Raw genomic sequence first — 140,155 nt, 5'->3', positions numbered from 1 at the left:
ATGTGAATAAAGTGCGGACAGGGATGGGCAATAGTAGGATGAGTAAGAATCCTGGTTGCTCTTTCATTGAAGTGGATGGATGCATACATGAGTTCTTTGCAGGAGATGAGTCCCATTTTGAGGCAGAGGCTATATACAACACTCTTTTGGGGATCAATGAGTTGCTAGTGGTAGAGTCCTTCCTAGCATAAAAGCTAAGATGTTCTCACAGAAACCAAATATACCTATTTCAAATGTACTGGGAGTCTGGGCTTGTGATTATCAGCTTATGGAATGATGACATTGAAAATTGTGTGCACTTTTGCACTTCCCTCCAAGGTGGGAGTTTGTTCTTTTCCAGATTCTTTACAGTGGTTGCAACTAGCATGGAAGTGAATATACTAGTAATCTGGTTCTATTGGCCAGAATTTTTGAAAATATTTCTTTTTTATCAGTCACAATGAATCTGCCGAATATTGCGTCTGAATTTATACCCTTTTACCTGTGTAAAGTTACTACTGCATACTCTAATTGCTTTACGTGCTTCAGTCAGAAGCGAAATGAAACAGTGAAGCAGTTATTTTTAGTAGGCTCTTTTCTGTAGCTGTTCCTCACTCATGTACTCTTCCTAACCAATAAGCAGAGATTTATGCATATCTATTTCTTATGGTGATCAGTAAGATGAATCTCATCAGTGCGATTTACATTGCCCTGCCAGTTTTTAGAATCTTGCTTTTCAAAACCATTCCTTGTGTAGTCTTTGGCTGATAAGATGATATCTTGGCCACAGTTTTACTCTACTGCTATTTGCAATAAGTGGGACCATCATTTCCTCATGCTTCAGGTTTTGCAAAATATGGTAGGTATTTGTACTCCATGCCAGTCATGATTGTTGAATGAAATGCTCATGTGCTCTGTCAAGCATCTAGCCTGACTTGCATCGTTTACCTTTTTCTTTGAACAGCATTGTATAACCCCAGCAGCCCAGCCCCAACTTGTTTGTTGTTACTAATATGACAAGTTGAATGCATTGCCAAGTGTTATTACAACACCAAATTTTAACATTAGGAGCTAAATGCGTATAGCAAGCCCTCATCACATACGAACCTCCGAAAACCTGCAATCAATATAGCTACTGCCGTTTATCTGTTCCTTTTCATGCGCTCTTCATATAGAAAACAGCTATATTTGATTTAGAATTGAACTCTTGTAGTCTTGTTTGTATGCTTAAAATCATATGATGGAAGTTTCAGATATGCTTTCTGGCTGGCAGATTATGCCAATCATTAGGGCATAAATAAGCAGGAGTTTCTGATCAGAAGTTTGTGACAGGTCCCCGGAGTTCACCTGAACTAAACCATGGACAGGAAAAATAAAACTCCACAAGGTAAAACATAAAAGTGCTCGCAATGACTAGTTATTATCTGTGCTGCTTGAAGCTTTTTTTTTTTTAAAAAAAAAGAAAATGTCTTCCTTTTACCCTCTCCCTTAAAAAGCTGGGTTGACTTAAATAGGTCAAATAGCACAAGTGATTGTTGATTTCCTAGAGGTAGCTGTCAGTTGTGTTGTCTTCCTCAAGGGCTTCTATCCTCCACGTAAGAATTCCTCTTATTTTGTATTTGAGATGGTTTGGCAATCTTTTCTACCTATAAAGTACTGCTCGATTGAACATGATGTATCTATCTGTAGGTGCATTTGAGAGGAGAAGGTATATGAATGTAGTGGTACAGAAATCAGTTCACCCCCAACTTGCTGGCTATATCCACTCTGCAACTTCTGGCCTTCTCCCTTTTATACAGAAGGTTCCTCCAATCCTCCTCTAAATGATTGTTCCTCATACTAGGCTATTGTAATGAAGTGTACTTTTAGATCAATTGGTATAAATTTCAGAGTTACTGAACTGTTTTGAGGAAAAGTGGATGGTGGAGATGGTGCCATGCTAATCAACCTGGATGTGCTGATGTTGTGCCTTGCTAGAGTATTTCCTAGTTACTACATTGCTTGAACTAGCTTGTTTCTGGATTGTGGTCATTTGTGTACATCGTGAGAAGATAGATCACTAGGCATTTCCTAAACATGGATATTGTTAATGACAATGCAAGTATGAAGTACGCTAGATATCCTGTTTGGTCGGCTTGAGACTTTCCTTGTGCACATGTGGTGGTGGTTGATTAGACCATTTAACTAATTGCAATCTATGCTACTAATAAGGAAACTTGCCAGGGTATGGAACTCATAGTTCCACCTCAACTCATTGTGCTATATGCTTTGTTCTAGTATTTGGCATGTCTGAAGCAAAGTGCCAAAGTATGACAGCAATTTTATGTGCATACTTTAAAACTAAGTTAGAGTAATGAACAGTCTTTTGACATAGAAATAATTCATACCCATCCACTCTTTGTGACTAGTGAATAACCATACTTTTCTCACAATCCAGGGATTGGTTGAGAGGGTTTTAGTCATCTTCTACGACAAAGCGCATGTGCCAGTTGAGAAGTTTGTGTTCAGGCTTGAAGTTAACCAATGTTATGGTTCCAAGATAGAGGAGGCCAACCTGGAATTCGCTCTGCGAGCTTTCTTGATCAAACTGACTGTTGCTGAACCCCTCACTAGACCCCTTCCATCAGGTACTCAATATCACCCTTGTTTTTCCAGACTATATCCGTATTTTTCTACTCTAGAAAGGGGATCCATGCTAGTAAAAGATCTCTCAAAGAGACATGCCTGCCTTCTGAATTATGATAGATGGCAGCTGGGAGGTCACTGCCTACTTCCGATCCCTCCCTCCAGATGGTGAGAAAGAAGCTCAGCTGTGGATCCCTACAGACACCAAGCAGTGGATGCAACCTCCACAGATAACCCCCATCAAGTCCATGAGCTGTGATCCTCTGAAGATGCAGCTTTACCTGGAACAGCCTAGCCCCACAGAGCCCAAGGATCCCCCCAACTGAATGCTGAATCTCTGTTTGCACTGTATATTTAGTTGTAATCTGAATAGGGCGTGTAATTAGTTAGACAAATGCAGAAACATTTTGTTAGTAGCTTGATGCAGCCACCAGAGGGGATATTCAACTATCATGCTCCATATTAGTACAAAGCTCACACTGGCAATCACATTCAGTCCTGAATCTTGGTGATGCTTTAGTAGCATGCTGCAAAATATCAGTTGAGATTCAGTACTCTCGTGACAATTTGGATCCCGTTCCTGAGATTTAAACCCCAGCATATTTATTCTTGCAAGGACAGACTGCCTGAGAATGTACTGAACTTCACCCAGTGGATTCAGTACCGAGATGTACTGACGATGATGGTAACTCGTGGCTGAGGATGTGCTGCTGCTGGGTTTTGGCATCAGTGACCGGAGTAGCTTCCATTCTCCTGGTGGAGAGGGGAACAAGGTTGGTAAAGAGACTGGACCATGAAAGCAAAGGCATGCGAGTCGAGAAGAGAAGAATCCAATGCGAAGCCTGCGTTTGTGTGACATGACTCCGCAACTGCACGCCACATTGCTTCTCTCCTGCCGCCGCACGCCACATTGTTTGTTTGGTTTTAGGGCTAAAATTTTAAATTTTTATTTAGAGTTATCTTATGGTTTTCTCATTCAAGTTTAATTCTAGCCTTTAACCAACAACGATAGAATATATATATATTTTTTAGTTGATTCGTTTATTTTCTACCCCCCTATCCCAAAATATAATTATTTCAAGGATTTAAATTTTATACCATATTTTTTTCACTGATTCTCGTGATTTCAATTGTTCCAACCAAATACTTAGAAAAAAGTTAATCAATTTAAAATTTAAAAATTGACCATCACAGGAAAATTTTTGATATTTTCGTAGTCTATACCAAAGATTCGAAATATACTTATATTATGAAACGAATATATTATAAGTTTATAACATAAGTGAGTACTTGTTCTCGCCGAATTATTGAAAGAAAAACAAAAATTGTTTGCTCGAAAAATATGTTTTTTCTCAAAAATATTCCGAACTTATGTATAGAATCAAATTGATAATTCCGCGACACTACTTCGCTCAGCCATCTTAAACTAAATGAGATCATAAGCCTCCATTAACCAAATGGGAGCTTTTTTTTTTCCTTCCCTGATCCTTTCGCAGCACGCTACTGTAGCAATTCCTTTTTTTTACTTGGACGCATCTACCCCTGCGGGACACCCGGCAAAGTCGCACGTGGCTACGGATCCCGACAAGCCACGCCGCCCTCCCTGCGGAGCGGGCCCCACCCTTGGCTGCACCTGGGCCCCGCCTCTTCTCTTTTGCCCACCCAAATCTCCCGCCATCTCCACACCTCTCCCGCCAAAACCAACCAATCCCCGCGCGGCACGGTCTGGCCCCACCGCGCAGTGAGACGGAGCGGGTCGGTTTTTTTTTTTATTTTTTTGCCGCGCAAGCCTCTCTCCCGCGAGATATATGTATAAAAAATTGTCCCGCGCGCGCGCGCCGCCCGCAATTAGGAGTTTTTTTTTGGCGCGCATTCCAACGAAACGACCGTCGCTCCGCCCCACCCCCCCCCCCGGCTTCGCTCCCGTTCCATCTCCGCCACCCAACGCAGGCGCAGCGCAACCCTAGCGAGCGGCACCGGCAGGGCTCCGCGCCTCCTACTCGCCGGAGAGCTTTCTGCTGTTGGGTTTGGGTTTGGGGGAGTTTGGCTGGTGGTGTTCTTGACGGCATGGAGGGTATCCCGCCGCCAGCGAGCTCGGGGTCGGAGGTGACGGATGCGGGCTCCGGTGCTGCGGCTTCCGGGAAGGTGGACGCCGGCGGCGGCGGTGGCGCGTCCTCCATGGGGGAGCGGTTCGCTGATCTGTGCAAGGTACAGCCCGCCTTTGTGTGGTTTTCTTTTCCGTACGGTCTCTTCTGCTTTTTTTTTTTTGGGTTCACTGGCGATCTTTCTAGATTTTAAACGAATTTTTCCAAGTCAAGGATGATGGGTGGTACACTGTTTTCCAGCAGATTTTGTGTTTAATCGGAGTTTTCTCCAATCTTTTTGGTTGGATTTGGTGCTCACTTAAGGGCTGTGGTTTTTATTTTGGAGAGAAATCTGTGAACTTTTTTAGTTGTGATCTTGTTTTTGGGATTCTATTTTTTGGTGCCACTGATTTGGGTAATCTCAACATTTTTTGGTTGCACGAACATTTCATGCTCTTGTTTGGTCTTTTTGAGGAAGTAGACTGGATTTATTTTTACTGTACTCTGCCTTATGCTCCCACCCCTTTAAAATCGCTGATGGAAAAACACCTGTTGATTGTATCTTCTTGATGAGTTCTTCCCATCTCTGTATTTAAATGCTCTTATGGGGGTAAGTTTTGTGATCTGTGGCTACTTTACCCAATCCCATAAAAGAATGATCTTTTTTATGGTGTGCTTTACTTTTCCTGCCTTAGCAATTTGGGTTTTACTGTCTAACTTTCCCTTTGATTTGATTTGAGTGATGTTTTGGTACCTGTAAGAAGCAATATGGATGCAATTGGTGTTCAATTCGTCTCTTCTCTTTTGTATTGTCAATTATTTTAGTCTGAACTTTTGTGCGATTTCTGATTATTGACGAGCAGAGCAAGCTGGGGCTTGACGAGAGCACGACGAGGCAGGCGATGCAGCTGTTCAAGGAGAGCAAGAGCGTCCTCCTGTCCAGCATGTCGTCCTTGGGCAGTGGATCGGTCAGTTGCAAATTCCTCATCTGTAACTTATAACCTGCATGCTTCCGTTCTGCAACAGGGGCTTGTTAGAGCTAATGTATGTGTTTCTGCAAACCATGGTGTTAATGTAGCCTGAGGAGATCGAGAGATTCTGGTCTGCTTTTGTTCTTTACTGCGTGTCAAGGCTTGGCAAAGCAGGGAGAGGGAAGGAAGATGGTGGCATCACACTGTGCCAGATATTGAGGGCATTTAGGCTGAAGTAAGGATATGCATGTTTTCTGTTTGCTGAGCAGCAGTTAAGTTGTCAATTGCGCCAATTTTGATTATTGACCCTACTGTTGCTTTGCAGCATTGTTGATTTCTTCAAGGAGATGCCGCAGTTCTGCATAAAGGTTGGGAGTGTTCTTGCTGGCCTCTATGGTTCAGATTGGGAGAAAAGGCTTGAGGTACTTGTGCAAATTTTGTACTACTCTTCCCTGTTTCAAAGCTCACGTGCTTGGTGTTTATCCTGTTACCGACTAACGCATTGCTTTCTTTTATGCGCAGTTGAAGGAACTGCAAGCAAATGTTGTCCATTTAAGCTTGCTAAGCAGGTAAGTCTGAATTTTTATGTTGCATCTGTCTTTTGCCTGTATTATTGTTTCGCCTGTGGCTGCTTGTAACCTAAACTGTCTTCATAGCAATTATGTTTATGTACCTTTGCTCATTTCCTGTTGTGCTTGTCCCTGTTCTGGATTTGCTTGTCATTAGCATTTTTCTGTGACCAGTATGACTAGTGTGTTGAAGAAATTAATGTTTGTTTGGTTCAGGTATTACAAGCGTGCCTACCAGGAGCTCTTCCTGTTAAATGATGCCAAACCAGCAGAAAATTCTGCAGAGCCAAATGCACAACAAGCCTCTGACTATTATCGCTTTGGATGGTTACTTTTCTTGGTGTTAAGAATCCAAACATTCAGCCGATTTAAGGATCTTGTTACATCCACGAATGGACTAGTTTCTGTGTTGGTGAGGATTTCTGCCATGACCAATTCCACAAGTAGCTTCTTTTTCATGCAACAATAATTGATGGCTTGGTGCATAATGGTAGTCAACATGTAACCAATGAATGCTTTTGATTCCATACACCTGCAGGCCTTACTTATTGTTCATGTTCCCGTGCGTCTAAGGAATTTCAATATCAAGGAGTCATCTAGTTTTGGTAATGATGACTAATTCTTATTTTTACAATACACTGTTTACTCTCTATGGTCACCTGTTGGTTTGTGACTGATGGATAGTATTTCTTGATCTGAATCAGCTAAGAAGTCAGATAAGGGAGTAGATCTTATTGCTTCTCTTTGTGAAAAGTATCATACATCAGAAGATGAATTGAGTAAAGCAATGGAAAGGACAAATACTCTCATAGTGGATATTCTGAAGAAGAAACCATGCCCGGTTGCTTCGGAATGTCAACAGGATAGTTTGTCTTTCATTGATCCAGGTGTGAATCTGACTTGAAAACATAATTAGTTTCATAGTCAAGGTTTGTATTTGTTGAACTTGTTGCCACCCATCTTAGCTTCTTTCCTTCTTTATTGTTTGATGCAGAGGGCTTGACATATTTTAAGGATTTGCTTGGAGAAGCCTCACTGAAATCAAGTTTGCTAATCCTGGAAAAGGAATATGAAAATGCAATTAACACTAAAGGAGAGCTAGATGAGCGCATGTTCGCTAATGATGAGGATAGCTTGCTTGGCAGTGGAAGTCTTTCAGGAGGTGCCATTAACTTGCCAGGCACAAAGGTAAGTAGTCCTAATCCTATACATGTTCATTTTTAACTTAAAATCCCTAAGCTTATGTCTTAACTTTACCTTTGGGCATTGCAGAGGAAGTATGATGTCATGGCCTCACCTGCAAAATCAATAACAAGTCCAAGTCCGATGTCTCCTCCACGGTTTTGTGCGTCACCTAATGGAAATGGATACTGCAGCTTAAAAATGGCTCCTATCACTCCAGTGAGCACAGCCATGACAACAGCCAAGTGGCTTCGGAGTACAATCTCTCCCCTTCCTTCTAAGCCTTCTGGGGAGTTACTGCGCTTCTTCTCGGCTTGTGATAAGGATGTAACAGATGACATTACACACAGAGCTGGTATTATACTTGGAGCCATATTCACAAGCAGTTCTTTTGGTGAGCGTATATGTACCAGTCTGCGAAGCACAAACAGGATTGATGCTATCTGGACAGAGCAAAGAAAAATGGAAGCCCTTAAGCTTTACTACAGAGTTCTGGAATCAATGTGCAGAGCAGAGTCGCAGATCTTGAGTGGGAACAATCTTACATCGCTTCTGTCTAATGAGCGATTCCATCGGTGTATGATTGCTTGTTCTGCTGAGTTAGTGCTGGCCACTCACAAGACAGTCACAATGATGTTCCCAGCCGTGTTAGAGAAAACTGGCATAACAGCTTTTGACTTGAGCAAAGTCATAGAGAGTTTTGTTAGGCATGAGGATACACTTCCACGAGAGTTGAAGCGTCATTTGAATTCACTTGAGGAACGTCTTCTGGAAAGCATGGCATGGGAGAAAGGCTCATCAATGTACAATTCTTTGATTGTTGCCAGGCCAGCGCTATCTGCAGAAATAAACAGGCTAGGTTTATTGGCTGAACCAATGCCATCACTTGATGCCATTGCGGCGCATCATAATATTTCACTCGGGGGACTGCCACCTCTTCCCTTTCAAAAGCAAGAACATTCACCAGGTAGCCCACTAACATATGTATGCGACCTCATGTTTCATTGACCTTTAACTTTAAAATATATGAAAGAATGTTTTAATGGTATTTCTTGTAGATAAGGATGAAATCAGATCTCCCAAAAGAGCATGCACGGAAAGGAGGAATGTACTGGTGGACAACAATTCATTTAGATCACCAGTCAAGGATACCCTCAAATCGAAGTTACTACCTCCTCTCCAATCAGCATTTGCAAGGTTGATAACCCTTCCTGCTTCCTCCAATTCAGATCATCCGGATGCTCAATTATTTATTTATTTTGCAAATTCTTGGTTTCAGTCCAACAAGGCCGAATCCTGCAGCTGGGGGAGAATTATGTGCTGAGACAGGAATAGGTGTATTTTTGAGCAAGGTGTGTGTCTGAATAACTTTTCATTCAAAAAAAATAAGTCTGACCTTGATGTGTCTTAGCCTTAATATGCACTAAAATGCTTGCTGATGACACTGCATGTTTTTGTCCTCTGCAGATAGCAAAGCTTGCAGCTATTAGAATCAGAGGTCTTTGTGAAAGACTGCAACTTTCTCAGCAAGTCTTGGAGCGAGTGTACTCCCTTGTACAACAAATCATTAGCCAACAAACTGCTCTCTTTTTCAATCGGCACATTGATCAGATTATATTGTGCAGCATATATGGAGTTGCTAAGGTCTGTTTAGAATAAGTCCACTTATAACAGATAAAGATACCCCTTGATTGCTAATATATTTTTCCATTGGTTTTCCAGATATCTCAGTTAGCACTGACAGTTTGTTTATTGCTCCATGTGTGCAGATATCTCAACTGGCACTGACATTCAAGGAAATTATTTTTGGCTACAGAAAACAATCTCAATGCAAGCCACAGGTTTTCCGTAGTGTTTATGTTCACTGGGCATCACGAAGCCGCAATGGGGTAACTCCACTTTGTTTTCACCGTTTCACGATTTTTTTGTTGTAAATGGCAATCATTCTGAAAGAGCGCTTACTCTTATGATATCAGAAAACAGGAGAGGAGCATGTTGACATTATCACTTTCTATAACGAAGTATTTATTCCTACTGTGAAACCTTTGCTGGTGGAACTAGGTTCTGGTGCTAGTCCAAACAAGAAGAATGAGGAAAAATCTGCTGCTGATGGTATGCTAATGCACTCCAAATAAGTGTGATCATTATACTGTTAAAATTTAGAGGCTTTTCTGAAAGTGCTTGTCATATTAGCAGGTCCATATCCAGAATCTCCTCGGTTAGCTCGGTTTCCAAACCTTCCTGACATGTCTCCCAAGAAAGTTTCTGCTGCTCATAATGTATATGTTTCACCACTGCGCTCATCAAAGGTATATCTCCAGAAATAAACAGATCTCTCTTGTGAAGTTCGTGTGTTCCATTTATACTGACCACCTGAGTTTTACTTGTAATTTTAGTCCTTGATCAATGTTGTGACAATGTTATAACTCAAATATTTCAGATGGATACTTTGCTGTCCCCAAGCTCCAAGAGCTATTATGCCTGTGTAGGGGAGAGTACACATGCATTTCAGAGCCCCTCTAAGGACCTTAAGGTTATAAACAACCGCCTAAACAGGTAAAACTAGAAAGGAGTTAAAAATGTCTTTTTTTTTCTTATTTCACCAATGAGGAAAATTTATCTCAAAACTGCTCTCAATTATGCAGTGGGAAGAAAGTCAGCGGCAGACTAAACTTTGATGTTGTCAGTGATCTGGTTGTTGCCAGAAGTCTCAGCGATCAAAATGGTGCATCAGCAGCAACAGCAGATATTGCCACAAAGACACCAGTGAAATTGGAGCAGCCAGACTGCTAGTTTGAGTAAACATCACCTGTCCAATACAGCCTAGTGATAGAAATGCTAATCTGATAGGTTTCAGCTGATCTAATATTAGATGGAGTATTCAGAAGTCCCAATTTTCACTAGTTATGTTTCCTGACATGGGGAATTCCTCAGTGAGCAGCTCTACCTTCTGTCACATAAAAGAGATGCCCTGTGATCTCCCCCTTAACCAGCCTCACTAGTCTTTTTTGAGCTTTTCGTTTGGAAGAGTTGATACTACAGTCATGTAATGTACTAATAAGTTAACGGCTTTTGTAAATGAAATATGTCTCTGTCATGCCGGCTTAGTTGTGGATCCTTCTTGCTGTTTTCTTTCAGTTATTCTGTCATTGTGCGTTGCTCTATTGTTACCTGTCAGCATCTTTGCAGTATTCTATCTGCACATTGGAGCAAGATATGATTTTTCGTGGGATAAAACTGTGACAGATTGTTCACATTGTACAGCTATTATTCGGTGGCTGTTTGCTGAGCCAAAACGGCAGGAAAATTATGCAGCAGTGTTAATAATTCGTCCTTGTACTTTTTCATTGCCTTGTCTTGCAAGAACACAGATGCTGCATGTTGATGCCATTTGGAAACTTGTTTATTCCGTCAGCAGTTAATTGACACAATTAATATATTTTCTGGATATTATCCGGGGCAGATTCACGCACAAATCAACCTTGTCACTCTCCATGCATGTTCTGGTCATAATCTGTCACTGTCTGGCACACGAGAATGTCAAGAAATCTAGGACAAGAAATGGTTCGAACACGTACTATGATATCTATCTAAATGGTTAAAAAAAGGACACGTATTATGAAAGAGACAGAATCATACTAATATGAGTTTGGTGGCTTTGTGTGCAATTAATCAGATGCAAACCAAATGTCAACAGTTGTCTGTCATTTTTTTTTTAAAAAAAGGCTCTTGCATATCAGTACTGCAAGATCTCCAGTACTAGGTCCTGTACAATACATATATAAGCCATTATATAACTATTTATTCCATTATTATCTGAAAACTATATACATATATACACCAGCATATAACAGTACAAGAGATTGTACATCTGGTAGGTGGAGAAAGATGTGTGCCACTGTGCCAGTGCTGTTGTATACAACCCAGATTGATATACTAGTGCCAGTGTGCCACAGATCATCAGAGACTACTGTTGATTCATCAAAATGGCACAACAAACTACAACTCTCTGAGCTGCCATAGATAAACAACAACAACAAAAAACCGGGCAACTTATTAATTACCACCTAATCATCTACTTCTTCAGATCTCACTTCAACCTTCACAAGTTGCTCGTCAGCCATGTCGGTAAGCACCCTACAAATGCAAAGCAAAGAACCAAGGATGTGATAAGATGGCATGCAGGTTTCGAGTTTGACATTATCTGGATTGCAAGAGTAGGGTACAAACTACCAGCAAATTTTTTTATTAAATAAACCTTTTAAAAAAATAATTTTATTACTAAACCTTGGGGCAAATTTTTTCCAAAACTGAACCTTTTAGCTAGACCAGTATTGTGACGAGACAAGATAACGCTGTCACGCAGCCTAATCGGCATGGCATGGCGTGGCAAGCCTTTTGCCCACGCCAATATTGATGGCGTAGCCAAAAGGTTTACGGGGTAGAAATATTTTCCCCGGAGGTTCAACAATAAAATTATTTTTTAAAAAGGTTTAAAAAATAAAAAAATTTCAACTACAAACTCACATGGAACTGGGAAACTGAAGCACAGAGCTGGCTTGGGAGCTGGCTGTTCATTCTCTGCAACAAGGATGTAGAGCAGGCCCATGACGCCGGTGTGCTGGCGGTCACTGCTGTAGTTGGAGACGACCGTCAGCACCTCGCCATCGCTGACCTTGACGGATCCAGGCTTCGGGTAGCATGTCGACATGCCGACGATGTAGTTCTCCTCGTTGCCGGCCTCTTCCCCGTTGCCATAGGTTGGAATCGATGCACAAAGCAGACGTCCATCCTGCAACAAGTTAGAGTGTGCCATACCAGTTAAGTTTAGACTCCATTTCGCAAGAACATGCATGCATCATGTCAATCTATCCTTCAGACATTAGAATCACAACAAGTTGGGATCATATGAAAAAAACGTAGAGGGATGCATAAGCAGATAGACAAGACATTTATGCTTATCCATTACCTGACCGTGTAAAGAAGCACCAAGTCCACCTGAATGCTGGTGCGCGGTACCAAACACGATATCGCCTCCACGGGGTAGTACTTCTTTGGTTACCTTAACATCGATGCATTCGTTCTTGGCCCGGTTTTCTGAACTGCATTCTTCAACTTGATACTCAACCTGTAGGAAACAACATGTTAAATAACAAAGCAACTAGTCTACTGATCACCGAATGCTTGAAAATGCAAATTTCAATCAAGAAGAGAAGCTCTCAATATTTGAAACAGTACTGTTTTCAGGACTCCCCCCCACCCCCCCCCCCCCCCCCCCCACCTGATTTATTTTCTTACCCTGCAGGCAGTTCCGGATCTTTCATCAGGCGGAGAAGTGTCAGTAACATCAAATATGTAAATCTTGACCGGCACAATGGCATCACTCCAGTCGAGCCACCTCACAGTGTACCGCAAGAACAGCTTCCGCAGCTCGCCATTGAAACCCTCCCTAACCTTGCACTGCGTCTCATCATAGCAGCAATACAAACCACCAACATAGCCCTCAGGGAGTCTGCGCCCATACTCATCGATCGTCGTGTTGTAGAGATCGCACTTGCACTCGGTGCATCCTAGCTTGTCGACCGCACCCCTCGTGTCGATGGCGTGCACATTGATCATCCATCTCTCCTCATACCCTTCGGGGGCCGTCTCCGTATTACCAATCTCGATGCCGTAAGGATCAGGCACCCATGTGGCGGTGTGGCGAGTCTCGGAGCCAAGGCCATAGTACTGGCCTAATGTGTTCTTGCACACGCCGGAGTTCCTCGCAATGATCCTCTTCGGTAGCCCTTGCGCATCGGCGCCACCGCCTTTCTTCAGAGCATAGTATGGCTCCACGACCCAGTGATGCAGGTAAGTCTCATGGAGCGGGACAGGGGCGCCATTCTCGTCGACGACTTCAGCATCGAAGCTCTTGAAAGCAAGGTGGCCTCTAGGGAACGGGACGTCATAGTAGAACTTGTTTGAGACTGATCCAGGGCGCAGGAAGAACGGTGGAGACAGAAACGTCTTGGATTTCAGTAGGTGGCCTCTTACATTGAGAGCTTCCAAGGGAAGGGGAGCAATAGCAGAGAGGAGTGCAATGAGCAACACAAAGAAGATCATCATTCTCATAGTGCCTGCAAGCTACAAAATTTGGTATATAAAATATATGAGTTAGGAAACTACTACAAGATAACTAGAAGAACTATTCAATATGATATGGACTAGTCCATGCAGAAATTAACAAGTGGGAGATACTATTAATTGAACCATCTAGCAACTTTGGATCACAAACATCTTGTGCTGATGTTACTTGATAGGACCACTTTATACATCTATTGTACTTTCTTTGTGGCCCTCTGTCTAGATCAGGTTTCCAGATACTGCTTTCTATAGAACCCAGTGAAATCAAGATATCAGACAAAATTCCAAGTTCAAAATTTGATAATTTAACCAGTACGGGCAGTTAACAACCAGAGAAGTTCTTAATTTGGAATTTGACTTTAAATTCATAGCCTTCTACTCTCTCCGACCCCAAATAGAAGAATTTTTGGATTAAAATTTTGTACCACGATATAGACATTTCTGCATTGCTTTCTATAATTTCAATCATTCTAGAGCCAATTAGATACTTATAAAGGGAATCTAATCAATTCAAAAATTAACCACTGAAGTGGCTAAAAACAAATCTTTTTAACACCTCCTTAATATATGCTAAACACCTAGACATGCTTATATTTTGAGACGAATATAGTAGACAGTAACGGGCCTCTAACCGGTCCCCGGGCAGTTTCTGCCAGTTTTTAGAACCTTGGATTAAATATACAAATACAAGACGTGACCATGTTTCCAGAGACTATATTTAGCCTCTCTTGAAGAAGAGTAGGGACAGTTCTGATCTGGCACTTTCCAGATTGATTCAATTATATGATTGGGGTTCAATACCAGTCGAATGAGGATCATGAATAGGGCAATCGCCCGTCAGAGCCTGTGTCCGACGTTGTATAGGCCCATAAGCCATTAAAGACCTCATCATCCTACAGCCGTAGCTACAAACATAGCAAGATGCTACATGCTGTCCGAAAGAACATTGCATATTGCATATATCTAAGAGCAAATGAGGAATTGAAGAGTAGATCAATGCTGGATTTCTGCAACCAATAAACTAATTGTCTTCCATAGCTGTATGAAACGTATGAAAATTATTTGGTCTTCCCTAGAGCTGGTCGTCAAAGAACTTATCACAGGTGGAGTTATAATAGTATAAAACAAGAACCTTTACTAGGAAATTCCAGTGCAACCCAGCATCCACAACGGCAAGACTAGACCAATTTAGTACTAATTCAATAAATTCAGTTACTTCCACAACACAGACAGAATTTTTGGCACCGGTGCCGTGATGATTCCCCAAGGTCATTTTCACAGGCCACTTGTCAATTGTTTTTACCCTTCAAACTGTAGAGCATCATTTTCTTTTTCAAGAAAATAGTGTACTCCAGAGTAGTACTAGTACATTAATATAGGCCGCGTTCCGCAGGCCGGATAAGATATCTTATCTCTCTCGTTTTCCACGCGCACGCTTCCCGAACTATTAAATGGTATATTTTTTTTGCAAATCTTTTTTATAGAAAAGTTGCTTTAAAAAATCATATTAGTATATTTTATATTTTTTAATAATTAATAATTAATTAATCATGTACTAATCTATTGCTACGTTTTCCGCGCTGGGTAAGTTAACTTATTCCTCTCGCTAACGAACTCGGCCATACTCTCAAAGAGAGATCCTATCTTGGATGCTACAACATGGTTAAGATCATTCTCAATATAAGTGTTATGGACACGATTACCAAGAGTGACATGTCATCTAAAAATGTTTAAAAAACTAAGATAAAACACTCATATCTCAATGCATAGTTTTATCTATTGTTGTTTTCTAGGTTATATGTAAGACACAAGCTGTCGAGTTAACTGTTCATACATGGTTTCATCTCCACAAAACTCATTTCATCTATCTTTTTATTAATACGTTGTCACATCATCAAAAATGTCTATATAACACCCTATTTATTGCCTATAAAACCCCATTGAGACTAAGACATACTATAACATGGTTAAGAACAAGAAGGACACCTCAACTAAAAAGATCGAGGCATCCAAGAAAGCCGAGAAAGATAGAACGAAAAAATTATCACCCTCGTCTTTTCACGTGTGTCTATATTTATAAGTCAAAATTTAAAATTTTTAACCTTAAATTTAAAGTTGATTTTAATTTTTCAATCTTAGTTTATTTTTCAGGCTTTACTTTTATATCATTAAAAACATATATATAAAACTTGTATTAACAAATTATTTTTTATTTGTAAATATGCAGTTTGGATTTCTCTGGTATAAACCCCAAACAATCATCCCTGTGAGTGAGCCGTGAGTGAGAGGACAGACAAACATACATATGAATATGAACTGGGATACATCCAATCCAAGAATCGGTTTTTAATTATCGGCATCACAACACTCAAGAACAGGCAATCACACATCTAATCAGTCAAAACGACGCATGAGACAGGGTAAGAGGACGGGTTGATTCATGGATATATCCGAGAGGCAGAGAAAGAAGACGATGGAGGCGGAATCGAACAGCCAAGAAAGATATCGAGAGAGAGAGAGAGAGAGAGAGATAGAGAGAGAGAGAGGAGGCGACGGACATACCACCGATCGATCGAGAGGTGACGAAGCAGCAGAGCAGACGACGATGGATGGATGAGCGAGCCGGCGGCGGGCGGCGAGGAGGGCCGAGCTTATAAGGGAGGGAGGGGGAGGGGCGGGGCCCGCCGTGGCCGCCACGTGGGCGGCGATTACGCCAGTGCTTGCGTAGTTGCCAGGACGCGGCCGGAGTGGTTATGTGTATGGAGGAAGACGACGGCGGCGGCGTGGCCTCATGCTCACGCGTGCCCACTGCCTTCTAGAATGGGTAACTTTTTGTTTTTTGTTTTGTTGCCGGCTTATTGTTTTGTTCAAATTATTTTTGTTAGAACTTTTATATACATCTTATAGTGATTTAAAAGAAAAGAACGGAAAATAAGTTACCATAAAGATATTCTAAAATCAACTTTAAATTTAGATTTTAAAATTTAAATTTATATCTTTTTTTCTGTTGACAAACATTTTTTTGCTCAGGATTCTTTTTCTCCTCTATAATTGATAACCATGGCTCTTCATGAGGCATTCAAATTAAAAATATTGTATATTTTTCTCCTCCATGGTTAATAAAACGCAACCAAAGTCCTGAACAAACCAAACATATGATAATTTTCCAAATTTTGGTCATTGCATAATAGGATGCTATTCCAATCAAACTGGCTCTCACGCTTGACTTGCTTTTTTTTTAAAAAAAATAAAAATGGAAATGGTTGAACCTGTTCCAGCCTTTATCCGTTCTTACATTGTGAGTCCTACGTCTCTTGTCATAACAGATTTACTTAGGTCCTAAGGAGTGTTATTAGGAGGTATACCACCCTATAATCAAAATTTAAAAATTATCAAATATAGGCCTGTTTGTAGGGTTTTGGGGCTGAAACGTTAGGAGCAATGTGTAAATAAGATAAAGTTGACACTTACACACAAATAGCGTGCATGCATTGCAACATTTAATTGTACAAGACTATATTTTGTGTAAACGATGGACTGATATATATATATATATATATATATATATATATATATATATATATATATATATATATATATATATATATATATATATATATATATACACGCGCGCTTGTCACACCACACAGCATGGGTGTGTGGCGTTGGAACACGTCTTAATTTGCCACGCTAATTTGACTGCCGTGCAAGAAAGATAAGTGACATGGCAGAATTAGGGCCTGTTTGGTAGAGCTCTGAACTCTAGATCCTAGCTCCAAACTCCAACTTCAGTGAGAGTTACTTCTGTGGGAGCTGAAGAACAGATCAAAACTATTTGGCTACCTTGGTCTACTCCAGAAGAAAGGGTACGGAGTATCTTGATAATAATATCCTTGTGGATCATATGGAGTTATGATTAAGCTATAATTTAATTATATTTCTTTTTCATATAATTAAATACCGATTATTTTTAAATTTGAACAACCATATGGTTACAAAATCCTATATGACAATTAACGTATAATATAAATGGTTAGTAATAATATATAGTCCTACATGAGTAGTAAATTCGAGTAATTATAATAAAATAATAAAGGGTAGTAGGTCTTTTGGCGTGGAGTGGAGCTGTGGAGCAGCAAAAACCCAGCTCTACCCATGTAGTTCATTTTTTTAGGGACAGTTTCGCTCAAAAAAAAGTAGAATCTGTACCGTTTGGTAGAGCTGAAGCTGTGCCAAATGAGTTCTTAATTATGGGATATTGCCATGTTGTTGATTTATTTGTGGTCTATTTATTGGGTGCATTTAGATCTTGCCGGTGATAAACACTTTTTTTAGTCCGAATTGTTCACTCTAACTGTCCAACAATTAATCATGACCATATTAATATGGCATAAAAGTTGGAGTACTAATTATGTGTTTTTTCTCTTCCATATGGTATGCATGTAATAAAATTAGCCAGTAAGCTTAATTAGTTGGTTACTTGGTTATGCTATTTTCTTGTGGAACCTGCTATAGGATCGACTAGGCATTTAATTTTTTATTATTTGGACATGTGTTATGACATATATATCCAACTATATATCATGTGGTTTGTGTGCGCGAGTGGATTTTGTACATGCGTTCATCTAGTTTGCGCTTGGAAGAACTGTAAGGGTGCAATGGGAAAAAATGGAATATGGAAATGATAATTATGATACCAGTTTTGCAACCAGGAATGGTGATTGTATGATCCTCTTTAGAACATAGAAATAGCAAAAAATATATATGAATACATGGATGATTGTTTGGATAAACCATGAAAAAAAAGTATTGGATGAGAGAGATAATTTTGAAAAGGATAATTCCAGGATTAATTTTCAATAGTGTCAAATCACCTATTTCAAATATATAACCATTTAGAAAAATGTATAATTCACATATAAAAATATTTCATTATCTTTTGTTTCAAAGTGGCATAAGTTTACAATTTTTAATGTGAGCTTTATTTAGCACTCTCTCCGTATTTTTTATCTAACGCCGTTGACTTTTAGGTATACATTTGACCATTCATCTTATTAAAAACATATATAATTATTAATTATTTTGTTATAATTTAATTTATTACTAACTTTAAGCACGATCTATAGTTTAGTATATTTTAATAAAATTATAAATATTATAGATTTAAAAATTAACGGCGTTAAATAAAAAACCGGGGAGGGAGTAATAGTATCTTCAGATTGCTCTGTCCATCTCCAGGACCACTCGACATCTGATGCACGCAGGAAGAACCAAACGACTCGCAAATCGCAAAAGGTTGTCCCCCACATCCTGCAAAAACCGCGGCTACATTTATCTGATCCACACAAAAATCTAGTCTTTGCAACCAAATTGTCAAAGGTGAAGGCGTGAAATGACACGAATGATGGCAGAGTTAGCATCCAATCTATGTGCTTCTTGTCATCTTGTGTAGACCAATATACGGCACATCAACAGGTACAGCTTGCACTACATGTGTCAGCATATGGTTAGGGGTGGTAATAGCCCAATCATTTTTCCTATAAAATTTAAATATTGAGTTTAAAACGGGTTAAAAATAAAATTATATAGAGTTTTGAGCTATTTTTTTAAAAAAAATTAAATAGGGTTATAAAAGAACCCATGGGTCTTAGCCCATTCCCACTCCTACACATGCTTCTTGTGTGACGTACTATACGTACCGAGCTACTACCTCCGTTTCATATCGTAACACTTTTTAGTCTTACCTAAATTCATTTATTGATGAATAACGCATACAATTTATATATATATATATGTCTAGATTCATTAGCATCCATATGAATTATGCTAGAAAGTCTTATATTATAAAACGGACGGAGTAGAAAGATAGTCTTCTTTGTATTACATGTGTCGGATTTCGTACATCGTGTCACCACTTAGGCTGCATATTTTTTGAGATTTTTTACAGATTTATTTAGTGTCTTTTATGAGCATGTTTCATCAGTGCACTTTTCACAAAAGATCTTCTATAGAAATTTATTATTTTTTTAGATTTTTTGATTCTATTATTTATACTATTAAATAATTATCATAAAAATCAGATAATTTTTATTTTCTATACAGCACATTTCAAACACAACCTTAGCAGGTTCATGTGTTTTTGATAGACAACCGCTATCCCTTTTCCTGAAGTTACGAGGGCCATTGTAATCTGCAAGAATTTAATAGGAGTTAAATTTCTTTAAGAATCCTACGTTCCAAACAGAGTCTAATTAGGATTACTAAGGATTAATTTATATAAGTGCCATTTGGTTTATAGAATTGAAGTACAGAAAAGATCCTATAAGGCTATAACTTCTAAAGAGAAAAAAAAAAGAATACATCACTAGGGCCTCTTGGAAAATTCGTATTGATTAATTAATATGCGAGTGTATTTCTATTTCGTTACTGTTTCTATTATTAGGCTGAAATTCCTCTATACTAAACGAACCCCTAGAAAGCCTATTTCCGAAAATATAGAGAAAACATTTCCATTTCCATGATATTTAAAATTATAATAAATTTTACAAAACCATAGTAGTTCGATTAAACTATCGGAGAGCTACGATGTAAGGATGTGTATCACAATACTAAACATTTAGCACCAAAAATTTCACAACACTATATTTGAGGCATCATATCATATAATTACAGCTTGTGTAACTTTAAAATTATACTATATATCTATACTTTAAATATGTAGTTCATTGATAACTTCACCATTAAATTTATAATTTTTGGGATATGAGACCTTAAATATGTAGTTTTATGATAAATTTGATGCTAAATATGTTGTTTTATTATACTCATCCTTAAATCTTTAGTTTTGTGATAATTGGATCGAAGTGGTACATATAGTTTTATAAACTTTACTCTTAATATTACCGTCAAATTCATGACTAAAAAGAGCAAATGGAAACTAGAGCAACTAGCAGCTGCAGGAGTTTTTTAATTATATATTTATTTTTAAAAATTATAAAAAATACTAAAAATAGAAAAACTTGATTAATGTTGAAAATAAAAATATGTTTTTGAAAATAAATAAATATATAAATAAAAAATTCGCAGCTGCAGCATAAGGTTTTACTTTTGAGCAAAGCGAGCGAGGGGAGGAAACCAGAGCCAGCCACAATTGGCCCAATACAGTTGGGCAACGCAGCCAAAAAAGAAGTAACAAAAAGCTACATTTATGTTACTAACTCGGCCATCTCAACACTTCATACCATCAGAATTATATCTGCTTATTTGTAGCCACGATTTACCGTTGACAACAGAGCAGATATATAGGGATATAAAGATTCAGTGGATCCATTCCAAAAGGGCTGCTAAAACCAGGGCAACTGGGGTATCTCTATATGTGAATATATTTATTTTCACTGCAATGTAAAAGTGAATATCATACATATGACTTACAGAGTTACATGTGTCTAAGTTCTCTAAGAAGTAGGAACACAACAAAAAAGAAACAAAGATGCCAAAAACAATGTAGTGGCCATCATTACAGTACAAATGAGCACGAATGTACAATTTTGCCAGTGGGCAGGCGGCACCAAAGTCTCTTATCTCCCGGACATGAGGTTGACCAAACCTTGGTTCTCATAGAGGTTGTTCATGTCCCAGAACTCACTTGTGGATGAGAGAGTCATCAACGCAACCACAACGGATCTCATGGAAGGTCTCAGCTTGGGGTCTTCCTGTGTGCACACCTTTGCGAGTTGTGTCATCTGCACAATGCAATGGAGTTCTTTTAGCCAGAAGTATTTTATTGACCACACGAAGAAGAAAAAAGAATTTGCAATGGCGTTGTTCTCAGCCGTTGCATAGTTTTAACCTTGAGAATGGAATCAATAGGATAATCTTCTCCTAGATTTGGATCAATCAGTGTCTGAAGGCTTTCCTTTGGATCCGGCGAGTTGAGGGCCTCCTCAAACTACAGTTTTCAGCAGCGTAAGTAATCGACAGTTTTCAGAACCAAAACAACAGCAGAAAGTAATTAGTTTGTTGAGTAGGAAAATCACCAGATAAACCAGTCCCTTTGAATCACTAGAAGATTCAGTTGATCTGACTATGGCTTCTTTGGCTGAAATAAGTTCATACAGGACAACGCCAAACGCATAGACGTCAATCTTAGGGGAAACATCACCATATCGAGCATACCTGCAAACGGCATATTCCACTCACATAAGCTTCCAACACAGACTCACAGATGAAATTGCTCTGCAGTTTGCACCCGTATCCAATTGCAAACAAAAATTTAAGACGCATACTCTGGAGGCATGTAACCAAATGTACCAACAACACGTGTTCCATGGTTCATTGATGTACCACCAACTTCTGTAAGCTTTGTTAAACCAAAATCTGCAACCTGGAAGGTGCACATATAATTCCATGAAGGATAAGCAAAAAACGAAAAGGAACACATGAAAAAAAATCATGACTCATTCCAACCTTTGCCCGGTAGTTCTTGTCTATCAATATGTTTGCTGATTTGATGTCCCGATGTATGTACACTGGAACAGTATGTTCATGAATGTATTCAAGACCTCTTGCTGAATCTAGTGCAATTTGGACCCTGGCAGCCCAAGACAAAGGTTCATAACCTATACAAAACACACAGAGAGATTAATTTGCAGGAAGCATCAGTATTGGCATAACCAACTTATTCAAGACACAACACAGTACCAGTTCCACGTAAATGTTGGCTCAAGTTGCCATTCTCGATAAATTCATAGACAAGAAACAAAGAGCTCTCGATGCAATAACCAATCAAGCGCACCTGTATGAAATATTCCAAATATTGAGAATGGAAGAAAAGAGCACGGTGGGTACCAATGATTAAAAAATCACTTACCAGATTCAGATGATGAACATGTGTTAAAACCTTTAATTCAGCAAGGAACTCATGAGTAGCCTGCATGTCCATTTTCTTGATGGCAGCTTTCTGGAGAAACAAGAGAGACATGAGTCATTTTCAGAGTAAAGAAGATAATAGTGACAAATGATCACAACGAATGAACCATCATGAGTTTTAGTTTATTTGATAGTCTATGTGCAAGCCTTGGAGGATGCCAGCATGATTATGGGTTGGAAAGATACTAAGCTGCTTTTGTCATAGATGCATCTGAGAAAAGTTTGAGCTAACCTCTCCTCTAAGTTCAGCATAATAGACAGCGCCAAAACCACCTTGCCCTATTTTATTGCCAATGCTAAAACCCTGTGTAGCATTAGAAAGTTCTTCAAATGAGAACTCTACTGATTTGTCAACAGTAATGCCTGCAACTGGTGAAGGGCCATTGGCTTGAGTGGTTGATGGTGTAACTTTATCCATGGATATTGCACTTGCTGGAACAAAAACAGTAGTGCGTTAGAAACAGTGGAAGTTCCATTCTATTCTATTCATCAGGAAGGAGAAAAACTACTCAGAGAAGAAGCCAAAACTTATAAGACACACAAGAAGAAAAAATCTGGAGGAGTCCCCTAAAACAAATTCATGGGTCCCAAAAACATCTACTTACTCCACCACATCTCTGGGCCCATGAACTAAATAATCATTTAAAACACTGCAAAATAATCACTTAAAAGGATAGTGCCAAGAATCTATGCCATTGCTGATATGGACAAGGGGCAAAAATTAACTTGCAAGTAAAATTGGACTCGCGTATGCTTTCCTACAAAGAAGTTAGTATACAAATGAATATCTGATGAAGGGTCAGAGACATAGAGTTCAAATATGCATAAGCTTATCATTACCAAGTTGGGAATCTTCAGATGATGGAAGCAGGGTGGCCTGTTTTGCCTTTCTCCGCCTAGAGAGTATGATATACAGGAAGATGGCAAGCGCAAGTACAACAACACCAGCTACAACACCTCCTGCTATAGCTCCTGCAGAAGCTCCTTTTCCTGATAGAAACAGTTGAGTGTTAAGCATAACATCATGGTCCTCTTGCAAGAACCAATGGCTTCCATTTTTTCTTGACAAAAACCTTTATGCGGAAGCATAGCTAGGTTGCAAAGGACAGAGGCTGCCTGTACTGCACAAATTGAGGACATTTATCAGCACAATTGCATGAGAATAAAAACAACAGTAACATATCAACGAAATCCAAGTGGATAGGACTACAAAACAATCTACCAGCACTTACCCTGATGATTTCAGAGGTCGGTAACTTCCACTGGGATCTGAAAAAAAAACCACAGTAAACCATATCAGCAAGTTGAGATCAATCATATAGAACATATAACTTATGCTAACCGTTCTGTCAAGAGGGAAAAAGGAGATCTAATGAATTGAATTAAGCCTCATCAATGCCAATTGAGTATCAGCAGAAGGATCATTGATGATCTCTTTTTTTTTAGAACCATAGGGGGAAATCTAGGTTCCATTTTACTAAAACAAAGCAATTCCAGTCCATTTTGTTTCTCCAAATCAATAGTAAAGTCAAGATAGTTTACAGCCTCACACTTATTGAGTTAGCGTGCAGGTAGAATTTCTGTTAAGCTACAAACTACCACATGGAGTAGGCAAAATACAAGGAATTCCAAGCAATTTGTGCAGCATAAGAGCATATAAATGATGATATGTGTACAGGAAGTGTCGTCGCCAGAGTTCAATCAGTTCATCATGCAATTGCAAACTTAACCAAAAGATAACTCTGAACAATAGCTGCTAATGCACTTGCCCCGTTCTTCCTAGTAAATTCAAATCGATTTCAGGCACCCATTCTATAACCCCCTGCAGAAAGCGCCTCCTTTTCTAGATGCAAAAAGGCCCTCAGTCCCCTAAAGTAACTAATCCCTAGGATTCCTCAATTTGCATCGAAATGAAATGCTAGAATTGAACGGAGTTCTCCACAATTCACATGAAACAGCAGCAGCAGCAGCAACAAGAGGAAGCTGCAAAATCTCACCTTTGACGGGTATGTAAAGGAGACCGCTCCCCGTGGCGCTCTCCATTCCGGGGTTATACCTCCTGACCACGTCCAACTGCGACGAGAGCCCATAGGTCGCCGCGACGGAGGCGAGCGTCTCCCCGTCCCTGAGCGGGTAGGTGAGGAACAGCCCGTAGTCCGGCGAGATGCTGGCGTCGCCGCAGGAGCAGTTGACGGTGACGTTGATGGTGGCGGTGTCGGGGATGTTGTTGGGCGGGTAGCTGTTGGTGGCCTGCAGCCACGCCGTGGAGGTGAGGTTGTTGTACTTGCCGGCGACGCTGTCGTAGGTCTGGCCGCGGGACATGCGGAAGGGGATGGCGCCGGCGAGGTAGGTGGCGGACGGCGCGGCCGGGAGCGATTGGCAGCCGCAGGTGAAGTAGACGTTGACGCGGTCGCCCTGGTTGATGAAGTCGAGGTTGCTGATGTTGGGGTTGTAGGGCGCGAGGAGGCGGTAGTTCGCTGCCCCGATGCCGAAGAGCTCCGCCATGTTGGTCACGTTCTCGTTCGGCGTCACGTAGAACGACGCCAGCGCGAGGTCGCACCCCTTGGCGCACCCGTCCCCCGCCGCCGTCGCCGCGCCCCACGCCGCGCCCGCGAGGACGAGGAGCCGCAGCAGCAGCGCCACCGCGGCGGCGGCGGCTTCCATCGCGTCGTTTGGAGGGGGGGGTGGGAGGAGACGAAACCCCCCTAGCCCACTACCCTAGTCGCGGGGCGGCGGAAGCGTGGAGCCATTCGAGGCGGAGGCGGAGGAAGAAGACGACGACGACCAAAAACGCGGCGCGAGTTTGACTCACGCTCCCCCCCCCCCCCCCCCCCGAGTGGGCCCCACCTACAGCGCACGCGGCACGGCGTGTGGTTCGCCCGGCTGACGGGCGGGGCCGGGCGAGGGGAGCGAATGGGGAGACGACGCGTGGCGCGTGCGGTCGTAGGGAAGTCGGCGTCGCGTCGGAGAAGTGGGAGGAGGAAGAAGAGCACAACAATGGCGGCGGCAGTGGTCAAAGGAAGGAAGCGTACGAATTTTATAGCTTACGTTTTTAAACTAAATTTAAATTTTTAGCACTAAATTTAGAGTTAATTTTAGGGTTTTTATCGCACTTTATTTTCTATCCTTGATTGATAAGAACACATGTATCAAAATCGTTTGGGTTTTTAATTAAAAAGCCAAAGATGGCCTCCTTAATCTTTAAAATTTATCTTTGGCATATAAGGGGAAGAAAAAACGAAATGATGGAGCCAGATCTCTCTGATTTTGCTTACGGGATGCTTTGCTTAATTGGTTTCTGGTTAATGATTGAAGTGCTTAATTAGCACGGGATGGTGTCTCATTCAGCCAGGAATAATATGTTCTTGCAGAGTGAAGACAAGAGGATATGTAATCGCGTGCTTAGCCACTACCCTTTGAATATTAAACTTGTGGTTAGATAGATAATTTGCATCCGGATTAGAGAAAGCGCAAGAGCATCTGGTAGATGCTGGGTTGTTGGTTTCCTTGTTGATGATGCACGCAGTTCTGGTCTTCTGTCCTCTGTTCAGTACTGGAACACTTTGGCTGTCTGCATCACTGATTGCCTGTGATGTGAGTCATGAGCTTTGTCACTGTCTGTCGATCTGATTAGAGGTAAAACCATTATGGGGTGGTTGAAAGACCAGCTCAGAGGCTGTTTGGTTCCACCAGACTTTTTTTTTTAAGTAGTGTCACATTACATGTTTAGATATTAATTAGAAGTATTAAATATAACCTATTAATAAAACTCACCTCATACTCTAAGACTATTTCGTGAGACGAATATATTAAGCCTAATTAATTCATGATTAGTAAATGTGATGCTACAGTAAACATTTGCTAATCGTAGATTAATTAGGCTTAAAAAATTCGTCTAATGAAATAGTATTTATTTATGCAATTAGTTTTGTTATCAGTTTATATTTAATACTCATAATTAACGTCCAAACATTCGATGTGATAAGGGAAAAAATCCCTAGATCCAAACACCCCTAAGTGGTGTGTATATGTAAGCAATTAAAAGCTTACTAGTTGCTAAGCAATGTCCAAATTTTCATTAAGATATGTCATATTTATTGTGTTATTAAGAATAGAGGGAGTAGATTATTAGGCCTTGCTTAGTTTTAAAATTTTTTTCCAAAAACATCACATCAAATTTTTGAACATTTAAATGGAGCATTAAATATAGATGAAACGAAAAACTAATTATACAGTGATGGGAGAAATCTTAAGACGAATCTTTTTAGCCTAATTAGTCTATGATTAGCCATAAGTGCTACAGTAACCTACATGTGCTAATGACGTCTTAATTAGGCTCAAAAAATTGTCTTGCGGTTTCCAGACGAGCTGTGAAATTCGTTTTTTCATTTGTGTCCAAAAAATCATTCTGACGTCGAGTCAAACGTTCGATGTGACCTCTTCCCCCACGAAATTTTGCCATCTAAACATGGCCTTACTCTATGCTTCTAAAGATACGACTTTCTTTTTTTAAAAAAATGTTCATATGTATTGTATAAACCACTTATTCTAAGTTACTATATCCATTTAAAAGAATATATAGAGATTTTTAGATATCACATTTGACAATAATCATGCAGAAAAGTGGACTTCACTGTATATATAAAATGAATGGAATATTTATTAAAATATTTAATTTATCTCTATAATGCCAAGTATCTAATCCATGAAATAATCCAGTACATAATATTTGAAAAAAAATACTACTTTTTTTAATGATGTTTTGGTGTGGTTAGCTGGGGTGGTAATAGGGGAGAACGGTGTAGACGGTCTGCACGACGGTGAGGACGAGGAGGAGGACGGCGGCGGCGGCGGACATGCTGGTCCACGGGTTGCTGAAGTAGTCGTGCACGAGCACGGCGCGGTGGCGGTTCCAGCTCCGGCCACGGTACTCCCGGACGTGGCGGTACAGCTCGTCGTAGCAGTTGTTCACCGATTCCGGCGGCGGGCACAGGTGCGCGTAGAACGCCGCCGTCTCGTCGTCCCCCCTGGCGAGCACCCCGGCGCGCTGCAGCAGCTCCACGTCGCGCCGGCCGTCGGCGACGGACGCCATGAGGAGGACGTAGCTCGCCACGCGCTGCAGCTCCCACCGACCCCGGCTCTGCTCGTAGGCGACGAGGTTGGCGAGCATGGCGCGGTTGGTGTAGCTCCCCACGGTGGGGATCTCCAGCGCGCCCTCTCGCCGGCTGAACGTGACGTCGACGAGGCTGCGTGGCGATCGCTTGGCGCGGAACGTCACGCCGGCGTCCTGCAGCTCCGTCGCCGGCGGCATCAGCCACGGCACCCGCTCGTGGACCGGCTTCGCCAGCCACTCGTCCCACGCCTCGTCCTCCTCCTTGCTGCTCGTGCCGCTCCCGCCGCTGTCGTTCGTCCGGTCCTCCGGCGGCAGGAACCAGTGGTAGTAGAGGTGCAGCAGGTGGAGGATCTCCCCGTCGGGCGGCCGCGCCGTGGCGGCGTCCTGAGGGGTGTCCATGGTGAGGTACTTGGCGAGGAGGTTGGTGACGAGGTAGTCGCGGCCGAGGCCGCCGGTGGCGATGTCGTAGAAGCGCTCGACGACGAAGAAGGGGAGCTGGTTCTCGAGGAGGAAGAGGTCGTTGTACACGTTCTGCATGGCCCACGCGGCGTCGATGAGCGCGTCGGCGGCGCGGTCCTCGCCCTTGAGGAAGAACTCGATGATGAAGCAGCCGTCGAGGAGGAGCATCTCGGCGAACTCCCTCGCCGCCAGCGGCACGGGCTCGGCGTAGCGGCGGCGCGCCGTGGGCTCGAGCTCCCTGGCGGCGCGGGCGTAGGCGGCGAGCGGCGCGTCGCCGGGGTTGCGGGCGAGGAGGTCCCGGAGGTAGCGCCACTTGTGCTCCTCCATGGCGCGGAGGCGGGCGGCGCCGCGGTGGAAGGGCCCCACGGACACCATCTGCGGCTCGTAGAGGTGGCGGTTGCGGTCGCGCATGGGGCCGGCCACCCGGAAGATGGTGAACGGCTCGCTCTCGTGCGCCTTCCCCGGCAGCGCGTCGACGCGCCGCTGCATGCTCGCCGCCATCTCGTCGGCCTCGGCGTCCGCGCACTCCTCCTCCCCCGGCCGGCGCTGCACGCAAGCCGACATCTCGTCCATTGCGGCGTCCTCGTCGGCACAACACTCCTTGACGACGGTGCTGCCCTCGTCGGCAATGGACTCGCCGCCGGCGGCCGGCTCCGGCCGGTCAGTGGGACCCATCGCAGCAGGTCAGGGCTTTTGGCGGGAATGGCGACAAAGTGCAGCTAGTAGGCAGGGGTTAAAATGCAATGCAATGGAAGGGACAAATGCAGCTTCCATGTTAGACTAAAGCTTGAAATCCATGGAAAATTCGAAAAGACAACCGAGAAATCAACCGAGCAGGAGCAAATTCTCCGTATAAGATTTGCTTTGATTCAACTTTGAAGCAGCCAGTCAATACCTTCACGGCTTCACCTTAATCCTCAAGCAACATTAGAGACAGGCAGAGCCATCTGAGTCCAACTGAGAAAAGTAAACTAACTCAAAGTTTCAGCCCACTTGTTGGAACTTGGAAGGTAGGGTGAACAGTTCTTGTTTTGACATTACAAGTTAAAAAGAGCAAATTCAGTAGAAAATCAAATGCTATGTTTTGTATTTGTAATATGCCAATCAGGTAATACTTTTGAAAAGAGAGGGAAAAAACCAATGGGGTGAGATGTAAGGGCGTCCAGGTGCTGTAGACAAATTTTCTTCTTGCCAGATTGCATGAAACCAGAAAAGAGCCATTTTTTTCTTTCTAAGTGATTCAAGTGAATCTTCATGGCGATTGGGGGATGAAGAAGCTTCCAAGCTGGGACACTTCTTTCAAACAGGAGTTGGATTTTTCATTCCTGATCGCCTTGGGGACCAACATGGCTGGGATACTTGAATGAAACATCGGCCCAGGTGTTTTGCCCGTCCGTCAGCTGCTTCACCACTGATGCCACCTCGTCGATGCCCAATCGGATCTGCTCCTTGCTGTCCCTCTCCCTGATTGTCACACTTGTCGCAGAGTCAACTGTTACCGCGAAAGGAACACCAATCTCGTCTGTCCTTGCATACCTCCTCCCAATAGAAATGGCTGCACAGGCAAAGGACATAGTATACTTTAAGATACTAATATTATCTTCAGATATGGGGAAAACTGTTTTGTTATTGTTTAATGCATACCAGTAGTGTCAATAATATGTGAAATGCCTGCGGCTGTTAGTGCTTTATCAATAACCTTCGCAGCAGCATCGAACTCCTGATTCTTTACCAGGGGGAACACAGTGCATTTGATAGGAGCAACAATAGGAGGGAACCGGAAGACATTGAGTTGTTCATCTTCCGATTTGCTAGGTCGTGTGTAGAAGGAATGCTCAAACAGACAGTAGATTATCCTCCCAATGCCAAATGAAGGCTCAATGACTGATGGGGTGAAGACTCGTTGGTGTTCCATCTTCTTTTCCATGCTGATGGATACCATTTTCTTGGTAATAACCACCTCCTTTCCAAGGGTACACACTTGGAAATTTGTTTCACCCTTCGATTCCAGGGCAGCCCTCATGTCCATTGCTTCTTTCTCACTCATAGACTATCAGTCCAAGCATTAGTCAATAAAACAAACTTGCCGTTTTGGTAGACATAAGAAAACTGACAAGAAATAAAATAAAGACAAGGTACAGCAAAAGTTACCTCCAATGCTTCAACCACCATCTTCTGATTCCCCTTAAAAGCAAGCCCGAGGTCTTTCTTTGAGGGCACTATAACAAGTTTCTGCAATATAAAATAGTAGCAACAGCGCGCAGATTAGCAGAAATCTAGTATAGAATATTCAATATATGTTACTAATCACGCATGCATAAGAATAGTGAAAAATCTGACATAACAGTTTAGCTCACCTCAACCTCTCTAGGTTTTGAGAATTTTTCATGAGCAACAAGTGGAACACCACTTTTCTCCTGTGGAACAGCAACAGGACAAGCAAACTCAACATTACTACTCCAGTGGCCAGTAAATATAACATGATTGTTAGCATGTATGAAACAAGAAACATAAATCCCAAATGCGACATAACCAATGAGCAAACTCAAAATCCAACTGCAAAATATATAAAGGAGAAGTAATATGTGCAAAATAATTCAAAGAGATGTCATGAGCTTACAGAGTGAGCTCGCAAATCATACGCAGATCTGTCAGCAATGCCCACACACTCTATCCATCCATAAGAGCACTCAATCTCTGCATCCCAACAGTCAGCAGCATAATGGGCCATCTCATTAGGTAGATGCTGCCTGAAGCGTAGCCGGGTCTTATCAATACCCAAACGTGTTAGGAAAAGATAGACTCTCCCAATGAAGTAACCAAGTGTCTCATTATTAACAATTCCCTGTAGAAACAAGAGATATAACATTTGAAAAGGACAGCTCAGATAAGTAACACCTATCAACACAAAAATAACAGAAAAAAGCCCAATTCAATGACTGCAAATTAGTTAGCAAGGCAACAACTCCACACCTTTGAAACTGCTTCCCCAAGCTTCACTAACTTGGCTGACTCCCCTGAAAGTTGCAGCTCTCTTGGAAACATCAAAAACTCCAAACCAGCAACATGAGCAAATTTTGGATGTGATTTATCCTCAGGATCTACAAAGTGCTCAATCTCAGCTAATGTAAATTCACGCACACGTAGAAGACCTTGGCGTGGAGAGATCTGATTTGCATGGTATAGAAAAGTGAGTACATAAAAAAGAAAGAACTCTCTAAGAAACTATGGCATAGTCAGTTAACTGGTCTTGGAGTAGTTGACAAGTCCAAATTCCTCCAAGCATGTAAATCAGAATGCAGAATGCAAAGACAATGTTTCGAAACACAGACCTCGTTACGGAATGCTTGCCCAATTTGAGCTGCTGCGAAAGGGAGCTTTTGCCCGTTGTAATAGTACAAGTCCTTGAAGTTGACAAAAATACCCTGAGCTGTTTCTGGTCTCATATACCTGTTTGTTCACACAAAATTGAACACATTCAATCAATCAACATACCAACATAATTAAACAGCAAACATTAATCTTCTTACCCCACACTAAGACCAGTAGGGCCAATGGATGTCTGGAACATGAGATTGAACGGGTAGGGGTCAGAGAGCGGGTTCTTGGTATCAGGGGCAACAATTCCATATTCCTTAATCTTTGCACCAAGTTCCTCTGCTGAAAGGTCATCCAAAACGGCAAGAACATGCTTAAATTCCGCAGCCTTCTCAGGAGACAAGGTGAGATCCTTCTCAACCTTCTCCTTGCAGTAATCTTTCAACAGGTGGTCAGCACGGTAGCATGTTCCCGTCTTCTCGTCCTTAACCATGAGGTCGGTAAACTTCTCGACATGTCCTGACGCCTTCAAGACGATCTCAGGAGTCACACAGGGGCAGTCAACCTCCAACATGTTCTCCTCCAAAACGAAGTGCTGAAAAGAAAGGAATGATCACGGTGACTAAATAGTACCCCAAACAAAGAAAAGAGGGACCAAAATAAAAGACATCAAACTATACAAAATCAAATTTAAACCTACAAAAGTGATCAAGAAGAACATAGTCAGCTTTGCAATACAGATTAGCAAATAGGCATAACCCACAACCATCAATAACACACTGTCGCATGGTAAAGAAAGTCATTTCACAACTCCCTATTAGTACCCATACACTGACGTGAGAAACATTTTCCTCCCATATAGATGGATGGACCAAATCAGCTCTACCAGTGCTACTCTCTCGTCAATGTGAAGTAACTACGCTAGAACATATCGACGAGTTAGATGCAAAAGCTGACACTTTTAACCCTCAATGAATGAATTGCACAAGCATGAAAGGAAACAAAAAAAAAAAGAGCAAATTTTCAGATATGCTCGTGGCCTGACCTGCCTCCAGAAGGAGAGCACGTTGGCCTTGACGGCGCAGCCCGGCGGGCCGTAGTCGTACAGCCCGGCGACGCCGCGGTAGATCTTGAAGGACGGGATGTAGAACAGCTTCCTCTCCAGCGTGTTCACCACCGCCTGCCGCATCTCCTCCCGCGCGGCGGCCCCACCACCCCCGGACCCGACGGCCGCCTGCAGCCTCCGCGCGGCGGCGCCGGCCTCCACCTTGAGCGCCTTGAGCGCCTCGACGGCGGCCTCCACATCCGCCCCCGCCGCCTTGAGCCCGCGCACCGCCTCCGCCTGCGCGTCCACGGCCGCCTGCCTCTCCGCCAGCGCCCGGCGCAGCGCGTCCTCCGACGAAGACGACGCCGCCATGGAAACAATTCTACGTCGGCGCGCGGCGGCGGCGGCGGCGGCGGACGCGGTGGCTAGGGTTGGGGTTCTGGGTTTAGAGGGACTGAAAAGCGAGCACCCAAAAAGACGGGGGCGGAATCGCATAAAGACCATCGCCTTCGACGGCGGCGGCGGCGGCGCACAAAAGATCGCGGCTACTTTTCCGGTTTGCCCCCTGGTTTTCGCCGTATTTACGAGGGAGGTCAGGAGAGGAGTGATCTGGACCGTTGGATCGGCCGGGATGGACGGTGAGGATGGAAGGAGAGGGGGGGGGGGGGGGGGGGCTGTGTGTCGCCGTCGGGGAATAAAAATGGACGCGAGTGGTGCGAAAATGGGATCTGATCCGATCCAATCCGATTCCATGGTTTCCTTTCTCGTTTTCTTCTTCGGCCCTCTTGCTCTTGCTGATGGTGACTGATGATGTGAATTCATTAGACCAGCTTCATCTTCAATGCTGTTGGACTATGCAACCCACTGGTCTAAAGAGCTTGTTCTGAGTTTTTAATAGCTTCAAAAATCTTTAGTCTCATTTTTTTTTACTTATACTTAATACTTAGGCTCCGTTTAGTTCGCAAAAAGAAAAAAAAATTATATCACGTCGGATATTTAATGGGATATCGCACTGAGTTTTTAGACATAGATGAAAAAACAAATTTCATAGCTCGCCTGAAAACCACGAGACGGATTTTTGAGCCTAATTAATCCATCGTTAGCACATGTAGGTTACTTTAGCACTTATGGCTAATCATAAACTAATTAGGCTCAAAAGATTTGTTTCATGACTTTTTTCTAATTGTGTAATTAGGCTTCATTTTCATCTATTTTTAATGCTCTATTTAAGTCTCCAAAGATTCGATGTAATGTTTTTGGGGAAAAAATTTTAAGAACTAAACATGCCCTTAGAATTATTTTAATATAGTTACTATAGTTTAGTAAAGAAAATCATTTCATTATTCTCTTAAAGATATTATTATGTACTATTATGATCAGATGAAACATTTATCGTTGAAACACTAAAACTAATTATACATTATGGAGGAAATCGTGAGATGAATCTTTTAAGCCTAATTAGTACATGATTAGTCATAAATGCTACAATAATCAACATGTGCTAATAACGAATTAATTAGACCCAAAATATCTCGTAGTTTCTTAGTTACTGTAGCACTTATAGATAATCATATAATAATTAGATTTAAAAGATTTGTCTCATGATTTTCTCCGTAACCATGTAATTAGTTTTAATGTTTATGTATATTTAATACTCTATTTAGGTGTCAAAAATTCAATGTGATGTTTTGGACGTTAGTCTACGTTTAATTCCAAGCAAGTTCCTAAGTTGCCATAACGACATATTGACATGTACATTCATGTACATATACATTTTTCTACTATCTAGTATCCATACTTGCAAGTAAAAGACTAATCCTGTTTTCTAGTTGTACTAAAAGTGCATAAACCAGAATTCTCTAAAAATAATTATGCTAAGATGCAGAAATTCTATGATTTTGTATAAGGGTGTTCTATCTGTGCTACTTGGAATTAGATCAGATTAGATGGTCCAAAACGAGGCTTCTTTTCTTGGTTAAGATCCTCGCCACGGTGATCCTCGGATGGCGGCGCCGGCGGCATTGACGACGACGACGACGACTGCCCGGGTGGCGTTAGTCCGGCAGGGCCTGCGGCGTGGAAGCCGTACTCCACGTCGCCGCTCTGCAGAATGTGCGCGTACCTACTGAGGTCGGGGAACTCCTCCTTGGGAGCGACGGCCGCCGTGCCGGCGGCGGCCAGGTGGTGATGATGGCGTTGCGGCAGCTGGACGTGGCGGGAGGCGGCGAAGACCTGGTCGGGGAAGTTGACCTTGGCCTTGGAGCCCTTGAAGCGGACGGCGGCCGCGTCGTAGGCGCGGGCGGCTTCCTCGGCGGTGTCGAAGGTGCCGAGCCACACCCGCGCCGCCTTCACCGGGTCCCGGATCTCCGCCGCCCACTTCCCCCACGGCCGCTGCCGCACGCCGCGGTAGCGCGGCCGAGCGACCGCCCCTTGCTGGTGCTGCTCCGGCAACGGCGACGGCGTCGCTGCTGCTGATCCACTCGACGGCAGAGGAAAGCCGCGCTGGTGCATCCCTGCAATTCATCAATCCATCATGATTCATGCGCACACGCACGACAAAATTGAGGCAGACATGGAAAGAACACGAGACACGTATCATGTATCAAGAAAAAGTATTAATCGAGACATTAATTTAATGTGAAATTATTACTCATGCATCATCATCATAGTACAGAGATCACAGTACAAAGTCTACAGGGAAGAGCCACACGCTAAAATATCGAAAGAACAGGAGACACGTATCAAGAAGAAGAAGAAGAATTAATTCGATATATTAGTTTAACTTTACTCATGCAAGTATCATCGTCATAGTACAAAGGTCTACAAGTATCATCATCATCATAGTACAAAGTCTACAAGGAAGAGTCACATACAAAGTCTACAGCACTGTCGGCACCACATCGTACGTACCAGGGTTACACAACTCATAAGCAGAAATCCATTACCATTGCCACGTTGATGGCCAAAGTGAGCTACGCGTGGTTACACTTGCTAGTGTTACGCATCATTTTTTTTTGTTTATTCTAGCTAGAAAATCACTTCTATCCGCAACGCAACCACCATACATTTTGACACCCACCCTTTTGTTTTTGTCCCAATTTAAGTTCATAAGATGTCTGAAATTTTCTAGGCTACGTGGGTCTGTTCACTAATTTGAGCCTAAGTGATCATGGAGAGGAAGATGCGATTATCTATAGAGAATATAAATATATTCAGACGAATTAGAGGCCATGCTGTGAACCACGAATCCTATAATATGAGACGTAACTATCCGTACGAACGTACCTTGCTGACCGAACATGGTGGCCGTGGCAGCTCGTTGCTGCGCCGCCGTCACCGGAGGAACAGCCGTGGTCGGCTCTGCCGCCGTGGAGCTGATGACGTGCGTGAGCGCCGCCACAATAACAGCCAGCTCGACGTCCTCCGCGACCACCGATGAGCGCCACACACCGCCGCCACCGCCACCGCTGACACGCGCTCCAGCTGTCGTCACCACCGGCCGCTGCGTCGGCGGCGGCTCGTCGTCATGGCGCGGAGGAGAGGAGGCTTCTTCTTCCCTCTTGCGACGACGGTGATGATGCCCCTGATCACTAGCTTCCCGTAGGCGATCCACCCTGGTACCCTTCGCTCGCGATGCAGCAGCGCAGGAGAAGCAGCAGATGATAAATCCAGAGACGACAGGACAAAGCCCATATGTTAACCCTTTCTTGTGATGATGTGTCCACACCTCACTTGTGCCTTAGCTTAAGGTCTAAGGAGAGGAGAGGAGACGAGAGGCGATAAGGATGGCACTCAGCTGCTACTGCTGCTACTACTGCTGGGTTAAATGGTTAATAGCTTAGCTAGTCAGTGGTGGCAGGCACTTCAAGAAGCTGCTTCCTTTATAGCCAACCACTTCATGGCAGCAGCAGTGTGTAGTGTGTACAGTGTATAGTACCTTAGCATTGTATCAATGGGGATCCTGTCTGCATTTTACATCTATATACACAATAGTATACTAGTATAGTATGATAGGTATGAATTGATAAGACTCAATTAACTCTTCTCGTTTTCCTTATTTTTCTTTATATTTTCTTTCCTAATAGGAAGTACATACAATTATGTAGGTATGTACTCCCTAGTGTAGAATAGGTTAATAAATGTATATGTAGATGCTTCGTGTGGATGTATGGGGACGAACCATGGTCGATGGGTTTGGACTTCGGAGCCATCCGCCAGACCACAGACCACTTCATTGTAGGTGATAACCCATGGTTAGATATATAAGCACGTGCCCAGGCGTGCTCATCCAGTATCCAATACGGTGCTTCCTCCGTACTAAAATAACTTTATTTTTCTATTTATCATAAATATACCAATAAAATATAAAAAGACTAAAATAACCTCCACTTTATAAAATCTTAATACAATTATTACCTACTTTATCTATATATTTATTTGTTTTTATAAGGGTGATCGTAAATAACATATTTATAATTAAAAAATAATTTTTGAATAACACTTTTATATATATGTGTTTATAGATCTAAAAGCCAAGGATAAAAAACAAATTACGATAAAAGAACCCAAAACCAACTCCAAATTTAAGATTAAAAATTCAAATTTTGGTTTATAGCATAAACAATGTGAAAAAGATGAGGGTGATAAACCCCAATGCTTGATTTTCACAAATAAACTTATTATAGGACAAGAATGGACAAAAATAATCTTAATTTAGAATGGCAACACTTGCAAACACTAAAGTGCCAAATATTTTGAATAAACAAAACCCTTTCTCAGATTAAGGTCTCTCCGAAACGTAGGAATTTAAAAAATAATAATAAAGAAATAGTTCAATTCTCATAAAATTCCTGAAAGAAGTCCTACGTTCCAATGCGGGCTTAATTTACACCATCCGTACCCAATTAATTTTTCTTATTTCCACTTCTTTTCAGTATGCTCGGAACCAGGAATATACTCTCGGAATTTTCTGCACGTGTTTATACAAGAATAGTCTCAAGAGGGGGTCATATCTTTTCTTTTCGAAAAAAAAAGTCAAAAGGCATATTTTCAAACGAATAATAATTTATAAATAAAACTTTTATATACATCTTTTTAGCAATCTAAAAGCCAAAACCACAAAATAAACTGTAATAAAAAAAACCCCAAAATTAATTAAGGTTAAAAACTTAAATTTTAGCTTATAGGTATAAACAAAAACGAAAAGGTAGGGTGTCAGATTGTGCAAGAACACCTCAACCGCTTCAGTAACCATACAATACAATTATTTTACTGTCACCATTCTACAAAGTTTTTCTTATTTGTCCAAGAAAGATTCATTTCTTAAGTAATGGTTGTATTGAAATTTGGTAAAGTATAAGACAAATACATTACAATTTGAAAAACTAGAGAACACATGCATTAGGATTTAAAAAGGTAAAGCCATTATAATCTCTATGGCTTTGTATTGATTTATACAATATCGGCTAAAAATGAAGATTTTTTTCGACGGAAGGAAAAGCTAGCAAGTATGATAGTGCAGAAATTGACAATGGAGGTGTGGAGGACATACAGTATGACGCTTTATCAATTCAGACCATACAATTATGCTAGTTCGCAAGTAGATTAGAGGTCCATAGCAAGCTAACGTACCTAAGTTGACCTCTTGATTTCCTTCAAAAGAATATTGGCAATTTGCCCAACTTATGTTAAGTAACTATCTTCAAATCAACATTTCCTTTGTTAATAATTTCTGATTGGAGCGAAGATAAGCTTTCATACTGGGCGTATGCATCTTCTGAGTTTTTATATGACTAAAACAAGTACAAGAAAAGATCTGGGAAGTTTCTGCGAGGCTTCCTTCTCAGGTTAACTAATTGACTTGAAAGTCCTGCATGTTCACACAAGGTCAAACTATTTAATGACATGCTTTCACAGAAGAAAAAAATACATCACAAATGAATTTAGCACCGTTCCACTTCAAAGAAAAGAGAGGAAATGAATCAGCATCACGTATATCGCTTGCTGCTGCACTAGTGAACTGAGTGAAGGAGTGAACTGTCATTGGTCATCTGCCCAACATTCGAGTGGTAGTCCAAAGCTCACATGCTCAAAAACCGACCAATTATCTTCCAGTTAATCTAAATGCACTGGTCAAGTTGGAAACTAGGAGACAAACCACTAGTCTTAACAGATTATTAGTGCTATGTAGTAATGAATACGACCCATGCAACTGAACATCTTGTTTAAGTGTTTTCATAAATCATAACCCATAGATAATTGGTGCACACTAACAATCTTGGTTGATTACGCAACTTCGCACATCATCGTGGGTGTCCGCCAGAGTAACTTGTTAAACACAAATCTCATTGACTCAAACCAATAGTCGTTGGATTCCGATTCTCTTTCTAGAAGCCAAAATGGATTGGGCATCAAGTACCGAACAACTCCATATTGAAGAAATAAAAGATAGACGTAGTTCTACTATCCTAAAGTTAAAATAATCACAAAGAAATAATAGAAGCATCCATTTTTCTTTCAGTTTTGTACCCGGCTCTACAAAACAGAACCAGTAACTATAGTGTACTCCGTCCGTCCTAAAATATAAGGATTTATAGAGTTAGGCGTGGGTATTAAGACCATCCTCAATGTAAGTTTCATGGATATGATTATCTAGAGTGACATGTCATCTAAAAAATTTAAAACTAGGATAAAACACCACTCTCTCAATGCATAGTTCCATCTATTATTGTTTCCTAGGTTACATGCAAGATACAAACTGTCTAGGTAACAGTGCATAGAAGATTTCATCTCCATGAAACTCATTTTATCTCTCTTCATTAATACTTTGCCACATTATCAAAAATGTCTACATGGCACCCTATTTATTGTCCATTAAACTTCTACTGAGACTGGCCTAAGAAAGTAGGTAGAAATGATTGAATGTTGTAATTGACTAAGAAGTGAATGTAGGTGGAGAAATTAAATGGAGAATGACTGTGATTAATTGAGATGAGTCTACATTTTGGGACAAAATTGGAGTGGTAGAAATAGCTTCATTCTGGAATGGAGCCATGGAGGGAGTAATACCTAGTGACAGATGAGCTCAACCAGAATCACTACTTCATCACTCACAACTCATTACCTCCTGAGCATCGTTAAATTCCATCTATATAATCTCATGAATTTTAGCATTGCAACCTTGTGGGTATATTCAATTTCATGACATTTCAGAACGAAAAGCTAGGTCACTGGTTTTGTAGACACAATTTTTGTAATATGCAGGGAGAGTAAATTGAAAGTGTGTTTGCAATTATTTGAACTCACCAAGAAGTTGAAAACAGTTGCGGGAGATGCAGAAGGCCAGGCCATGATGCATATCTGTATGAGAGCCATCTTCCCTCCACAGAGTCCAGGCCACCATGCTGATTGTGAAAGCCCATCTCATCAAAAACAGTTTCTTGTATCCTCAGCATTGGTGTCACCGACCTAAAAATCTCCATGTTTACACATCTGAAGTCATATATTAATTGCTAATAATCAAATGAAGTGCCCGTTGTGTTACAATTTGAATTCACAGAAGCACTGCTCAGGCAGGGCTGATCCTCTCCCCATGATATATTCCTCTCGATGGGCATCCCACATGGCCATAGCTAGTTGCTCCCCTGACAGTCCAACAGTTGTGTAGTTTGCATAGGCCCTCCTACTCAAGACCAGAGTCTTCTGGTGCCCTTGCATTGTTCTCATTGCAGTTACCATCTTATCCATATTTCCAAAGAATGTGGCAACATAAGCCTCACTATTGACAGAAACATAGTAATCGAGAGCGGCTTTTGTATTGCCATGCATCTTCTCAAAGTCTTCATGAGTTAGGAGAGATGATTTAGTGTATATATTTTTGTATATTGAAGTGAAGCCCTCAAGTTCCATTAACCCATCGCCAGCAGCTAAATAAATGTTTGTGTCTGTGGGAATACCTAATGCTTTTAGTATAAATGCTGTTTCACTTGGTGTTAGAGGACACTTGCCACGGTTCCTCCACAGACGGGCAGCCTCACCAGTCAATGCCTTCCTGTCCTCCCCACGTGCAGCTTCAATTGCACCGAGTGATTTGGAAGACAGACCGGTGTATACACATCGAGAGTAGGCAACCATATCTGGTTCAAATCTCAGGTGGAGAGACAAGAAAGGTTTTGGTATGTCCTCAAGAAGCTCAATAGCTTTCGTTTCCACATTCTTATTTAAGCGGAGTGCATTGTAGCAGCCTTGGCAGTAAGAAGCTTTTGCATAGAAAGGATTTCTAAAAAATAGGCGTATACATCAGATTGAAGCAAGTTAGACTAAAAAATAATATAATCTGCTAAATGGGCACACTGATACCAATTATTAGAAGTCAGAAATATCGTGAGCAATGAAAGCAACAAAAAGAGTATCCATTTAAAGGCATGATTCTGATTGACATGGTCACATCAGGCACTGGACATCGACATTAAATGTACATAACAGGGCCAATATAATTTCCGATACTGCTTGGTGCTACCAATGTGCTACTTAAGAATCAGTCATGAATATTACAAATCAAGTCAAACTACTTTATATATTGAACTCCTATTGTTACTGCAACATATCAGACTGGAATTTCCTACGGTAATTCCACGACAGCCTCATTCTACCCATCCCTTACAATATATTAAGAGCATTAACAACAAACATGATCCAAGATAACTTGTACTATCAAGTATTAACACTGAATAACATAAATTGGGAATGAAACAATCCAATTTGAAGCATGGCTAGTAGGATAATTGGTACTAAAGAACTGGGCATCACAATTCACAACTATGTTGGAATAATACCTATCTCTTCTTTGGCTCATGGCAGGTGTCAGTGAAATATACTGATGCTCCAACAGAGCTGGAAGTACTGTTTCCACGTAATCAAAATGCCCCTTTCGTTTGCTGCAATCAACCTTGAAGGGCTCTTTTGATGCTATCTGTTCAGGCATGTCCTTCACAACTTCCACATAACCTCTAGTTTGCTGAATGAAGTAATCAACATCAAAAACGTCTGCGAAACCACTGACAGAATATTCCAATAAGTGCCGAACTACATTTCGACATCTCGAACAGAAATGAACTGTATAACTACAAGTAGCACAATCATTCATCACGACTTCTCATACCTAGACTCATTCCAGTAGGCAGCAACCTCAAACTTGGGCAGAACCATTGTTGCATTCAGAAGGCGCGCAACGGCGATTCCATCACATAGCTGAAGCAGCATTGTTCAGAAGAATAATTACAACAAGGAGAAACATAACATAGCCAGTTGAAATCACATTCGCCTTGCAGCATCGTACAACTCTAAAAACTGAGTTATGCCACTATATTGTGCAACCTGCTTCGACGACTCTTCAATCACTTGAGCATAACAAAATGGTCTAACAGTACAATCCAGCAAGGCAACACTGCTTTGATTCCACTAACAACGGAAGAGAAAAAGGCTAACCGAGATTGCTTAAACATACATCACGTCGCAGCTGGTTGAGCCCGCCGTAGCAGTCGATCCGGATGTATCCATTCCTCCTCGACGGAGCTGCAGAAGAAGAGGAGGAGGTTCAAAACGAAGTCGCCACCACATCTCAAGCAGAGCTCCACTACCCGAACCCCTAAGCCCAGCCCTCGACGCACGCGAGGCCCTCACCCGGCATTGCCGCCCGCCACCACCCGCACGGCCGCCACTCCACCACCCGCCGCTGCGCCCATATGACCCGCGACCCCGACCGCGACTCCTCCCTGGAAGGCAGAAGCAGGACCAACCACAAGAGATCCCCATATGTTTTCCGCAACAATCTCGACCATCGGAGGCAAGAGGCAGGGGCCGGGCGCGTACCTGGCTGCGGGGGCGGTGAAGAAGGGTGGGGAGGAGGGCGGAGACAGGAGGAAGAAGAGCGCGGGGGCGAGGAAGAGGGCAGGGAGGAGGATGCGGATTCGGCCGTGCGCCCACCACGCCGACGACGACATCGCCTCGCCGCGAGAAGCACCGGATCTGATCGGCGGCCGCCGCGAGAAGTGTAGAGAGAGAGTATGCTCGTCAGGATGTGGGACCCGGAGTCACGTGGGCCCACCATGTCATCGACGCTTATCCAGATCGTGCGGTGGCGTGAGGGAAGCGGTAGGGGTTCCCGTTCGTTCTAGCCAATCGGAAACGCGGTTCGCTTTCCCTCCTAGTGACATGTTGGCCCACCATTTCACGGACCCACCAGTCAGCGGCCTCAGCCCCTAGGACCGAAACGTGAAAATTCTTTTCTTAAAGGGCTTATCTGCGAGAAAAACAAGCATCTCCTTATGACATGTGGGACCACCATTCCACGGACCCACCTGTCAGTGGCCCTTACCAGGGTCCTTTAGGAGGATCTAAAAGTGACGATGGTTTTTTGGGAAGGGCTTATCTGCAAGAAAAGCACGCACTTATTTCGCACCTGCGCCGAGATCTCGGAAGAAGAAGAAGGGAGGAGAGAGGAGGCGAAAAGCTCCACCGGAATCGAAGCCGTTGTCTCGAACTCCGGAGCCGGAGCCCCAGCACGCGGAGCTGGCGCGGGAGGCGGCGGACACGAGCGCGCGGAAGCGCAAGGCGGCGGACGGCGGCGGGGAGGCCGGGGCGGACGCCGCGGCGCCAGTCCCGGAGGAGGCGGTCATGGGCGAGGCGGCGGCGGCCCCCGAGCAGCTCGGCGGGGGAGGAGGAGGAGGAGGGGGGGAGGAGGGGTTGAATCCCAACCCTAGCGGCGGGGGCATGGGGGGAGGAGGAGGAGGGTGCTCGGACCCCGTGTCGGTCGAGCTCTCGATGGGCGGGGACTACTACCACTCGTGCTGCGGCGACGCCGACCTCGACCTCCGCGCGCCCGAGGGGCCCAAGCTGCCGTACGTCGGGGACAAGGTGGGAGGGCCGCACTTCCCTCGCGGTTTGACTCATCTGCAGTGGATAGATTTGTTCGTTCGGAAAAAAATTGCAAAAGTGACACTCCAATCGCGCTTAGTGTTGACGCCCAGTGTTGCTATGCCAGTGTACTTGTGCCCATCGTCCTTGGGTGCGGCAGTAGATCAATCTTGTTACTCTAGTTGGACGCTAGTTGTGGGATCTCGATTACTATTGGATTGGTGCTAACATTTCTTTGTGAATTGACATTTTAAGGTGTCTATGAGGGACTATAATTTGGATTAACATGTAGCAGATTCCCTTTATTGTGTCCCCTTAAATTTTTACAAAGGGTTAAAGGGTAAGAGGTAGCAATTTCCTGTCCTCTTAAAGGGTAAGATGAGTAAGGGGATCCTAGATTTTCTCCTTTTCTTGATCTCAATGACTGGAATAATGGAGATAATAGGATGAACAAGTTCGTGTCAGTTGTGTCCATCACCCTTTGGATGTGGCAATTTGATTGATTCTTTAGTATTCTCGGGCACTATTCTTGGTATTGGTACCTATTGTATTGATGATTGGCTTCGACGGTCAATTGGTGTCTTGAGGTGTGCATACAGAACCATGGGTAATTAGAATTTGGATAAACAGACAACAGTTACCTTTCATGTTTCATTCCAGGACAAAATGGGTTTTATCTGTTACCGGATGCTGTGTGGGTTTGCTGCTTACTTAATCTTTGTACATAGGATAATAGATTATTGACCAAACAAGTTAGTCTCGTACCATGTTCTGTTCTAGGATAAAATGGGTAAACGGGTGCTGGATATGCTCCTTAATCGTCATGCCTAGGACAATAAATATGATAGATTAAACTTGTGGGTGTAGAATAGCCTATGAGAAGCTCAGCAACTTAGCACAGAAACTGGATTCCCAATTTTATTTACGGTCATTAACTCAGAGGTTAAATTTGTACTGGAAGTTTTGGTTAAGGTTCTCACTAGGATTTTCATGGAAAGTACAAACTGCAAACATAGTTCATATCAGAAGCCGGAGAGCTAAATAGGTATTTCCACATGAAATGGAATATGATGTTGGGACTAAAGTACTCAACTTAGGTTGAGGTCAAATATTTAGATATAAGATATCTGGTGTCTCAGATTATTTTGCATCCTGTTAAATTTCAGGAACCTTTTCACGGTGAAAGACACTAATGCATTGCTGTGTTTATCTCTGTGGTCGTGCAATTATTGTTTTAGGATACCTATGACTTTCTTCTCCTGCTTTCATTATGCTTCCTACACCATCACTGTTGTGTCTATGTTGAGTGTACATGACCGATACCTTTTGTATCTTGCAGGAACCTCTCTCCTCTTTAGCAGCCGAGTTTCAGTCTGGCAGCCCCATTTTACAGGAGAAAATAAAGGTCCATATGGATTTGGCAGTTATAATATGTAATATATGCATTTTAGTTGATCAACTGTATCGAGTAATGTATGGTGCTTCAGTTTGTTCTTATAATTTATTGCTTGTTCTGCAGTTGCTTGGTGAGCAGTATGATGCTTTAAGGAGGACACGGGGAGATGGAAACTGCTTTTATCGAAGCTTCATGTTTTCCTACTTGGTATTATTTTTGGATTGTTTTCACACGAATTTTGACTATTTATAATGATGATCTTATTGTTTGCTGCTAGGAACATATACTAGAGACACAAGATAAAGCGGAGGTTGATCGCATTCTAATAAAAATTGAGCAATGCAAGAAAACACTTGCTGATCTTGGATATATTGAGTTTACCTTTGAGGATTTCTTCTCTGTAAGTCTAAATCATTGCTACTCTATGCCCCTCCTGAGTTATCTCACTTGATTGCTGTTTTGTTACTTGTGCCAGATGTATTCCCTCTAAATAGTATGTAGATCTGTCTGATTATATTTATGTATGGTTGTTTGCATTATCTTTCTAGATATTTCTAGCTTATTTTTTAATATAAGCTAGTGAAAATGATAACTTCAATTTGCTTGTTATGAAATGCTAGCATCTAATCCGTGTGGTTTGTTAATAACTGTGAAAATGATTTCTTGGAGATCGTATCACATCTTGTCAATGCTTTGGCAAAATGTATGGAACTGCTACATTTATTGTCCATTATATAGTTGTTCACCTGTTCTTAGTCAGGATGACTTGCTGGGCACACTTCTTTCTGAAGTTCATATGGTATCACTTATAAGCTGGCAAAACAAAATTTTCTGTGGTGTCTGCAGCCGACCAGGACCCGCACAGATGGATTTCACATTATTTTCTAGTGGTATTGGGAGTTATGTGGTCAGTGCTGAACTGCTGATGTACACACTTGAATTTGGCCAGTTGAGATGCATTTGCAAGAACAATTTGAACCTTTCTCGGTGCTAACTGATTTACAGCTAGTCCTTTATAAAAAAAAATGTAATCTCCTTGCAGCATTGTCAGACTATTGCAACCTCCTTCCTTATGTTCCCACCCTGATTAATTTTCAGATATTCATTGATCAGCTGGAAAGTGTTCTGCAGGGACATGAAACCTCCATAGGGTAAATATCCTAGATTTACATGTCTCCTTAATGCATCTGAACAAATTATCATGTATTGATAACAAAGCAATATTTGAAACTGTTTATAAAGTATGTCATGCCCATCATAAGTGGTTTCCTTCTGTAGTGAATCTATTTTGTTTTCCTGTATCCTTAGGGCTGAAGAGCTTCTAGAAAGAACCAGGGATCAGATGGTTTCTGATTATGGTTTGTACATCCAGATACATGTAGTATGCCTTTCTCTGCTTCACTCTCATTACATCTAACTATGTCTTCTTTAGTTGTCATGTTTTTTAGGTTTGTCACCTCTGGTGAAATTCAAAAGAGGGCCGAGTTCTTTGAACCATTCATCTCTGGCTTGACAAATTCGACTGTGGTTCAGGTTAGCTCCATACTTAAAACTTTTTTACAGTTCTCGGGCATGTGTCATGCTTACAGTTCAGGCTCTTTATTGTATTTGTAATTCGCAAGGTACAGACAATAGACTGCATTTTCATAAAGTATTTAGATGAGAGATGGTTCTGTTTTTCTCTTTGTTAGTATTTTTCGTCCCTGTTTCACAGTAAAGTTCATTCTCTTCGGAACTGTCATGCACAAAAATTGAGTAATCGCGGCGTGCCATTTACTATGGACTTTTGTGGTGAAAAAAATCATTTGTACATTTTGCATATGGTGGGAACAGAGGAATCAAATAGTGCATAGTGAGTCATTTGTTTGTACACATCATATTGGAGTATGACATAACTAGTAAAAGGGTCTGGCACAATATCATGATAGTAGCTTGATAGATTAGCAGCTCCATAAGCAATGAAGTATTTTTTTTCCATTGACTTCGTTTTATTCCATGCAACCATAGCAGGACAATAATCAACGTATGCACCTATCTTTCATGGGTATCAACTAATGCATGCTCTGGTTTGAAAACTCGTTCAAGTTTCAGTGTGTTATTCCAACCCGTGTTGTGCACCCTTTTCCTGACAAGTAAGCAATTCAAGTCACTGATCTTGAGTTGAATTCAATTTGCAGTTCTGCAAGGCTTCTGTGGAGCCGATGGGCGAGGAAAGCGACCATGTGCACATAATTGCCCTATCAGATGCATTGGGTGTGCCAATCCGTGTGATGTACCTAGACAGAAGCTCATGTGATGCTGGGAATATAAGTGTGAACCACCATGATTTCATCCCTGAGGCCAATTCATCGGAGGGCGCTGCTGCTGCTGAGAAACCTTACATTACTTTGCTCTACCGGCCTGGTCACTATGACATCCTCTACCCAAAGTGATTCTTGTTGGTTTTCTCATGTCCAGTTCGAGAAATCACTGTCTAGAACTCTGTAGTTAATGGTGCTCGTGCATGCCACCAAAAGGCCGGCCTTACAAAGAAGGGACTTGCGCTCTTGGGTGGTGATGATCAGGCATTCTTTGCTTTCCACCACTACCCAGTATCTCAAATTCAGTAGTTTTTTCCCAGCGTCAAGCCTACTCTGGTACAAACGATTTTAACATTGTGGTGTTGACTCTTGAGAAGATTCTGTTGATACTATCACTAATCCTTCACTCCCCTGCATCATAAATTGATCATGCATGCTTTGTCATATGGCAACTACTAATTATATTTCCATTCTACTAGCTCTGTTGAGCCATTCTACAGGATGTTGTATCCTTTGGCCTCTGGTGCCTATATGGTACAGGAGGGAAGTCGTGAGATTTCTCACCTTACAGGCATGTCCCATCTTGCTCGGCAAATTTCCCTAACTTTCTGGCTTTGTCAATGGAAGTCTGTTCGTACCTGCAAGAATATTTTGGGATTTGCGAGATTTTCTGATTGTATAAAAACATGCATGAGAATGGTCGTCGACATTCGACATTGAGCCCAGTCTCTTCAGTTACTTGAAGCTCCATAAGCATATTGCATGGAGTAGTTACTCACTCCTTTCTATATTATATTACGATTTGGCCAGTGTATATTTATTTTTATATTAATGAGTATATTTCATATGTGTTTAGATTATTTTAGTGTTTATATAAATTTAGAAAGAGCCAAAATATCTATTATAAAATAGAGGAAACGGCATGGTGCAGGGAGTAGTAGCATGCGTGCATGTACGAGTGAGCACCGGCATGGCGACATGAAGCGACAGAAAGTAAACCCAGGACAAATTCTCTTTCAAGGTAAAGAGAAGATAAAAGGGGAGTTGCATTTCATGGCAACCTTGGCATGCTGTAGCTGCAGTTGGAGGGGAAAAGGATGACAAGGGTTGACTCCCATGGAAGATGGAGCTAGCTAGGTAGCTCAAAGCAAACATAGTCCCTAGCCATCCAATCGGTTCCTACGGTAAGGGAAGTCATGAGACGAGTAATCCTCTGGTTGGAACTTTTCTTTTGGTTTTGGGTTATGTTTATAACCTAAACTTAAATTTTTAACATTAAATTTGGAGTTGATTTTAAGGTTTTTTTAATGAAATTTATTTTTCAGCTTTGACTTTTAGATTGCTATCGAACACGTATATAAAAGTTTTATTCGTAAATTATTTTCTGTTTGGAAATATGTCGTTTGTTTTTTTAACCCTAGAGATGACCCATGTGAGAAATATAATTTAAGCAAACAAATTAGGCTCTGTTTGGAATATAGGAATACCTCATTCAGGACTCTTTTTTGAAGCATGGGATTATCACAAGACAGTAATAGGAAAACATAGGAATAACATATCATGCTCATTGGATTTTATTAGGAATTTAAAACACAAAACCCTCAGAATGTGTTTGGTTGACAGACAGGAACTCTATATACTGGAAGAGGAAGAGATGAAATGATTTTTTTTCTCCAAAATTTCCCATAGGAATTTCAAATGAATTAGTTGGAATCGGTTTTTGTTTCAAATAGTTCCATAGGATTATTTCTCATAGGATAGAAGTCCTTATAGAATGTCTATATTTTCCTTTGTTACAAAGGGACCCTCAATTGTTTATATCATGGCACCGTTTGGTAGAGCTTTAGCCCTGATATCCTAGCCGATTGAAGCTGGAGCTGTGAAGCTATAGAGGCCGCTCCACCATGGTTCGGTTTTCCATAACACTCCAACCTATTATCTCTGTTTTAAAATAACCTTTTAGAATAGTGTTAATTCATACATTTTAAACATTGACTGCTAAAAAAGAACTAAAAAGATACATCAGATAATAATGATGTTATTGTATTCATCAACTAACAAATAGCCATAATATACAATACCTTTCATTTATAGTAACATATTTTAGTAAATGTTATTAGTCAAAGTAGCATATCGATGACCATATTCAGACCAATGTAGCAATAGAGGGACCATTCCACTCTATTTTCCAGTGAATCTGGACTGTTTGTTAGACTCAAGCTCTAATCTATCAAGCAGGTATTAGGCTTCAGGATAAGCATAATTCTTCTAGCGTCAAATATGCAACATTTCCTGCACATCCATAGACAAAGCACACTATTTTCCGCAGAAGTATGAATCAAACAGGCGTGTCTTTGGACGTGTACTCCCAATCATGAAGGCCAACACATGGCTGGATTTATGTCAATTTTGTCTTCAGGGGACCCTGAAGTATCCGTCTCCACTGTCCGGCATGAACGTGACGCCCAGTTGCGCATGTCCCAATCCTTTAATTTTGACAAACATGTGCCTTTTTTAATTGACGGAAAGGGACAATATGCCTGCAACGTATTTCCTCCGTTCCAGAATAAATTAACTGTATATATTTTTATTTATCATCGGTTCATTTATAAGAGGCATTTTTCTCTCTCTCCAATTGCTTCGTGGATGTTAGGAGTTGTTTAAGCATCATCTGTCAGGACAAAACCAAAGGCAAAAAAAAACATATACTCTATCTGTATTTTTATTTGATGTCGTTGATTTTTAAATCTACGTTTTAGTATTCTCACATTTATTTTTTCTGCAAATATACAAACTATATATAAGTCATGCTTAAAGTGCTTTTAGTAATAAATCAAACCACATCAAAATAACCAATAATTATGTAAATATTTTAAATAAGACAAATTATCAAATATAGATTTAAAAATAAAAGGCGTTAAATAAAAAAATTAGAGGCACTATATAAGAATATCGTACCTCTCGCTGTTTCTGCTGCTGTTTGCTCTGCCCTGGCTAGCAGTACCAGCCAATCTCCTGTGTCATCCAACTGCTTAATTACAAGTTGTTAGTGGTACTAAAAAACAAGTGGCTAATCATGGATACGTGAGTTCTTGGATCGGATGAGCCGCGAACTCGCGATTGGTTTTTTGGATTCATCTGCAGATCAAACTGATCAGGTGTCTTATATATTTCACCAATTGTCTTATATATATAATTATTTATTATTTTATTACGATTTGAGTTATTATAAAATAACTTTAAGTATGATTTATAGTTCTCTATATTAAGACGGATGATCGATCATAAATTTAAAAGTCAACCGTGTCAATTAAAAAAATAGAGAGTACCACTGCTACATGACAAGAAAAAAAAAGCGAAGTAATGTCAGATGCATGCATGATTAGTGGCTGCATTAGTGCTACCACTCGTGCTTGCTTTGCAAGAAGCATCTGAGTGAGTGAGTGAGTGACAGATTTTTCTTCATGTGGTCAGCTTCTTGGCGGGAAGGAAACGAAATCCATCATGCGACGCGAACCGCGGGCCGTAGAATCTTTCGAATGGGCCGGGAGGTGGGGCCCACCCGTTAAAAAATGAAAAGCCGAAACGCAAGGAGAGGCAACCCCGGGCCCACACACGCGCCTTCTGAAAACTTCAATGCAAGAGGAAAAGTCTAAAATATAACTATCTAGCACACAATTATATTATAAATATAAACTACTAACAAATTACTATGTTATACTTAATTATGTATAAGACGATAGCTATATTTTGAAATCACGAAGCAATAGAAGTAGAGTACAGGAGAGGTGCTGTGTTTGGAAAATACTCGAGAAAATAATACCCTTCTTTTCAGTTATGTTTATAAGAAAAAAAATAAATTTTAATTTTAATTCTGAAGCTGATTTTGTGGTTTCTTTTTCATAAAGTTTCTTTTCAGTTTTGGTTTTTAAATCATAAAAAAATATACAAAATTTTTATTTATAACTAATTTTTTATCTATAAATATACCGTTTAAATTTTTATACGAAACAACCAAACAATCAATCATACACTGTATGGCTGGAATCATGGAAATGGTAGATAGGTTGCCGGCGTCGTAATCACTGTCGCATTAGTGGCTGCCCACTGCTAATGTCTCCCTATCCATCTCTAGTTTGTGACAACCAGTGCGTGAGAGAGAGTGTGGTTTTGCCATCAACTTTTCTATTCCCTTTTTTTTTTTGTTTTGTTTATAGTGGAGATCGCAGCACGCACTTTGCTTGTTTGTTGCTCACTGGCACTGTAACCTCAATGCTCTCTAGTGCAAGTAGTGCTCCATCCCATCATCTATCGAGTGGCTGCTCCTACCATTTGGAGATAAAAATCTAGTACTTTTTCTTAATTACGTAGTACTGCACTTGATATTTGAAGGATTTGGAAATAACTTGATAAAATCCAAACCTGTAACATCTGAAGTCTATGAGCAGTTAAGGTATGATTGGTACTTAGATTGATGAGATTCTCTTTACAAACAACTAATTAGTTGTGGAATAATTGAAGTTATATATTAGATATATTATAAGAATCAGCCCAAAAATATTTATAATTATATAAATTTAAATTCTAAGAATACTTATATTTTGGAAAGAGAAAATAACTCGCATGTAAAAATTTTAATATACACGTTCTTATTGGTTTTAAAACCAAACTGAACTTAAAAGATAGCATGGTAAGAGGAGACTAAACCTAAATTAAAATTAATTTCCAAATTTAAATTTTGATTGATGATATTAATGAGCTGCTTCCTCCATCTTAATATAATTATTAAATACATTTCTGACGTTGTGGAGCCAAATTAGTTGTAAAGAAAATGACGTAAATGCTCTTTATTAGAAAAGTTATTAAATAGGATAATGGTTTAGAATAAGAGATATGGATGTGTAAAATGGATAGAAATTTGAATACACTCTCTATGAGATAAATTTAAATTTTAAAAAATACACTCCGCGTCCTCTTATAGAAAAAAAAATAATTCGGAGAGAGAAGGGAAGAAAAAAAAAAAAGAGAGAAGAAGCTCTCACTGGTATTGTATTCCCTCCTCTCTTCTCGGCGAGCCACCCGACCAATTCCCCTCTTCTCTTCTCCCCGCGCGAATCGCCGCCACTTCGCCAATTCCAGCGAGGACGCCACCGACCCTCTCTCTCTCTCTCTCTCTCTCGCTCTCGCTCTCTCTCGCGCGCGCGGACGCTCCACCAACCCACCCCACGCCCCCTCCTTCGCGAGCTCCGCTGTTCCTGGAGGTGGCGGCCGGGGGAGTAGGAGGAGGAGGAGGAGGTCAGGCGGTGGTCCGCGTCGGCGACTACGAACGACGAGGCGGAGATAGGGTTGGAGGTGGTTGGCGGCATTGCAGGTGCTGGGTAGGAGGGCGGAGGTGGAGGCGGTCCTGTGGTGGTGGTGGTGGTGGTGCGTGGTCCGCGGCCGGACGCAGCGGCAGCCATGCTTTTCGCCAAGCTCGATGACTCCCCCATGCTCCGCACGCAGGTGAGCCTCCCGCCCCGGGATCTCTGGAGCTCCGGGTTGGGCCCTCGTGGGGGAATGCGGTGGCGCGAGGTGGCTGGCTTCGACACTACTCTCCAATGGCCTCTCGATTCGGTCGCGCTGCTCTGGTTCTCATCTGTGCATGCTCTTCCGAGAGCCACAGCCTTGCGTTGGGGCTGTACTGTGTAGACGATAATCGCTGTGCGCCTGATTTTGGTTTAGTGTTTCGGATTCATGGTTGGTTTGGCGCAATTTTTTCTCTTGTTTTCCTGATGATCTGAAGCCGTTTGATTAGATTTTCTCTTTTTTTTGAACAAAAAAAACTGATGCGGGCGTTCTCATGGGTGATAGATAGTTCTGCATTGTCGTATCTCACTGGTTTTATTATGCTTACCTGCGTTGTCGTATGCTACTGACTGCCTTTTGAACTATGTGCTTTGCCTTTGTCCCGTGTTTGTTTCCATCCATTCAGTCTATGCTATTAGAAATAACTGGATGATTGTTTCCAAGCCATTGGGATAATCAACAGTTTCTCATCCTGTTTGTGGATTAAGAAGCATCCATAACAATGTTAAATTTGTTTTTGATTATAGAATGAAAGATTTCCTCTTTAAAGATATGCATTGGTTTGACTATAATCCAATTCAACACATATTTGTAGCATAAAGTAATTATGTGACATATTTTTACATGTTGGCTTTGTTTGATTCATGAATAATGCATGCACATTTTGGCCTTCTGAAATGCAGATACAATCACTGGAAGAAAGTTCTGAAATTCTGAGGGAGAGGTGTTTGAAGTTTCATAAAGGTTGCCACAAGTATACGTAAGTGATCTTCTACAGGTTCATCTATCTGTATTTCTTCACAATGCCTAACACAGGATATGGTTCAATTGCCATTCATTGCATTAATATTTATAAACCCATAGCCATCCCTTGTTTTCTGCCTAATTGCTAATATCGAGGACACATTAATTTACACACCCTCTTTTCAGAGAAGGATTAGGAGAAGCTTATGATGGAGATATTGCATTTGCAAGTTCACTTGAAACATTCGGTGGAGGTCACAATGACCCTATAAGTGTTGCCTTTGGTGGTTAGTCATGTTATTCTCCTGCATATCTTTTATCTGATGTTCTGGGTGTCATTTGTTTGTTGAAATTTGTCATATAAGTACGCAAGATGCTTCCTTTTTATACTTCATGTGTGCTTAGTTCTGGAACATGTATGAAGGAAAAAAAAAGTCTTCATATTGCATTAAGCTCACGCCTTTTCCCTTATTGACTTTGAAGTCAATTTTTTACAATCAAAGAGGGTTTATCTAACTAAGCTATACAGATGAAAGCCAACAACAGTTGGGTAAAGAATTTATATATCTACCTTATTAGGCTTACTTCTCATCCCTTAATTACTGTTTTCATTTCACATGAACTGTGTTGTCTTTAGTATGGTCGTTTCCTTTACTAAGCAAACTGAATGCATCTCCTCTTCAGGACCTGTTTTGACCAAATTTACAATTGCCTTGAGAGAAATAGGAACATATAAGGAAGTCCTCCGCTCACAGGTAATGGCACATCTTATCATATTTCCTTGTATATCTGTTGTTTCAGTATTTCAGTGAAATTCTTATGTTTGCTCTTCATGTGGTACTTATCAAATTGGTCTGTAGTTGTATTTTCAAAGTTGGCTTCTTTAATTGAGCGTTGCCGAAATGCTAACCCTCCTGTCTTCCTCTCCAACACTTGAGATGTTTGGATCGACATGGTTAACACTTTTTATATTTAGTGATGAACATTATTTTGTAATCCTGACCTTCACTTAGTCATTGTATGGTAGGAATACATGGCCTATATTTTCTACCTTGTTGTCATCTGCGTTAATGTCTGTTTGCTGCAGGTTGAGCACATGCTAAATGATAGATTGCTGAATTTTGTGGACATTGACTTGCATGATGTTAAGGTACCAGTATTGTTTTATGTGAACACAGAATTTTGAAATTCACTGCGAGAATAATTATGTGACTCACTTTTCTGCTTCATATAATTACTCAGGATGCACGGAAGCGTTTTGACAAGGCTAGCCTGTTGTATGACCAAGTAAGTTATTCAATTTTTTAATTGCCAAAATAATTAAGTAAATAACATATAACAGAGGAATTTTCTCTTCCTAAAGGTAATGGAGACTACACTTTATTTTGATAAATTGTGGTTCCTCTTTATTTTTTATTGCTCTCTCTCTCTCTGCTTCGTACAATCAAAATGACAAAGGGATCCGTTTTGTTCTCTTGTGCGATATGCCAATTTCAGTGAACCAATGTTTTCTTCCTCTAAGCTAATTTTACTGCTGATATGCCATTTTTTTCATTAAATCTACTGTCAGTCATACAGTGTGTGCATCTTAAATATTATGGAGGAGAGACCATTATTTATTAGCCAGCTGGATGGTTTGATTGCAGGTTCGTGAGAAGTACCTATCACTGAAGAAAGGCACACGAGCCGACATAACAACTGCCATTGAAGATGTAAAACCCTTTCCCTTTCTCAGACAACACTTTATATACAGTTAGAAAGTAAGGCAACTTCCCCCTCAAATTGACTTACAATTGGTCACAACCAGGAACTTCACAATGCTAGATCTTCATTTGAGCAAGCCCGTTTCAACCTGGTATGTGAAACAGTCGATATAACTCCGGTATTTTCTATCTGTGTACCTTTGTTCTTATCATATCATCATTTGTCGTACTTTCAAATTTTCAGGTCACTTCACTTTCCCATATTGAGGCAAAGAAGAGATTTGAGTTTTTGGAGGCTGTTAGTTCAACTATGGATTCTCATCTTCGATATTTTAAACAAGTACCGGATTGCAATTTTTTCCTTTTTCTGCACTATGTTATGCATAGAGTGAGATTTACCTTATCCGTTGCTATTCATTCAGGGATATGAACTATTGCATCAGATGGAGCCATATATTAATCAGGTAACTCAACCACCTTCACTCATTAGTTTCGTAGTCTTTTAGTATACAAGTAGTTTTCCCGTTTAGCTACAAGTTCCCAAAGTGCAAATATTACCACCCCAGATGCCTGACTTCAATCACCTGATTGAGATTGGAGCTATTACGTGGTTGATCAAATATCAATTATCAAGAAGTTTTGAGTTTTGACACATCATCCTGGAAAAGTTCAGTTCTTTAGTGTTCCATGTACCTTTTGGTAGCTTTTCCAATCTTATATTGCCTTTTTTGGTAGATAGAACATATCAGATGATCCATTTGTTGGACTTTAGTTGGTTCTATCCTTGGTTAAGAGTTGTCTTTTTTCCTTGAATGGTGAATGAACTTGGAACACTATGAACAGTTCCTTTTTTATCTGTTAAAATATTAATGTGACCATGCTATCCAAGTTGTATCTTTTTACACAAAAAAATATGCTTCTCTTTTGTGGTCATTGCTGAAAATCAATTTCATGTCTGCTTGCCCACTTTTTTCGCTATTTAATCAGCAATGATGGCTAGCAATTTAATTCTGCCATAAATTTATGTTTTTCTGATTTTACTCATTAAGATGCAGCAAAGCTGCTTACTTTTCAATTCTGCACATACAAACTGCTTATGTTATGAAGTGGAACAAAGAATTTTTTCTTTAGCTGTTGTTGGGTCCTCCTGCAGGTTCTTGCCTATGCACAGCAATCAAGAGAAAGGGCAAACAAGGAGCAAGCTTCTCTTGTAGAGAGGATGCATGAATACAAAAAGCAGATAGATCGGGAAATTCGGTCATCAAATGGTTTGGGTGATGTCCATAATGGTGATGGGATACAAACGATTGCTAGAAGTTCACATAAAATGATTGAGGCAGTGATGCAGACAGCCTCAAAAGGCAAGGTATCACTTTCTGGTTCACTAGGACTTGAAGCTTCATGCATATATACTGGTAGTGTTATTCCTGAAACAAAGTCCATATTCAGGTCCAGACCATTCGTCAAGGTTACCTCTCAAAAAGATCTTCAAACTTGAGAGCTGATTGGAAACGAAGATTTTTTGTCCTTGATAGTCGAGGAATGCTGTACTACTATCGCAAGCAAATTAATAGAACACCTGTAGGTCCTCCTTGCAATATGTCCCAGTGAAATACTCCTGCAGCTGCAAGTTTCTGTCCGTAGATGTACAATTTACTTAAGTTTCTGTTCTTTATTCTCTGTTTCACTTTTCGTCTTCCAGGGTGGTTGTTCCAGCCATCAAAGAAGTGTCGGCAACCCCCCTGAACATGGTTCTGGGTTGCTGAGCAGATTATTCTCATCTCATTACCATGGCATAATACATGATGAGAAATCAGTTGCTCGGCATACCGTTAATTTGCTGACATCAACCATTAAAATGGATGCAGAACAATCAGATCTTAGGTTCTGCTTCAGAATAATTTCACCCACAAAGGTCTATACACTACAGGTACAAGTACAAGATTGAAGATATTGTCTTCATGTTGAATATAATTCAATATTTCCTATTCAAGTGACACCATCTGTTGTTTGAACAGGCAGAGAGTGCAGTAGATCAAATGGATTGGATTGAAAAGATTACTGGTGTCATTGCATCTTTGCTTAGCTCACAATCCCCAGAACAGGTCAGTATTGGGTTTGGGTGACCCTAATTTCGTTGTTTATGTATTTGACATTTTGAATTTTGTTTACCAAAGTGTGATGTTCTATACTTCTGTTTCAGTGTCTTATGTTAAGCCCTAAGAGCAGTGGCCATGATTGCAGTGGCAGCGAGAGTAGCTCCTTTACTAGTCTGGAACTGGAACCTTCCATGAATGATGATTTAACACTGGAAAAGAACACTGGAAATGGGCAACATGATGTCAGAGGCACACATCATCACAAGACCAACATGAAACCTGAAAAACCAATTGACTTGCTTAGGAAAGTTGATGGCAATAGCATCTGTGCTGATTGTGGTGCTCTGGAACCTGATTGGGCATCATTAAACCTTGGGGCACTTCTGTGCATAGAGTGCTCTGGGGTACACAGAAATCTCGGAGTGCATATATCAAAGGTAATAATTAACATAATTTTATCTGCACATTCTCCTGTCTATTTGTGGTAGATATCACTTTCTGTGCATTACATGACATGCTTGGGGATTATGTAGATGACTGTTATGCTTCTTTGTTACCTGGGGCAAAACAATGGTTGCCCTTTTGGCCAATTTGCTACTTGGGGCAAAAATGATGATTGTTCTCTGGCGAATAAGAGGGTTAAAACAACAAAGGACTCCAATTGTAACTGCAAAGTCCAGAATAAGGAACTAAAGGCTCTTAGAAATGCAGAGTCTTTATTTACACCATTCCCTGAGTTGTATTTTTGGAGATTAATTCCAAAGGACTGCCACGAGAGCATTTTCCCCTTGCTAAAAATACAATATATGGCACACTTCATTCTTTCTATTTTCTTAAACAACTTTCTGGGTAATTTTGAATGCAACCCGGCCTTACGGTACACTTATTGTTCTTGCAGATTATAGTAATAATTTCTTATGGTTGAAATCCACCTGTGTATGCATAGTACCAACTAGATTCTATCAGTGCCTATATATTTCATTGAGTATATTTCAGTCAGATTTGGTTGCACATTTTGGTTGAGTCATTACATAATTGTATAAAACTTAAAGTGCACATTATATTGGCAGGTAAGATCTCTGACGCTTGATGTCAGAGTCTGGGAACCATCTGTAATCACTCTCTTTCAATCATTAGGCAACAACTTTGTCAATAATATTTGGGAAGAAATTTTACCTTCGTCAAGAAATGGTGAATCCGATGACAAATTGCGGTAACATTACAGTTATAAATTATTTTACATGTTTTTACTGCGTTGTTTATTTCCTTCCAGTTAATCAGCACTACATTGTTCTGCAGTGCTCATGGATTAGACATGGCACGGCACTTCACAGTCAGCAAGCCTAAACACTCAGATCCTTTCTCTGCCAAAGAGAAGTTTATCCATGCCAAGGTACTACCTTTCTGCGATTGCATCTCATGAACAGCAAAAGTAATGTGAGAATTAAGTGGTCTCTATGGATGTTCTTTGGAAGAATAAACATGATTAATGAAAGTTAACTTCTTAGATTAAAGACATTTGCTTGTCTAACTATGTCTCTATTCCATAATGATTAGGAATAAACTAGAAGATTTTCACAATGAATCCTCTGTTGATTCAGCACCTCATGTATATTTGAAAGATGGCTTTGCAACAGTACATACAACTTTAGCTTATGTTTTTTTTACTTATTCACCCCCCAAAATTTTCCCACTCCCTGCCAGTCCACTACATAGGATGGTATGGTAAGAGAAGACGAAAAGTGAATGCCAACCACATAAATCACATACAGTAAACCATAGTTACTCTTAGAAAAGATCTTAGTTGTTTTGTATAAGCAGTGTCCTCACAATTAGAGGACTCTGTCTTTTCCAAAATCACAAAGTGGCTTCCTTTACATGAAAATTATCAATCAAGGAACTCTCTGCTGATAGTACCTCTGCACGTATCATGTGAATAAAGGCCTAATATGGTATTTGTGTGCATACTTGTGTGAGATAACCTACTCCATGATCTTGTGAATGGCTTGTAACCTCACCAGGAGAAAACCAAGGATGTTGGTTGAGGCCAACTTAGGCTGATAGAGAGTCAACTTACTCATATGCAGCTTTGGTTCTTTATTACCCATGGGTTGTACTTATTATCAAGTCGACTCAAGTAGTTTTCTTCTTTTCCTTGGCCCATTCAAGGTAGCTAGTAGCCAGGAGATTATTGTTCTGATTTTGTGATAACTTTTCGAGGGACAATAAAATGGATTAAATAGAAGGTTCTTCCAAAATTTGCACAGATTAGGAGCTTGGGAAGCATGCTCCCAATAATCTGGTAGCTAGCAGCTGGAATGAGCATACTGAATACTTCTATTTTGTTCATCGACCGATTTTTTGCCACACATCTTATATGTGACCTAAGTTATTCTCTGATGCTATGATATATATTGTTAAACAATCACAATGAAAAGCGGGGAACTGTCATCCTGTAAACTGTAGAATTACATATAAAATCAATACCTTTTTTGGTTATACCATATGTTTGACAGTCACTCGTAGTTTCACAAAAGAAGTTTTTAGGCACTGAGATAGTAAGTTGACTATCGTGCACCTTATGTTTAAGATTCTCAAGGGACTGAAATTACCATCTATAATGCTTTGTCAATAGGTATTTTGTTGCCCTATTTGTAAGTTGAGCTTAGGTGCTCCTTCAATTGCATAAAATATACTGAGTTTTTATGTTGTAAATATTCCAGTATGCTGATAAGGAATTCGTACAAAAGCACAGCATGGATGAGATTCAGCTAGGTCAGCAGATGTGGGATAATGTGACTGCAAATGACAAGAAAGCCATATACAGTCTCGTTGTGCGATTCCATGCCAATGTAAATTTGGTTTATGGAGAGATGTCCTGTAGTTCAAGTTCGACTGCTGGAAAATCAGTTGTGCAGGAGCAATCTGCCTCACCATCTGATGGAAGCCCTGTATTTTTCGATTGCCATTCACATGAAAAAAGTTCTCCCAGAGAGCCCCTTTCTCCTGCCAGCACAAGTTCACGTGCAGATGATGGGGAGGAAAGATGCGAAGGTTTCTCCTTGCTTCATCTTGCATGTCATGTTGCAGATGTTGGAATGGTTGAATTACTTTTGCAGTACGGAGCTAATGTAAATGCGATTGACTCAAGAGGTCGGACACCCCTTCATTACTGTATATTGAAAGGAAGACATGTGCATGCTAAGCTTCTACTCTCCAGGTATTTAAGTACTTGCAACTTCAGTGTTTATCTTTCTCTATGCTTGTCCTCCCTGGTTTGGAGGGTAGTTTCCTGGCGGCAAGCATTGTTTATATTTAAAGGAAAATCTTCTATGGGAAAAATATCCTGAGAGAAAAAAAAATCAAGTTTTTCCACACTGGGAATGATTTGGTGACATACAAAATCTCAGCTATACACAGTTGGTCTCACCTTTCTTTTCTCTGCAAAATATATCCAGGGGGGCTAATCCACAAGTCGCGGACCAAGATGGCAGGACATCACTACAGTGTGCCGTCGACGGTGGAACAAGCGACGAAGAGATTCTTGTGTTGTTAGACGACCATACTAGATAAAATCTGGTGGGGAAAAGCCCTTGCTTCAGTAGTATTTCTTCTGTGACGAAGAGATTCTGAAGCTTCAGTAGCAGGATGTGCTGCCCTTTCTTCTCCTTCATACCATTTCGTCTCGCTGGCTCTTTTAGCGTAAGCTATCCTTATTTATGCTCATCTCGCAAACCAGTTTGGTTTTGTTTGTAGATGATTCATGCGTAGTATGTAACTATGTAAGTTTGTATATCGATCGAGTTGTGTAATTTTCTTTTCTTTGTAATATCATCTTTGAACCAGAGATAGGCCCCCTAGCTTCCACTTTCCACGAGATGGTTGGCTGTACATATCGAGATGTGTCATTGGGATTTATTATGAAATGCGAAATATCAGCATTGTTGATGAAAAGTACTGCTCTTGGATAGTTGATTCCACTGTTTCAATGTTTTCTTCGTTTTTCTCTCTCTTATATATGGGTCATTTTACTATAGATAGATCATTTCTCTATTTTGCGTGTATCTTTTCTGTTGTTTTAGACCGAAGATATAATAGTTCAGCCCCATCTTAAACGAAACAAAAATTTACAATTTCTCTAGGATACCAGCTTTAAACCAAGCTTAATTACAGAAAAAAGATAATATCAAAAATCTTATGTACATATTTTGATTATAAGTACTACAGTTGTCAAAGGCCACTCTGAGCCAGGTCAAGCAAGCCTGGTTAAATTCCAGCTACAAGTTGTAAAAACATGCATGTTGTGAAGTGATGATATATCACGTATTAATCTATTCTGTCAAATTTTTTATAACTATTTACATAGCATAAAGAAATTATAGAATATCTCAAAGAGATCATATTCATTTCCATAAGTTGTCTTAACCAAGTCTCCTCACCTCTCATAGGCCACGTTCACCATCTCTTAAGTTAACTTATCTATCTCGTTTTTTACGTGTATGCTTCTTAAATTGTGAAACATTATTTTTTAAAAAAATTTTCTATAAAAAAGTTATTTTAAAAAATCATATTAATCTATTTACATTTTTAATAATTAATAATTAATTAATCATATACTAATATATTATACGCTTTATGTGCCAGGTAAGTTAATTTACCCCACCAAAATGAACGCGGCCATAGTGAGCCAAGCTGTAGAAATTAATCTAGATGTAGCCTTCATGAATGGATGGTTGACTCTTGCGGTCAACACGTGCGAACGTTGTCGCTAGGTAAACACTTTTTTTTAAACACTTGAGCTTGGTCTAACCAGTAAACACCAGGTCTGAGGTAAGCTCTGATCGATCTAGAAGGCTAATTAAGCTTTGCTATTTGTTCACAAAATTAACGTTTATACGGTTTTGTGGTACCTAGTCGCTGTATTTTGCTCATCGATCGAAGAAACGAAGAACTTAATACCTTACTTTTAACATTTCAACACACATAAAGCGCGTGCATGGAGCCGTGTGGACTATTAGTATATCTAAGGTCAAACAATTTAAAAAGTTTAAAGACATTACGGATATATCCATAGAAATCACGGTAAGATATACTACATATATATAACTTTCGAAACAAAATCTCTTAAAACTTTTAAATTTGACTCTAGTATAATTTGTATGTAATTACATTATAATCTATCCAAATAAATAAAAAAATGCAGCGTAAGGTTTATGGTTTGCAAAACTGTTTAGCGCATGATAACCGTACTCAGCGTGGTTACTGCAAAAGTAATTTTACATAGATATAGTAAAAATAGTGTAACATCGCATGAATTTGCGGCACATAACCTTCAGTATACTTTTGTAAGCGTACATAATATCAACATGCGTTTTATTTTTATATATTTTTTCTAATTTTGGTGGAGCACAAATGTGAACTATCAAGAGTTTTCACATACTTTATCCACCAGCTGATAGCAATAGAAATGAAGTACTACTAGTAGAATTTATTAGATGGTTTAGCATTTTTTTGTAAAATTTAAATTTAGATAAAGTTTATCAAAACAAAATTAATCACACGGTTAGGTTACTGTTACCGTCCCCCAACGGTTACCGCGGCAGTTTCGCGAACCCTGGCATAGCCCACCGGCTAGCATAACTTGTTTAATCTTTTCTTTTTGTTAATTTTTAATGAAAAAATATATAAATAAAAAAATTCCTCGGCTATATATGCAAAGCATGTACCCACGTCCATCTCTCCAACGAGCTAGCCTTCGTCTACCTCTATCCACTGCCGCCGGAGCTAGCTGCTATTCATGGGGGGCAGCTACTCCCACTCCCACTCCCACTCCCACCCCGCTCAACCCTGCAACCACGCCCTCAAGCGCGCAGGCTGCGGCAACCTCGGCGGCGCGGCGTGCGGTCTCTGCGGCAAGCAAGTCGGGCACAGCGACATGGCCTACCGCTGCACCGCCGCCAGGTGCACGTCGCCGTCCTTCTTTCTCCACGAAGCCTGCTACCGCTACCCGGCGAGGATCAGGAACCACTTCTCCGGCCACAGCCTCGCCCTCGCCGCCCGCGCCGGCGTCACCGCCCGCGTCTGCGCCGTGTGCGCTATGCCCCTCGACGGCTTCTCCTGCGTGTACAGCTGCAGGCAGAGCAGGCACAGCGGCTGCGCCACCGCCGGCTTCGGCGCGCACCCTCGCTGCGCCAACCTCCCGCAGAAGGCCACCGATCCGTCGCACGGGCACCAGCTCGTCCTGCGCGCGAGCGAGACGGGCGCCGGCGGCGGCCGCAGGTGCGTCAGGTGCAACAAGATCGCCGCCGGGCCGGCGTGGTCTTACCAGTGCCCGACGTGCAGGGACGTGGGGTTCTGCCTCCGGTGCGTGCTCGGCAAAGACGACGACCGCCCGCAGTGCTGCTGCGCGTGCGGCGCCGCGCCGGCGGGGTTCGCCATGGGAATCTTCCTCCGCGGACTCTTGCGGGGATTCACCGGACTATAGTCACTAGATGCTGCAGGAGCTTTTTTTTATCTTCCTTGAAAAAAAATAAATCGGTATCACTTTTTTTATTATAAAAAAATATGGTATCTTGATATACTAAAAATGTATATTAAAATTCTTGATGTCTTAAGATACCTTGGCCTCTATATGTTTCTAATAATAAAACATAAATATGACAACGAATATATGTATAATGCTCAGAGTTGATTTTATTCTTTTTTTATTATAACTTATAGATGTAAAATTCAAAGATGCATTTTGTGAGGTAAAAATTTATCACATAGTATTAATTAATTTATCAAACAGTGAGCCAAGCTGTAGAAATTAATCTAGCTGTAGACTTCATTAATGGTTGACCTGCGGTCAACACGTGCGAACGTTGTCGATCGCTAGGTAAACACTAGAGCTTGGTCTAATTAACCAGGTCTGAGGTAGGCTCTGATCGATCTACAAAGCTAATTAAGCTTTGCTAGTTGTTCACAAAATTGACGTTTATTCGGTTTTTTGGTACCTAGTCGCTGGATGGCGCTCATCCATCGAAGCAAAGAAGCACTCCCTCACGCCATTGATTTTTTTATATATGTTTAACTATTCGTCTTATTTAAAAAATTTACATAATTATTAATTATTTTTATATTATTTTATTTATTGTTAAATATATTTTTATGCATATAAATAGCTTTACATGTTGACAAAATTTTTTGAATAAGACGAATAGTCAAACGTTCATAAAAAAGTTAATGGTGTCAAATATTTAGGGACGGAGGTATTACTTAATTAACACCTTACTTTTTCACATTTCAACACATAAAGCGCGTGCATGGATGTTTTTGCATATTCTTCTAAAATTTGAATTTAGATAAAGTTTATCAAACAAAATCACACGGTTACTATTATCTTCCCCCAGCGGTTACCACGCAGTTTCACGAACCCTAACATTGTCCATCGGCTAGCATAGCTTGTTTAACCCATTGTTTTGATTTTGTTTGTTTGTTTGCATTGTATTAGACATATATACACTTTTTCCTATATAAATTATTGGTACGTGTTTTGGTACATTAATTCTGTGTGTATATATGTATATGGAAATTAGATATTAGGTTAGAGGCTTCCTATGTAAGAAAATTACATATAACCTCTCGTTGTCATAAAATTACATCTTCCATTTCATATTGTAAGATATTTTATCTTTTTAAAGTAAAACATGTCTATATTTAACCAAATTTATGAAGAAACGTTTTTATAAATCAAAAAAAATATATCATAAAAATATAATCAATGTCAGATTTAATAATATTAATTTTGCATTCCAGATAAGACTATATACTCTCTCTATTTTTTTTATTTGACTACTGAAACCAAAACCAAGGCGCAGCGAGGGTAGGTACATTAATGGCGTTGTCGTTGAAGCCTTCCTCGCTAGCTAATTCCTTCCATTCAAATACTTGAAAAATGAATCAAATCAACTAAAAATTCAAAAAGTTACCACTTAAAAATGCCTAAAAGAGTATATGAATGTTTACTAAATAATTGAAAATGTTTATATGTTTGCCGTGCGTACCGGCAAAAAAAAAAGAAGCAAAAACATGTATACTGTCAAGCATACACATCTGTGGTGCATGAAGTTGCGTCCATATGCCGATCATTTCGCTGTGGTGAGTTGCTACCGCATGTATACTTTGGACAGTAGTTTGATAGAGTGAGGCTAATAATATAGCCTACAAGAATTTTTATAGCTTTTTCATAGCTCACTTATATATATATAGCTTTTTTCTTAGTTCTTTATATAGTAGTTAGCTATTTACAATTAATACATGATCCTTATCTTTAAGCAGCTGAGTATAGTACGGAGTACTTGTCTATCGTTGACTTGTGGTCAACCCACGGCTAGGTCGCCGCGACTCGCCATCTCCACGTACTTCTCTAGACAATATTGCAATGCCAGTTTGACTGACGTACGGTGAACCCGTGCAGTTGAACACCAGTTGACCAAATCCATATTAAGTAAAGCGAAACGGTCTATCAAAGAAAAATAATTTGTTTGGTAAAATATATATGTTTTTAGCAATCTAAATGTAAATTTTAAAAAAATAAATTACGATTAAAAACTTTAAAATACACTCTAGTTTTAAATTTAAAAATTAAAACTTTAGCTTATAAACATAAGCATAAAAAAAAAATCTGATCATCTAAAACCATCATGGTCGGACACAGGGGATCGATTAAAGGTAACAAATGCAAACAATTTTATTGTTTATTGACTAAAATGGGATCGAAGCCATAATCGAGATAGTAAAACTAGACATTTTTTTAAAATATACCATCTCCATCGTTAAATATAAAAAATTCTGAGGATAAATCTAGGCATCCGTTTATTAGATTAATCCATAGAATACCTTACGTTGCACGACGGAGGATGGGTACGGAAGAAATAGAAAGGACAGGATATATGCTGCGACCAAAACCGTTGTAAGAGGAAATATAATTATTGATCGTCCGTTCTGGTCACCAGCAGCACTGAAACGAAACAACATCTGACTTAATAGGAAAATGTTTTAAGATCTTGGGAGGACGTCGTCTAAATAGTCATAAAAAATGTAAAAAAATATAAAGATATATCTATTATATCATATTTTAACTTGGATATTAATTTATGTAGTGATATATCATATATTAATTTATTATCATAATTTTTTTTATATTTTTTTATGACTATTTAGATAGCATGTAATAGTCTCGAGAGTTTAAAATCTCCTTACTTAATTAATTAGCAGTTAACACACATAATTAGAAAATAGAAAGTAAAACGCGTAGAGACATCGACTACTTAAAAGAAAAAGAAATGTATGTGTTTGTTGTTGGCTGTTGACTGTGGACATGATCAACTCCATGGATTAATTTGAGAAGACAACCTTCTTTGCTAACTACTCATCATGCATAGCAAAACTGCTACTCCATACTACGCATGCATATATAAACACATCCACACACCTAAGCTTCATTTGTGTTTTCGTCTAGCTAGCTTAGCTGCAGCTGGTATAGCTATAGCCATGGGGGGCGGCCACTCGCACCTCGTCCACCCCGGCCACGCCCTCAGGCGAGCCACCTGCGGCTCCGTCGGGGCGACGTGCGCGCTCTGCGGCGGCCGCGTCGACCTCGGCGAGGCGGCCTACCGCTGCACCGCCGCCGAGTGCGCGTCCTTCTTCCTCCACGACGCGTGCTACCGCTACCCGGAGAGGATCAAGAGGCACCTCTCCGGCCACAGCCTCGCCCTCACCGCGCGCACCGACGTCGCCGCCGGCGGCTGCACCGTGTGCGCCAGGAGCCTCGACGGCTTCTCCTACGCGTACAGCTGCAGCCAGAGGAGGCACCTCGGCTGCGGCGGCTTCCGCGCGCACCCGCGCTGCGGAAACCTGCCGCCGAAGGCCAGCGCGCCGTCGCACGGCCACCAGCTCGTCCTGCGCGCGCCGGGCGGCGGCGGCGGCGCAGGCCGCCGGTGCGTCCAGTGCAGCAACCAGGCCAGCGGCGGCGGGCAGGCGCGGCCGTGGTCGTACCAGTGCGTGACGTGCAAAGACAAGGAGCTCTGCCTCACCTGCGTGTTCGGCGGCGACGGCGCCCTGAGCTGCTGCTGCTGTAGCCAATGCGCGTGCGGCGCCGGCTGCGCCGTCATTTGCGCCGGCCCGGCGGGGTTCGTCTTGGGACACTTCCTCCATAAACTTTTCCGGGGATGCACTGGACTCCCATACACTTAATTAATAACTAGCTACTCCCATACACTTAAGTTGTGTTAATTAATAACTACTCCCATACACTTAAGTTGTGTAATTTACGTATTGTGTTTTGCATTTGTACTCTCTTCGATGACTTTAACTTATTCAAAAATTTCATGTAATTATTAATTATATTGTTAGAGCTTCAATAAAATACTCTTTACTGGTAGTATTCTAATACCAGTATTTTTAGTAGAGGGCATCGTAGAATACATAATTTTATTATGATTTAATTTATTGTTAAATAAACTTTAAACATGACTTATAATTTTGTATATTTATAAAACTAATTTAAATAAAACGAAAAGTCAAATGTAAATTAAAACGTGGATGACGTTAAACCTAAAAAATAATTTTTTCCTCTGCAAGGTTCGTTCATGGTAAAAAAAAAGGGTCGGGGTGAGTACTAATTAAGAAGACGCCGTACTACTAATTAATAGCTTTTTAGTGCAAATTATTGATTTCTCTTGGTGCATTATTTCTTGGTATCATTAGATATTATAAGCTGGCTCTAAAACTTTATAGTGGTATATACCTTTTCTTAGGGACTGTAATATACTCTTGCTAATTTGGATTTATTGCTGGTCAGTGGAGGGTCCAACGTGTTCTCGATATTGTGAATCTTAATTAGAGCTGAAAATGCACTGCGATAAATTAAATGAATAAATTTGTATCAGTGATCTTCGTTTTTTTCCATAGCAAACGTTGCCACGTTGTACAAACCAGAAAAGGCAGATGTATTGGTTGAAGAAAAATAAATTCAGAGGTGGTCCTACGTTACTCATGTGCTATATATATTTTTATCACTTTTGCTATTGATCAAACGTTTGATTTTTTATTTTTCTATCAAACACAAGCGCAATGCATGTGGGGTTGAGAGAAGAGTGTGTATGCGATTTTTGACTTACATGCATATCCAATTTTTGCCGTAGCTCACATTATTTTTGGCAAGTTTGTAATTGCCAAAAAAAATCTAACTAAAAAATTAGTTTAAAAAACTGGCAGCAATTGATGGCATGGTGAACAATTTTTCGGCACATGCATTTATATAGTAAAAGTTCGATCGATGAGAGCCTGCAATTTGGAGATGTTTAACAAGTGTACACAATTATTACTAATGAAATTATTTACCTAGCTCTCCTGCTTCAGCAACCAGTACAAGAAACCATCTCAACGTCCTTGAGACTTTTAACTACTGAAAGGTGGTATCAACTTGCATGGTCCATGACACTGATATACTATTTTGAAGTACAAGCAAATATATATATTTATATTATACTACTTGCTAATTAATTAATGTGTCAAAGGTATATAGTAGGATCTACATGAGTTGATAATTAGATTATGATCGATCGATAGAACTCCACAGCTGAATTATGCATGGTTGACGAGGTCTAAAGGGAAACGCATGCATGAATTAGAACCCCCAAGTTGCAGAAATTAACATCTCTGCTCATATGATGATCAGTAGTTGCAGATCCAATTAAACAAATAATGGCAATGATTCAGATTACAAGAATAACCTGCTGGCATGGGCATGCATAGTCGATTCGAAACAGCATAAGATCAGCATTGATCTTTGAAGAGATCAGAAGCAACTCAATAATTGTCAAGGGGGCGAGGAGAGGAAAATTAACACAGATGAATGAGTTAGTTATAACCTAGTTGGAGGAAAGCAAGCTAAAACAATTTTCAGATTCAGAAAGTGGACATGTGCAGTATGCAAAAACTAACTCATGTATGTACTCATATATACTCTCTTCTAGTTCCAAAATATAAACATTTCTATGTATCATAATATGATTTTAATTATTACAATAATTTGAGAGCTAATCAGATATTTAGAAAGAGAACCTAATCAATTAAAAACTAACCACTCAAATAATTAAAAAAATCTTTTGACATATTTCTAGTCTATACGAAATAAACTAGAAATGCTTATATTTTGAAACTTACGTGCTAGCTTATATATGGAGCGATCCACGGGTTGATGACTAGAGTGATCATTATGTCAAAACATTGGGATGAAATCAACGCTACCGGATAGACAATATCTAGATTATGCAGCTAGCTTGATTTTAATTTTGAGGAACTTTGCAATCCATTCCATCATGGAAAATGCCGGGAATTGAAAGACATAAAAAGAAGGGCATGCAACAAGACAGGGAATGGGCCTACGCTAACAGGGCCTTCTCTACCTTGCTGGGCCGAGTCCTCAGTCTGTCAAATTATTTTAATGAATGTATTTTTTCTTGCTTTTTCTAATACTACCTTCATCGGTACACAAAGAGTTTATTTTTAGCTTTACTTATTTATCCCCAGAAGACTTTATTTTTAAAATAATTACTACTCCTTTTGTTTCATAATGTAAGATGTTTGACTTTTTTGCATGCAATGTTTGATCATTTGTCTTATTCAAAAAATTTTGGAAATATCATTTATTTTGCTTTTGACTTACTTTATTATCAAAAGAACTTTAAGCATGACTTGTCATTTTTTATATTTATACTAAACTTTTGAATAAGACGAATGATCAAACGTTGCAACAAAAAAAGTCAAACATCTTACATTATGAAATAGAAGTAGTATATTAGAGTTTGTTGAAGTGGAGGATAAATTTATTGGAATTTGAAAACGTACCGAACATGTGCATTAGAACTATTTGAAAGGGAAATGAAATTATACTCTTTGTATCCTTGTGTTGATATATGCGATTAACCTAAAAATGAAATCTTGTGGGGACGGAGGGAGTAGCATGCAACAGCTAATACTAAGAGCTCAGTTAGCTGCTATATAGTGCTTTAATTTTGACACGACTCCACGATCGACTCACTAATACAATACTTTCACCCATTTCATATTATAAATTCTTTTACAGTAACCAGATTTATCTATATATTTTGATCCATACATATTAATTATATACTCCCTCCTATTTTTTTATATGATGTTGGTTAGTTCACTCTGAACTAAACCAACATCATCTATATAACTATAAAAGAAGATAATGGTGATGAGAGTGAATCTGCCAATCACCAACTACCAACTATTTTTTTATGTATATATATTTCAAAATAATACTATATGTTGGCTCTGTGTTTTATCTCCAAAATATAAGTTTCGAACAATTCTAACATGTGTATAATTTATATTTTTAGCTAGTATATTTAGACATAGAGGGAGTATATATGTGGCTAGCTAGCTAGATCTATTATCACATATAAATTTATATAGATCGATAACGTTAGAAATTCTTTCGCTGTGCCGTGAATTGAACGGGCCTGCAGGACTATGTTAGCTAGGTACGTAGCGTAGCATAGTACCATTCGATGGATCATATCTCTGTCACTGCCCATAGCGACAATGGTGGCCAACTGGACATGCATGTGCCCCCAAAGAGTCGTAGCAGTATACGTACGTGCTGATCTCGATCTGAAGCGGCGACGACGGCGGCGATTGAACCCAGCCTTCTATACGTACGTACGTACGTACTAAACAGTACTCTATCCGTAAAAAAATAAATTCTTCGGTTTCCGTGTCCAACGTTTGACCATCCGTCTTATTTGAAAAATTTTCAGAAAATTAGAAAAAAAAAATTAGTTACACGTAAAGTACTATTCATGATTTATCATCCAATAAAAATAAAAATATCAATCGTAAAATTTTTTTGAATAAGACGAAAAGTCAAAAATTAAAAATAAAAAGTGAAAAATTGATTTATTTTGGGACGGAGGGAGTAGACTACTAGTACGTACGTACACCAGATGGATGCGCCGTTCACAAATACGTACTAGCTAGCTAGCTGTACGTACATGCATGTATATATATAACGTACTTGGCGGGAAGCATGCATGCATGCAACGTGCAGTCGACTCGAGCTAGCCTTTCAGAGCTAGACGGCAGCCGGAAAAGGCTAGCTCTTGCATGCATCGATTGTTCAGGACTCATGGACTCAGCTCGATCGTCTAGCTCTATATAAAAAATATATGCAATTTTATCGGGGAGAGTATATATTTCTAGATACCAAAGTGGTACATCGAGGTAGATACCAATTTCACACTTTAAAAAAATATATTACCTTTCGATACTACTAAAATTGTTATATACATACTATTATCTCTGTTTTAAAATACAAGATTATTATTATCTGGATTTACGTGAATACTAATGTATAATGTATATTATTATCTCTGTTTCAAAATTAAAGGTTAAAGAGAGAAGAAATATATATAGATGTGTTTTTACACCTTAGACGTGATAGATGCTTCATATATATATATATATATATATATATATAAAAGCAAAACTTAATATGTGCACTCCTTAGAATAAGCTATTCTATACGCCTCTCTTTCCTAAGGTCCAAACCCTCTCACATCCCTTCCAAAAGCCCAAATTAAACTTCTCCTAGCCGGGTTAAAGTGTTCTCCTACTAGTCAAACTCGTTTTTTTGATATTCCTCCGCATCCATATACCTCATTTAATAAAGTATACCAAAACTGTTTATAATACGAAACGAACGAGTAGCTGGATATAAATAGCTTACAGCTAGCTAGCCCAAGGCAAGTACGTACGACGAGACCTTACGCTGCCGGCCGCTAGCTAGCTCTTGCATAGTTGCATGCATGCATGTACGTACGTATATATCGATCGATCTGAGAGATCGATCACTGTACGTACGTACCAAGTATAGTACGTACGAATGCCGTCGTCGTCTTCTTCCTCCTCGATAGACGGTGCATGCAGTTTCATTTCCTTCTCCTTTTCGTCACACTATTCACACGTGCGAATTTCAACCGCTAGCTAGCTACTAGTACTCCATCCATCGAGCTATAGCCACCCTAGTGTGGGCAAAACCTGGTTTTAATGCAAAATTAATGCTAGTAACAAATTACTTACTCCAGTTTTATTATTCGACGCTATTGAGTTTTGATCTACGTTAGATTATTCTTCTTATTCAAAATTATTGGAATATGTAAAATTACAAGTCATGTTCAAAGTTTTTTAATCATAAAACAAATCATAATAAAATTATTAATAACTAGCACATTGCCCATGCATTGCAACGGGATTTAATAGCAAAATAGCATAACATGTTATTAACATTATTTTTTGTATGTGTCATATTTTAATGTTGCGTATATTTGTTATTGACATATGGGTTTATTAATCTCACGGTCCTTTTCTTGTTACATATATTTATTATTGAAATATGGGTCTATTAATTTCACAGTTCTTTTCTTCTCATAATAAGTAGAGTTAGTAGAAACAGTTACTGTATGGAATTTACCATTATTTTAGAGTATAGATAAAAAAAATAAGGAGTTGGTGGTGGTGGTGGCACTAATATTTATAGTAGTATAGATAATAAGTAGAGTCAGTGGAAATGGTTAATATATGGAATTCACCATTATTTTTTTAAAAAAAAGTAGAGTATAGATAAAAAAAAATAAGGAGTTGGTGGTGGTGGCGGCATGGACCACCACCACTTTTAGTATAGATTATATAAAACTTTTGAATTAGAACCATGGTTAAGCATAGGTATAAAAATCGTCAAAATAAAAGTACTATTCAAGCCACCAAGACATTGGTCGAGCACAAATTGGCATCAATCCAAATGCTAACAAAGCATACGAGAATGTTAACAAATTTAGTTGCGTACCCGATTAAATATTAAATAAAACATACACAAAAAAAATGAAGAACACATTTAAAAAATTATCCTTTGCAAACGAGCGTGTTTGATGAACTGTATCATTTCAAAATTGTACATACTGTTCTTTCGTAAATATATTAAAGGACTACCCAACTATCATTAATTAGCAGAGAACCCTCCTATGAATTCTCAATCGTTTGATTGCTTTGAGACTCGTGCTACACACCCTAACCCTAATACCTCTCTACTTTCTCCCTCCCCTGCCTTTCATTCATGTTGTGCCATCGACCAATCAACAGATCCTAATTACGGTTGGAAATTTTTGAGATTTTGGTCCTAATTTTGTTCGAATGTAATTTAGCAATTCCAATATATTAAATGATAGATCACCATATATACCAGGGAATCTTTGGATTATTTGCCAGTTCTTTTTTCAAAACAACCTGCAATATTCTATTACCATACATATTACATTTATATTTTGTTATATAAACTAAAATTCTAAGCATTTTAATCCAAGCTAGCTAGCTCCAGCTTCCATGGTTGGTTGGTGGTTTGGTGGTAGGGTAGTTATTGATTATTAGGTGTGCACAACTTCACATTGGCCACCAGCCCACCATACTGGCGGTACATACACAGTGGCTAATGTCCAAAAAAAAAAAGTCTTATGTTCTTATATCAGTCTCAATGCATAATTTTATAGTATAGTTTTTAAGACTGTAAACTAGGTAACCGAGCCAGATGAGTTTTATGGGGATGAAACTCCTCTCTTATCTCATGAAATTACTTTATTTAATGACGATGCTGAGTCAACAATTTTGCTAATGTGACACACTATTTAATGTGCATGACATCCTCATGAAACATACATTGAAACTGGCCTTATAGGACAGCTCTCTTTCCAATTCAATTGAAGAGCATATATATATGGCTCTATGTTTATTTGACGTACCAATAATGCGGATATTTATTTTCTGTTTAGTAGAAATGTGATTTGGATCAGTGTCCCACAGGATTAATTTCTAATTATCTGGAGGTACTAAATCAATCTATGGAAGGATGCATATTTGTGTGTGTGCTTGAAAGTTCAGACTTGGATCAGAACTTCAGAAGCCAATATTGGTATATCGATCTGATTGGTTATCTCACAATAGTAACCGGTAGATACTAGATAGTGATTGGTATTGTCATTTCAGGATCTAGCCACTTGGTTCTTCAGAAATGTTAGAATAGTTAATTGTAGTTAGCCAATCATATCATATCATCTCATCTGAATTAGCCATTTCCCTACCTGGAGATCTGTGTAATGGCTGGCATGGCTGGCCTGCTATCAGTCTATCAGAAGAGGCCCGGCCTTCTCCCTGCATTCAGGCCAGACACCACTGGCAAGAAAATTGCTACTGCAACACTCTTGGATACTACTCAGAGGTCCTTTCTTTAATTTGCAGATAATTGTGAAGAGATTTCAAGGGAAAATGCCTCAGAACATGCGTATATCTGATATCTGTGTGGATGTTTGACTGTCCTTTTAAGATGCTACAAACTATCACTGACATTTTTCAAGCAAATGTATCAGTGATAGAATTGTTGTAACAAATGAAGTTTTTTGAGGAGGCACCAACTTTTAACTGTTACAATCTCGACAACTCAACACCAATAAGGTAGCTGAAGGTACATGAATCAATACTACATCGTGGTACATCTTCGATTTCAAACTTACCTGATCACTACCACGACCTTCTCATTTAAATTCTCTCATTGATGAGGAAATTGATCAGAAGCTACTAGCAAGTATCAACTACTCTCTACCTATACAAATTGTGTTCAAAACCATTCAAAATGTCATTTGCATTAATGCACACAGCCCTGCACCCCTGAGAAAATTCCAAAGTTCCACCGTGCAGTGATACAGTGGGAGAGTGTAACTGCTCCACATGGTATACTTGCTGTGAAATAAACATCCTTTAGAGAGAGAGAGAGAGAGAGAGAGAGAGGGAGGAATGTAGTGTACAAATTGCCATTTTTTCCCCAGTGGTACTGATATGCTGCTCCTCCCCACAATGAAAATTTTCCTCCCCTGGTCTTCAGGGTTCAGTTATTGCATCCTCTAGCTAGAGAGGTTTTTCTACTGTTGCATTGCAGTGTTTGTAAGGGTAAAATATTTACTCCCCAATGAAGCTGTATGCAGCACAGAAGGTTAATTATTTATTACCTTTGCATATCCTAGCTGAATTCAGTTAGTAGCAAAGACTTTGATGCATTCTGTCTTTGTCCATGATGATCCATATATTTCTGTAGCTTGCAATGTGTTCAGACTTCAGAAGTGTTTTCTTATTAGTTCTTGCCATGCTTGGGTAGCTAGCATTGTTTTATTTCTAACTAACTAATTAATCCTAGCGAACATTTGAAAACTTAAAAATGTTATTTTTTACAGCAATGTATTGAGATTTGCAGGCAAGCCCTCGACACAGGGGCCCTCTCTTAACACTGCACACTGCCAACTTATCCATCAATTGAGATTAATGATTTGGTCTTATCATCTCTCTCACACACACACTCTCTCTCTTCTCTCTCGCTCCTGGCATCTCAGCTTTTATATAAGCCAGCATGAGCAGCAACCAAGGAGAGCCAAACTTGCTCTACTCTTTAGCCTCTGCCAAGAAGTGAAGTAGTACTCCTCTTTTTTTCTGAAGAAACCAAACTTCCAATCAACACCACCAAAAAGTTTCAGACACAGAGAGTTCAGCAGCAAGCAATGGCAGACTTCTCACCACATCACTCTCTCCTCCTCAAGGTGCCTGCTACTTCTGCCGGAGCCATCACCACCAATGACCCCAACATCTCAAGCTTCTTCCTCTACAACAACCAGAGCCATGGCGCCCAAGCACCACAGCCCGCCAATGCAAATGCACCAGCTTCAGGATCAGCAGCAGCAGCAGCAGCAGCCATTGCGGATGATGCCTCATTGGAGAGCTCAGTGTCTGCAGTTCTTGACACATCTCCACTGGGAAGCCCATCTGTGGACAGGAAGAGGAAGGCAGCAGATGACAGTGCAACTCATTGCTCTGCACACTCCAAGGTAGTGACTGACTGACAGACACAACCAAAGCATTGGAATTGTCATTGTTGTTTGCATCTCTGGAAAAGAACATTATTGTTTCATCTGGTGTGCATGCATTCCATTGGTTTCTGAATTGTGATTTTTGGCAAGCAGGATAGCTGCAAGGATGGCAAGAGCAGGAGAGGGAAGAAGCCCAGCAGAGAGGTGGAGGAGAAGAGCACCACTGAAGAGGAGGCTCCAAAGGGGTACATCCATGTGAGGGCAAGGAGAGGACAGGCAACTGATAGCCACAGCCTTGCAGAGAGGGTACTACTACTACTACTACACATCACTTTGGTTTTGGTTTTTCTGCTGCTTGGTGCATGAGTTGTTTTGGCTTGCAGTATCTGCCTCTTTTCTCCTGGTCTCATGATTCTTGGTGACATTTCTCTACAGGTTAGGAGGGAGAGGATCAGTGAGAGGATGAGGATGCTGCAAGCACTGGTCCCTGGTTGTGACAAGGTAAAAATAAGATGGTTACTACATGCTTGAGCTCATTTCCTTCCTATGTTTATTTGTTTATGAGAATAATTGTTGAGTTGTAGTAACATGTTGCTAATGCATGGCTCTAACATTGATAAGAAACAACTGTGCTTTTTTCTTTTCAGGTTACAGGAAAGGCCCTCATTTTGGATGAGATCATCAATTATGTACAGTCCTTGCAGAACCAAGTTGAGGTATATACACTACACCAACAAATATCTGAAAAGAAAACAAGTGATGCATCATTTTGAAACTTTGGACAGGATGATAAATTCTTTGTTCTATCTATGGTGCAGTTCCTTTCCATGAGGATAGCTTCCATGAGCCCAGTGTTGTATGGCTTTGGACTGGACAGTGATGGCCTCCAAGACCAAGTAACTACATATACAAATATCTACAGCCTGATCTAAATATCCTTAAAATTGTCTTGTGTAAAACTAATGGTGTATAAATCTTTTGTTCAGAAGATTGGAGGCATGTTCCAAGAAGCACTTGCAATGCCTGCTCCAGTACTGAACCAATCCAGCCCAGCTCCATCTCAAGCCATCATGGACAACACCTCAACCACATCCTACTCACTGCAAAGCCAACAAGGAGCCATCTCTTTCTCTCAGGTTGGCATATGTCTTCCTTTCTTTGGCTAAATCATACATGAAAATCCCCAAATTAGCTTGCATGTTCTCCTCAAGTAAAATCCAACAATTTTACCCACCTGAGGTCACTCTCCTTTCAGGACAATGGCAGTTACCTGATGCAAGCAGTGGGGGAGCCAAGGCAGCAGGAGATGCTCAATCAATTGGTGTTCAACAACATGTGCTCCTTCCAGTAGGGGGAGAGTGACAGAGAAAGCAAGAGAAGGACCCCACATTGACAATAGGTACTGCAACCAAAGTTCATTAATTGTGAGCTAGGCCCTCTTAAAGTAGCCTCTGAATATTGAATTTACTACTGTAAATCTAATTTCTCTTAATTGAGTTATTCTAATGTGCCCATTCATGTTTTGAACTCTGAACAGGAGGAAATAATAATGCTGCAAGATTGGTAGGAGCATGCACCAGATGAGTTTGAGATGTTGGATCTAGTCCATCCCCTTGTCTGGAAGAGGCAGTCCACATTGTATGAGGATTTTGGAGGGAAGAACAGCAAGTAGAGTTACTTTGCTACACATTTTTCAGAGGCTTGTAATATTTTGTAGCTCCTTTATTTAGGCTCTGCCCATGAAGATTTCCTCAACGGCTGCACTGCCACCACCATTGTACTCTACTTCATGAAATTATTTGTTAATATAAAAAGAGAGCCATTGCTACTGTTCCTAACTGTGGTTTTTATTCTCAAGTTATGCAAATATTTACCATGTTACAATGCGAATCCTTCTACTGTTGCAGTTAAAAAAAATTCAAAAGCAAAGAGCAATGGCGTTTAATGGATGTTTAGTCTGTTCCCTTGCTGTCCTGCATCAGTTATGGACAGAGCACTGGGAGCTGGCCGTGAACAACCTGTTGATTGACTTTATGTCCTTAAGCTCTCTTTGACTAGTTGTATCTATATATATATATGGTCAGTATGAATGCATGATGAACTGTAGTATTAGTATAACTTTTTCATATAAAAGACATTTTTGTGCCATGTAAGTATCTTAAAATTCTAAGGAGTTTCTGGCACCGACATCTATAATTTCCTCGACAAGTAGGTATCAGTTTCTAACTCATAATTCAGCACGAAAGAAAAAACAAGAAAGAAAATGATGTCTTGCGTAAGGCTAATTCTCATCTCATGAACAAATGATTGTAAAGTTTGTGATGCGAAGTATATATCAAAACTCTGTTTATGCTATTAGTCAGTGGACCCTGCACACATTAAATAGCCCATGATACCTCTTTCAGATTTGTTTTGTACCATGGAAACAGCTTGTTTCTTCCTAAATGCCTAGACAGTAGAGATAGACACCTTTCATTCTGATCTACCAATCGGGTGCTTCTTTCTGCCATTGAATGTGCTTGTCCTCAAAAGCGACATCACCAACCATCACGTTGGTTACACCAGCCAATCGGCAAAACTGTACTTCTACAACATCAATCCTAATACACAGTATCTACTACTATTGTAAATAATTTAGACATGTCTAAATTCATTCGTCGATGAATGTATATAATTTATATATGTCTAGATTCATTCACATCCATATGAATTTAGATAATGTTAGAAAGTCTTACATTGAGAAACGAAGGGATTACTATATATCCAGTCTGAAATGCAAGTATACTGCAGTTAGATGCAGTCATGGTCGACCAGTTAATAAATAGAAATTCTTGGAGGCCAGAGGAAATATTACTCTTCCATTTATCTAATTAAAATGTTCTTCAGTTTGCTTGTTTGAGTTGTGCCTTATAAGTCGCAGCGAAAATTTTTCATTCCTGCTGCCACTCAGCGTTGGCTTTTAGATCGCTAAGAATAAAAGGGTAAAGTCTTATATCTTCTTGTCAACCAACCTACTAGCCAAATGCAATTGAAGTTACTGCAAAAGATTGGTGTATTAGTTAACAAACAGGGTATGCATGCATGAATTGATCAAGTAGCTAGTAAGATGAAATAAAAAAAAAACATGCAGGGCCTAAGCTACAACTTTTCTTTGCTCTTCCTCTCCATACACATACATATGTGGTCCTTAGGGATGATAAGATTACGCATGTTAGGTATCTCTTCAGATCCAGATTACCAGTAACCACCATGTGCCTTGTTGAGCATTAGGAAGCATTGTTACTTCTGAATCCTGATCATCATCGTACTACCCAACCAGTACTTGTACCACACACTGCAGGCCCCATCTCTTACATACATACATATCATCCTATCTTGTCACTAATTGCTTATCTAATTAACATGAAAGATATATACATACCTCAGTCACACTAGCTAGCACTGTATATTCAGAAAAGACCACAGCTAGCTACTGTATATTCAGAAGAGGCCACTCCTTATACATGAGCAGGTACGGTATCATATCTCACACATGCAACTTTGCTCGTTTATAACTTTTATCACCATGTTTTACGACAGCGATATGTCGGTTGATCGAGCTGGAAAAAATGCATAATTATATACGATCGATCGACCATACGTGCAGATCGGTTGCAAGATTAATTTTCGATGACAGGTAACTTTCAGATGTGTTGGTTTTTGTCCCATTCAGATTGAGATGCAGAACATGCATATGCATAAAACTGAACTCGATCCAAAGAGGCAAAGAGCAAGAGAAAAATCTAAGGGATGCAGTAATAGAAAAGCTAGATATGCTACTAGCTGCTGCTACTGCTGCTGGATGTGGATATTGGTAATGATCTTGTGCTCTTGAAACAGCAGCAGAGCTATGCACAGAAAATGACCTGTGAAAAGAACAGGCAATGCACCGAAAAAATGAACATGGAGACAAGATATATGGAGCCAACTGTGATTGATCCGCACGTACGAGAGATCGATCTTTGCATATCTGGGACATGAGGCAAATGCATGCATGTTCCCATGTTGTAATTTTTCACATGGAGCATATGCAACATGTGACAAACTAAGATATGCATCACGGTGATGGAACCGGATCCTCTAACGTAACTGTTGTGCAGTTGTGCTATTGATATATAAGCCATAGCAAGATGTGACCCATATGCAAGCGACTCAACTGCATCAATAGTTACGTCAGAGGATCCGGTTCCCAGGGTTATCCTCATATTTGAGCTTGCTAGTGGCTAGCATTGTCTAAAGGATGTGTCATGTACTGATCTGATCATAGTATTGTGCTTTTAATTAGGATAACATTTAACTTTTCAAGTATTGACCATTTATAAATAATCAAACGCTTAGCTTAAAACAACAAAAAATATTGTATGTGCGTAAATCTGTGCCATTAATTTTTTTAGATTTTATAAACTTGTCCTAAAATTTGACTTGAAAAATACTACCAATTATCATAAATTCATTAGATTTTATATACTTATTATAACATAAAATTGATCATTAAACTTTCAAAAAATCGACCAGATATTTTTGGAACAAATTGTTCAACCAAATATATTTTATCCCCAAAGTCAAATATATACTTGCGACTTGATCGAGTGGGTACAATTTTATATGTCATTTCTTTAAAAAGGACATAGAGATGAGAGGGAACTCTGACCTATCGGATATTCAGATGATCTAGCTGAACACTCTGCAACTAAAAAAAGTCCAAATCTGTTGGGTCAACTAGCTAGCTCAACAAACATTTCAAGAGAGAAACCCACACGCCATCTCCGACATGAAAAGAACAATGAACATGTCAATCGACTACTTGCAGAACAAACACATTAATACAGAAAACCGTGTATTCATGCATGAATGAATCCACCCATGGATCGCCATGCATATATCCATCCATCGATCGATCGCACCCCCATGGCGGATCAATGATTGAGCGGATCATCACGCGTTTGTTCGCGTTGGAAAATTCATGCAGCCCATCTTTTCGTTTCTGTTTATATTTATAAGTTAAAATTTAAATTTTTAATCTTAAATTTGGAGTAGATTTTATGGTTTAAAATCTTTTCGCTTCTGTTTATATTTATATTTAATCTTAAATTTTAATCTTTTCGCTTCTGTTTATATTTATATTTAATCTTAAATTTTCACGGTCGAAGCGCATCGTTCTGAACATGCAATGCACCTGCAAGTTGGTCGGCCTGCATCGCCGTACGTCGATCGATGGATCGACCTATCGAGCTCCCGGCCGCCCGACACGGCGCGTACGTAGCTTTTCGTTCGTCGCCGGCGACGACGACGAACGGCGGCGGCGAGCTGTTCCCCGACGCACGCATGCATGCATGAATTGGACGATCGATCATGCATAGCCAAGCCCCCCGTGACATGACGTGCATGGATGCCATTCGAGGTAGCTAGCGATATATCGTACGTGTAGGGCCGGCCGGCCGGCGACAGCGCGCCGGAGCCCGGCCGGCGGCGGGGCCCGCCGGCGCGCCGTGGAGGGCCGGGGGCGCAGTGCTGCATGGGGCTACGCGGCGTGTCCATGTCTAGAAGCTGTGGGCTCATCGTCAGGCCCCTTCCACAACAGCCAGGGCTCCACCCCCCCCCCCCCCAGCACCCTCTATCTCATCATTCATTCATGTATATCCCACTAATTTATTTCTCACATAGATGCCCCTCTCTGATTAAGGGGGCCATGTTTGTCGAGCGTCGTATTGGCTCGTTGTAACTTCTTCCAGAATCTCTAGCTCGCTATAGCGATTTAGGTTTTCGCTGTGGAGTTCAAGACTCGTTTTTAGATTTAGAGGTGCAGTGGCTCGAAAATGAACTGATGGCTAGAAGCTTGGTAACCCTAACTTCTTTGTATATATCCTCGCTAGATGAATATGTACTCATCAGGCAGCCACTGCCAGCTTGTTCTCAGAATCTTTAGCTCCCGTAAACAAGCCGACCTATTTGAGAGAGAGAGAGAACCTGGTCACGTGTTGTTCACATGCACATGGCTGCTAGTGTCTTACCTTGTTGTAGCATGGCACTTTCTTGCTCATCAATGGAATAATGGCCACTGCAAGAGCAAATGGATGGATGGACATATGGAATCAGAAGCTCTGAATAAGTGATTGTTGCAGGCCAGTCTGAAATGAGTTTATTTTGCACAATTTAACGCGCTGAAATTATGGTGATTAATCCTCCTTGGACCCTCTCTTGCGTCCTCATGAATGAATTGTCTCAAGATTTAATTCTGGATCAAGAGTGCACCGATATTGATGATTAGTTAGTGCTTTTGTTTGGTATATATAACGCGCTTAGGGTACTTCTCAAAGCATCTACGAATCATTTTCAGACATGTAAACCATTTCCATCTTAAGACCTGAATCCTTGTTAGACAATGTAGCATACATGTACTATTGTGTATATACTACTCCCTCCGTTTCGCAATGTAAGTCTTTCTAGCATTGCCTATATTTATATAGATGCTATTGAATCTAGACACATATATAAAGTATATGCATTCATCGATCAATGAATTTAGGCAAAGCCAGAAAGACTTACAATATGAAACGAAGGTAGTAGTTTTACAAGGTATTAACAAACTAATTGGACATCGTGTTACTTACCATATGTATTTTTCAAGAAATTTTACTATCCATATGAAGTTATCGACATATATACACTTTTTTCAGTATAATCATTAGCACATCTTGGTAACTGAGATACAAGGAGGCACCAAATCTTTAGTTGAGACCGACCATGACATGTCTATTACCAAATCTTTAGTTAGGATCAACCATGAATGATTTGTTTCAGTAAAGTCATGATTGGTTTATTCGTTCCTAATACATACCATGTCTTCCTCTCTTGATGAACAAAAATTGTCATGAACATTTCAAAAGAAATTTTACGGTCCTCAAGAGTTATCAAATTTAGAATAAAAATATAGTATCATATACTATATCTCTGTTCTAAAATATAAACATTTACGGTTCTTAAGATATGCTTATATTGTAGTGCAAAATTTAAATCCCAAAAATACCTTATTTTACAACCGTGTGATTACTGAAAGAGAGTAAAAATCATTCTTCAACTAATCTTCTTGTCAACTCTATAGTCTAGACACTATAGATAGACGTGCACTGGGTAGAGATATTAATGAATGATAGCAGCAGGTCATGTCTGAAACTTCACTTCATCTTTTTCATTGATTTGATCCCTCCAGTGTATATGTGTCCCTTAATAAGGCCAAGCTTCATCTTTCTGGCAGTGGCAAAGCCCATCTCCATCAATCATCTCACACAGATAACATTGTTCCCCTGGAAAGCTCAGTTCCATTGCCATTGGCCATCTGCACCTCCCAAAAGTCTCCCTCTCCCAAACAAGAGTTGCTGCTCATGCATAAATCCACTATACTCCATGTTGATATAGATACAGTGATGTACATACATCACTGCAGCTTCAATAACCAAAAGCTTTGCTAGCTGCTTTGATTTGAACACTGCTTGCATTGCCTGCATGCACTACTGCCATCACAGTTACCTGAATGGATCCAAATGCATTTATGTAAAGCTGTGAGGCACTCATTAGCCATCAACCTCCTCTCACCTTGAGACTAGTAGCTCTGGAGAGAGGTCAAGTCAGATGCAGCAATTTAATAAATGAGAGGAGCAGCTCCAGCAGCAGCATAGATGTGTGCCGATGCCTGTGGGCTGTGGCTCCTCTCTCTACCCAACTGAGGATGTTGCAAATTGGCAAATCATTGGACTGTGACCAGCTGATGTGACCATCTCCCCATCCATAGGATAGATGCTTTGCAATGACCCTAATGATGCAAACATGAAAGCCTGAAACCTGCTAGTAGTAGTACTAATCACCCCCCCCCCCCCTAATGATGCTATTTTGATGTTATGCTTGACAATGCCATTGCTTGATCAGGTCCCAGTGCATACACTGCCTCCCCACAACCTTTTCCATTGCACAGGGTCAACATCAAGACACTGAGATACTATATGGGAATCAATCCATCCCAGCTGCTGGTACCAGTAGCAGCTACTACCTCTAGCTGCAGTGCTGGCTTTCAATTCAGGACAGCTCCTGCATTTCAAGCAGGGATCGAGCCAGCATCCATCTTCACATCACTGCACACATCTCTCTCTACATTTCTCTCTGAATTGAAAGAACACCCATCCAGGTAGCAGCAAGCAAACAGGTCGAGCTATGTGCTTGTCTCTCTCTACAAAGTACACTGCATTTGGCACAAAGGAAGAAGCTAAGCTAGGGGTCTCAAATTAAAAAAAAATATAATGCAAGTTGGATGGATCAGTGACACTGTGAGAGTGCATAGTATAGTAGGCAGCAGGGAGGAATGGAGATATCTATCTACCGGCCGATCCGCCGATGGATCTCGCCGGAAGGCGTCTGTTTCGCGGTGGGGCTGGGCCTGCCTGCCGGAGACATGCCGGGTGGGGCCCCATCTGGAGAGGGCAGGGGCTTCTGTAGAGGCCCATCTACCCCTTGGCAGGGCAAAAAAAAAAAAAAAAAAATCATGCATGCATGCATGGGCTGAGGTCCAATCTGGGACCAGCATGTGGGCATCGGGATTCGCGCCCTGTCTCGCTTGTGCTATGACACGTGTTGATCTTAGGGTCGACGTGCAGGAACAATAACAAATACTCGTGTGTTGCTGCAGATAATAGAAAGACTTATATATGATTAGCTTGAACTGCGTACATGACATTGGTGTGATGTGTTGGTAATCCCCTCCTTACTCATCCCAAAACAAACCAATTTTTTATTTTTTATTTATAATGTTTGACTCTTCGTTTTATTAAAAAAGTTTACGATTAATATTTTTGTTTTTATTAGATGATAAATCATGAATAGTACTTTGCGTGTGACTAATTTTTTTTAATTTCTTAAATAATTTTCAAATAAGACAGATGGTCAATCGCTGGACACGGAAATCGAAATATTGATTTGTTTTGAGACATATGGAGTACTTATTATATATCTTTTTCTAACACCGTAGTGTTTTATTATTTTCCTTATACTTGTTATGACAATAAATTATTACCAATTTGAAAAAGTAATATGTGATTAAAAGTGATGTATACGTGTTCTTAGCAATTTTAAAAGTAAATACTATAAAATAAACTACGATAAAAATCTAAAATCAACTCTAATATTAAAATTAAAAATTCAATTTTTCTCTTACTCTTATAAGCTGTCGAAAAAAAAGATGGGATGATATATTGATTAAGCCTTGGTCTCAATGTTACAAACTTAGCATAATAGCCTATAGTATGTGCCCCTATATGTATTGGTGTAGACTCTTATGTCCTCGGGTGAGCTATAACGAAAAAAAAAAACAAATAACCAAGAGGAATCTGTGGTCCAACATCACTGAAGATGTCTTTTCCGAGGGGTATAGGATGTTTTCTAACGTCACCTTTTGTCCTTTTTATTCTGTTAAAAACTTATTAGTGAATAATTGCCTTATCACAGTGACGATCGACTGATAGTACTGTAGCCTCGTGTGAACCACTATAAGAATGAGCGGAAGGGGCGAAGCTAATTTTATACACTAATTTTATTTAATTTTTAGTATCATCTTAGTTACATAAACAATATAACAGTGGATTTCATCGAAAGTCATCGGGGTCGGCTGACCCCGATCAATACACTGTAGCACCGCTCCTAGGCAGAAATTTAAATTTTAAAGTTTTATTTAAAGTTAATTTGGATTTTGTTTTAATGTAGTTTATTTTATAATATTTGCTTTTACATTGCTAACCAGGAACACTTACACGAAAGTTTTGCTGCATATTAACCGTGTATTTTACCCCTTCTCTTTCATGGTATGGTGTTCTAGTTTGTTCTAAGTTAAACTTCAATAAATTGACCGTGTATTTTGATAATATATTCATTTGTGATTGTAGATGCTAACGTTGGTTTATTTTTTTTCCATGAATATTGTCAGAAGTAGAAAAAAGAATTTAACTTTTACTCCAACGGGGTAAAAAAAATATTTGTAACTTAGGATAAAATCTGATCAAACTTTTAAAGGTCCGACAAGCAATTCTGTGTCGAATAAATTTTACAAAATATAATAAGTTTATGATATTCCGATAGTACTTTTCCATTTAAATTTATGTACCATGTATCTTATATTTAAACTAAGCATTTAAGAAATTATCAACGATCAGAATTTGAAAATTTTATCTAAATCTTATACCGAACGATAAATATTTTTAATAAGAGATTGACGGTTACAATATTAAACGGGGAAAGAGGATACCCATTGGGATTGGAAGGCATGCATGCAGACGTGCGTATCAAGTGGAGGAGACGGCCCATACAGGAACCCGTGCCGTGAGAAGGCGGAACGGTAAGCAGCGAGACCATGCATGGAGCCGGCCCGGCCCTACCACACTGCAGATCGCTGCTGCTCTCCGGCGACCCGGCCGGCCCACTCTATGTACGTGCGTAGCTAGGGGCTAGGGCCATGGCCATCAATGGAATTGGAGCTAGCAGCATATATATATATATATTGCATATATGGCCTACGACGTACGTACGTACGTGCTACACGCTATATCTACGTGTGGTCCGGCCACCGTACGTGCAGAGATATTATCTACCTCTACCTGACCACCTCCATGATTCAGTCCCATTCATCGATCTATGTTTGGACGCTGATCTTATTTAAAATAACTTTTTATACAAATATGTAAAATTATTGGTCATATTTAAAGTTTATTTAGTAATAAATTAAATTATAAAATTATTATTATTATTATATAAAATTTTAAAGTATAAAACAGATGATTAAATGTAGAAGTAAAACATGCAACGACGGAAAGAGTATTAGTTACTCCTATTTCAGGAGGATATGGGCCACACTGGTCCCCGGGCGGGCCCCGCACGTACGTATATATCTCGATCAACCTACTGGTACGTACAGCTCTCTCGTCAGATGAGATGAGATGAGATGACTCATCACCACCAAATTGCCATATCTCTCCTTGCCTGTTCGTCCACTTAATTGTTCATCATTTTAATTGCTGTACGTACGTTTAATTTCAGACGGTACGGTAAACACAGTGCCCTGTCGTCTAGCTTCCTCTGCCTGATTGTTACACACTTATCGGTTCTAAAATAAGATTATTTTAAAATTTTTATATAATGTTTCACTATTTGCCTTAAAAAATGATTCATATTTTTATGTTATTAGATGATAGATAAAATATAAATAGTATTTTACACGTGATTAATTTTATAATTTTTAATAAAACAGACAGTCAACACAACAAAAAAATAAACTCTTTTCGAATATAGCGAGTATATATATACAATGCTAAAGAAAAGCCCATCAGTACTCCGCGGTTTTAAATTTTTAACAGTGTTGGTTTCAGATCGAATTGGCACAATATTTTATTTAGGGCGCAATCGGATGTTTGACCCGACAGCGTGATGCATGTACTAATAATTTTACACCATCAATATACCATGCTTGCCCGGATAAATTACAGCATCAATGTTAGTAATAAGTCATTAATAGCCGATCAGATTATTGACGAGATCACAGACTCCAGCACCTAGTTAATTAGCTCTCCCATTATATATGTACGCGCGTTTTGTTATAGATACTATGGATGATCACCTGGTGACAAAAATCAGAGAAATATTCTAGTACGTTGCAAAATCTTAGTTTCAATCGAAATGTGCGTACGCTCTCCGTTCTGAAATATAAGGATTTTAGGATTCAAATTTTATACTACAATATAATTTTTTTGTCATTCCAATGCCTCCAGAGTCAATTAAATACTTGGAACATGAATTTTATCAATTCAAAAATTTACAACTTGGCTAGCTCGGCCGGTTCAGTTTGTAATTTTCTTTTGCAAAAACATACATATTTGAAATACTAAACGTTGTCTAATTATAAAATAAATTATATATTCTGCCAAAGAAACTGCCAGACAGGGCCTAAGTCAATTATGAGCCGTCCGATTGGATATAAACGGAACAGATTGATGCAGGTGCAAAGCGTTATGGGCAGTTCTGCGAAGGAGACCCTGGTATTGAAGTCCACTTTCCAAAGTAACCCTGCATTGGATCGTAACCATTTCTTGCGATGCGATCCATATTTCAGTAGACAATGAACCACACGCATCGCTATCTCCATCGCGATTTCGTAATTACCCTTGCCATCTCCTTCTCCTTCTCCATCAGGATTTATCTCCTCTGATATCATATCCTTCGGATTCACTTCATGCTAAACAGGTTAAATTTTGGCTACTGGTGCAGACATTAGAATATTATTACAAGAAGATGAGCAAAAAGATCATTGTTGTTGCATGCATGCATGTTGTGCGATCACAGAGTTTCAGAACACAAGCCAGTACACAAATCAAAGACGAGCAGTACAGGGAGGATCTGCATTCTGATCAGATTCAGGAGGCATGCAGTATTATTTGACACTGTCCAACTGATCACACCAAATCTTTTCTGCAGCTCAGAAATCTATTGATAACATCAGTACATCACCACGAGCGCATGGGCATGGCTCCAGTAGTGGCGTCTAGCTCTGTCAGCGTCGATCTCTCGATCACATTCTCACTTCCGTCTTAATTTTGCTGCAAGAATTGAGACACAGTGACATGCACAGCGTCGTCTCAGGTTTGCCGAAACTGTTTCTTTCACCTCCAATGTTTTCTGTCAGGCAATTCTTCTGATCAGCTAAGGTACGATCAGTACCAGACGAACACCATCATCATCAGCATCGATCATCATGGACTCAACTGTTATCCTTCTCTGAATCCAGATGACGAAATGCCACTGCAGATCATTGTTTTTTTTTTCTCTCTGTCAGAATACTATACAAGCTGATCGATTCAGTTACTGGCAATAGCTTTGTGATCAAAACATACAAATCTAGGCTGAGGCTGTGAGAGATCATCATATCTGGCATGGCATCTGGATTATGAATTTATGATCAATCCGGGGCCGGGGCCCTATCTCGTGGTTGGATGGATGCTTGTCCTTAAACAGTAAGTTTATGAACTACTAGGATGGTCCTTGAACAGCAATGAGGACTGAGGACATGGCTGCTGCTCAGCCATGACTTCAGTGAACAGAAGTCGGTGCCGGATTGCCGGTCGTCTGCATGCATGCAGATGCAGCCTCTGCACTGGATCAGTCTCGTATGTGTAATCCAGAGGGGCCAATAAGATCGATGAGCTCGTTCAGTCAGTCCTGCGGTTCGATGCTGAAAAGTCATTCAGATTGTCTTGCAGTTTGATGCTGAAGAAAATGTTAGGATGAACTCATTCAGTTAGTTTGATGCTCAAGGGAAAAAGGAAGAAAATGTAAGTAAGATTATATAACCCATCCAGTTTGTTTGATGCTAACGAGTAAAAGGAACTCATTCAGTTAGTGTGAATGAATCTGAAGAAGAAAAAAAATTAGGAGTTTAAATCTGAAGAAGAAAAATTTACAATAAAACTATAAAAGGTGTTTGAATGGAATCTGAAGAAGAAAACAGGTGTTAATGTGAATGAATCTGAAGAAGACAAAAAAAAAATCAAAATCAAAGGTGTTTGAAATGAATGTGAAGAACAAGATTAAAATATACAATAAAAGGTGTTTGAATCTGAAGGGAAAAAATCCAAAAAAATTTGGCTTCGCCCGGGTTCGAACCGGAGACCTTCAGTGTGTTAGACTGACGTGATAACCAACTACACCACGAAACCTTCTCGCCTTGTGATTCTCTCCAATAATTGTGATATTATGTAAATCTCTGCAAAGCCTGCGTAGTTTGCAACGTTCTTCAACTCCTGACAGTAGAACAGAATCTCACTTTCACCCGTTGCTGCAGAGGAAAAGAAAAACGAACAGATTCTTCAGCTTCAGAGTTCATGATTCATCAGGCCGGCAATATATCCGGCATTCTTCCAGAAAACCCAAACCTGACCACTCTCTCAAGTCTCAACCGTATCTACTAGGTGATCTTTTTCCATTTTTTTTTCCTGTAATTAAGACATGAACAATGCCTGATTTAATTTCATCATCAAACAGACAAAGGCTAGTCTGAGTCTGAGCCTGAGCCTGAGCCGTGTCCGGTCCCCGGCTGCATGCCTGCATTATAGTATTTTGTCCTTGCTGTGCGTGTAAGCTAGTAGGATTAGACTGGTCCTTGAACAGCTATGGACTGACAGGGAAAACTAACTCGGCTTTCATCTCCTGCTTGGTACAGGGTACTGTACCTGGACAGTGGACAGAGGCAATGCTGCTTGATTAATTAATCACAAGCAGTGTCTATAGTTAGCTTTAATCATGTGTACTGGTTCATGTGTGCAATCTTCTCTCGAGTTTTCTTCATCCTGAACCATAGGAAGGTAGTGGCTGGACAGAAGAAGACGACAGTGCGAATTGCCAATGACCTTTGTGCACGGCAAGAACCAAGATCGTTGAAGGAAATTAAACTATATGCTTTTATATTTAACATGGTTATGGATGGTAGAAGTTATATTTAATGTCTTTATCATATAATATAATTATATATATATACAACTGAAGAAAACTATTAGCGATGTATTAGTACACATAAAAACTCTCCAATCTAAATTAAATTAAGACAAAGAAGTAATTTTTTATTCATTATAAGCTACTACAGTGGCGCCCTGCTAAGTCGAATTATGCCTGCTATGCTTAAGTTAAATAGTGACAGGCAAGTTCCAACTCGCTACTGTTATCTTGCAGAGGTAGGTGGCGGTAGGGGCCGTTACAACAATTGCGTCCACCATGAAAGCTATTTAGTGCCTTGATGGCAGATTGAGATGGGTCGGTATAATACTTCCCCCATCTTAAAATATGAGTACTTTCAGAACTTTTTTTTTATGGAGATTAAAAAGATAGGTGAAATTAAACATAGGAGAGTTCAGGGTTGGGATTGGTTGAGACATAAATAAGTAGCAAATTAAGACATGAGATGATTGTGATTTATTAGGATAAGAAAGCAGGTGGACTTGTAATTTTAGGACAAATCTTGGATGCTGGAATTGCTATATCTGTCACCGGGAGTATTGGGCTACATTCTTTTGTTGCTACATCATGCATGGTGCAAGATGAAGCATTATCTCATTTTTAAGCTAACTATTTAACATTTTAAATGATGTATTAGGCTGCATTCTTTTGGTTGCTATAAGATGTAGGATGAAAGATTTATACGATTTTTAACTATTTAACAGTATAAATGATAAAGTTAAAAATGTATTTTAGAAATACGAAATATAAACTTTTGTGTAGTATTTTTTTTTGTAAAAATCATACCAAGAGTGTGGGAAACATGTGCACAGAAGCGGAAAAAAAACTGCTCTCTCCATTTTATATTATAAGACTTTATAGTCATGCTTAGATTAATCTATTAATCAATATATATATTATTTATATAATAGCATCTATATAAATCTAGATAATACTATAAAGTATATATTATAAATCTAACAAAAATCCACCGGAAGAACATAACCTAAATAGTGGCCATGGGTCTAAGTGCCAAAGTGATGCTCAACTAGTAGCTCAAACAGCAAACGGCAAGAAACATATTTGATCATCGAAAAAAAAATCATATTTGCATCAAAGATACATTTTTTTTAAGACAGCAAATGGGAGGAAACAAATTTGAATCCTTGCCCAAAAAGAAATGATTTGAAAAAAAAGTTAAAAATTTGGCTTCGCCCGGGTTCGAACCGGAGACCTTCAGTGTGTTAGACTGACGTGATAACCAACTACACCACGAAACCATCTTGTTTGCATCATACATACTGATTTATTTAAAAAAAAAATTATGAAGCTGCACCACAGGATAAACCTTGTTCTTATTATTTTTATCTTTACATGAAAACACTATACAAACTTAGCAATAACAGCAAGTCCTGGAGAAAGAAAACCTCTGGGACCGGCCAGAATACTCAAGCAATAGCTTTTTTATTTGAGTTCCTGAGATTATGTGCACACACTCAGGACATACTGTTGTTATGCAGTAGGCAGCAGTAACTATATATTCTACGGATTTCTGGAAAAAAAATCAAATACACAGATGTTCCAACAATAATTCTAGAAACAATATCTTCTGATCATATATTCATATGTACTACTGGAACGTAATTCTTCTCCTTAGAAACAGCACTCCTCCAGCAGGCAACAGCAGCAAAGAGCAGCCAAACTGCAAACGGCACAGGGAGAAGAAAGATGAGCAAATTATGAATTGGGGCCTAATATCATGAAGGTACCAACAAGGCAACAAATGAGGACAACAACCTCATAACAGTGTGATCCAAGTAATGAATAGTTATATCATGTCTGATTTACAATGTTCTTATTAGTTTTCAAAAAGAAAACAAATATGTGTAAGTGTATTTCAGAACCTTAAAGTCTTGTCTGTGCAACAAACCACTTTTACACAGACTCCTCTTATTAGGTTTCGGTGCTAGTGCAGTACAAGAGTGTGTATTCACAACTAGAATGATTAATCAAATTCATAATTTACTCTCAAGCTCTCCATGTCGACATATACTGAAACTATTGGCGATAACTTAGCTGAATGGTCATCTACAACTACAGGATATGTGGCTACTTTCTTGCTGTGATTTTATATTTCTTAAAAAATTGAATCTTTTCAACTTATAGCTAAGAGTATCTTACATCATGGAAAATCCATGATATTTTGGTTGATGGATTATATCACTTCATGTACATACGTGGAAGCTCTTGTTATTGACACTATAAGTTGAGTTTACTATGTATATTACAAGATTTTGTAGTGGAGTATAACACACGGCAAAACCGTTATAGGGAATACGATCCTCTGCTCTGCCTAGCATACACAGTTAAAGCTTACTTCAGAGTTAAGACCAAATCAAACATTGTCTGCTTCACTCCTCACAAATTCTCTATCCAGTTCATGAAAATCTGAAACAGTATCAGTATCATTTCCTACTTCATTATATTTTGGGGCACTTCTCTTCCATTAATGAAACCAGGATTGAGGAGTACACCCTCCTAACTCCAAAAGGGCCTCTATTATAAGCAATGATCATCAGAATGAACCACTCTAAAAAGACCTCTACTACCTTAAGCAATGATCATCTAGAATGAGCCACTCTAAAAAGACCTCTACTACCTTAAGCAATGAATCATCGAGAATGAACAGGAAAAATCATCTCATAATCTGGATGCAAGCATACAAGATTTTTTTTGAAAAAAAAATACTAACAGCCCCTAAATCCTCATAGAAAGCAGACAATTCAATTTAGCAGTTTGTACAACACATGTGCAAACACCCAAAATCATCTTTTACCATCCTTGTAGGAATCCAACTCCAGAACCCTCATCACCACAGTGGTGATGGCAATGTTCATAAGGCGGCGGCGGCGGCGGCGGGTAGTAAGGTTGCTGGCCATGATTGAAGTAGCCCTGGTACCCTGGTGGAGGCTGGTGAGGTGGTGGGTAAGGCCCCTGTGGTGGAGCCGATGGTGGAGGGTACACACCATGGGAGGGTGGATAGCCCTGGGGAGGCTACACAGCACCGGATGGAGGTGGGTATGGGTATGGCCGAGATTGCGAATACCCTGCAATTTCACAAGAAATACATCAGATCAGGCATCAATTTGATGTTTTTATATGGATTCACACCTCTGCACATTGCAAATCAGAGAAAATTTCCCCCTAAATTTCATGAACACGGACGAACTGCTGGATATGGTAGAAGACATCTTCCTGAAACCTTAGGCAAATGAGCTTATCGAGACAAGAACACAAGAACAGACTAAAAGATTCCTGGAGCAAACTAATCTAATTTCTAGGACCATCAAAAGTGTGTACCCATCTCCAAGAACAGAACATGAACAGAAGTTAGGTTTCAATCTTGAGAAAAAGTTTACATCTTGCGGAATAAGAACACTACTAGATTGCTAAAAAGTACTCCACTAGCAAGGATTGAGAGAATCTCGAGAAGAAGAGATTATTCAGATCTTGCCTGGTGGAGGAGGGTAGGGTTCGTCGGGAGGAACTCCCTGGTAACTCATTACTCCCCTTCTCCTTCTCCTTCTCCTTCTCCTTCCTTGCTTGCTCGATTGCTTCTCTTTGCCTACTGCTGCTGATCTTTTCCTTCTCTGATTGAGATATTTGTGCTGTTCACGGAGCGACTTTGATCTAGAATTTAATTCATGCTGTTTATAGAAGTAAGGAGTATTTACATGTTCCTTGGTAATTAAAAAAAAGAACTTCCAGATAAGTGTTTTATTAATTATTATCATATGAAAAAGAAAAATAAAAGAAAAGGAGCAGTTTACACGCAGCATTTATGATTTCAAAACACCAAAAAGATAATCACACAGTTTTGAATTCTTTTTTTTTACTGAATCAGCTATCCTTCCTCTAGCGATTTTCCTTTTTGGAAATTTTTTTAGAAGTTCCCTCTCCAAGTTCAAACGAGTAACATTATTAACTATATGACAGCAAAAATAAACATCTCGGTAACTATGTCAACCACCGCATTAGCGAATTTAGTGGGCTGCCTAAATTACCTCAGAGTCTCTACCCCTCACGGGCTGGAAGCCCATTAACACAGTTTTTAGGCCCATTCAGAAGATATGTACAGGCTCATCAGTTCAAACTCTAAGCTTCTCTCCCTCTCAAAGGATCAGAGTATAAATCAATTCAAATTAAAATTCCAAATACAGCTCAAATTTACATGCAGAGAAGATCAGAGCTAATTCACTTTTAGATGAGATTCAGCCCCATTGTTTCGTTTATACTTAGTATAAGCAAAACAACTTATTATCAATTAAAAATAATGTGTACGTAAAACTTTTTTATTCATGTTCTTAGCAATCCAAAAATAAATATCGTAAAATAAACTACGATAAAACACACCGAATTTAACTATAGGAAGTTTTAAATTTTGACGTATGCTTATAATATTCAGATATTAATGATATGGTGAATATTCTTGATAGGGTCATGGTTGTTCTATAAATTAAAAGTGAGGTCTTTTTGCATCGAAAACATCAAACATTATTCGATGGTACCAACACATATGGCCTTGTGTACTTCATGTATGTGTAGCATATTGCTAGTACAGTTGATGTGTACTACTAAAAGGAGAACTTGTACTGCATATGCATGATAGAATCAAAGTCAAAAGCATATGTATCTTGTTGCTGTGTGCCGTAAGGCATGCAGAGGCCAGAAATTTAATCCATTTTCATTGTCTAAAAAGTTATACATCTTATGAAGAAGATGTAATGTCAGTCAGTGTCATGTATTTGATGTGCTACTGATGTTCTAAAAAACTTAAATCATCCCTACACACTTTCAAGATACATACCATGCATGCATGCAGGTCTAACTGTCTGGAACAAGTAATTAGCTTGCCCTAAGCATAAATTACAGTACTAATTAAGAGATAAGAGATGCAATTAAGCCTAGCATGAGCAATAGGAACCACTCAGGCTAGCCAAGGAGACTGCCCATGAACCAGCCTAAAGGATCATCAAATCTATAATCCTTCAGAGAGGACACAGGCAAGTCATCCTTGGCTATCAGAGATAAGGTCCTTACTGCCATCCATGTAAGGCTGCTTCCCTTGTTTGCTTAATCACTGCTTCTTAAGATCTTAGCTAGCTAGCTGCCTACCTTAATTATGCATGGTCTGTGCATTGCATAGCTGCTTCCATTCAACATCTATTTATATATACCTTGTAAAGAACAGTATCTAATACTTTGGTGTATGTGGGGCCTCTCCAGAATATCTTATCATTACAAACTTCTAGCTAGCAGCATATTGATATGTTCCAACTTTTATGCATGTCAAACCTGTATATGGCTTTGCTCAAGACACGAGTAGATGTCAAGAAATGATGAGCACACCATATTCTGATGGAAACATGTATGTGTAGAACTTTTTATATATACATGAGGGAAATAAAAGATTTCCTTGGATTTTTGTGAAGAAATGGGAACAATTTGACCCCAGGAAAGGGATATATTTTGATGGATCTGATTCTGATGAAATCCATGCTAAAAGCTAGCTAGATTGAATGCATGATCGACAACTCAATGAGTAAGGACAAGAAATTGGATTTACTTTTGATCTGCTCTACCTAGTAGTTTTCAGGCAAACAAGTTGACAAATCATGATGCCAATTATTCAATATACAAAGCTAAATATTCTTCAAAAATATACCTTATTGATACATGCCCTTGCTGGAGAAGTTTCTTTTTTTAAAAAAAAAACACACGTCCTTGGGAGTTTTTTTGAATCTATTTGTTACTTGGTATATATATAATAACCCCTCCAGTTTCATAATTTCTGTTGTTTTAGATAAGTTTGAGGTCAAACTATTGACAACTTCCAAAATATTTAGTTTCAAGGTGTATAGATTAGTCTTAAAATATACTTCAATAAAGTTAAATATTATAATAGAGAATCATAATAATGTGTTTTGGGGATCGTATCGTTGTAAAATATGTTAGAAATTATTAAACTGGAGGGAGTATGATTATATAGTGAACATGTTTTCTAAGATAGTTATATGCTACATATCTATTTATGATATGGTGGTAACATATTTTTTGCAATGAAAAGTCTACTTAATCCCGGAGTTGGTCCACTTACACCCTAAAGTATGAAAATAGGTATATTAACATGTAGTATTCAAACTAGTTCAAATAACTCAGATCCCTAGGGTGGTTTTGGTCATGTGAGCGATGATATGGCACCGATATTTCTTATGTGGTAGGTGGCATTGCTTATATGACACACACTGTTCCATTTGGCATAAGATCCAAGCTATGCATTCTTGTCATTGATTGACAAACCCAAGAACTACATATTAGTATTATTGTGCCTATTTTTTTAAGTCATTACGTTTATTAAAATAAAACTAAAATATTACGTAATACACTCCATTGTCATGTCACTATGCATGACACTATCCACATCATAGTCCATATGTCCCAAAGCACGCACGTGTAAAGTCACTCAAAATATTTATTTAAACAAGTTTGAATACTTTACGTGTAGAATACCATTGTTTCATACTTCATAGATTAAATGGACCAACTCTAATACTTTAGGGGGTAAACTAGATTTTTTTCCTTTTGGTAATAAGCTTGGATTCATTGCAATCGAGGGCAGATTTAACATGGGGACGACGGAGGCTCAAGCCCCCGCGTGCTACCCCGTTAAAGCTATTAGAGACCCCACAAAGACCCCCTAAAATTTTATGACAAAGATCAATATAAGGAGGGTTAAAACTCTATCTAACTTATTCATACCCCCTAATCTCGCTGGCTAGATCCGCCATCGATCGCAATTATGTACCTACTGGAACATATTGGATCGGTTGCTGCCCATTGCAATAAGCACCATGCTAATAGGCTTTGAACGTGGGAAAGTGCGATATTGCAACGATTTCGCAGTACTGCTATTATGCGATATCCAAAAAATGTTGCAATTAATATGTATTGCAACGACTTTTGTCACATGGCAATAGTCTAGTTTTAATCCATATATTCCATTAACATCCAAGAACAGATCGAAACTTGCATATCTCCAAGTTAGAGCAGTTTGATTTGTTCAGAACGTAGAACATGCATGCACAAGATGATGTGGGCAGCCTTATTCTATGGATGCTAGTGCTCCCTAGCTGTTCGTTGAGATATGATCGATGCTTTCTGAAATATGCACTTTCAGGCAAAAGATTTGCCTAATGTATTAATTAATTATATGGCCAACTTTTAATTTATACAAAGTATAACATGGAAAAGAATTGAAGAGAAAACATCAAAACCCAGTAAAATTAGTCTCACAAAGCTAACTTAATTGTGTTCTTTCTTCTAGGTCTGCATTAATTCATTTTCACTAGTCACAACGCGATCCATCCATGGATATCTCGACCTGCAGCTAGCTAGATTTTACGTACGTTAATTTTTCTGCATGTTATTATATACTATGATCATGAAGGAAGATGATTTCAGATTTTTCTTCGATCTTCAGTTTCATATTACTCTGCTAATATGAATTATGCATCACCAATATACACAAATCAGCTGAGAATTGATGGACGATCGATGTTTATGTAAGAAAAGAGAATATATTACTCCATATTGAAATGAGATTTTCATTACATCAAGCTCTGGTCAGGACCTTGCATGTTTACTGGGAGAGCTTGGTCAGAACTCAGACTATCTCAGTGTAATCATGATCACTACTACTACTAAATAGTTTTACACAGAGATTACTGCAGAGTGGGACAGTGTAGTACACAGTACATATATATCATTCCAATCTGACGTAAAAAAAAAAGTCCTGTCGATCAACTTCTGCAAGAGCAATGCATGGGTGATCACTGAGATCAGATCGGCCTGAGAACATATATAATTACCCTGAAAATTGAACAACGTTTGTTCCAAGCAATAACAATAAGAATAATCAAAACAGTTTGTTCTACACGTGTAGTACGTTTGCTTAATAAGCAGATCTATCTTCTCTTGCAGAAACCAAATAAGAAAGACTACAAATATATGTGCCTATCTGATAAAATATGATCGACAATGAACAGTTATTAGCTAACTAACTAAGATGAAATTATATACAGTAATATGCATGGATACATATATAGTGTGTTAAGATAGATGTAATTAATTAGCTAGCTTGAATACATTATACATATGCATAGCCAGAGAGAGACTGATGCCTAGCATGGATGATAAGAGGCAGCCGGGCTAGCCAAGGAGACTGCCTGTACTAATTATATCATATATGTGATCAGCTGCAATCAAGAATCATAGACTGATCAGGCACATATATATATATATATGTATGCATGTATATGTATATATATATATATATATATACACACACACAGGCAAGTCATCCTTGGCTACCAGAACTCACTCTCATCACCATGTAAGGCACCTATCTCTAAATCCATCTTCAATTGCTCTCCTTAATTAACCTTACTGCTGATGTTAATTTGCACAAGGCACTTAGTTAGGGCACTTAGCAAATGGCTTATTTTATGTGTCTTGAAGTTGCAGTGTGCATGTGTGAAGGTCCATGACCATGGCCACCTATTTATAGCTCTTTCAGGTGGCTACGATTTCTACAAAGCAGTTTGCAGGACATGAGGCTGATTTCTGCTAGCCCTAGCACATCTATCTTTTCATGCTTTGAGTGCCTACAATTAAGCAGCAGGAATATGTTCTTCTCATGATTGGCGTCTCGCTTTTTGGCGTTGCTGGTTTCAGAGCTGCGAATCTAATCTCACTATACTTTTATTTATCGTCATTTAGCTTATACTGCATTCGGTTTTTAATAGATGATGCTGTTAACTTTTGGATATCTGTTGAATTATTCATCTTATTTAAAAAATAAAAATAGGTAAAAATGTAAGTCGTGCTTCAAGTATCTTCAATGGTAAACTAAATCACAATAAAATAAACCATAATTACATATATTTTTAAATAAGACGTATGATCAAATATATATTAAAAATTCAACGATATCATCTATTGAAAACCAAAGAAAGTATATGGGTAGCAACAACGATATGATTCATAGAAAGAGGTTGACATGCACATTGACCTTTGTCTGTATTTATCTAGATACATATATTTCATCTATCTCATATATAATGATATGCTATTTATTTTTTAAAAAAAGAAATGAGTAAAAGGAAGAGTTGTGTGATATAAAATGTGATAGTTGGGATGAATAAAATAGTACGAAATTTGATACGCAAGGAATAAAATATTATCTTAGGATATATATTGACACAAATTATATAGAAGGTGTAGGACCAAATAACATTGATCATAGGGGTGAGGGAGGATCAATGAACCCATATGGACTCATAAACCCATAATACATAATAAATTGAACTACTGACTTACATGTCAATCCAATTCCACAATCATCCATCGATAATTTCCATGTGACTAATTAAGCTAGAGCCTGACTATTAAGTGATATATCCCGACCGACTCTGATCTTGGAAACCCAGTCTTGGTCCCTCGACACTCACCATAATCACCTACTAGCTTCTCCTACACATCAAAGATAAATAAAACATATTTTGGAAACAAGTTCTTCTAAACTTAATCTATATTAGGCCCAAGAAGACGTTTTTGCTAATTATTCGTCACGCATATAACACATAATCTAATGAAGGGCAAAACCAATATATTACACTTAGAGGGAGTGGCAAATTAATCGTGCGATCTTCATGTTAGTTACATGACATTTTAGTTGTCAGCGACATTTTAGTTTGTCTGACATATATCTATCAGATTTTGCTAGCTAGCATATACTGATTAAAGATTCATTTTTTAATGGAATTTTTTTAAAGAATTATTGGAAGCAATAATTTATATCTATGCCTAGTGAAAGGCTAATTGAGGCATAACTATGTATTCCATTTTTTGAAACAAAAATCTATATGTACAATAAAATGTTTTTGCATTTTGAGTGGATAGCATCACAAATTAATTGCCAATCTTGTTCTCTGCCTTCTTAAATCCATAGTCAACTATCTTCTCTAACAAAAAAAATGTAATTTTTTTTGCGTGCATATATATTGCCGGCCAAAAGCCACATACATTATAGATTTGGCAGTGTTCGATGCTGGAATGGAATAGTTCCTGCTTATCCTGCTATAAAGGCAACAATGCTAGCTGACCTTGAGAAAGTGAGATCAGATCGTAGTATGGGCATATATTATATTGCATGTCGATTGATATGATGCATGGTATATTTAGAGCAAGACTAATAATATTGCTAACAAGCCGGCTATAAGATTTTTCATAGCCTTCTTTTAGCCCATCCATATACTAGTTAGCTCTTCATTATTAATATAGGGCCCACATGTCACTTTCATAGAGTTTTTTGGTTCCTGTGCCCAAACTGGCTACAAGCTAACAGCCTGCTTACACTTTCTCCCATCCTCTCTCTCCTCCACATAAGCATATAACCAGCTTATAGCCTGCTATTATACTTGCTCTTATGAGATGGATGCATGGCAGTTGGAAAGCTACATAGCTACACTGACATCTGGATCCTCATATACCTCTTGGGATTGTAAGAATTTTAATTTCAGAAAGGAATTTATAATATTTATATATATTGCACTCTAAGTAGCTAGAAGTTAGCAAAAAGTAAAGTAACTAAAGTTTTTATTTTCTAGAATGATATGTATATATTTCGTTCCATGAAGTTGTCTTCATTCCATGAAATTGTTAGTCAACTGTTTTATACAGAAGTAAGTCAAATCACTCGCAAACATAACTGAAAAAAAAACATCCTTCTAGAGACATTTGTTGTTTGGAGACCCTTTAAAGGGTCATCAGAAGTTTTGGTGTCTCAAGAAAGAACATCAAAAGGGTCAAAAGATGTACTCCTCCATTCAAAAATATAAATATTTCTCTATATTTTTTAAAATGTATCTAGATAAATATTTCAAAAAACATGTATAAATGATTTATATATATATATATATATATGTATGTATATATATGTGTGTGCGCGCGCGCTCAATTTAATTTTCTTTTTGCTTGATATATATGATTCAATCCACTCGATTGTGATCACAGTTGTTAGAGAAAAAAAATGTTCCCTGGTCAATTGATGAACACAACTTACAAACTTTCATCGCGTCGTATCGTGGTCTCCAATGAGCAAACTCTTCTCTGAAAATGGTTGCAGATTAGTCCTCTCTCTCTCTCTCTCTCACGTGAACACACAGACAAACATCTGTTCGAATACCATTAGACTAGTCATTGTAAGGTTATTTATTAGGATGATTTGGAAATAATAATATAGATATTATAGCTTGGTTTACAAATCGAACAACGATTAAATTTAATATGATATCCAACTATGACATATCTCTCAGATACTGTTTCATATTTTCAGAACATTAATTATTATATGCATTATCATTTTTCATGTAGATTTTAAAAAAGAAACCATCCAAACACCATAATATCCATTTTTTTTCGGTGACAGACAAGATTATGATAGTCCATTGTTTTTTATCTGCCAAAACAGAGGCTATATGTATGCGCAAGCTTGCTCAAACAACTAATACACACACTGAGGATTTCGAAAGTATTTTTTTTCTAATCAGGTGTAATAATATATATAGTGTTATGTCCATGGGGAGGCCAATAGCTAGTTATATTCATATTGAATTGATTCATGCATGTTTTTACCGAATTCAATTTATACCACATGGATCATGATATACCATGATACACACATCACTTGGCAATGCAACGATGCAGGTTACATAGGTAACAATTTACAAGTGGACCATATATATTTCTAAAAAAAAGTTTAGATTTTTTAATATTACATGAAGGAAAAAAGTGAAAGTGTACATCAATACAAAGTGTGTGTTCCTTTGACATAAAGTGAGAATAAAAATACTATTACAAGCAATGTGTTATTACAATAGCATACTCTTTTGATGTTAGAAGAAGTTGGGCTACAAATATGAACACATTATTTCAGAAGTTGGGATATCCCCAAGTGAACTCAGGCTACCTCTCTTGCCATCTGATCCACTGATACAAAATAAGGTCTTCTGGTCATCCTTGCACACTGTGTAACTGAATTAATCTTTTGATGTACTTGAGCTGATCCCCTCCTCAGGAACAAAATAAATTAAAGGGAAAAAAAAAGAAAAGAGTTATACACTAGGTCCTGGATTATTCATAATTAAGAGAAGCATTTATCAGAGTAGTACATGATCGCGACCGACATGCATATTACCCTTTTTTATATATGTTGATCATTTGGTCACCATGTGCCTCTAATGGAATTAATTAACATAGTAAGCTCCACATATTTTCCAACCCTCCACTAAATCTAGATAGAACATAACTAGGTCAGGAGGTCAAACCTGGGTCTACAGGGTGAAAGCCACCAAACCTTGCCAATGGAGCTTGACACGGTTCTCCCATGTGCCTTAACTAGCTGCAGTATGCTGAATTGGTTCTTCATAGCAGACATTGATAAAGCTGAAGAGAGAGATGCAAGCCTAGCATGAGTGACAAGAATCACTCAGACTAGCCAAGGAGACTGCCCATGAAACCAGATGAAAGGTTCATTTCTGAATGAACCCTTACACCAGGACACAGGCAAGTCATCCTTGGCTACCAGAGCTTAACCCTTGTCTCCATGTAAACCTTGCTCTCTAGCTTGTTAATTAGTTTCTCTCTACTATCACACTCTTCAGGATCATGGATCACTATGTACCTTAATTTGATATTGTGCCTGTTTGCAATGCATGCTTCCATCCACCAGGACCTATTTATAGTGCCTTGGAAAGCTAATCTCATGGTGACCTAATTTTCTTCTAAAGTTCCATATATAATATATCAAGAATATCCCTCATCATATTGTTCATGCAGAATATATTCTTGCCAATTTCAATATTCATGCATGCATCTGCATATGTATGTACAGCTAGCATATATTGCATGACTGATCGATTGATATATTCATCTTCTCTTCTTCTTTTTTTTTCAGAAAAATAATATTAATCTTTTCTAGAGAAAGAAGTGGACGACAGCTTCCTTCCATCTTGGGAAATCGAAGCTTGAATTGACCCCTTTAAGACAAGATTTTGTGCTGGAATATCTGCTCTATATGGATGGCTAGTTACCCAGGCGCGTCAAAATTGCATAATTAATTAGCTGATATTCTTGGTGGAATTATTGGATCCAATAATATATCCAACCCCTGGCTGCTAACTTTTGACCAGTAGATAGTTGAAACAATATGATATTGTATGATGACATTGATTTTATATTTAGTTTTGTTCTGATATGCATAGATCGATATATGACTCTTTTTCTAGATCAATTAAGTATGTCGTGTATGCGCTTTGATCAGGAGTATTGGCAAAAGAAAGAAAAGAATTCTCCTCCCTTCAATGTATTCTCCTCCCTTCAACCAACATGGGTCAAAATTAATATAAATTCATGCAAGAAGGAAAAATATATGGGTTAACCCATATTTAGATACAATGATGTGTTTTAATTATTCACTGGAACAACATGAGGTACAGAGTTAAGGGGAGAGAAATAGAGACCTTTACCTTTGCACTTTATATTGATTTTTTCTATAGCTTTACTTTTTGAAGTGAAATTTAGCTTACAAAGAAATTAGACTATTTTGTACTCAACAATTGAATGAGTAGTTAAAACTAAATAGTCGCCCATGTGTGTTGCACGGTTATTGTTATTATTATTATTATTATTTAAAATATTAAAATTAGTTTTTTCATGACTTAATAGCACTAGATTTGAACTGTTAGTCGTAGATTACTGTGTTTTGATTCGTTGTGTGTGTGTGTGTGTGTGTTTATAATTAATACAAATCTACAATCATGATAATACGATCCATCTAACTAGCTGTGAAATTTTCTGGTTTATTGGGAGCTCCTAACAAATGCCTAATTAGTATAGGTGTAGTTAGATTGGTTTAACAAACTTTAGCAAAAGCTACAGTAAGTACTTTTCTGTATGGAATGTTAGTAGTATTAGAGTTGTATAAGTATAAATAGAAGAAGAGGAAATTGCTTATTAGGGCACCTCCAATGCGGTGCTAAACATAGGTGCTTAAATATGTTCTTAAGTATAGTGCTGAGCTAACACTGCTTTTAAGTATCTTCTCAAGCACTTAGCATTGGAGGTGCCCGGCCACCTTTAATTATTTAAGTTTCACTTTGAACTACTCTTAAGTCTATCTTTTTGCTTTGAACTGGATAAATTTATCTATTATTGTGGTTTGGATCACCCCAACTCTCTTTTCTAGTCATGTCTAACCTCCGCTCTTGCAAATATATAGATTGCATATAGATGATGAGTTCACTAGTGTACTAGAGCCAATATATTTAAGGCCATTTATGCGTAGTAAAAAAGTTATTTGGAGTTATCCAAACCACAACAATGATAAAATTACTGAGTTTAAAATAAATTGATAACTTTAAGTGTTTCCAAATAGAAATGTAGGCACTAAAAGATGGCGCAACATGCAATTCACTCATACAAGTATTATTACATATTCATGAAGTAGTACTTCCTTCGGTTCTTTTGTTTAACGCTGTTGATTTTTAAATCTACATTTGACCGTTTGTCTTCTTTAAATTTTTGTGCAAATATACGAGTGATTCTTAAAGTTCCTTTAGTAATAAATCAAATCATAACAAATAGTCAAATATAAGTTCAAAAGTCAACTATATCAAATATAAAAAAAATTGGAGAAATACAAAATAAGAAAACACCAAACATTTTGGTACGACCTATAGCTAACCACAAGCTAGTTACAGATATTACACTGTCAGATATATATTCATCTCAAACACACACACATACATACATACATACATACATACATAAGAGTTACCGGATACTCCCTTTGTTTCACAATGTAAGACTTTCTAGCTTTGTCTAAATTCATATGGATGCTAATGAATCTAGACATATATATAAATTATATACATTCATCCGTGGATGAATTTAGACGACAAGACTAGAAAGTCTTACGATATGAGATGGAGATAGTATTAATTATTGCAGAAATATATAGTGTATATATATATGTCGGCACTACGCACGTAGGTTGTATGGATCCTGTAGACGAACAGAAAACGAAAGGGAAGTGCAGATGCATGCATGTACATTCAGTCATTCGTCGATCGTCAGAAATCTCTGAACTTCACCAGCTGTAACAGCTAGTGTGGTTGCAGCAAGCATTTCTGCAGCATCTGCCAAAAAAGATATACTTCCATATATACGTGGCACCATTCAGGCGGCCGGCGGTGCGTGTGCGTGCCCTAATTGCTCCGGCGACGGCGACGGCGCCGCCGCCGACCATGCAGTGTGTGGCCCTGAACAAAAAGGAGATAGCTAGCTAGTGCGCTAAGGGAATCTGTCTTATCTTGTCTAGCTTTTGTTGTTTTGGAAAAATACTATACTTACCTTTTGCGGCTAGCTGATCAGCTCATGCATTTCTTCATGTACAGATGATCAGCTCATGCATTTGTTCATGTACAGAGCTAGCTTAATTTAACTTGTTCTTCTTCTTCTATTTTTTGGTGTATGCATTTGTGGGATGCATGGTTGCTTTGTCTCGTTGAAGCCTCCCAAACAAAATTTCTGCTATTACTGAAGAGAAGGAACGACTAGAAGCAGTTCTCTTTTATCCAGCCCTTCCTAATATTTTTTCTAGATCCATCACTGGGTAGAGGCTAAGTACAGACAGTAGAAAAAAAAAACATCAACAACATGAAAAATGTTCAGACTAGCATTGCCATCAATTTACAAATTACTTATGCTCGGCATTGCTCGAGGAACTAAACTTATTGTCATGTTTCACATAGCAAAAACATGTTCACGCCTGTGTTCATCGATTCTCTGATTTCTCTGAAATATGTTGCCCAGTGCCCATCTGTTTCCATCTCTGCGACCAATTAATGTAACCTGTTGCAGTCATACATAACATGATATGCAGTTTAAGTGTGAGATCAGGTCGATCCTATGATGCAGGGTTAAAACAAATATTATGAAAAACTTTTCAGCACTTCCCTGAGCTGTAACCTACACATGATCAGGCTGTATCTCAGCATGTTGATCAAAGATATGATAAATGCAACCAGAAGTTTATTTTTCTCTGAACAAAACGTTGTCACAGATCGATCAAGGAGATGCAAGCCTAACATGAGTGATAAGAGCCACTCGGACTAGCCAAGGAGACTGCCCATGAACCAGCTCAAGGCCCATTTCTGAAGCTTTTACACAGGGACACAGGCAAGTCATCCTTGGCTACCAGAGCTACACTCTCATCACCATGCAAGCCTTGCTCTCTAGCTTCCATGATCTAGCTAACTAGAAATTTTCTCTTCTTTTTCTTCTTCATGATGCTTCATTGCAAATGACCTTCTTCAGGAGCTATTTATAGGCAGCTTGCAGGGCAGGGAGAGCTCATCTTTTTGCTTCCAAATAGAATCTTTCTTCGTGCATGATAATCTTTATGCAAAGAACATATTCGAGATAAATGGTCAACCCCATATAGATAGAGATACTGGTTGCTGGGCTGAGTCTGATCTCTTTGACAAGCTAGCTATCTAGCTAGCTAGTGGCTGATCATGCAGGATAACTCCTGCAAATTTAAGAGAGATGCATGCATGGTGATCATACAATACAGATCACATACAAAAAGATAAAACTTTTCTTTGCATAGATCAAGTACCATCAGAATGCAGGTTTGGTTTGCTAAGATCTATACTATGGGCATCCATTTAGCAGCCAAGTTTGACAGTCCAAAAGTAATGTTCAGACACTGTCAATCAGAAACTCCCTTCCTCTGCCTACCTCTTTGCTGGGCTTTACTTAAATTTTTCTTGGATAATTATTGGGTCTCAGTTGTACTAACTAGGAAAAAAAATCCATATTTGATTCCTCAATCTATGACCTTAGTTTGGTTTGGTCCCTCAACAATGAAACCGGTTACTATTAGACACTTAACTTTTGAAACCGTTCATATTTCATACTTTAGCCTAAAATCAGATGATTTTCCATTGTATGGTGCCATGTGGCATCCTAGTCTGCAAAGGTCTGATGAAGACAAGTACAAAATGCAGCTTGTATACCAAAGTTTGGAGGCAATTGTCATGCAAGTAATCGCTAGTCATGGATGGAGATTTAGCAGTAGAATTTGTTCCTGAATAATGTGTCTCCATCTATTGGTGTTTGGTTTTATTGTCTTCTTGTCGTATCTAATTTGAGTTATTCGGTCGCAATATTTGGTACCGCATACTTTGTAATAATTGGATCGATTTTTTTTTTTTTGAGAAAGAAGGTAGCAACCCCTTCCATTTCCATTAACAGAAAAGATAACCAAATAATTGGATCGATATAGTTTTTCTCTAAAAGCAAAGGCTGTATTTCCTTTTATAGAAAATGTGGCATCCTAGTTAGGGAGATTTGAAATGAATAGTATATAGAATTAGTGAGTGAAAGAGTAGAATAAAGCAAGGTTGAGATATGGGTTGTAATTTTTTTTTTTAGAGCAAATTGCACATTCGACCATCTTTTATTACCAAACTTTTACTTTGGATCACCGTTAAGTCTACCTTTCATTTGGGCCGGCTGAATTTGCCATTGTTGTTGCTTACTCAACTCTTACCATGTCTAACTTCCCTCCTACAAATATATAAATTGCATACCGATGGAGAGTTCGTCGGTGTACCAAAACCAATGTATTTGAGGCTATATTGATGTGTACTGAAAAAAGTTTATGGACTAATAAAAAGGATATGTTTACTCGGTTTAAAGTAATAAAAAATGATAGGTTTAAGGGTTCTTCGAATAAAAACCTTAGGCAATAGTCCAACATGCAATTCAATATTTTCTTTATTTTATCTTTTTTTCAATTATTTTTTATATACATAGACTCCATGTAGGGACCAAGTTGTCGAAGACCACCCGGTTTTGTATCGAAAAGAAAATTCATACAGTTCCGATAGTTGAGGGACTAAGTGTGGACTTTTTCCTAACAACTATGGGCCTCCATTGTACAGCCCATCACAGTTAGGCCCAAACTAAGATGAACTGCTCCACTTCTAATTAAAATTCTCTGGACTCTCAAGCTACTCCTGCTTGACCTGCTTCACACTGTAGGCTGAATGTGACAGGAGAAACATTTATAAATTCATTTCTGGTAAGATAAGATCCTGATGCTGATTAAATTAATCAGCAACAGGAATCTGTACACCAAAAATAGACGCTTCTGGACTCCAGCCCAACTGTTACGGCATCTCCAACTAATTTAATCAAGCAGGATTAATTTAAACACATTTCACACAAGTGCTACTAAAAAGGGGAAGAATCAGCTAGATGAATGGGAATTAATGCAATATTATACACTCTAATCATGGCACTCCACTGGCCCAAACTTTGCTTAATTTAATCTCAGCTTGCTAAATCCAGCTAAACCAAGCATGCAACAGGGCCACGTGGCAGCCCGCGGTTTGGTCGTCAAAGATTTTGGCCGGAATTTGCTGATTAATATATTTTTAAATTTCACGTGTAGCTGCAATAACGTCACTGCTGACCTCAATTCGAAAAGTTGCATACAAGTACTGTATTTTTTAAGGTATTAAGGTATTTTTCTAATATATTATGCTTAAGTTGATTACTATTTTTTTAAGAAAAAGATTCCATGTGATGAGGCCACCATTCAGTGAGTATTATTTATATTATTATATGTCACTATACATTATAATACACTCTCTGGTTGAGCAGCATTTGTGCTTTGGAGAGATGCATGGCTTTTTCAAAGCTGGCCTTTGGGTTGATTTAGTACGGACTACGGAGTGCATGACATAGAATGGTTATTATGTCACCTTTTTAGGGGATTTGTATATCAATAGGCTATTTTTCCAAGTATAATAAGGAATAAACAAATAGATTGCGTTTATGGACCGGCACGAATACAGTATTCTTCCAAAAAGGTAAGGATAATTTATTCAAGAAAGCCACTACAAACATTAGCACTCTCATATTTTCGCTACTTATACTTATAAACTAAAATTTAAATTTTTAATCTTAATTTTAAAGTTAATTTTAGGATTTTTCATCATAGTTTATTTCTCAGTTTTTGCTTTTAAATACCCAAAGCACGCACGTATAAGTTTTATTTACAAATTATTTTTCGTTCGTATATATATTGTTTGGACTTTTTGTTCATAAAAATTCTAAACAATGACGCCTAGATATATATGGTGTTGCAATTCAACCAAATTAGACATTACAAATATATATTCCTTTATCCTAAAATATACATGTCTAGGACACTAGACAAATCCGCTGTACTAGCTAGTATCCTATCGTCCACTGGGCTGCTAGTTTTTGAGACGGATGGAGTATAAATTTGGACATCAACGTTCATGGTACCGGTGTATTGATTATTAAATTGTGTCGTCTGGTGTTTACAAAACTATTTAAAATTTTAATGCTATGATATTACAATTTTAACTATAATATGCATAATTTACATTTCACAATCTAGGAATTACTCCAGGTATTTAAGAAGATGCGCATGGCTCAAAGTTCTTGAATTTTGATGGAGAATTTTCTTTTTCAAAACGAGAGCAATTGTGACCAAAGGAATAATATAACTTTTGTTGAATATCAGGTGCTATTGGAATACCTGTGCAAAAAATCAGAGCATCGAGCATCGATCGGACAAAAAAAAAATCAACATACAAAAGCAAGACAATTCTAATCATTTCCTTAATTCTGAACTTACTTTTATTTTGTGCGGCCTTTTTGATTTACTTTTCGGTACAACTTATGTTAGTTTTTCTCAATTGTATCATCGAATTTACTTTTGAATATTTGCATATCAAACTTGTAATTGCTACTGCTCCTTTCGTTTCAGATTATAAGACTTTCTAGCTTTGTCTAAATTCATCTATGTATCTATGTATGTGTCAAGATTCATTAGTACATAAATAAATCTAGATAATATCAGAAAATCTTATAATGTAGAACGGAGAGAATACTAATTAGATTAAATTGTTTTCTTTTGTACACTCGTATTGACGTACATGCTGTTTTGGTCTAGTGCAAACTTGGATTTCAGAGTTTCATTATCTAGGAATAGCTTTCAACCCACGTTTTACAGACTTTATAATGCTTGAAATTTTGTACTTTTCATTTGTACCTCACATTGGAACAGGAAATTGCTGACTTTGAGCTTATTGGCACAGTGGAGAACTGGCGACTTCAAACTGATAGGGCATTCTTTTCTCAAGAATGGCACACATCTGGACCAAATTAAAGCTAACTACTCTAAGAGTGGTCCATAAACCACACCTACTCATATAGTATGTTGTTACAAGTTAAAGCTCATGCATTTGGTGCAAAATTTTCCATGAGATAGAGGATTATTATATTAATATGACAAGCAAGGCACATTCCATTCTTATCTTATGAAAATAGCATGTGGTGTTTCTTTTTTCCAAGTTGAGGGAGTGAAGGCTTGAAGGGACCATCAAATCAATTCCTTAGATATGGCCCAATATCCTCCGCGTTCGGTGGTGAGTTAGATATCCAACACGGAAAACGTTATAATAAATTAGTATATGATAAATTAATTATTAGTTATAAAAATTAAAAATAAATTAATATGATTTTTAAAGCAACTTTTCTATAGATTTTTTTAAAAAACATACTATTTAATAGCTTGAGATACATGCGTATGAAAAACGAGAAAATCTAGCTAGTAAGAGAGAAGAAGGGGATGAACAAGCCCTTAGTGTATTGGACATGGCTTGTGCAATAACGAGAGATCTAGTGCCATACCCCTCTTGCTGCAAATGGCATCTTTGGGGACAACGATACCCGTCCAAGTGGCCAACTTCTTCCCTATTTGACATGCAAGCACCATTGAATTAATTGTGAGTTTGAAAAAAAAAGGGAAAATGATCAAAATTTACTTATAGATGCATGCATTCTCCTTGTGTAGATCAAAGTACAACGGGTATATGTGTAGTTACCATAAACTAGAAAAAGTACACGTGTTTTCAATTCGGTTTTAGTTGATTTAGAACCAGTAAAATTTCTCTGCTAGAAAGATGATTATACAGTATTTCTTCTGAAATTTACTCAAAATATATAATTTTGTGTATATTCAGGTGATTTCACTTGCTGAAGGATTCACCTCTGTCAATCAGGAACTTTTCTTCTCTACATGGACGAAAATTAGGTTGTTTCTCATTAAATAACTGTTTGAATTATTTATATGGTTGAAGTTTATTTTATACTTAATATTTATTCTCGCATAGTGGTACCAATAGGATATTTTTTTCAATGTAGTATATGTCAAACAAAGGGACATCAGAAAAGATGGCTTATGACCAAATGGCTATATGGATAGATGTTGCGGTTATACTTCTAACTTACACATCCAGTGGTGTGTGTGTGGATATATATGAGGGTGAGACGGCTTGAATTTAGATGGATTAAGCAAAACGACCAAAAGGTTAGACCATCCAATTTTATTGAAACTAGACGAAGGTTACAAGAAGTTACAAATTACTACATCGCTATGAAATTGTCGAAACCCAACAACAAGAAGTTATGTTATGCGATATATAAAAACAACAATGTATAGTTAATTTTAGATATTGAATTCTTTCTTTTTTGCACACGGTGTATCTTGTTGAGACTTAATTAAACGTGCCTCAGGCCGATAATGGTCACGAGTTTAGTACTAGGAAGCTCCCGGAGGACGATATTGACACTGTCGACAACGACCGATAGTGTCGCCATCGTGACCCATAAGCTGCATGTCGGCATTGCATATGCACACATGATATAGTAATTTTTGCTAGCTAGATGACCAAGGTTTCTGTCTAATTAATTAATTTTGCAACAAGGTGACAGCAAAGTGCCTGATTAATTAGTGAAGTCATGTTGTTGATTGATCGAAGGCTAATGTACAGAAGAAGAAATGACACATTTAGGACTGAGGACACGTATTTCAGTTGAGTGACTGATAGAGTAAATTGGTTCTAAGACTGGAAAATAATTTCTACCATCCTTGAGTTAATTTTAAAGCAGATTTCTTTTCCTCCTCAATTTTTCCATCATCCAAAATTAAGTTTATGTAAAAAAAATTAAATCCACTGATAAGCTATATTAGTCCCACAAATTATGAATTGGAGTTTAATTTTAAGGATGATCTGAGCCTTTTTATCTTAATCTATACTTCGTCCATATCAAAATATAAGTATTTATGTGTTGTTTAGTTGAAACAAATGTTAAGAAGAAAATACTTATGTTTTTAGATAAAAATTTAAATATTAAAAATATTTATATTTTGAGCTGGGCATGATGCATGCGTTCAACTCGTACTACTAGGTAACTTGGGAAGTACGAAGTATAGCTAGCTAGGTTACTGTTGTATTAACAACTGACGACACATCTAATCTAATTAAATTAACTTAATTGCAAACAAATTGTGCGTCCTGGATCACTTGCTTTCTACGGGAGCACGTGTGCCTATTCCTTGGGGCTATCTCTATCTTTCTATAAGATTTTTTTTCTATGTCGTACTAATCAGTCACTTTATAACTTTTATTGTTAGGATGTTGATTCATGACAAGTAATAGCCCAATTGCTGCGTCTTGTAGCAACTCCTCCAATCTAATGCACACGGCATTTGACAGTTTTGTAGCTAGGTCGTACTACGGATGGTCTCTCTCGTCTATTTCACACTTCTTCTGTATATTCCCTCCCTTTCAGGTTATTAGACTTTCTACCTTTATTTAAATTCATCCATATCTCAATACATATATTTTGTATATATGTCTATATTCATTAGCACACATATAAATATATAGGGATGGCCGTGGGTCGATCCGTGGGTATTTTATGATCGACTATAGTTCAACTAAATGAACTAAATTTTATTTTGTGGTGAAACTTAGTTTATTTTTTTAACTAGAGCTGGCCCTAAACTACCCGTAGGTCGACCCATGCCCATCTTTATAAATATAGGTAAAATCAGAAAGTCTTATAACCTGAAACGAGGGAATATATCCTAATCAGGGTCTCGTGGCACCCTGAAGGGTATCTTAACGTAGTTTAGAGTAGGTGCCACAAATTAGGGTAGTTTAAGTTTTTTACTAAAAATTTTGAGGAATTTTGCTGAAGTTTTCATGAGAATTGAAAAGGTTTCACATTCTCCAAATGAGCTCTATACTCGTGTCCATCCCAAAATTTAATTAATCTATTATTATGATATGTTCTTTGAGATGATGCTTTGATTGTTTAAATTATTAAAACCTAGTATTGAATTTAACACAATCTACTGTAACAAATTTGAATAGAGGTTGTACAAATTCGTGGTACTAGTTTTATATTAAGACTAAAGTGGTAATATTATATAAATAAGTTATTTTAAATAAAAAGAGTATATATTGTAAACTTCGGTGGAAAAAAACCAAATTCAACGTCAAATTTAAGATTGATTTTTTTAAAAAAATAGCTAATAAACATATGCAGAAGCAAAAGATGTGATTTCGAGAGATTATTTTACACGCGTAATTTTATCCGAACAAAAACTGTTTTAATTATTTTATAGCAGGTTGAGAATTCTACAATAAAAATTAAACTCACTGGGAAAATCAATTAGCGCCGCAAGTGGTGGGCCCGACCACGTCACTCATGTCCCCACGCTGTCAGCCCCTCACACCAGCAAGCCAAAGCCGCGAGATATTTTCCGACACCCCAACCCCACTGCCAGGTGGGCCCCCACCCCCTCCACCTCGAGCGCGCCACGCGGGAAAAAAAGAAAAAACTACTGCAGCTCGTCGTGTCCCGTGTTCGCGCGCGCCGCACCGGATCGCCGTCTTCTCCTCCTCCACCACCTCCTCCACCTCGCTTCCTTCCCATTGCCGCGCTGCGTTGCGCTTGCGCATTCCGAGCTCAAAAGTCGCCGTAGACCCACCACCTCCTCTCGCTCTCCATCCGATTTGGTCTGGTTTGGTTTGGTTTCAGCTTTTGGTCTCTCCATCTCCATCTTGTGTGTGTTGGTGGTGGGTGATTTGTGGCGGCGACGGCGGCGGCGGAGATGAAGGATGGTGGGGGCGGGGGTGGGGGCAGGGGCCAGCAGTGGCCGTGCGACTACTGCGGGGAGGCGGCGGCGGCGCTGCACTGCAGGGCGGACGCGGCGAGGCTGTGCGTGGCGTGCGACCGCCACGTGCACGCCGCCAACGCGCTGTCGCGGAAGCACGTGCGGGCGCCGCTCTGCGCCGGCTGCGCCGCGAGGCCCGCGGCGGCGCGCGTCGCCTCGGGGAGGAGAGGGGGCGGGGAGCCGGCGTTCCTGTGCGCGGACTGCGACGACGATGACGACGGCGGCGGCGTGGCGCGGGTGCCCGTCGAGGGGTTCTCCGGGTGCCCCGCGGCGGCCGAGCTTGCGGCGTCGTGGGGGCTCGACCTCCCCGGCGATGCCAACGACGACGAGGACGCGTTCTTCTCCGCGCTCGACTACTCCATGCTGGCCGTCGACCCCGTCCTGCGCGACCTCTACGTGCCGTGCGACCCGCCCGAGGTGGCCGCCGGCGGCCGGCGCCTCAAGGGGGAGGCGCTGAGCCACCAGCTCGCCGAGATGGCCAAGCGGGAGGCGGAGACGGCACACCCGCAGCAGCACCAGCAGCACTCGGATCTGAGCCCCCGCACGCCCCGCCGGACCTCCGCCGCCGCGAGCGGCCGGTTGCAGGAAAAGCAAGCTCCCCCGCCGTTGCCTCATGCGACAGCGGCGGCGGTGGCTCCGGCGGAGGCGCCGCTGCCGTACACTTCACTGCTCATGATGGCGCCGGCCAACTGCACCGAGCTGATGGACAACGACCGTATTGGCGACGACGATGAAAACGTTCTCTGGGAGAGCACTGCGCCCTCAGTTCCACCAACCCAGGTAAAACCAAGAAAATTTTCTTCAAAAAATCACACTTTTTTTTAAAAAAAATCAATCAGTAAATTTACATTGCAACTGTACCTTCAATGCTTGATTTCTTTGATAATGGATAATTGTTACATTTTTAGTGGTGTTCAATTCTTGAATAGCAAGCAATGTTAGTTGCATTGCATAATTAGCCGCACTGTTTGTAGCATCACACGGATTATTAAGACCACATGATATTAGGATCTTATTGGTTCAAATTAGCAACAGGACGAACTGCATGTTTGGTGAAAAACCCATCACTTCTGTATGTTTGGTGGAAGACCCATCACTTCTGTAGTTCGTGCTCGACAGTGGTGCAGATCATTCACATTGAGATATGCAGTTATGATCTTTTGTAGATGAGGGGGATGGGTGATAAAAAATGGGATATTTCAACCATTCGGTAAAGCCACCCATGTGGTTGGTGATGAACACAATATAGGTGCAAGTTCCAAAACCGTCAAAATTTTACATCTCTTTGCTTCCAGTACATGGTACTGGTTTTTCTGTGGTTTCCATGCCCTGTTTAGTAGGTTTACAGCTATCTATTTCCTATGTTTTTCCAACCACATAACAGAGTGATTCCCTTAGCTTTGAGTAGAGATAAATTTAACTTTTTGACATCATTCATGATTTATGACAATAAAGTTTTGTGGACTGTAATTAAAAAATATATATAAAGTTTCATGGACTGGATAGCAGTATTTTAGGGGCATTGAATGTGCGAATTGGCTGATGAGGATGGGTGTTTTTTCCTTTTTCAATAATGCAAGTTAGACAGAACTTTCTGAGGAGATGTTGCTATCACAATATGGAAAAGTGCAGTGTATGTGATTTTTCATACTATTGATGTACTGCATTCTTCATAGTATTTGACCACTCGGATATGAGATAGATCCTATGACCTGGTTTTTGCAAAAGGCTCATGAACATGATGTGTTGATTTCAATGAACTTTACCTGACTTTTCGTTACAGATTGGACAGCTTTAGTCGATCAAATAATTTTCACAAGATATTTGTATGCTTGTCAAACTGTCATCAACGGAAAGGATGTTTTTCAACTTCTCACATCCTTGTTGATCTATCTTTGAAATATTTCAATGTGTCTTCCAGTTTACCATGGAATTTTCTTCATTTCATGGCCAAAAACTGACAGTTCTCTTCGTGTTATTGACATGACAGATATGGGATTTTAATTTAGGAAAATCGAGGGATCACAATGAGAACTCTGCACTTGAAGTTGGATTTGGCTCAAATAATGGAGGCTTTATGATCCAGAGTTACAATGACATGCTCAAGGAGATTTCTTCTGGGACAACGAAGGATCTGGAAGATATTTATGACTCAAGATACTGTGCAGCTGCCGAAGATATCATGTCGACTAATGTCTGTCAGCTGTCATCGAAAAATGTAAGCCATCATCCCGTTTTTTCCAATGTAAAAAGATGCTTGCTGACTGCACCTGTCCAGCGCACCTGGCACAATTTGCCTAGCATAGGGGTGCCAAGCTTGGTGTTTTCATGCTGTCCCTGTGCTAGAAATTAAAGAAGTCATTAATCCATGCATGTGATGGCTATACTTATCTCATAATTCCTCCAACTTTGACATCTTTTGCATAGCCTGAGACGTGATAGCTCTACTAGTGTTAAAACGCCTTATCTTAACAGGATCATCTTGTTTTTTACCACAACTTATACTCCATGCCAATAGTCTATGATAAAGCCCAAGGTGTCAAGTTAAGCAAATTACTGACAACAAAGCTGCTTGATGATGCTCATGGAGTTTCTTAAAAGGAAAATTTTGCCTTTTTTCCTTCTTAAAATGAGCATGATCATGGGGGACATTTGATACTCCATCTATGTGCAGCATGGTCACTCTTTTAGTTATTACTACCTGTTAGTTGACCCCATGCCAGAGCTTTCACTGATGTTGATGCGCCACTAACTGCTGCAATGGCTCCAGTGTTATTTTCCTAGTTCGATCTTATCTTTTTAAGGGGTGGGGTGGGGGGGCTGTTCTTGTATCAGTTGGCTCCATGGTCCCATGTCTGTGTGTTCACTTTTAGCTTGTTTCAACCACTGCGATGTTTATGGACCACCTCAGAGATCCTTGTTTCCTCCTCCTCTGGTCCATCATGTCTCGTAGGCATCTTTGTTTCGTTGCAAAACATTGAAAGGCCAATTTTGTTGTATTATAGAAAGCACACCTACCACGTTCTTGTTTTTTTTTGTTGTTGATATCACCGTAGAGAAGTACCAAACCAGTTTCTTCAGCAAACCTGTAAAATTTTGCTCATGTTTTGTGCTGAACTTTTGCTTGCAGCCAAGCGCTGGGAGCCACAAACGGAAGGCGGCTAGCTCATGCGCCTCGACGATGGACGGACCGACAACTTCCACAAGCCATGTACCCGCTGCTGCTGCTGCTTCAGGACCCTTGGGGGGTTCTTCCCACGACAGAGGATCAGGTCTCACCAAGGAGATCTCCTTCTGCGATCAGACCGTCGTCCCTACCGGAGCCGACAGGCCATCCTCCTCCATCAGGATCGACAGCGAGACGCTCGCGCAGAACAGGGACAGCGCGATGCAGCGGTACAGGGAGAAGAAGAAGAACCGCAGGCATGGATGAACTATCCCTGATCTCTCACCCTCCTTCTTCCTGCAAACCAAACAGTAGTAGTGCTAGCTTCTTCTCCATTTGTTTGCAAGGACAGGCAGCAAAAACCTGAACCTGTCGCTGCCAGTAATTGACGCTGCTTCTCTGCATCAGGTATGAGAAGCACATCCGGTACGAGTCGAGGAAGCTGAGGGCTGACACGAGGAAGCGGGTGAAAGGTCGCTTTGTGAAGTCGAACGGAGCACCGGATGACGACGGCAATGGCGGGTGATCTGATCATCGATCCCTACAAGCCCTGATAGCTAGCTAGCTGCAATGGTACGTAGCGTTGGTTTTTTTTTTCCCTGACGTTGCAGAAATCGATGTGGCCACATATATATGCGACGAGCTAAGTCTGAATATTCTGCTGCATGGCTTCGCAATACTGAACCGCTCTGCTCTGCACTCTGCTGCATGTATTGTTCAGCTAAATTTTTGCATGGAAGAGTCGATCTTGATAAGAACCTTACTCCCTACAGAAATACACTGCATATATGTAATACTGTAATAGAACTTAGCTTTTCACTTTCATCTTGACTTGTCAGATTTACCTACCTTATATATAGTACGTAATGCCATTGGTGATTCATGCACGAGCTCATACGGGAACAGATATAGTTTGGTTATAATTTTCGTCATATCTCCCCCCGTTTCATATTACAAGAATTTTTAGCCCTACTCAGATTGACATAAATACTAATAAATCTAAACACAACACTTATCGATATCGAACGATGAATTTAGTCAAACAAATCTTACTGTACGAAAGAGACGAAAGACGAAAGAGAGTGAGTACATATCCATATGGACGATGTCCTGATAATTAACTTACTGACAACTTTGTTAGAAAAAAACAAAAATCCATATCCTAATGGAGCTAAGCAAGTTAGTTTAGAGAGATTTGCTCTGGTCGAATAAAAAGTATCTCGAGGTACTGGTATTTCGAGATACCAAATCATTTCTCATCATTGAATGTAGCTGAGTAGGATGTACGCTGTTAAATCTAATAATTAAAAATGATTTAGTACCGTGAGATGCCGGTACCTCGAGGTATTTTTTATTAATTTTTGTTGAACCGTAAAATTGCTCTAGTTTAGGTGGAGCTGGGGTAGCGAGAGCGGGCGCAGGCGAAGCTGAGGAGGAGGAGGGCGGCGGAGGAGAGGAGGAGGGCGGCGAGGCCGACGTTGCAGTAGCTCCGGTACAGGCGGCACACGGCGTACCACCCGCTGGTCTCGTTCCCCCACATGGCGATCGACCCCACCGCGCCGGCGCCGGCAATCGCCGCCGCCACCAGGTTCACCGCCAGCTGGTCCGCGTGGTGCAGCCACGCCCGCCCCCGCAGCCTCCTCATCAGCGCCGCCGTCGCCGCCGCGTACGCCGCGCACCCCAGGTTCGTCGCCACGAAAGCGCTGCAAGCAATGCAAATCATAATCACATCATCAAAAAACCAACGACGTCGTCGTCGTCGCCGGCGATCGATCGATGGAGATAATAGTAGCACGTACATCCAGACTTGGAAGAGGGTGAAGTCCACGCGGACGCCCCAGCGCTGCTGGTGGTTGGTGGCGATGACGACCGCGGCGGCGAGCGACGTGGCCGCGACGAGCAGCCGCAGCGACACGTCCGTGACGACGCTGTCGCCGCCGCTGACCACGACCTCCTTCTTCTCCTCCTCCTCCTCCATCTGCTGTGACTCTAGCTCCGGCGTCGGCGGCATCGTGAAGGGGAAGACGATGGATCGAGGCATCATGTCGACCGATCGATCAAGATTAGGAAACGGACGCTTGCACTGCACAAAAAAGATCAACCGACCGATCGAGTTGACAACACAGTTGATGACTAACTCCTCGATCCATAGCTTTTATAAGAGGAATATTTGAGAGACAAAATAGAGTACGATATGCTCTCTTCGGTGTACGTAGTCGGAGAATATAAACACAGGATATGTGTTGCACCGGGCGAAGAGAACGTTACTATTGTCGGTAATCAAACGTGATCTCCTGATTTATTGTGTTGCGCAGGAAGCACAATCTAAATATAGAAAAAACAATTCGTATATCTATATCTATATATACTATTATAAAAAGGAATAAGGATTCTGACATGATTTTCGTTTGTCATGGGCCGTCGGGTTTCTTCGCCAAGCCTCCACGGGCCGCCTGCTTCCTTCCTAGGCCGAGCCTCCCCAAATGGGCCGTTTGCGCAGGCGGCCTTCGTCTTCGTGTCCGATGCTTCCAGAACCGATCACCTCTCCGATCCGCGATCTGGACCCGATCCATCGATCCAAATCAAAACCGCAGCTAACAACTCAGCGCCACTGCGAGCGGCGAGCCATGGACGTCCTGAAGCGCGAGCTGCAGCGGAAGCGCCAGCGCCTCGAATCCGACTTCAGCGGCCGCTAGCCGGCCGCAAGCTCCTTCGACGTGCTGAGATCGAGCGCCGCGAGATTGAGCGGATCCGGGAAGCCTAGCGCCAGCTCCTCCTGCAGAAGCAGCTACGATCCCACCACACCGCGTCGCCCTCCGCTCTGGGGGCAGCTTCCGCCAGCGTCGCAGGCGGAGAACCGGGGTGACGAGGAGAAGGACGCGCTCCGCAGGGAGGAGGTCATCCGACGGCTGCGGCTGATGCGCCAGCCGGCCACGCTCTTCGGCGAGGACGACACTGCGCGCCTCCACCATGCTTGAGGGCGATGTCGACGCGGCGTACATCGGGGAGGGGCGGGCCAACGACTTCCTCCGCGATATCAACACGCTGCGGGCGGAGGACGTCGGCAGTGAAGCCTAAGGCTAGCGCCACACGCGCTGTGGAGGGAAGAGCGGTGGAGCGCGGAGGTGAGGTGAGCCAGGTGAGGGAGGTACCATTCGATCGAGGGGCTCTGTGAGTGTGAGGAGGACAAGATCATGGCCTTCTTCAAGTGGAGCCAGCCAGCCAGGAGATGGACGAGATGCCTGAGGCGGACGGCGAAAGGGAAGGCAGCGGTGGGCGGTGGCCACCTGCAAGCAGTGTGAGCGCTACCCCGAGCTGTTGTGCAAGCTGTGCAAGAAGAACGTATGTATGTAACAACATTCACATACAAACATTTCCTTGGTTTGTTTCAGAATAAAATTGTGTCACTGTGGGTGCGTTAATTGAATTGGTTGAAAACATGCATTGAACGACTCTTATGCTTTCGAAACCCCAATTTTGATGTAAGTTTTTAGGATGTCCTAAAAGAAGCATATATATGCAGCGCAGATGTCTGACAACATTAGAATTTTACAACCAATATTTAGTGGATAAAAACATGTTAGGAACTTGGGATTCTTCATTGAGAAAGGGAAAATGCAGTCCTTGCAGGGCACATGATATACGGGGTAATATATAGCGAAGAAACCAATAGGTTATGTGAACTTTCCGTTGAAAATGCACTTCATAAGACATGCAACAGTTTTGATGAACGGGCTTAAAAAACAGTTTTGATGAACTCCAAACTGCCTTTGTACATTTGTATTGTGGCACACAGTAGATGCATAATTTATGGTGTTGTGTCATCTAGGTTTTCAAACTCTCAAAATCATATGTGGATCGTATAATTTGTTAAAGTGTGTTATTCTAATACTAAATTGTCACAACCCCTCCATGATTCGCGTGGAGATGATGTGGCATGCCACATGGACACCAAAAATAGATCCACTTAAAAATTTTACTTTTCTTTATTTTCTTTTCCTTTTGTTCTCCTTGTTCTTCTCTCCCCCCGTCTCCTCCTTGTATTGCAAGACAAGTCAACTTGTGTATGGCATACCATGTCAAGGCCATGTAGGATTCCAAAAAAGCCGTGACTTTGAGGCTGAAATGGCATACTTTGATAAGTTATGAGATCCGGATGTGTATTTTGAGAATATGGGAATTTAGATGACACACCCTTGCAAATTTGTAAGGACCGTCTGTGGCTCTGTGTATTTTACTCATATTGCAAGATTCCTTCCTTTCCAAGAACACCAAAGTTACATTGTCAAAATAAACCAATTTTTCACTTTTTATCTATAATATTTGGCTTTGCGTCTTATTAAAAAAATTTGTGATTAACACTTTTGTTTTTATTAGATAATAAATCATGAATAGTACTTTATATGTGACTAATTTTTTAAAATTTTTTGAATTTTTTTTTAAATAAGACGGATGGTCAAACATGGGAAACGGAAACCGAAAATTTGGTTTATTAATGGACGGAAGGAGTAGGCAGGAAGCCAGTTTTAATACACTTAAACTAACAAGTGATTTGAGTGTGTTGCTATATGTTTTGATGTGCTCTTTTCTTAGTTCCTTGTAGTACGAAGATATTGACAGAACCTGGTAATCATAACGCATCCAGTGAACAAGACATCAGATATTACATGTATTACTCTCAAGTTTCAATCATTGTGTTCTCATATCATCACTTTCTCACGTGATGCTTTTAGAGTAAATCTCTGTAGCACAGAAACACTTTTGATCTAATTGTTCTCTTTGCCGTTGTAATAGGATGGTGCTATTCTGAATCTGGAAAGACAAATCAATTATCTGTTTGCAAGTTATGCTTTTAGGAAGCTTGGTGATTCCTTCGTGATTTTCTTTTCTTGATCCAGTTTCCGCGTTATGATTGCATGAGGTTTCTCTACACATTACCTAACTCGAATAAGAGAGAAATATATTCAACTTGGTCTGGTCAGTTGAGCCTTTGTTCTGTCCAACAGAAGAGGAGGGTTTGAGTATACAAAAGTTCTCACCATATTGTTGATGCATTTTATCTACTTTGCTGAATCTATATTCAAAATTTATGAATTTATAATTTTCATCCCAACATATCCGATCAAGTTATTTAGAAGCTCACACAAAAGTTTATTACCAGTACATACAGTATTTGACCAATCAAATAAAAACACCTTTCCAGATTTAAAAAAGAAATAGTGTTCATTTTATAAAATTACCATTAAATCAATATTTATAATCGGCACCACAAATATTTTCAATATTCGTTGCACATATTTCAATAAGGATGAAATTTCTAAATTTTTGTTTTTTTCTAAAAAAAAGTCAGCATTGTATTGAAGTTCACACTAAATAGTTTAATTCATTAATATGAAAATTTCCATATCATTTACAAAAATAAAATAAAATTATATTGTTAAAGCCCGTTGCAATAAAATAAAATTGTATGGTTAAAATCCGTTGCAACGCACGGGCATTTGCTAGTAACAACATATGTTTGATTCACATATGAAGATTTCACAGTAAAAAAAATTAATAGGGAATGATTTTTCTCAATTATGTACAGAAAACCGTTCCTCTACAACTAAAGAGAACAAAAATGCTAACTCAGTAATCTTGCTAACATCATAGTCCGTAGAGTCAGAATTGGCGAATTGAATGGATTGTTGTGTTTATACTTTTATGGTCGAAATACGTAATATACGATTAGTTCTCAAAATTTCCAAATTCCTGTAAAACAGCAGATGATTCGGCAACAAAACATTTTTATCATAAAGCAACTCATAAAGACGTTGGCACCCTTGTCTTTTCGATCCTCTTTATACTTACGAACCAAAATTAAATTTTAACCTTAAATTTAAAGTTGATTTTAAGAATTTTTCACCAAAATTTATTTTCTAGTCTTGACTTTTAGTAAAAAGAATATATATAATTTTTTATTTATAAAATTATTTTTTATTTGTAAATATGTTGTTTGGAACCCCCAGAATAAGTAAGGGTGCTTTTAGCTATATAAAAATAACTTTCGCGAGCGTGTATATAGAAATCCAAATTTGAACCCAAATCAGAATGAACGGGGGCTATTAAGTAGAAGAATTCACTAAACCCATTCTTACAATTAATTCAGATAAATAAACATAGCAAGCAGCAGACGCAGCATGAACAAAGGTTTTATCATGTTTTTATCACAGAGATCTACAGGCAGCTACAATACAATAGTAGTAAAAACGCATTGTTCAGTCGCATTGGAGTTCAGATACAGGCAGGCTGCAAGATAGAATTAACAAGAACTGGCATCATCATGGAAGCAAACAGCAGCAAAGCCAACAACCAAACATTAGCAGCTGCCTGCTAGTAGTGATCCTACCAATATTAGTAACAGATTTCAACTTCCCATACCTGAAGTTACTGGGAGCGCCGCAGCACAAACCAAATCGAGAAGAGAGGAAGAAGAGCACAGGAAAAACGCACACCTGACGACGATCGCTGGACGACACCGGCAGCCGTGGATCTGCTGACCCTCCCTCCCGCCGTCTCGGAGCTGCTTCTCCCTCGAGCCGCCGCCGCCGCCGGAGTTTCAGATGGAGAAGAAGGAAGGGTGGATTTGGGACTTGTTGTGTGGGGCCGCGAAGAGCCCACTTCCGTCACGTGATCCCGCGAAGGCAATGACGATGCGGCGGATTTTCATTTAGTGGAAGACGAGGAGTCTGCGCGCACAGATAAAGGCCCACCCAGCAGCCTGCGGCCCATCTTCACTCTCACGTCGTCGGGTGCGATTCGATATTGGGCCGTGGCCCAATCGATGGGCCGCGCACTGACCCTTTCTTTCTTTTCGCCCGCGCACCTCGTCACGGTCAACGCCGCCCACCTCCTTGGCCTCCTCCAGCCCAGCTTCGAATTGTCTTGTACCGACTCAGCTGTAGAATTTTTTTTAGTCAAAAAAAAAGCTGTAGAATTTTTTGGATTTTTAATTTTATTTATTAAATAATTCATAAATTTGATTTTTTATTTTATTTTAAAAATCACAGTTCTAAGTTCTAACCTCCTGCCACCCTTCAGAAGGACGGAAAGCCTACATAACAAATGCCCGAAAGGACAGGAGTGAACACGAGGAAGACCGAACGAGAAAATATGCATCTGGCACCTTGCCACCCCCAAGAGGGCAGCAAGGGCTGTGTGGGCGGCAAGAGCTTTTTCGTAAAAAGGACAGCGCATGTCCGAGATGGGAGGCAGAGCTCTACGGTTTTGCATAAAGGCCCTTGTCGCCCTCCGCCTTCTTCACATCCACTCCCATCCGTTCGGCCGTTTGCCACGTATGATTTCCATCCTTTTATAGGACAGCAGGAGGTTAGAAATGTGATTTTTCAAAATAAGAAATCAAATTTATGAATTATTTAACAAATATTAAAAATTCAAAAAGAATAGGGGAGAAAGGTGTAGAAATATGTTTGTTTCCCTAATCATTTTCATCAACATACTCTTTTATACTTTTTTATAAAAAAAACATACTCTTTCATACTTATTTTATAAAGATATACCAATGTTGCAACACCGGTGTTGCAGAGCTGACCTCACGGACGATTGTTTGGGTGTTTCGTAGAAAAAGTGAAGCACAATATATATAAATAAAAAAATAATTTGTAAATATAAATTTTAAATGTGCGTTCTTAACCATTAAAAGATAAGGCTGAAAAATAAACTTTGAAAAAAACTCTAAAATTAATTCTAAATTTAAGATTAAAAATTTAAATTAACTTATAAATATAAACTAAGATAAAGATAAGACGTCAGGGTAACACCAAGGGGTTGAGACGGCTATGCGGCATCCCCGCCGTACAACGGAAACATACATACGACGTATCGTGTCACTGTCTTAACGCCACTCGTATATTTTTGCAAAAAATTGAATAGAACAGTATATTTTCAAATTTAATTCATGAGTATGCTATCACAAACCTGAATCATGATTGTTCAGGTTCAGTAACACAAGAGAGAAAGTGGGAACTAAAAGATGCATTTTATTTGAAGATTGAAACTGTACAGTTGGTTATGACTGATAAACACATGGGGCTGATGAAAAGTTGAGGATAAAATATTTACATTTTTTTGGTTATGCGCAAGAAGCGCATGCTATATACAAATGACATGAGCTGGGTGCCCAAGCGGAAGCAGGCAGATGTCAGTTGCTTATATCGAAGTACTTGGGATCAGCAGGGAAGTCATGTTCCACCCGCAGCTGCAACAGAGAGAAACTAACCCATTAAACCTACAAAAATGCACAGTAACACTCAAGAAACAAGATGGAAATATCATGCCAGATAGAGCTGATAGATTGCAAATAAAGTAGTTAATTGTCTGGAATTATGCTAAACCACCACCATTTTTATGTAAGTAGAACTGATGTTCGAAGAAAGAAACCAGCAGAAAGTTGTGCCAACAGAAAAATTTTCACAATACCAGAATGGGTGCACATTTACCTCGCCTTCATCTGCATCTGAGTGCCTTTGAGGAAATACAACTCTAAGATCATTGTATAGATAGAATCTTCGCTCTTCATCTTTAGCTGCATTACTGCTGTATGGCACCGATGATGGATCGGATTTGCATCGTACCATTGATTTTGAGGATTTCCTGGAAGAAGGGCATAGAAAGCGCAGATGAAGAGCATAGCGAATCACACCTACGCCTGAGCTATCGTTAATCCTAGAAGATGCGCAGCAAGAATTCTTTCCACCTAAATTATCCATCTGACAGCAACAATCATCGGAATCGGTGTTATTTTTCTTATTCACAGGAGAGCTACATTTATTTGATTCCATCATGTTACTGTCCAATGAACAATATTTTGTATCTGCATCTCTCTCCTCTGATCCATCAGATGAGCCTGCAAACACAAAAGAATTCATCAGTTGACCTGAGATAAGTAGTTTGGATTTAGCTACTAGTCGTGTCGGGCTATCAGCACCATTACATTCTGAACTTTTCCGTTCTGTAACTTCTCTTCCACACGAGACAGACTCAGCCTTGGGGCCAACATTAATATCACTGGCATTACTTCCTTCTTTTGTTGGATTAGAGGGGGGAGGAGTGGGGGACAGAGTGACCTTTTGCCGCATGAAAGTCTGTCCCATTACAACAAGAAAAATAAGATGAAGATAGGGGATGGAGAAAACGAAAACTGCAACCTTCTAAGCATTTGTCTGTCCTCGTTAATAACTAATAGTGTAACATTATATTATTATTATGATCCATAATGTGTGTGATAACCTTTGACTAAGCCTATTGGAAAAGATAATGCTTGCAAGCAACCATGTATTCGTTTTAGTTTGATGTTGGCTCAGTTGACCAAAATAGTGAAGCAAATACATATGTTGCTACCAAGTCAACAAGAAACAATGTTATGACAGTAAACTTCTAGTCTATTCACTATTTGACCAAAGAAAAATTCAAGTAGCCATATTTTCTTTTACCGAAATTGGTCACAACTTCTTGTACCTTGGTCCCTGAAGGCATGTCTGTCAAGTCGTAGTTGCAGAAGAAAGTATGAAGTGGAGTCTTCTCCGGATTACTCACGACCTATTGATGTTAATAGTTGAGTCAATAACACGTCTATACTTGACTAATTACTTCAAAAAAAAAAGAAGGAGCGAACACATTTCTGACAAATATACGTTATGTGCAGCGCACTAAAACAGCAGCAGAAACTTAAAAGCAATGACACTTCATAAACAGCTTGGTATTATTTCTGTTCAGGCTATGTTTTTCATGCTTTAGACCACCTACTTACGGGGCATCAACACAAGAGGAAAATACTCCAATATATGACTAATGGTATGTCCAGATGTGTGGAACGATTTTAGTTGCCACATAATATAAGCATTACAGAGTAACACTGAGGTTATTATAATTAATAAAAAAGATTAGCTACTACAGGATTATTGCCAAATGATAAACGACCAGTCGACCATCTGCCGTTTATGTTTTTATGGTTGGGAAGTATTAACAACTAAATTTTATGAAACAGTATTAGAGCTTGTCAAATGGGATATTTCATATAGGTCTATGCACTATTATCAAGTAAAATTAAGAAAAACAAATTCACTGGCAGCCAAAAATCAAACACGCATTGCACCCAAAACAACAGGTGGAGAACACCTTTGATTTGATTTTTTTTATAAGGATGAAATGCAGTACCAGTTGTATCCTGCCCTTAGCAGGGATCCTTAAGCGACTTTTGGCTGATCGTGAATCATTAAAGCTAAAGCTTCTTTCGAGTTTTGGACTTCTACTGTTAGTTGCAGGCAACCTCCCAGCAAGATCAATAGAAGAATAGTACAACAAGGAGCTATCTTCATCAATGCTTGTTACTGCAAATGGAAGTTTTTGAGTCGGAGGAGAGAAGCTGCCACCGGTAACATTTAGGACAGCTAAGAATCCATCAATTATCTGCATTCAGAATGAATATTGGATTAGATCAATGGTCAATAACCTGGCATTCTAATTCATACTGTAATAATTGGCAAGGAAAAGGGTATTAGAGACCTGATTGTCTTTTCCATAAGAAAGTCGGCCAGATAGAAGGGACTCCTCAAAGGAGCCAACTAGTGACCGTCTAACTGGGAGACTCAAACTGCGGCCATAACCAACCCTGGGAGACGTAGGGATGGATTCAGGACCCCAGTTTTGGTATCTTCTACATGAACCTCTTTTAGGGGTCATGGCATTGTATTCATCATGTAATACGTTAGTTTCTTCTAACACACTCAGCATTCTAATTCCTTTAGGTCCTTCCCTTTCCCTTGAATCTAGAAAATGATGTTCAATATCTCTCATTGTATGGTATTGAGCTCCTGTGACTTTGGTTCTGTTCATGCATTTAGGGCTGAGTGGGGACAGAGAGAGTGGAGAGTGTGCTAATTTTGCACTAGCAGCTAGATGATCAAGATAAGATGCAGACTCCTTACTCCCAAGTAAAGGACCATCAGTGAATAAATTAGAATTAATCTTATTGGCATCCCATCCTGGACTTCCATTGGAGCATCTAGAGTTTGTCCAGGCCTGTGACTCAAAAGAATCAAGGGTGGCAGTGTTTGCTTTCTTACCATCTTGAAAGCAAGAACTGTAAAGTTTCCTGGCTGAATCAGACAGTCCAAATCTAGCATCAGCAGTGGAAATATTCAGTATATCACCATGGAACTGTCTATCAAGAACGGTTTTCAATGGTGAGAGAAGTCTTTTCCTTGCCTGGAGTTCATGCTGATCAAATGATGTATGACAATTATCAGTTTCTACTATAGCAGAACCTCCAACAGAACCCGACTCAAATCCCACAACCCTCATTGTGGGAACATGGACAGTAGGATCCAGTTTATGAGAAGATCTAGAATCTGCATCCCTTGAATCAATTCTTAGTCCTCGCAGACCTGCAGGTCCATCAAAGCAATGGATGTCTCTAGAATACTCAGTTGATTCATTCGGGATATCTAATGCAGTCCTCCTATTAGAATCACCGATTGACGGGTACGTAAATACCCTGCTGCTTGAGCTTCCTCCAGGAAGCCCATCCAAATCACATGCACCAACACCCTCAACGCGACGAGGGCTCGAAGCAGGCCTACTTGACGGCGTAGGCGCATCCTCGACTGGATTAACCTGAGGTAAACCCATTGCAAACAATCTACACTATGTTCGGCAGAAAGGAATGCCGCCGATTCTCGTTCGCTCCTAGCTTCCTACAATGCACTAATCCAATTCCTTCTTGTGACCTCCCACAGAATCGAGCTTTCGGTCTCCAAACATCAAACTGGTGCTAAGAGGACGCATCATCAACTGAAACCGATCAACACTGGAAGGGTGGAACTACACTCGTACAGCCGGCTCGAACCCATCCGGCGCAAAGGTATCATCTTGCCACGCCTAGCCATGTCCCCATAGCTGCCACAGCAACTGGAGATGAAGCACAACTTGGAGCCTGAGCAAGCAACCAGGAACCTAGGGTGCACCATGCCCGTGGGGATCACACATCACAGTCCTGCAGAAGCCGAAAAAAAATTATATCAGTGGGCATTATTACTACTTCATTACACTGATGAACAAAAGCTCAACTTTTTCTATCCCATGATCACTATGTTTAGCTCAGGAAATGAGAGCTGTCCACTTCAGAAGCTCCTTCCAGAGAGCAAACATCTGAACCCCCCAAATTTCTCGGAGAAAAAAAAGCAGCCATCAGAACTCCACCCCCACACCAATCGAAGAGTCAAAAGAGAAATATTTCGATTTGGATCGGCAAACCAGAAGAACACTACTCCCAGAATGCTTCGATCCAAGCAAGCGAAACAGCCCATCACCTTGCATCCATCAACATCAAGAAACCAATCGAAGCCCGGACAGGAGAGAGAGGGAAAGAGGGAGAGAGGAATACCTCCGATTCGAGCCGACGCGGCGCTTCGACGACGGAGGCGGGAGAGGGATCGGCGAGCCAATTGCCCCGCGCCGGCGAGGCTCTCGATCCCCTCCCTCCCTCTCTCCCCCAAGCTAGCCTTCTTCTTCTTCTTCTTCTCCTCTCCCAAATGCTTCCCCTTTCTTGGCTACTCTTCCGTCTCGCCCTTCCCTATCGAATGGGCTTTATATAATCCAAGAAAAGATTAACCGGGGCGGCGTGATTAGGGCTCTAATCTGTAATAAAGATGATATTTTTTGGTCGGAAAACATTGGGTTAGCACACCATCTGGGGGCTTCCAATCCGGTAGGCTGTTTCGGTTTGGTCTCGTTCGCCTTTCGTTCTTGTTCCGTTTCGTTTGCTGCTTCGGATAAATTAGCTGATAAAAATCCAAGCTTTGTCTCCATGGCGATTTTGCTGGTAGACCCTTCTGGTTCGTGTAATTTGTGATTCTGCTTCTTTTTCCGACTTGGTTATATCAAACTGAACGCAAATACTCAAATCAGCTCGGTTACATCGAAATGAACACAAATACTCACATAGGATATGTAACTCTTAGAGAACATGGAGTTTCTTATTCCTGTCAAAATTGAACAGTTTCATGTGATCTAGTGAGTCACAGGAAAATAAGAGATCCTATGAACTATAGTTTTAATATGAACTTGTATGACTTTATATGATAAGGAGGTGTCATTGAATCTATAGAGCTACATTTCAGGTTGCCACTAGGTGATTGTATGGCTTTCTCACTAAACAACATATTTGCAATTGAAAAATATTTATAATCGAAAAATAATTTATGAATAAAAGTTTTTATGTGTGTTTTTAGCAATCTAAAAGTCAAGGTAGAAAAATAAATTTCGATAAAAACCTCAAAATCAACTTCAAATTTAAGGTTAAAAATTTAAATTTTAATTTATAAGTATAAGCATAAGCGAAAAGATGGGATGACTATTTTGATCTTCTTGTAAGTTGTAACCTAGGAATTTACAAGAATTTCACACCAAAGCAGTGAAGTTTCAATAAAATTTCCCCCGTTCCAAAAGTAGACCTTAATTTCTTTTTGCATCCATGCTTTGTACTATACGCACCTGCTTTGTACTATAGTTTCATTATAGGCATCCTTAATCACAAGCATACATAATGCACCAACAGCCTCTCATAAAAAGGGTCATCTGTAATCAACATCATCCTACAGTGAATAAATATCAAGAAGAGCTATCAAGCACTCAAGCATCCATTAGACATATAAAGTATAGTGATCCACTGGTCATATAATGGGCTTGGAGATGTGACATCAAAGTAATAAACAAGATAATAATAATATAGTAATAATAGCGATAGCACTACCTACTCTTAAAATGCTCACTTGTCAGGGGCTTCTTTGCAAAGTTTGTGAGAGTATTGAAGCGCGTGGGCCCACCGACGGTGCGGCTGATCCACACTTTCTGCTTTGGCATCAAATCTAAAGGGTGATAATAATTGGGCCTGATGATCTCATGGTCTCCTTGAACTTCTTCCCATGCTTCTCTCCATCTCCAGCACATGATTCTCCATAATAGCAAAAAAAAAATGTTTGTTTTCTTTGTTTACATAAACAATGTTTACTGGGAGAAAAATATTGCTCTAATTTTCATAGAATAGTTATAATTTGCATTATATTCGCGGTTAAAACGGTTTTGTAGGACTAGGGTCTAATTTCTAGAACACGAGAACAAGAAAATATAGGAATATAGTTCCGTACGTTTTGGTTTTCCATTGGTTTAGAGACGTACAAGAATCTATGTGTTTGGATGGTTCATGGTAAATAAAGAGCACCACGTATTTTGGTTCGTTAGGGTTTTTTATTGAACAGAAACATAAAAGTTTATGTAATGGCAGCATAATCCATATTTTTGGCGTAAGAAGGTAGAGGTGGCTCTACCTTATAGCCATATCATTTATTGAAATGAAGTGGGAGATTTCCGTTTTTTGGGGTTTAGAAACATAAGTAGTTTGTACATTTGAATGGTTCATGAGAAATAAAGCACATATTTTGGGTTTCTACGGGTTTAGGAACATAAAAGTATGCGTTTGGATGGTTCACCAAAAAATAAAACGTAGAAACTGTGCAGGAAATTGCTTTGTGCAAGAAAGATAGTAGATACATAACTTGCTCTAATTGTCAGAAAAAATGTTTCCTAGTACTCTCTCATTTTATTTGTTTGATGGCACATATCTGCATATGGTGGGGTAGCAGATAAAAACTATAATAGAGTGGTAACAAATGACATGCCAGGTGCAAAAATGCAAACAACTGTTGATTTGACCCATGGCACAGGGCTGTCCACTCCTGCAAATCAAAGAGATTAGAGAGATTTGGGTTATCAGAAAGGAGATAGGAAGAGGGTACAGTACAGGTGGCCAGGGTCAGCCTCATCCACAGCACCACCAACCAAAGATAAGCTTACTAGTTTAGCAAACAGAGAATTTGAGACCCCTTCTTCCTTCCTCATCACAGGTGTGACCAAACCTAGCAGCAGCAGTTTTCAGAGAGAGGAGAATCATGGTCCATCCAACCCCACAGCTTTTGCAAGTTGCAACACAACATTTCCAAGGTAGCTCTCCACCTGTTAATCTCCCTGCATATACCATACCTGATAGTTTCTCCAGTAGAATCTTTGCAGCATCAGGTCTCTGTCTACCTGTGGCCTCATCTTCAGGGCACCTGGACGTATCCCTGGACGACGGCTGGGCCTTCCCGGCGGCCAAACGTGTCACCTTCAGATTCCAAACAGGTGATGGCTCTTGATGATGGCAGGAAGCGTGGCAGTTGGCCACACCACACATGGGATCAGATCATGAAACATGAGACCCACTATAATGTTCCAGAACTTTTCCAGATGCCAGAACCATACTAATGAAATTGTAGCATGGGCACCTCACTTGCATTCAATTCAGAGGCATTGACGAACAGTAATTTCATAGGATCTGCACACGAAGCAGTTCAACTCCAATTTTCCTTTGGAAACCCTTCAAAACGAGAAGAGGATCTGAGTGAATGTGAATCTACTGAGTTTTGGTTTGCCAACCTCTGAAGTTCCACTAGATACATGTTATTGACATCATTGGATCATGTAAAATTCTCCAGAAGTAGCATGGTTTCAAATGTATTTTGAGTTGGGACTATGAACGAGTGCAGCCATCCGACTGCGACCAAAAGAAGAGAAGGGAATTGGCACCTCATGGTGGATCTACAAAATCAGCTTACACTAGTTGGGAGGGCACCAGTATGGTGTGGTACATATTCCTGGCCATAGAGAAGAAGACAAGATGGAGAAAAAAAAAAGTCGCTGAATTAGGCTGTTGCTGCCATTGGTACTGCTCTGTAGCAGGCTCGCTTCGCTGCACGAACAATGTCCTCGACCTGCAAAAGGTGGGGCACCAACATTAGTGAAAAGGGGAGAGAAGAAATGGGTCGATCACATAAGATTCTAGTTTTGGTATGACTGATGGGATCTGTGTAGTAGGATAATTGTTGTAGCCAGACTAGACATAACTGAATGGAGTCCCTCAAGACTCAAGTTCTCGATCAAACAAAGAACCAGCTATAAGTACCTGTGGAACGGCCATCCTCTCAAGGTTGGCAGCATAGGGCATGGGCACATCAGCTCCAGCAATCCTCTCAACCGGCGCATCAAGATACTCAAAGCTGTCCTCTACAACAGACATGCTGCAAAGAAAATACACTTCAGAACACCCTACCACAGAGTCAGAAAGCAAGGGTGAAACCTAGAGGGAGAGATGGACCATATTTCAGCGCCAACCCCATGTTGCGGAAATCCTTCTTCAACGGTTACCAATCTATTGGTTTTCCTAACAGATGCATTGATAGCAGTTCTATCCAATGGTCTAATTGACCGAAGATTGATCACCTAATAAAAGATATTGATATATAGTAATAAGAAAACAGTGATGGTGTGTTCTTAAAAAAAGAAGAGATTCTTTTGCATATCTATACTATACAGTATATTTTGAGAAAGGGAACTACCTCAGCACTGATTCCCTCCTTGGACAGTATCTCTGCAGCCTGAAATTTAACTGAACATGAGAACATACCCAGAAACATTGGTTATATATTGTACATATAGTATTAACAACGAAATTTTACTTCAAAAACAAATAGTTATTTTAAAATAATGTATGTCCATGTGAATGTTTTGCCAAATCTGCAAGACTCGAGCAAGCATTGAGGAAGGGAATGAATCATATTACAGATACTCTCTGCATTCCATGTGATGATATATCTTCTAACCTTATATTTTACAGAAAAAATGGAATAAATAAATAAATGATGAATAGTATCTAAGTTCCTGGGTTCAAATCTCCATAGGAGTATGAATTTCATATTGGGTTATTTGAGGGACTAAGTTCCCTACTTGGGCTAACCCGAATTTTAAAAAGAATGCCTACATATATCCAACCGGCTATAGAGGCCGGGTAAAATACACTTTTCTAAAAAAAATAGCAGGTATAAGACAATTACTGATGGAAAACAGTATGACTAGAGGCCTCATTATTAGAAAAAAAAAATCTTCAGCTTATGAAATCTGGCATCCACACACCTGAAGAGCGTATCCGACCATCTTGGAGAATGCAGTAATTGTAACATCTTTTCCTTCTCGCTCTATCTACATATAGAAAAATCAATGAAACCAACAGAAATAAGCTCTTCTAGGAAAACCAGCAATGAAAACCTGGTGAAATAGAACTCATCCTAGCACTAAATGAATAATATAACTATACAGGATACCTTGGCCTTTCCAATTGGAAGACAGAAGCTAGAATCAAGAGCTTCGGCAGAAACAGGAAATGATTCACCATAGCTGCAGAAATACACTATGTAATGAGATAACAAATCAAATTTAAAAAATATATATGGGCAAGGCAAGATATTGCTTACAGCAGTTCATTTTCTAAGAAAACAACAGGGTCTGGATCCCTGATTGCTGCTTTTAGCAAGCCCCGAGCATCTTCTGCAGAATAAGGTGTTAGGACCTTCAATCCTGGTACATGCGCATACCAAGCTGCATAACACTGCATACCAAGGCACTTAGTAATTCCACCAAAATAAATAGCAAGAGGAGTTTGAATCAAAGGTAAGGGAAGAAAAAAGAAGATACAAATTTACACTAAGTACTTAGTTCAACACATTTTCATATATAATAATAACGGCGTAAACTCCTCTCATAATGAATAATCCCGTTCTTCACTTTAAACTTCACTGTAAATAATATAAAGCAAAATAACAGTTTTGCAAAATTTACTCTATTTACAATCCATGCAAATATGAAATATCTACAAGGTTATTTGCCTTTGAAAGAAAAATAATAAGAGTGAGAAAGGAGACACAGATAGGTATTATCAAGTTTGTAGCACAAACCTGTGAATGTTGAGCACCAACACCAGCAGCAGCACCGTTTGGTCCTCTAAAAACTATAGGAACAGATATCTGACCGGCTGACATGTAATTCGACTTGGCAGCAGAATTTATGATGTGGTCAATTGCCTGAACATGCAAACTGTATTATTACAGGAACATTTTTTTTATCTTTACATCATATAAATTGGAAAAATGTATTTGTATACAAGATCCAGATACGCATGAAAGTGAACTTATATGCACAAAGGTATGTGCAAGACAAAGACAATCTAAAGTATTGTCAGAGTAGAAGATGGAGAAGAATGTCATAAAAAAGCTACTAGAGCAGTACTACATATAATCCATATCTATTTATCACCCTTATTTATAACTATTAACGACTCATTTCATTACAAAAAAAGAAAAGTCAGCAGTAACCATTAACCAATTTTGTGCTCATAAAAAGAAAAGTGTTGTAGCAATCAGGTTCTGCTGTAGAGCGTAGTCTAAAAGTAATCATTCTAAGTGTGCAGAACCAAACAATCTTCTTAAAACAAAAGAAAAGGCACATTTTGGAATCAAAAATATAAATTTAAGTGAGATCAGTGAATGACTGACCTGCATTGAGAAGTTAAATGTCATGAACTCCACTACAGGGCGAAGACCTTGGTAGGCAGCACCAACACCAATGCCAGTAAAACCAGCCTGAACATAATGCAAACATATCAGTACTTCAATGTGATGACATCATTCTAGCTGCTTACGAATGGACAGCAGCGATCACTCGGAAGGTTTTACGAGTATGACCTCTGTGATTGGTGTGTCAAGAACCCTATCAGGGCCATATTTGTCTAACAAACCCTTCGATATCTGCAACATATTGCAGGAAAGATAAGCTTTACTGTTAGTATTCAGAAATTAATAATGTCATGATGATGGGCCAAACATAGCCACAGCGTTGGTCTTATAAAAAATTACTCACCTTATATGCACCTTGGTATTCTCCAACCTCCTCACCCATCAAGAAAACAGAAGGATCAGCAGACATCTCCTCGTCAAGGGCAGAATTCAATGCTTCACGCACAGTCATCTGATGAGCAAGAACAGATGCATAAAAGTTGCAAGTCAAGTTTCACAGTATGTAGAACACAGAAAAGTACTGAAGAGAACACAATTTCCATGTTTTCAACAAGCACGTGCCTTTTAGACTTTCAGGAGCATAAACAAACAGTCCCACATCAAATGTTTCCTTGCAAAACAGAGTATAACACAGTATTTAACGGACCGAATCCAACGCCGAACATCGAATTGATAAGCTACCTTTCGTTTTTTTTTTCCAACAAAAGCAAGTCCGCTAGTGTACAACTGTACATACGGATGACAGTGAATGCTGAACAGTAACCAATACGTGCAAATGGGACAGTCTTCAGCACCAGAGGCAGAAAGCTCTGCATTTCGATGTGATGAAGACAGCTGCTTCCCCAACCATGCAGACGCATTGAAGCTATCCAGCTAAAAACCGTGCACCAACATGAACTTTTCGGTGGACTAGGTCCTCGTCTTTCCACTTTTGCTTTTGCTTATAAACCAAAATTTAAATTTTTAACCTCAAATTCAGATTTAATTTTTGGTTTTTTTATCGTAGTTTATTTATCACGCTTTGCTTTAGATCGCTAAAAACACATACATAAAAGTTTTATTCATAAATTATTTTTATTTTACAAATATGCCAAAAAAAACCAAACAGTAACCCTGTACATATGCTCATAGGTAGAACAAAATGATTCTCGTGACTGACCGAATATTCCACCCACAAAACGAGCCGCCAATAATCAATTAAGCACCAAACGAACCTAATCAGTTACTAACAGATAACCCAAATGATTAGGCGATCTGCAACGAACAGGTGCAGCGTCTCTGGAGACAACTTTTACTGTCAAACAAGTAGGTACCAGAATTTTACGCTAAAAATCTGATGATGCTGCCTACGAAAACGTGATACCAATCAAGCAAGGTCCAGTTCATCCCCCCACAGGGAAGGAAAACCAATTGACCACCGTCGTTACGAGCAAGGTATAGGGGGGTTCGTCGGATCGCTCACCTCCTTGGCAGCGGCGGAGTAGGCCCTCGCCGACGAGGCCGGGCGGAGGGCCTGCATGAGCTGCCCCAGCACCTGCAACGACCGAGAAACTCGTCAGAATTCACTCCTCGGACACCACACCGGGGAAGCGACATGAGAGGGAAAAAAAAACACAGCAAAATCGGGAGGAGAGGAGAGGAGGCGTACGCATCCGGATCCGAGCCGCCGCCTCGCCACGCCCAGCAGCATGGTTGCCCGATCGACCGACGGTGCCCTCGTAGGCGAGAGGTGGGGCGGGCTGGGGGGATGGGATGGGATGGTGTCGTCGCGGCGGAGGGCTAGATGAATTCGCGGCAGCGAGGAGACGGCGAGATGGCGGCGCCGCCGCGATGGAGGAGGTGGTTGGGTTGGGTTTGGGCAGCGACCCCGAATGAATTGAAATGATCCGTTTATCGAATTGGATCTCTTTTTTTTTCCCGGAAAGGTCCCTATCAAAATTTCTTATTTCAACGGTGCCCCCCATGTCAGATTTAAGTGCCACCTTCCATTGGTATGTATTTTGAATAAAACGAACGCTAAAATGTGTACAAAAAATCAGTTGTATAAAAAAAAGCAGAGAGAGTAATATAATTACTAAAATACTCCTGCAAGCATTTCTACATTGTTTAGGTCTGGCTGGCCAAGTTGGACCAGGCCGACAAAAAAAGAAAAGGTTAAAAAAATTTATGGTGTCCCTTAATAAATAAGGAGGAGAAAATCTAACGAACATCATTGAAAAACACTTAGAATTAAGAAATGCCATCAACGAGCGTGAGTTCTATAAAATGCCATTATACAAACGAATTTGTCTAAAAAATACCATTGCCGTTAGGGTTTCGTCAAATTTTTCTGTTAAGTGCTATAGTGTGAACAGTGCATTTAACGACAAAAAATGGATGAAAACCTAACGACAATGGTATTTCTCAGATATATTTGTTTGTACGATGGTATTTCTTACAACTCGTATTCGTCAATGGCATTTCTTAAACTTCAACGTTTGTCAATGATATTTTTTAGATTTTCTCAATAAGGAATGTGTGGAGGTGGGATAAAATTAGAAAAAAATTAAATAAAAAGCGATTGATGGGATCACTAGTGCTACGAATTATACTAGAAGTGTTTATATTTTGGTACAACACTGAAATCTCATATAAGTTTATATTTCAAGTGACAATCACATAGAAAAAGTTTCTATAGGTGGAATCCAACAAAACTCCTATTATATTTCTTCTTCGAACCAAAGGGACTTCAAAGAAAACTATTCCCTCCGTTTCACAATATAAAAATTTCTAGCCTTGCCTAGATTTATATAGATGCTAATAAATCTAGACATATATATAAATTATATATATTTATCAATGGACAAATCTAAATAAGACTGAAAAGTGTTACAATATGAAATGAATTGCACATATTACTAACACGGTAGTATCCTACTACCTTCGTTTCATATTGTAAGTTTTTTTAACATTATCTAAATTTATTTATTGATGAATGTATATAATTTATATATGTGTCTAGATTTATTAGCATCCATACGAATCTAGACAATGCTAGAAAGACTTACGTTGCAAAACAGAGTGAGTATTAAGAAAAAAAAAGTACTGCCCGGAAGGTAGAACGGGGGCTTGTTAGAAAATGTGAGGGGGGCAGGGACTAAAGCGTAAAAGGCGATTGCTCGTGCGGCCGACTGAGCGGCGGATGGGAACAGTTGAGGCCGTCCGTGTGCATGAGTGCGACGTCCCATATATGTCCGTACTAGTGCTTTGTTTTTTTTTCTTTTTAGAAAAAACACTGTTTGATTTTTTTCTGAAAAAAAATCAAGTTGCATGGTTACAAACGAAAAATAGTTTATCTATACTACTTTAAATATTTCTAGCGGTGGTGGCAGTGACTATATCACCCCACTACTTTCCATAGTTCTTTTTGCAAATTAGCTCATATTATGTCTATATTTAATTCAAACAAGTGATAATAGTATAGTTGATAAAAAAATTCCTACAACATTTTGGGATACATTCTCGTAGCAAAGCATGGGTATTTTGCTAGTAAATAAAAATTTTATATATGTATTTGTATCGATCTAAAAGCTAATACTGGAAATAAACT

At 39.7% G+C, this 140,155-nt stretch overlaps 16 protein-coding genes, 2 non-coding genes and 1 pseudogene across 26 annotated transcripts; 8 read left to right on the top strand and 11 right to left on the bottom strand.

Annotated features, from left to right (window-relative positions):
• Positions 1-3,586, top strand: part of LOC102706589 — a 5,965-nt pseudogene extending 2,379 nt beyond the window's left edge.
• A 956-nt stretch (positions 3,587-4,542) lies between these two features.
• LOC102714315 (retinoblastoma-related protein 1) lies at positions 4,543-10,542 on the top strand. Its single transcript, XM_040527220.1, has 18 exons — positions 4,543-4,812; positions 5,552-5,656; positions 5,767-5,894; positions 5,985-6,081; positions 6,182-6,228; positions 6,445-6,640; positions 6,767-6,833; positions 6,933-7,115; positions 7,223-7,416; positions 7,501-8,377; positions 8,469-8,607; positions 8,690-8,762; positions 8,878-9,054; positions 9,180-9,299; positions 9,387-9,522; positions 9,607-9,719; positions 9,851-9,966; positions 10,056-10,542. Exons 1-18 carry the CDS (start codon positions 4,672-4,674, stop codon positions 10,201-10,203), a joined length of 3,057 nt encoding a protein of 1,018 aa, XP_040383154.1. The 5' UTR covers positions 4,543-4,671; the 3' UTR covers positions 10,204-10,542.
• A 597-nt stretch (positions 10,543-11,139) lies between these two features.
• LOC102706312 lies at positions 11,140-16,202 on the bottom strand. The gene is made up of 5 exons (XM_006659578.3): positions 16,099-16,202; positions 12,709-13,536; positions 12,380-12,538; positions 11,938-12,202; positions 11,140-11,547 (listed from the first exon to the last, which is right to left on the bottom strand). Exons 2-5 carry the CDS (start codon positions 13,522-13,524, stop codon positions 11,513-11,515), a joined length of 1,275 nt encoding a protein of 424 aa, XP_006659641.1. The 5' UTR covers positions 13,525-13,536; positions 16,099-16,202; the 3' UTR covers positions 11,140-11,512.
• Positions 16,203-20,879: 4,677 nt separating this feature from the next.
• Positions 20,880-25,218, bottom strand: LOC102714037 (chitin elicitor receptor kinase 1). Of its 2 annotated transcripts, XM_015840199.2 has the most exons (11): positions 24,462-25,216; positions 23,697-23,733; positions 23,305-23,453; positions 22,697-22,896; positions 22,406-22,495; positions 22,237-22,330; positions 22,003-22,154; positions 21,822-21,919; positions 21,573-21,711; positions 21,386-21,484; positions 20,880-21,278 (listed from the first exon to the last, which is right to left on the bottom strand). In XM_015840199.2, the coding sequence occupies exons 1-11, from the start codon at positions 25,126-25,128 to the stop codon at positions 21,114-21,116; spliced, it is 1,890 nt and encodes a 629-aa protein (XP_015695685.2). In that variant the 5' UTR covers positions 25,129-25,216; the 3' UTR covers positions 20,880-21,113. The 2 variants fall into 2 exon arrangements, with proteins under 2 accessions (XP_015695685.2, XP_040383031.1); XM_040527097.1 differs by having other exon boundaries at positions 22,237-22,495; positions 24,462-25,218.
• A 1,941-nt stretch (positions 25,219-27,159) lies between these two features.
• Positions 27,160-28,728, bottom strand: LOC102713765 (UPF0481 protein At3g47200-like). The gene has a single exon (XM_040526663.1). It carries the CDS (start codon positions 28,709-28,711, stop codon positions 27,236-27,238), a length of 1,476 nt encoding a protein of 491 aa, XP_040382597.1. The 5' UTR covers positions 28,712-28,728; the 3' UTR covers positions 27,160-27,235.
• A 15-nt stretch (positions 28,729-28,743) lies between these two features.
• Positions 28,744-32,992, bottom strand: LOC102706030 (glycine--tRNA ligase, mitochondrial 1-like). The gene is made up of 9 exons (XM_040526662.1): positions 32,400-32,992; positions 31,567-31,949; positions 31,369-31,486; positions 31,010-31,204; positions 30,657-30,881; positions 30,394-30,453; positions 30,188-30,268; positions 29,681-30,086; positions 28,744-29,591 (listed from the first exon to the last, which is right to left on the bottom strand). The coding sequence occupies exons 1-9, from the start codon at positions 32,901-32,903 to the stop codon at positions 29,356-29,358; spliced, it is 2,208 nt and encodes a 735-aa protein (XP_040382596.1). The 5' UTR covers positions 32,904-32,992; the 3' UTR covers positions 28,744-29,355.
• Positions 32,993-34,062: 1,070 nt separating this feature from the next.
• LOC102713488 lies at positions 34,063-42,480 on the bottom strand. Of its 2 annotated transcripts, XM_040526750.1 has the most exons (8): positions 42,270-42,480; positions 42,081-42,172; positions 41,905-41,972; positions 41,560-41,648; positions 41,235-41,455; positions 40,436-40,480; positions 35,685-36,026; positions 34,063-34,912 (listed from the first exon to the last, which is right to left on the bottom strand). In XM_040526750.1, exons 1-8 carry the CDS (start codon positions 42,398-42,400, stop codon positions 34,332-34,334), a joined length of 1,569 nt encoding a protein of 522 aa, XP_040382684.1. In that variant the 5' UTR covers positions 42,401-42,480; the 3' UTR covers positions 34,063-34,331. The 2 variants fall into 2 exon arrangements, 1 of the variants encoding a protein (XP_040382684.1); XR_005812315.1 differs by lacking the exons at positions 34,063-34,912; positions 35,685-36,026 and adding an exon at positions 37,738-38,268 and having other exon boundaries at positions 39,705-40,677; positions 41,234-41,455.
• A 357-nt stretch (positions 42,481-42,837) lies between these two features.
• On the top strand, positions 42,838-47,487 carry LOC102705741 (OVARIAN TUMOR DOMAIN-containing deubiquitinating enzyme 1-like). The gene is made up of 8 exons (XM_006659576.3): positions 42,838-43,313; positions 44,653-44,718; positions 44,833-44,916; positions 44,987-45,109; positions 45,808-45,860; positions 46,018-46,067; positions 46,142-46,242; positions 46,887-47,487. Exons 1-8 carry the CDS (start codon positions 43,074-43,076, stop codon positions 47,139-47,141), a joined length of 972 nt encoding a protein of 323 aa, XP_006659639.3. The 5' UTR covers positions 42,838-43,073; the 3' UTR covers positions 47,142-47,487.
• A 4,615-nt stretch (positions 47,488-52,102) lies between these two features.
• On the top strand, positions 52,103-61,092 carry LOC102713207 (ADP-ribosylation factor GTPase-activating protein AGD3-like). Its single transcript, XM_006660268.2, has 19 exons — positions 52,103-52,511; positions 53,258-53,334; positions 53,505-53,605; positions 54,003-54,073; positions 54,406-54,468; positions 54,561-54,605; positions 54,965-55,030; positions 55,126-55,173; positions 55,266-55,361; positions 55,444-55,485; positions 56,175-56,387; positions 56,471-56,602; positions 56,724-56,951; positions 57,040-57,126; positions 57,225-57,557; positions 58,191-58,333; positions 58,420-58,513; positions 59,844-60,340; positions 60,579-61,092. The coding sequence occupies exons 1-19, from the start codon at positions 52,467-52,469 to the stop codon at positions 60,691-60,693; spliced, it is 2,496 nt and encodes an 831-aa protein (XP_006660331.1). The 5' UTR covers positions 52,103-52,466; the 3' UTR covers positions 60,694-61,092.
• A 1,825-nt stretch (positions 61,093-62,917) lies between these two features.
• On the top strand, positions 62,918-63,604 carry LOC121055214. The gene has a single exon (XM_040527189.1). It carries the CDS (start codon positions 62,918-62,920, stop codon positions 63,602-63,604), a length of 687 nt encoding a protein of 228 aa, XP_040383123.1.
• A 3,050-nt stretch (positions 63,605-66,654) lies between these two features.
• On the top strand, positions 66,655-67,356 carry LOC121055213. The gene has a single exon (XM_040527188.1). The coding sequence runs from the start codon at positions 66,655-66,657 to the stop codon at positions 67,354-67,356; it is 702 nt and encodes a 233-aa protein (XP_040383122.1).
• An 8,311-nt stretch (positions 67,357-75,667) lies between these two features.
• Positions 75,668-77,929, top strand: LOC102705273 (transcription factor bHLH137-like). Of its 2 annotated transcripts, none has more exons than XM_006659575.3 (8): positions 75,668-76,109; positions 76,245-76,397; positions 76,527-76,592; positions 76,739-76,807; positions 76,910-76,987; positions 77,081-77,227; positions 77,347-77,490; positions 77,629-77,929. In XM_006659575.3, exons 1-7 carry the CDS (start codon positions 75,786-75,788, stop codon positions 77,440-77,442), a joined length of 933 nt encoding a protein of 310 aa, XP_006659638.2. In that variant the 5' UTR covers positions 75,668-75,785; the 3' UTR covers positions 77,443-77,490; positions 77,629-77,929. The 2 variants fall into 2 exon arrangements, with proteins under 2 accessions (XP_006659638.2, XP_006659637.2); XM_006659574.3 differs by having other exon boundaries at positions 77,078-77,227.
• An 11,869-nt stretch (positions 77,930-89,798) lies between these two features.
• Positions 89,799-89,872, bottom strand: TRNAV-AAC. The gene has a single exon. It is a non-coding gene; the product is annotated as a tRNA-Val (tRNA).
• A 1,978-nt stretch (positions 89,873-91,850) lies between these two features.
• TRNAV-AAC lies at positions 91,851-91,924 on the bottom strand. The gene has a single exon. It is a non-coding gene; the product is annotated as a tRNA-Val (tRNA).
• A 165-nt stretch (positions 91,925-92,089) lies between these two features.
• Positions 92,090-94,365, bottom strand: LOC107304766 (cysteine-rich and transmembrane domain-containing protein WIH2). Its single transcript, XM_015840307.2, is given in 3 exon segments — positions 92,090-92,346; positions 93,481-93,751; positions 94,159-94,365. Coding segments are annotated over 3 exon segments (369 nt in total). The 5' UTR covers positions 94,208-94,365; the 3' UTR covers positions 92,090-92,297.
• Positions 94,366-114,644: 20,279 nt separating this feature from the next.
• On the top strand, positions 114,645-119,656 carry LOC102712929 (zinc finger protein CONSTANS-LIKE 14-like). Of its 3 annotated transcripts, none has more exons than XM_040526645.1 (5): positions 114,645-115,680; positions 116,891-117,118; positions 118,031-118,323; positions 118,475-118,639; positions 119,453-119,656. In XM_040526645.1, the coding sequence occupies exons 1-4, from the start codon at positions 114,838-114,840 to the stop codon at positions 118,590-118,592; spliced, it is 1,482 nt and encodes a 493-aa protein (XP_040382579.1). In that variant the 5' UTR covers positions 114,645-114,837; the 3' UTR covers positions 118,593-118,639; positions 119,453-119,656. The 3 variants fall into 3 exon arrangements, with proteins under 3 accessions (XP_040382579.1, XP_040382578.1, XP_006660330.2); XM_040526644.1 differs by having other exon boundaries at positions 119,458-119,655; XM_006660267.3 differs by lacking the exon at positions 119,453-119,656 and having other exon boundaries at positions 114,646-115,680; positions 118,475-119,051.
• On the bottom strand, positions 119,381-124,730 carry LOC102712656 (CASP-like protein UU1). Of its 2 annotated transcripts, XM_015840197.2 has the most exons (3): positions 124,559-124,730; positions 119,866-120,149; positions 119,381-119,769 (listed from the first exon to the last, which is right to left on the bottom strand). In XM_015840197.2, the coding sequence occupies exons 2-3, from the start codon at positions 120,108-120,110 to the stop codon at positions 119,454-119,456; spliced, it is 561 nt and encodes a 186-aa protein (XP_015695683.2). In that variant the 5' UTR covers positions 120,111-120,149; positions 124,559-124,730; the 3' UTR covers positions 119,381-119,453. The 2 variants fall into 2 exon arrangements, with proteins under 2 accessions (XP_015695683.2, XP_040382580.1); XM_040526646.1 differs by lacking the exon at positions 124,559-124,730 and having other exon boundaries at positions 119,866-120,175.
• A 1,355-nt stretch (positions 124,731-126,085) lies between these two features.
• On the bottom strand, positions 126,086-130,902 carry LOC102704999. Of its 2 annotated transcripts, none has more exons than XM_015840522.2 (7): positions 130,509-130,902; positions 128,630-130,118; positions 128,282-128,533; positions 127,583-127,663; positions 127,053-127,209; positions 126,565-126,971; positions 126,086-126,323 (listed from the first exon to the last, which is right to left on the bottom strand). In XM_015840522.2, the coding sequence occupies exons 2-7, from the start codon at positions 129,752-129,754 to the stop codon at positions 126,267-126,269; spliced, it is 2,079 nt and encodes a 692-aa protein (XP_015696008.1). In that variant the 5' UTR covers positions 129,755-130,118; positions 130,509-130,902; the 3' UTR covers positions 126,086-126,266. The 2 variants fall into 2 exon arrangements, with proteins under 2 accessions (XP_015696008.1, XP_006659636.1); XM_006659573.3 differs by having other exon boundaries at positions 126,201-126,323; positions 127,059-127,209.
• Positions 130,903-133,569: 2,667 nt separating this feature from the next.
• Positions 133,570-138,423, bottom strand: LOC102712383 (pyruvate dehydrogenase E1 component subunit beta-1, mitochondrial). Of its 2 annotated transcripts, XM_006660265.3 has the most exons (13): positions 138,215-138,423; positions 138,029-138,100; positions 136,910-137,017; positions 136,735-136,797; positions 136,546-136,632; positions 135,949-136,074; positions 135,469-135,602; positions 135,319-135,391; positions 135,131-135,196; positions 134,557-134,595; positions 134,316-134,440; positions 134,124-134,238; positions 133,570-133,932 (listed from the first exon to the last, which is right to left on the bottom strand). In XM_006660265.3, exons 1-13 carry the CDS (start codon positions 138,254-138,256, stop codon positions 133,864-133,866), a joined length of 1,119 nt encoding a protein of 372 aa, XP_006660328.2. In that variant the 5' UTR covers positions 138,257-138,423; the 3' UTR covers positions 133,570-133,863. The 2 variants fall into 2 exon arrangements, with proteins under 2 accessions (XP_006660328.2, XP_015696089.1); XM_015840603.2 differs by lacking the exons at positions 138,029-138,100; positions 138,215-138,423 and adding an exon at positions 137,128-137,181.
• Positions 138,424-140,155: the final 1,732 nt, after the last annotated feature.

The sequence above is a fragment of the Oryza brachyantha genome, chromosome 8 (assembly GCF_000231095.2).
Source record: "Oryza brachyantha chromosome 8, ObraRS2, whole genome shotgun sequence".
NCBI lineage: Eukaryota > Viridiplantae > Streptophyta > Magnoliopsida > Poales > Poaceae > Oryza > Oryza brachyantha.
Note: the sequence above shows the minus strand (reverse complement) of the source record. Positions and strands in the feature narration are given on the sequence as shown.

Bases quoted from the DNA above. Each gene is read 5' to 3' on its own strand.
- LOC102712656 (XM_015840197.2), bottom strand. From the start codon at position 120,110: ATGATGCCTCGATCCATCGTCTTCCCCTTCACGATGCCGCCGACGCCG. The intron at 119,770-119,865 runs GTACGTGCTACT...CATTGCTTGCAG, and splicing joins ACCCTCTTCCAAGTCTGGAT to CGCTTTCGTGGCGACGAACC.
- LOC102714037 (XM_040527097.1), bottom strand. From the start codon at position 25,128: ATGGAAGCCGCCGCCGCCGCGGTGGCGCTGCTGCTGCGGCTCCTCGTC. The intron at 22,155-22,236 runs GTACTGTGTTGT...TGTTTTGTATAG, and splicing joins CCAACATTTACGTGGAACTG to GTTATGAACCTTTGTCTTGG. The intron at 21,485-21,572 runs GTGATTTTCCTA...TGAAAACTGTAG, and splicing joins CAAAGGGACTGGTTTATCTG to TTTGAGGAGGCCCTCAACTC.
- LOC102706312 (XM_006659578.3), bottom strand. From the start codon at position 13,524: ATGAGAATGATGATCTTCTTTGTGTTGCTCATTGCACTCCTCTCTGCT. The intron at 12,539-12,708 runs GTAAGAAAATAA...TGTTTCCTACAG, and splicing joins GATCCGGAACTGCCTGCAGG to GTTGAGTATCAAGTTGAAGA. The intron at 12,203-12,379 runs GTAATGGATAAG...AACTTGTTGCAG, and splicing joins GTGCTTCTTTACACGGTCAG to GATGGACGTCTGCTTTGTGC.
- LOC102714315 (XM_040527220.1), top strand. From the start codon at position 4,672: ATGGAGGGTATCCCGCCGCCAGCGAGCTCGGGGTCGGAGGTGACGGAT. The intron at 7,116-7,222 runs GTGTGAATCTGA...TGTTTGATGCAG, and splicing joins TTTGTCTTTCATTGATCCAG to AGGGCTTGACATATTTTAAG. The intron at 9,055-9,179 runs GTCTGTTTAGAA...CCATGTGTGCAG, and splicing joins GCATATATGGAGTTGCTAAG to ATATCTCAACTGGCACTGAC.
- LOC102713765 (XM_040526663.1), bottom strand. From the start codon at position 28,711: ATGGGTCCCACTGACCGGCCGGAGCCGGCCGCCGGCGGCGAGTCCATT.
- LOC102713488 (XM_040526750.1), bottom strand. From the start codon at position 42,400: ATGTCGTCGTCGGCGTGGTGGGCGCACGGCCGAATCCGCATCCTCCTC. The intron at 42,173-42,269 runs GTACGCGCCCGG...TCTGCCTTCCAG, and splicing joins TTCACCGCCCCCGCAGCCAG to GGAGGAGTCGCGGTCGGGGT. The intron at 36,027-40,435 runs GTGAGGCTGCCC...CTGCATCGCGAG, and splicing joins GGACAGGAAGGCATTGACTG to CGAAGGGTACCAGGGTGGAT.
- LOC102712383 (XM_006660265.3), bottom strand. From the start codon at position 138,256: ATGCTGCTGGGCGTGGCGAGGCGGCGGCTCGGATCCGGATGC. The intron at 137,018-138,028 runs GTGAGCGATCCG...CTTGCTCATCAG, and splicing joins ACTCCGCCGCTGCCAAGGAG to ATGACTGTGCGTGAAGCATT. The intron at 136,798-136,909 runs GTGAGTAATTTT...AATATGTTGCAG, and splicing joins AATACCAAGGTGCATATAAG to ATATCGAAGGGTTTGTTAGA.
- LOC102704999 (XM_015840522.2), bottom strand. From the start codon at position 129,754: ATGGGTTTACCTCAGGTTAATCCAGTCGAGGATGCGCCTACGCCGTCA. The intron at 127,210-127,582 runs GTACAAGAAGTT...GTAATGGGACAG, and splicing joins ACATGCCTTCAGGGACCAAG to ACTTTCATGCGGCAAAAGGT. The intron at 126,324-126,564 runs GTAAATGTGCAC...TCTCTGTTGCAG, and splicing joins CAGATGCAGATGAAGGCGAG to CTGCGGGTGGAACATGACTT.
- LOC102712929 (XM_040526645.1), top strand. From the start codon at position 114,838: ATGAAGGATGGTGGGGGCGGGGGTGGGGGCAGGGGCCAGCAGTGGCCG. The intron at 115,681-116,890 runs GTAAAACCAAGA...TTGACATGACAG, and splicing joins CCTCAGTTCCACCAACCCAG to ATATGGGATTTTAATTTAGG. The intron at 118,324-118,474 runs GCATGGATGAAC...TCTCTGCATCAG, and splicing joins GAGAAGAAGAAGAACCGCAG to GTATGAGAAGCACATCCGGT.
- LOC102713207 (XM_006660268.2), top strand. From the start codon at position 52,467: ATGCTTTTCGCCAAGCTCGATGACTCCCCCATGCTCCGCACGCAG. The intron at 52,512-53,257 runs GTGAGCCTCCCG...TCTGAAATGCAG, and splicing joins CCCCCATGCTCCGCACGCAG to ATACAATCACTGGAAGAAAG. The intron at 57,558-58,190 runs GTAATAATTAAC...TTATATTGGCAG, and splicing joins TCGGAGTGCATATATCAAAG to GTAAGATCTCTGACGCTTGA.
- LOC121055214 (XM_040527189.1), top strand. From the start codon at position 62,918: ATGGGGGGCAGCTACTCCCACTCCCACTCCCACTCCCACCCCGCTCAA.
- LOC102706030 (XM_040526662.1), bottom strand. From the start codon at position 32,903: ATGGTCTTTATGCGATTCCGCCCCCGTCTTTTTGGGTGCTCGCTTTTC. The intron at 31,487-31,566 runs GTAAGAAGATTA...GTGAACAAACAG, and splicing joins CCTACTGGTCTTAGTGTGGG to GTATATGAGACCAGAAACAG. The intron at 30,087-30,187 runs GTAACTTTTGCT...TTGGACTGATAG, and splicing joins TGGTGGTTGAAGCATTGGAG to TCTATGAGTGAGAAAGAAGC.
- LOC102705273 (XM_006659574.3), top strand. From the start codon at position 75,786: ATGGCAGACTTCTCACCACATCACTCTCTCCTCCTCAAGGTGCCTGCT. The intron at 76,110-76,244 runs GTAGTGACTGAC...TTTGGCAAGCAG, and splicing joins ATTGCTCTGCACACTCCAAG to GATAGCTGCAAGGATGGCAA. The intron at 76,988-77,077 runs GTAACTACATAT...TCTTTTGTTCAG, and splicing joins GTGATGGCCTCCAAGACCAA to AAGATTGGAGGCATGTTCCA.
- LOC102705741 (XM_006659576.3), top strand. From the start codon at position 43,074: ATGGGCGAGGCGGCGGCGGCCCCCGAGCAGCTCGGCGGGGGAGGAGGA. The intron at 44,719-44,832 runs GTCCATATGGAT...CTTGTTCTGCAG, and splicing joins TTTTACAGGAGAAAATAAAG to TTGCTTGGTGAGCAGTATGA. The intron at 45,110-45,807 runs GTAAGTCTAAAT...ATTAATTTTCAG, and splicing joins CCTTTGAGGATTTCTTCTCT to ATATTCATTGATCAGCTGGA.
- LOC121055213 (XM_040527188.1), top strand. From the start codon at position 66,655: ATGGGGGGCGGCCACTCGCACCTCGTCCACCCCGGCCACGCCCTCAGG.